Here is a 106,462-nt window from a genome sequence, read left to right as displayed (position 1 = left end):
AGAGATTTGTGGGTAACAGCAGTGCATGCAGAATTGGCTAAATTAAGTTTTCCGTCCTTAGGAAGAACAAGATCTCAACATTGAGACTAGTTTCAATTATTTTTTAACAGAATTTTTTATACTCTTAAGTTTTATGACCTTATATGGCATACCTAACTAGTGTATTTGTACCACCATGGTTGATTGAATAAATGGATAAATGAAGTGTTTCTCTTTCCTCCCATTTAGAATAGGGATTATAGTACTTGACAATTGTACTTCATAGAAATGTTGTCTCTTTGATGTCACTATTATATGGGAAACTATCTGAATTTATCAGGAGGAAACTCTCATATTAAAACAAAGACCATTATTTTCCATTATGCTAGATCCCATACTGAGAAAAATCTACATTTTGTATTAGTTTATTTACCAAGAAGATGGTTCTAACACACTTTTGGTGTCATGGCTTGAGCATTTGGGGAATGTAAGTCAGACATCTTCATGCTGTACCCAAAATCAGAAAAAGGAGAAGCCCTCATCCCTGTCCATGGACTGATACAATTTGTCAGGTCAGATCCTGTCTGGAATGTAAATATGTGTCATCCTTTGAGACTCTACATCCTTTACTCTTATACCCAGGCCACGGCACCTGACGTCTTCCAAATCGATGTCTTTAAATCATCAGAGTAAGCCTCCAAAATTCTGTCTCTCATGCCAACTCTGCTCTTCAACACAATCCTTCTTTTGCAATCAAAGCAATACAATGCAACAAATAAATCAAGCAAAATAACCTCTCAAGCATCTTAATAACATTTTAACATTTTTAACTTAAAAAGTAAAATGTAGAGGAATCATAGAAAGATGGGAACAGCAGTGGCATGATTTTTTAACCCCCCTGAATTTCCCTGATTAAAAAAGTAAACACAGTAAGTAGCAAAACCAAAAGTTTATAGACAGCTAGTCCAATGAAGTGTCTCCACACCCCAAAATATTAAGTGATGATAGGGACAAACCACCAAGAGCTACAAGAACTGTGTGACATCAGCAAGAGAAAGCAGAGAAAAACAACAGGGCAACAGACTGAGAATACCGAAGCAGCAGACAGGGACTCCCTGGAAAGCTCAGTGGGCAAATTTGGCAACAGTAGCTGAAACTCAGAGGAGCTTTGCACATTCCAAGAGCAGACGGATGGGTGGGTATGTGATGAGTTCTGAAGGGACTAAGTTAGGGGCCCATAAACTCTCAGACTAACCAACCCAAACTCCACTCCCAAACTGAGGAGAAAATGCCGGAAATAGAATCAAAATGGTGCAGAGTAGTAAAACAGCAAACGGAAGATCCAGACTAGAAGAGGGGAAGGAGATCTCAGAAAGGAAGCCAGCACCTAGTGAACACTACTGAGGACACGACAAGAGTGAGCTCTAGAGTCTGAAGTTAAAAAGCTGTCCTACACCAGCCAACCGTCAACTTCTAATCAAACCTGTAGATTCAACTGCCAGCTTGCAAGAAATATGGAGGGTAGAGAAACATGTCAAACTACACTATGGAGATGCACTCAACAAAAATCCAGACTAGAGAACAAATGACCCGATTTCTTCAACAATTAAATTACATAGCATAAAGTGGGCAGGGAATAAAGAGGAAGCTTTTTTAAAGTCTTGAATCTGCAGATTAACATTTTCCTCCAGGAGGAAGAACTCTGTAAAACCAGGAATCAAAAGCAAGAGAAAATGGATACGCCATCTCACCCAGTCAGGTAGAGAGAGAATCATCCCTTCCTCCACATCTTTGTTCTAGTCTCCAATTCTTGAAGGATTGGATGAGGCCCACCCACATTGACAAGTGGAATCTACTTTATTCTACCAATACCCAACTGCTATTCTCTCCAGAAACACCCTCACAGAAACCTGGGATAATGTTTAACCAGATATGTGAGCATCTTGTGATCTGGTCAAGTTGACATAACATTATCAATCACATCATGTGAGATAATGAATGCTGTATTAAGCTATTAAATTTTGGGTAATTTGTTATGCAAAGATAACTCATATAAGACTCCCCCCATTCTAAATTCTGTAAACTATATACCAGGGGTGCCAAAAAAATGTATACAAGTGGACACTTTGGTCAACATTACTCAAGCAGTAGTTCACCGTAATCAGAAGTAACTGGATGCTGATGGTAACCATTTTGAGCACCTCTTGTAATTGCAGAAGTCACACGTGACTTGTATTCATCTTTCGTTATTGGTAGATATTATTACAATTTTAACAGTTTTCTTAAAATGCGTATACATTTTTTGGTATCCTCTGTATACAGATTATTTTGGTAAAAATAAAAATATTTATCTCATTACTCTTTTTAAGTTCTTGCCTGTTCTTTGCTGTTTATACTTCCTGATTAGAATCACACTGTCAAATTCCCCAAGAAAAACTCCCATTGGGATTTTAATCTGAATTGCAATCAAACCCATAAATTAATTTGGGGAGAAGTTAAAAATTTACAATATTCTCTTTTCCAGCCACTCTACAATGATTCAAGACTTCTTTGTCCTCCAATACAATTTCGTGATTTTCTTCATCATAGGTACAAATACTATTACTATTATTAAAATACATAAAATACACTTTTTTGCTTTAGTGAATGCAATCTGTTTTCCTTCAAATAATTATTGCTGGCATATAGAAAAATTACCATAGTCTCATATTATCCTCAAGCATTTAAAATAACTTTATTATCTGCCTGTACTATTACTAAAATGGTTACATTCCTTCTTGTGGGTGATGTAAAAGAGAGAAAATGAATACTTTTAAGATGATAGCAATCATATTCCTTTTCTATAACCTGCGATTATCAGATTATCCAATTTAGGTCTTAAGATCTGCAAGCAATGGAAATAATTAGCTACTTTCTTAAAAACTCCATATTTCTTTTCTGACTTAATATCCTTTTCCCTCTCACAACCTCTGTCAATTCTAAAAAAAATACTGGAGTTATTTATTTATTTATTTATTTATTTATTTATTTATTTTTTTATTTTTTTTTTTTTTTTTTTTTTTGCTTTGATAATACATCTCCCTATTCAGGCCAGTTATCTTCTGACTATTTCTTTGCCATTGACATCACTAATGTAAACTCAATGTTGCATACCCATTATGACAAAGAAAGCCAAATCATACTTCCTGACCCTTCACCCTTTCAGTCACTATTCTGTTTGGGAGAAATACCCATTCATTATGTATGCATAAAGTCTTATCTGCACCATTTTGTGTATGTATCGGTGCTATTTAATAATGGGAAGAATGATATATTTCTTCAATATTGGAAAGGAAGTACACTAACTTGTAATAAGAGCCTACTGTGCCAGGTACTGCAGTAGTGGCCTTCATACCCTGTCTCATCTAATCCTCACAACTCCAGTGATGTGGGTGTTAATTTATCCATTTTACAGGTGAGGAAAATGATTCGGAAATGTTAAGATATAGTTTAAAAGTATTCAGTTTAGGTCTCTCTGACACCACAGTCTTGGTTTCTACAGAGCTTCTCAATCTCTAACATATGTACAAATCACCTGGGGATCTTGTTAAAATGCAGATACGGTCTCGATAGGCCTGAAGTCAGGACCGTGGTTCTGTGTTTCTAACAAGCTCCGAGGTAATGCCAGCACTGCTGATCTCTATACCTTACTCTGAGTAACAAAACAAGTCACACAGAATTTAAGACAATATGACTTGTTGAAAGGAGTACAGGTTTCAGAATTTGATCATCTGCATTCCAGTTCTATATACAGATCCACAGATACTTACTAGCCTTCTAACCTAGCATGGATTCCTTCTGAATCTCAGTTCCCTAGTCTGAAACATGGAGAGCATAAGAACAGCTTTATAGGATTGTTAGGATAAAAAATAAGGTACTGGCAATTTAAATAAAGAATGAAATTATTATAAAAAAAAAATAAAAAAAAATAAGGTACTATATATCTAGTACCTAACACATGGTAGAGTCTCAGTATTGATTTGCCTCTCCTTGGGAACTTAGAATATTGCTATGAACCCTGTAGTTATTCAATATGTGTATTCTTGGTGGCAATAACAGAAAAACAACTAAAACTGATTTGGGCAGAAGGCATGGAAGGATCCTAGAGATTGCCTAATACCTCATCTATGGCAAAGGCAGCTGGGCTCTTAGAAGCAAGGACTCAAGATGTTACCCAGAATCTCTTTTTCTCTCTAGGATCTCTTTCTCTCCTAGGGCAAATGGACTTCACTCTGTTTCACTGCAGCCTTGTTTCTCACAAGTAGGGAGACTTGGATGCCAATAGTTCTTAAGCCTGACAGCTTACAATTTCCACCATCAAAGAAGACTGGATCTCAGGCTCTATCTTTCTGTTCCAAATTTTAAAACCCTTGAGACAGAATTTACTTGGACAAGAATGGGTCAGATGTCCACCCTTAGATTCATCATCTCTGGTCAGAGAGGTAGGGGCTCAGAAAAGGGGGTGTTGTTATGAAGTACTAGTTACTCTCTGGGTCAACTGGTGACAACTACAGTGAAAGGCATTTAAGTGCCAAAGGGAAGAACTGGACTAGAAATCAGGAAACCTAGATAGTTGTCATGATTGTAACAATCATTTCCTAAGTGACTATGGATAAATCACTTAATAGCTTTGGGCATCATCTTTCTTATTTACAAAATAAGCACTCTGGGTTAGATGGTATCTGAGGTCATATCCAAATACAAAATTTTATGAGCCTATAAATATATGACAAAAATATAAACTATCTTCAAGTTTAAATGTTAGCTTTAAAAATACCTATCAAATGTCACCATTTTCTATTAGTATTTTCCAAGCTATTGAAGAATATGCCATTCCTGGGTTAGTATTCTTGAACATCAGTCAGCATGTTGCACTTGAAAGGAGAGTGTACTTGAAATTGATGGAAATACTTGTGATTTATTATAACCTCTCTCTGGCCTTGACTGTCAAATTAATTTTTCTTTTCGAACAAGGCAATTCCACTCTCCCTTTGTTTAATGAAACAGGGGCTTGGAAAACAACTGCCACAAGTAATAAAAATATATCCATGGTTGAAGTTTCAGCTGGAAAGCTATGAATAGAAAAACGCCTGCTGACTAGCTTCCAAGAAGGTTGCTGTTACTTTAGGGGAATCTATCACCTTATTCATATATATTTATTCATTTGACAAATATTAATTGAAATCAGCTATGTTTCAGACACTGTTCTTAGTGCTAGGGACAGAGCACAGGACAAGACAACCAATATCCCTGAGTGCTGGGTACTTAAATGCTCATTAAGAAGATAAATAATAAATGCCTAATAAAGACATGGATAAAATACAATAATTCTGGCATGCCCAATCTTTAAGCCTTTTAATCCTTTCATCCACCATCCGCCATGGTAATTTAAGCATTTCAACTTCGTTTATCATGGCCATTGCCTTCTTCAAACTTCTAAATGTCATCATAGCAATGAGTTTGCACCATTATCTGAGGTCCTTGTCAGGATGTTAAATCTCATATCCCAAGAGAGTGACCTCTTCCTTATGAAGTCTTAAATTTTAGGTCCTTTGATCAAGAACCTTCCCTGGCTCCTGACAGTACATACTGATGAATTTTGCGGCTCCATTGGGGTATGGTCTCGTTCTTCCCAGGTGAAATCCTGCAGTTCCTTGATGAGTTATATACTGTGGCTTAGTCAGGAGAAGAAGCAGATCTTCAGGTCCCCTCTGTTGTCTTGCAAAGGAGAGGCCTCTGTGGTGTTTTCTTCCATGGGGAATAGGAGATGGAAGTGCCAGCTCTTAACAAAGAGGACCATTTCTGCAGGTTCGGAGGGTTCAGAGGAGTCTGGGGACTTAAAATCTTTGGGGTTATCCACACAAATGTCCTCATCCCATGTGTCAGGGACCCAAGTTTCCCAACCACAGCCCTGACCTTGGCAGAGCAGTCCTGCCTTAGTTGAGCAGTCAATTGCGTTTGAAGCTTAGTGACTCAAACTACTAAATCCTGAGTATGGTTTTCAGCCATTTCTATTCTCACAATGCAGGAAATAAAGGCCCTTTATAGTTATCAAAGAGGCCCTATGACATTTATACCTGTTTGTCAAGTGTTTGTTAAATACCTGCAAGATTTCATTATCCCTCTGTACCGTAGGACCTCAATGCAACTTGACACCAGCCATCCAATTTCACGTCCTTACATGCATTGTCTGCCCACCACCACCATGGAACTTTTCAAAAGCTTGAATTATTGTACCAACGAAGGTGTTGTCCTCCTCTGGGGAAAGCATTAGCAACTGAGCTGCCATCTTGTGCTAGAAGCTGCCTTTGCCTCACCTTCCACCTAGGACGGGGCTGTCACTGCCAACCAAATGGTGAATGACCCAGTCCCCCAGTCTTCATTGCTGGTGCCTTACTGCCATCACTTCAGCTCCTTAAGCAGACACTAACGTAATAGTAGGAGTATAGGAGGGTCACTGGAGGGTGATGTCTATGAAAGTCAAAGAAAATGAACCGACTGGGCAGGAAATCAAGTGGGCAGGAAAAGCCTTCAAATAACAATGCAGATCTGACAGTCTTGGCCAACCCAATAGGGAGCTCCAGAATAAAAACATTAGAACTCTTGCATCCTACTTTATGTTTGTTTGAATATACAAAAATGTTTTAAATTAGTTATTGCCAAGGAAAAATGAGTAAAATCATGTCTTGTGATAAATGGACAAAATGCTATAGGAGTGGGTGGACACATCAATTTTGCAAAATTGGATTTAGGTGAGCTCCTACCAACATGTTTTAAATTTCTTGTCAATTTCCTGTATTCTACTGAGCTAACAATATTTTGGAGACCCTGGAATCCCATAAATATGTGGATAGAGTGGACAAGAGGTTTGTTTGTATGTTTGTTTTTACTACATTACAAGCTATGAAGAGAAATCATCAAGAGGAGACAGTCCGAATATAGCTACAAAAAAAAAAAAAAAAAATAGAGTGCAACCAGAAATTTGAGGCTAATGTCAGACATTCTGTGAGAACAAGTCACTAGTGAAATAAGAAAGACTGATAAGTTGCCTTAATCCAGGGTCAGTATATTTCACAATTTGGGGATTACTTGTCAAAAGACATTTTCAATAAAAAGGGGAGATTTTACCAATAATGTTATACTTTTTATCACATGTCAATTTAAAAATCAAATGATTCATGATCCTTGAGATTTTTCTTCACATACCATCAAAATTCATTTTTCATTGAAGCAGTGCTATTGTTTTCAGTGAAAATATTCACAATTTATCATTTTTACCATCCTGTTAAACATACTAATTAAAGAGGTAAAATTTTTCAAATAAAATGTTCTCAGTAAAGAATGCAATATGAGTGAACAAATTCAGGAGATAAGCACCCCCATAGCTTTCTATGTGATAGATTTCATCCCATTTATTAACTTTTTCAGTTGCTATTCTGTTCACTAAAAACACACATCTCATTGAAAATATTTTTGTTTGCACTTCGCAAATAAACATGACTTCACAAATATTCTCAATGTAAACAATAGTAAACAAAAATCAATGAAAAGCTAGATCAATATTTGTCTTCAACATAATATGTTATATTTGTTTGGGTACATATTTTGACCATATGAAAAGTGTCCTTCAACGGTATAGTTCAAAAAGGTCAAGTGTTTCAGCTTAGATACCAATTTTTGAAGCAATGGCCAAACCTACCAGATTTTCTTGTATTTAGTAGCTTCATTTTCCACAGAATTCTAAAACTGATTTTAAAAGCAGTCTTAATTATTTCATCTTTTTAAAACTTTTTAGTTATTTTTCTTCATAATTTGTGTGGTTGGTACTTAAAAGCCACTGAAAGATGGCTGGTTTTATGTAGTTACTCTGAGTTTATCCTCATAAGTCATACTAAAGTTCCAGCTATTTTGCACCTCCATAATAATGACTCATGCTTGGAAAAGCATCCATGGTAGAAGTACACACTGCTCATCAAATGCACATGTGCTCCTCCATGTTTCCTTATATACTTGCAGTTAGATTAGCCCACACGACTAGCTTTGGCTGGAAAAGAAAATAATGTATGTCATTCCTAACTCAAAGCTTTTAAGAGCCAGTATGTGATCTTCCAATCTGCACGCCATGTTTTGAGATGACAGTCACAATATAAAAGCAGACTAGATCCCTGAGTCCTTGCTTGGAACAGAGCTGCCCTGGAGAGTCACTGGACCCACAATCGACAAGTGAGACCAGTCGTACTCTTTGTATGTTAAGAGTAGCCATTATAGTGTTAAGACGCTAAAATTTCAATGTTAATTTGCTATCACACATAACCTAGCATTGGAGTACATTCTGTATTTTTGATCAACTGCTGCTTCTTACTGCTCTCACTATGATGATTGAAGCAATGCTTTTTTTTTTTCTTGTCAATGAGGGAGTCTTCAGAGACAAAGCCATTTGTTCACCTTTGACCGTTTCAGTTACTGGTGTCTTCTTTATTTAAGTATGACTAGTTTACTTATTTGTAGTTTTGAATCTTATCCATTAAAATTCTCATTTGCCACCACCAATGTGTGGCCCTGATTTAAAACACAATTTTAAATATATAATATTACATTTTTAGGAAGATAAAGAGAAGCATTACAGTAATTTTTAAAGCAGAGTTTCAGGTATATTTGTATTACAAAGAAACTCACTTCAATGGGAAGTAAAACTAACTGAAGTTTCATATTTATACACAAAAGATTTGATTTTGGAAATGTTAGGAAGTTGAGCTGATTTGTGAGAAAATTATTTTCTATAATCAAAATCATAAATACACACAAAAAATAAAATACACACAGGGGGTTATGAAAAGGCCACCTCATTTTCCAAAATACACACAAAAAATAAAATACACACAGGGGGTTATGAAGAGGCCACCTCATTTTCCAAAATACTAAATGTGTGAGACCCCACAGGCTGAGAAATCACACAGTCCGGTCCTAGGCACGACTGTGGAGGCTGGGGCCAGAGCTGGATGACAGGGAGGAAGTGGGCTCAGAGCATAATGCACCCAACTGGGAGAGGGGAGGGCAAGCAAACCAGATTTCCTCAATGATACAAAAGGCCACATTTCCCAATAATTCCTGCTATATAAAGATATTAAAACATACAGAAGTTAAACAAATGTGAAACATAAAATTGGGGGAAAAAAACATAAAAACATAAAACAAAATAATTAATGATTTTTCTTGTGGATTTATGTAACAAAATGTTTTAATAAAAAATATTCACAACTTTCCTCGTATATCTTCATGTAAATTTATTGCTTCAGAAAGATGGGATATGTTCATTCTTTGGTTTTAAGTATCCCCAGCACATTGATATGTATATCCCAGGGACAAAATTACCCCAATTTGAGAAGCATCAATCCAATTTCCCTAAAGATTGTTCTCTATCGTGCTAGTACATCTGAACACTTTGAATTTTGACTGTGTAATTTCTCACATCAGTGCTTGCACTTAGTGATATCTTTTTTTTATGTCAACAGTTTACATTAAGAGGTATCTCAGTCAGTTCAGGTTGCTGTAACAGAATAGATTGGGTGGCGTAAACAGAAATTTATTTCTCACAGTTCTGGAGGCTGGGAAATCGAAGATTAAGGTGCCAGCAGATTCAATGTCTGGTAAGGTCCCTCTTCCTGGTTGGCAGATGGCCATCTTCTTTCTGTATCTTCACATGGCAGAGAGAGAGAAAGAGAGAGAGGAAGCTCTTTGGTCTTTTCCTATAAAAACACCACGTCCTAATATCATCACATTGCGGGGATAGGGGTAGGACTTCGACATACAAATTTTGGGAGAACACAACCTTTCAATTCACAACAAAGGGTAACACAAAAAACATTCATATATGATTCATACTAGAACTCTTTTAGGTATATTGTTGAAAAGCATCTTCTACAATTTCATATGTCACCTTTATGCAATTCCATGAAATAAATTTCTTTCATATCTCAGTCTGGGGGGAGTCTTTCTTTTTCTCATGAAACTGCTTTGTTTTTTTAATTAACAACACTGAATCTTTTAGTTTGATCATTGTGGAGCCATCCAACAAGATGGCCCCCAATGATTCCCATCTCCTTTTATTCACATTCTTGTAAAGTTACATCCCACAGTGTAATAGGGTTGGTCTGTGTGAACAACAAAATAGAAATGATGGTATGTCATTTCCAAGACTAGATCATAAAAGGCAATGCGGCTTCCTGTCTTGCCTTCTCTCTTAAATCACTCACTCTGGGAAATCCAGCTGCCATGTATAAGAACACCCAGGAAACCCTGTGGAAAGGTATGTTGAGAAATTAATGCCTTCTGCCTACAGCCAGTGAGAAACCAAGGCCATCAGCCTCAGCCAACAGCCATGTGATGAGTTATCTAGGAAGTGCTTCCTGCAGCTCCACCTAACATCGTAATGTCAGCCTATGAAGGAGCCTGGGCCAGAACCATCCAGCAATACCACTCCTGGGTTCCTGACCCTCACAGATAATTTTGAGTTAATCTATTATACAGTAATAGATGACTTTATCAATCTGCCTCCCTCTATATTTTTGTTATTAGGAATCGTCGATTCAAAATGAGGCTCACCTCTAAAATTTATATAAGATTCAGCATGTATTCTTGTGTTCTAACATTATTTCCCATTTTAATTTTTATCTTATTTCAATTTCCTTTTCTATTTATTTAATATTATATGCTATAATCCATCTCAAATAGTTTTTTTTTATGACAAAATGAAGAAATATAACCTGAGAAAAATAACAGGATATAAGCAAAGAAATAAACATTGCATCTTCCTTCAACATGGAAGAAACAGCGTTATTATCTGAGGCTTTCTTAATAGAACATAAGTTCTAGGAAGGAAAATAAAATATTCAACAAAATTGTAAGTTACTTGAAACACAGATTTTACTTTTATCCAAAGTAGTGATTCCAAATCACCAGTCCATAAAAGATATTTTCACCAGTCTGCTAATCTTGATGTATCTTCTTTTAGAATATGAAAATAATATTGCATTATGGTTTTAATGTTTCTAATCACACAATTTCCCCATTTCCCCCAGAATGTATGTGTTTTTCTTTGATTTTGTCTTATTAAATGTTCCCTAGGTGTGAAACCGCTAAGTGCAGGAACCAATGTTCCTAGGAAGTATTAAGGATGGTAAGGGAGGTGGCAGGGCAATGCACAAATCTCAAGGCAGGGGAATGCTTGAGGGGGAAAAACACATATTTTCAACATACTCTTTGTTTGTATAACAGTAACTACAGAAAAGAAACCTGACCAACTTGCATCTCCGGTCCTTCCCTCCCCAACCTGGTTGAGTTTCATTGTTCCAAAGCAGCAGACAGGTTTGTCCCTTTGGTCCTTGGGCCCTGGTGGAGATAATACAATAGATTATCCAATCTTTTTGCTCACTTAACATTATGTATAGTCTGAAGAGTATCTCTAGATAACATATGTACTATGTTTTAAGTGTATAGAACTGCAAGGCATAATTAATCAAATTCCATTAATAATGGTCTAAATTCATGTCAGCTTTTTATGTATTGTGTCATCTTCTAATTACTAGATACAAAAACATAATTACTATGAGATGGGAATCTTACAATTTTTTTTAATGTTTTCTAAAAGAGACCCTTGAAATAGTGGGGAACCACTGGTGCTAAATATAAGGTTTTGGATAGATTACAGTGACCTGAAAGAAGAAAACAGAAAGATTGAAGTGCTTGAATCTTCTTTCCCACCATACAAGTGTCTGAAAAAGGTTCTTAACAGTGATAGGCTCTCAATATGACACAGAACTCTTCTTCTTTTCTTTATAAGGTTAAGTGGTTCATTGCTGCTACTCCAACTAAAATAAAATTAGCTCACTCTTAAAGGTGAAAGTCTTCCTTGTTTCTGAAGATTGTATTCATTAAGTCTAACATTGTATTTATGAGACAATAAGACCAATTTTCATAAATCACTCTAGAAAATCAGTAATTACTTCATAAAAAGAGCTCCAATTCCACAAGTCGTGCAAGGAGATGGTTATATTATGCAACTTATCAGTGAGGAGTCAGGATGTTCCATATCTCCTGAGGTTGTCTAAATATTTAAATATGCCTCCAGTACTTACTTGACTTACTTCCACTGCATTTTATCTCCCCTGAACTTTAGAGTCCTTCCTGATAAACTGTATATTGTGAAATTACATCTGCCTCAGTACAGGATATTGTATCCTTTCAGTCACAGAAACTCATGTTCAGACTTAATAGAACCAGTTTCTTTTAAACTGTGAGAGCTTGAGGAACATGTCTGAAACTATTCTGCTACCTTTTAGTAGCTGGACCTCAAAGAGGAGTGCAACTAGTTAATCTTCCTTATTTCCCCAGCAACTCTTCCACTACTATTGATTTCCCTCCCTCTTCTGAAATTGTTTTCTAATCAAGGTTTGCGTGCCCCTCCAATCTGGAGAATAAAGTTCAGCAAACTAAATAGCAAGACAAATCACTGCATCTTAAAAAAATCTAAACTTAGTGCTTGAATTTATAAAAGAGGAAAGTGAGGCTCAGAGTGGCTTATGTGTCTTGTCTAATGTCACATACCACTTACAACAGGATCCAGAATTAGAATTCAGGGTCTCTGGCACCAGCTTAGAGTTTTTTTTCTATGTGGGAATTCATGGTGTTAATGGTACACCTGGCTGAGAAGTGGGGAAAGAAGCAATATGAAATATTCTCAGAAAGCATTCAATCCTAATTTGGTACCTCTCAGAGGAAACTCTGAGAGGCCCGAAGCCTGGAAGGGCAGGAAGTCCTCCTTCCGGAGTCTCTTCCATCACAGCAAGTGCTGGCTTCAAAAACAACTTCATTTTACATTTGTCTTGGAAGTCTAGTTAATGATGATGTCATGGCAGACCTGCCCAGCCAGCATTTCCTTCAGGGCCACAAGTTTTCTAAATGTGAAATAAAAACCAAAACAGTATTTTCTTTTATACAGAATGCAAAAAAGAAAAGGGAGCGGTGGAGGGAGAAAGAGAGAATGACATTGTGATAGGTATATGACAATTACAGCCAGTGAATACATTAAATGGTATTTTCTGACTTTAATTCACTTAAGGTTTTTTTAAATTATCAAGAAATGAAAATGACCTAACTCATTTTTAAACAATAAAAATCATCATCAGGAACACATTAATGAACTCAGAGCAGATGTAGTACAGAAACCCAGGAGCCAGCAACACAGGACAGAGGGTGTTCCAAATTGTACATTTCATTGCGCCACCTTAGAATGTTCCTAATTGTTTAAAATTTTATTAGTTTTCTTTTCTGTACCCATCATCCCTTGGATTTTATATCAGGTTCTGTCACAGACTTAGCTTTAAGAAACACAATCTAATCTGGAAAACCATCATTACACACCATTAAATAGCACCATCCTTATGACACTTTCCCACTTTTTATTCAAATTTTAATTATGGCTTAAATTTTAAATGAATTATGAAAGGCAGTACTCCTCAAAAACCAAGAGTATCATGTTAATTAAAAACAATATTACAAAGAAGATGTATGAAAGGCCAACAAGTACATGACAAGATGCTCAACATCACTAGTCATTGGGGAAATGCAAATCAAAACTACAATGAGCTATCACCTCACACCTGTTAGAATGGCTATCGTCAAATGATTAAGAGATAACAGATGTTAGTGTGGATGTGGAGAAAAAGGAAACTTTGCGCACTGTTGGTAGGGCACTGTTGGTAGTATGGAGGATCCTCAAAACATTAAAAATAGAACCATGTGATCCGGTAGTATGATCCTTCAACGTCTTAGAAAATATCTGCACCTCCATATTCATAGCAGCATTATTTGCAATAGCCAAGACATGAAACAATCTAAGCGTCCATAGATGAATGGATAAAGATTATATATACTTATGTATATATGTGTATATATATATATACATATATATATGTGTGTGTGTATATATATATATATATATATATATATATATATATTCAGGGGTGCCAAAAAATGTATACACATGACTTGTATTCATCTTTTGTTATCAGTATATATTATTAAAATTTTAATAGTTTTTTCCTTTCTTAAAATGTGTATACATTTTTGTCACCCTCTGTGTGTGTATACACATATATATACATTTACTACTACTACTATTATTATTATTCAACCATAAAATGAGGAAATCCCATCATTTGTGATAACATAGATTGACCTTAAAGGCATTAAGCTAAATAAAATAAGTTAGATAAAGACAAATACTGTATGATCTCACTTATATGTGGAATCTTAAAACAAAACAAAATAAACTCTTAGAAAAAGAGATCAGACTTGTGGTTATCTGAAGTGGAAGGTGGGGGGAAGAGGAAACAGAGAAAAGTGGTAAAAAATATAAACTTCCAGTTATATGATAAATAAGTACTGGGATGTAATGTACAACATGATGGCGATAGTTAACACTGCTGTATGGTACATATGAAAGTTGCTATAAGAGTAAATCCTGAGAGTTCTCATTAGAAGGAAAAAAATGTTTTTTTCTTTTTTTCTTTCTGTATCTATATGATGATAGATGTTAATTAAACTTACTGTGGTAATCATTTCACAATATATGTAAATTAAACCATCATCTTGTACACTTTAAACTTTTACAATGATATACATCCATTATTTTTCAGTAAAACTGGAAAACAGCCAACATTACAACATCAACTTTCTTACACTAGAAGGCGGCAAATAATTAGAAAGGCCAAATAGAATAAAATATTTGAGTATCACATAAATATTGAAGCACTGGAGTGAGTAGAGAAAGAATAGTATCTGAGAAAGAGAAATAAAACTTCTACCCGGCTGACTCCCACACATTCTTTAACATTTATCATGTATTTCTTCCTTCATTCAACAAACAATAACAAATTATTAAACACAAATTTAGACTATTACAAAGTGCTATGGGAGTACTTCCTCTATGCTGCTTTTGTAATTCTCAGATACCGCATGAAGGCTTAATTTGTTGCTCTTATACAGGCAAGAACATGTTTTGGTCTTTAAAGACTCTATATTTATTACATAACTTTGATACATAGTAGGTCCTCAGATTTTACATTCAGTTACTAGATTCCAAGCATAACATGCATTCTCATACCTTTGTAGCTTTGCATATCTTGTTCTTTGTATGTGGAATTATGCCCAACTCACACACACACACACACACACACACACACACACACACACACACCCTTTCAAGTGCTTTCTCTTTGCCAAGCTGTCAGTGACCATCATAAGCATATCAGAGCTCCCTCTTCTGTGTTCCCAGCATTCTGAGAATGCCTATAACAGTAGGAAGTTTTGTATTATATTTCACTGTCTCTTCCACTAGACTATGAGGAGTGTGTCATGTTTTTATAGAACTACTACTTAGCACAGTTTCTCTCACAGAGTAGGCCTTCTGTAAAATTTTGTTGAGTGATTTAGGTGTGTTACAGGAAATCAAGCTTCTATGTTAGAGGTCTGATCATGAATTATAAATGTAGGTGCCAGTATCTTATAATTTGGTGTGGTAGCATATGATAAGATTTGTGAAAGTGGACAATAAGCCAGAAGTCCCTCCAAGATAGAGTTAAGGTTCATGATAATACATTGTTATATAATATTAATACTAAGGAGAAATATGAGGTGAAGGAGCAGAAGCAGAAAAAGAAAAGAAGAAGAAAGGAGAGAAAAGGGGGAAGCAAAGGGAGAAGAAGAAGAAAACAGAAGGGGAACACTGTCTGTACCGGGCACTATTCTAAGCACCTTATTTCATTAAATCTTTATAACAATGCTATGGTAGATAGTATGATTATTTCTGTTTTACAAAATAGGTTCTTAAAATTTGAGAAACTTATGCAAAGTCTAGACAGTAGGTGATAAGGTCTACAACGATTCCGTTGACATTTGGTTTGCGGAAAAACTACTGGTCAGATTCATCAACATTCAACGCACTTGTTATGCAAACAATATGTAGGTTTTCTAGTGTAGCCTTATAACTTCTTGGTTTACTTATCGTACAGCTTTAGCAACAGGAGAATTCAAGTAAAATAGTACAGTCATCACTGAATACTTCTAATTTTCACTATATAAAAAAATCTTTGCCAAAAATGGTGTGGATTGAGGAATTTGAGTGCTGATGATAGCTGAAGAAATCCTGAGCAAAACAAAACATCTCTAGATCTCTCTCTCTCTTATATTTCATTTTTTTCTCCCACTTAACTTTTCTTGAGTTCTGTAGCGGACAGCTGCCATTTGTTTACCTCCTCTTCCCCAACCTCACTCCCAAAATCTGTATCCCCTTCCACGTTTTTGGATTTTTGGTCAACTGTCCTGAATCAAAAAAAAAAAAAATAGAACTCAAAGGAATTAGAGACAATACAGTCAGGAAAATACACAAATAAAGATTATTAATGTCCTGTGAAATTGCAGAAGATAAGGCGTCTATGGAACAAGAACAGGATGCTATAAAAAGGAATTTCAGAAGTGAGATACATTAGTTATCTATTGTTTCATGACAAATTACCCCAAAACTTAGCAACTTCAACAAATATTTAATATCTCACCAGTTTCTGTGGGTCAAGAAGCCGAGAGTAACTTAGCTGGATGGTTCTGACTCAAGGTCTCTCATGATATTGCCATCAAGCTGTCAGCTGGGACTGCAGTTTTCTGAAGACTTGATAAGGACTGGAGGATCTTCCTTAGGATGTCTCATTCCTCGGCTGTTGGCAGGAGACCTCAATTTCTCACTATATGGAACCGTTCATAACACACATTGTGTATTCTTACAACATGGCAACTGGCTTCCCGCAGAGCAAGTAATCCAGAGAAAGAGCAATAAGAAAGCCACAGTGTCTTTTATGACCTGGCATCTAAAATTTACACACCACCACCTGCTCTTTTTTTTATTCATTAGAAGCTAGTCACTAAATCCAGTCCATAATCAAAGAAAGGGTTATTTAGACTACACTTTTTAATAAGAGCATCAAAGAATTTGTAGACATACTTTAAACCACCACACAGGAAGAAAAATAGCTCTAGGAAATTATAAATATGATCAAAGCGTAACTATCAAAATAAAAATTCAATACAAGCATTAAAAGATACAGTTGAGACATATTGACAGTAAGTCAGAGATGGTTACTACGAGAAGAATGTTAAGAAAAATCTTTAATACAGAAGCTCACATTCCCAACTAACTGGAATTTCAGGAAAAGCAAATAAAGAAAATAGAAGGGGGGAATAAAGGAAAAATGTCCCCACAATCAAAGGATATAAATCTCCAATTTCATAAAAGTGCTCTCCTACTGCCTAGCACAATGTATGAAAAGTGACCCAAACCAAAACATAACACTAGAAATAAAGAGGAGATCCTAAACGCTTCCAGAGAAGAAAATTATTATTTTTTAATTATAAGTTTCCAAGATCCACCCATCTGATATTCAAATTCAATACATTTGGGCGGGGTGGGGGGGGATGCGATTTTTTCATATCTGTTAAGTTGCCCAAGTGTTTTTAAAGATTAGTCAAGTTTGGAAACCTTTGGTACAAAGAGTTCTGACAAAAGTGAGATAAACATCTTTATATTTAAGTAAGTATCACCTTTCTCGGAAATCACTGGACATATTTTTCAAATATTCTGCTCTAAATAAATCCACCTTTTTTTGTGGGTGGCAGAATTATCCTCATTTTATAGAATCAGAATGGAGAAAGGAGAAAATAATTTCTAAAGCACCCCTTAAACTAAATTTCAGTCACATGTAACGTTCCTCTCAGATTTATACACAAGGAATGGTAACCTGCTCTCCAACAGCACTAAAGAAAGAATAAAAGGAAATGACTTAAACTACAGCAAAATAGCATGAGGGTAAGGAAGTTTCCTGACATTGAGATTAGTTAAACACTAACAAGGGTTTCTAGGGATGTAATGAAATATTCATCTCCGAGCGTTTTTTTTAGAAAATGTTTTTCATGTCTGAGTTTAGAGGACAAGCCTGAAGGAAAGAAGATTGTTGCAAAGACGGAATACATCCATTCATTCAATAAGTTCTTGATGAACTACTGCTAAGTGCCTGGGACTGTGCTAGGTGTTGGGTATTTTAAGATAGCATTTTTAAATTTATTTGAAGATGGAATACTTCTCAAATGAATGTGTGTGAATAGATCTCTATCAAGAGGAACTTTTAAAATATAATGCTTATTTGCATAAAAAAGTAAGTAGAAAAAAGTCTCAGATTAATTGCTGAAAGAAAATAAAAAGTAATGTTAACAAATTTATCAAGCTTAGCAAAAACAGCTCTCATCTGATATTTTGTTATAAAACATGATACACATTTTTAAATTGTTTATACACATTTATATAAAAAATCAACTATACTTTTTCAGAACATGCAGAAGTTCATTGAAGTGATGATACAAGATAAATATACAAATATTTTCGATAATCAATTATAAATGTAATGGGATAGTGGAAATAGGAGTCTATTCTCTAGGCCAATCAAAAATATGAAATATCTGTCAATAAGACTACAGAAAAAATACAAACTATATGTGAAGAACCTGGGAGCAATTTACTGAAATATATCAAAGAGCACTTGAATAGATGGAGAATTTCAGGAATGGAAGACTCTGTATTGTAAAGATACCAGTTCCTCTCAAATTAACCTACAGATTTAATGCAATTCTAACTAAATTCCCATGTGTGAATGGATATAGGTAAGTTAGTATAACATGGAAAACTGATTAAAAGTCCATCAAGAATAAATACATTAAAATAAACAGAAACAGATGGCAAATTGACCAGAGAAATTTAATTCCTCTCCTCCAAAGTCCCACCTAAAAATAACATTAAATAAATTCTTGAAAAAGATAAAACTCACAAGGAAAAGAAGGATAACAGAGAACACAAAATGATATCAACAAAATTTTGGAAGATGGAAACAAAGAGATGATAACAGAAAAGAAGAGGATGCTATAAATTAAATGCCTACCAAAGAGAAACATGTTGATTCACCTCAGTGAACCCCTGAGAGGTTCAAACTATGAATGAATTAGGTGCGCTATTTGTGGGGATAAGAAGCAGGGATAAAAACAGAGAAAATGGTCAAAAGTCTATATACAAAATGACTAGAACAACAGGTCCTCTCAATTTAGCACAGTCAAACCACTCTCCTCTCTGAAGAAACGCTCTATGCTTCGACACAAAGGCACAGCAGAATGTAGGAGAGAAGTATATTGTAAAAACCTGTATCCCGAGTAGTGAGAAGCCAAGGTCCTTCCTTCATTCTAGGAATTTTGACGATCAGAGACACATCTCACAAGCAGACTAGAGGATCCTTTTTTAAAAACTGAATGGGACTCGCTCCCTCCGGTCGACGCTATCAAATCATGCTGTTTGGAAAAATTTCCCGGCAGTTGTGTGGCTTAAAGAAACTCCCATGGTCATATGAGTCCAGATACTTCTGGGGCTGGTTGAATGCAGTATTTAATAAAGTAGATTATGAACGTATCAGGGATGTCGGCCCCGACAGGGCAGCCTCTGAGTGGCTGCTGCGCTGTGGGGCTATGGTGCGCTACCATGGCCAGGAGAGGTGGCAGAATAACTACAACAACCTCCCAACAGGCCCTCTGAACAAATACAAGATCCAGGCGATCGATGCCACAGACTCTTGTATCATGGGCATTGGATTTGATCACATGGAGGGCCTACAGCATGTTGAAAAAATAAGGCTATGCAAGTGTCATTATATCGAGGATGACTGTTTGGAGAGACTTGGTCAACTTGAAAATTTACAAAAAAGCATGTTGGAAATGGAAATAATTTCATGTGGGAATGTCACAGACAGAGGCATCATTGCTTTGCATCATTTAAGAAAACTCAAGTATTTGTTATTAAGTGATCTTCCTGGAATAAGAGATAAAGAGAACCTTGTCCAAGCCTTTAAGACAGCATTACCTTCTCTGGAACTAAAATTAGACTTGAAGTAAAATAATAATCAATAAGTGCCTTAAAAAAAAAAAAAAAAAAACTGAATGGCCCTGGAATAATTATTTACTAATATCTACTACTAATGTCTAGGGATCCTAATAGGTAAATCACCCTACAGTGAAGCAAACAACTCAGCTTTTTTTTTTTTGGGGGGGGGGCGGTAGCAGGGGAGGATCATATAGATTATCAAATGATGTTTAATGTGTTTCAATACATTATGGTCAATATTCTGTTTTTGGAGAGTTTATTTTTAATATTTAGTTTTCAATTACAGTTGATAGACAACATTATATTAGTCTCAGGTGAACAACACAATGATTAGACATTTATATAACTAGCAAAGTGATCACCCTGATCACACCACACATAGTCATTATACTACTGACTATATTCCCCACACTATACTCTACATTCCAACGACTATTTTGTAGCTACCAATTTGTACTTCTTAATCCCCTCCCCCTTCACCTATCTCTCCACCACCCTGTACCCAGCAACCATAAAAATGCTCTCTGTATCTATGAGCTTGTTTCTGTTTTGTTTTGTCATTTATCCCGTTCTTTAGATTCCACATACAAGTGAAATCATACGACATTGGTCTATGACTGTCTGAGTTACTCCACTCAGCAAAATACCCTCTAGGTCCACTCTTCTTGTTACAGATGGCAAGATCTCATTCTTTTTTAAAGCTGAGTAATATTCCATTATATATATGTACCACCTCTTGTTTATCCATTCATCCATTGATGGACACCCAGGTTGCCTCCATATCTTGGCTATTACCACTCAGTTTTTTTTAAGCACCTCATTCTAAAATATAAATGGCTAGTCTGAGTCACCAAACATTTGAGGAGAGTCTCTAACATATAATACTGAAATAAACAAACAAAACAGGGCTGTGGGTAGATAAATAAGAAGGAACCCCAAAACAGATCCAAGAAAATGAACAAAAGCAAGCATCCAGGCATTTTGTTTTGCCCCTTGGTGGGAAAAGGGAAGACATAACATATATGATATATGATAAAAGAACAGTGTTATTTTTTTAAAAAAGTAACAATCAGAGAACAGGAAGTAGCTCTATAAAAATTAAAACACAATCATAAAAATTAAAAATTCAATAGAGGGATTGGATTGATAAGGTCCAGATGGTATAGCAAAAAGAAGATTAAAGAAACATACTATAGTGCGATATTAACAAAAACAAAAAGAAGAATGATACAGAAGTATAATATCTGACTAATAAGAATTCCAAAACAGAAAATGGAAGGAATAAAATAATGAAAATAAATTTTTACAAAGGAGATTTTCCAGATTAAAAGAATCTACTGAATACCCAGGAATATAAATAAAGAAAAATTACATCAGTATCATTAAATTAGTAACAAAATCATGAAATTATGGTACACTTAGAATAGAGTCTAGAAGCTTCCAGAGATCAAAAAAGATCACTTAAAAGCAAATGAGGGGCCGGCCCGGTGGCTCAGGTGATTGGAGCTCCGTGCTCCTAATGCCGAAGGCTGCCAGTTCAATTCCCACATGGGCCAGTGGGCTCTCAACCACAAGGTTGCTGGTTCGACTCCCGCAAGGGATGGTGGGCTGCGCCCCCTGCAACTAACAATGGCAACTGGACCTGGAGCTGAGCTGCACCCTCCACAACTAAGATTGAAAGGACAACAACTTGACTTGGAAAAAAGTCCTGGAAATACACACTGTTCCCCAATAAAGTCCTGTTCCCTTTCTCCAATAAAATGTTAAAAAAAAAAAAAAAAAGCAAATGAAACAATTAATTCAGATCATTTAAGAGTGATGACAATTGAGTCAGGAAAGAATTATCAAAGAATCCTGAAACTAGTAGGTGACAGTAATATAAGAACATTACATAGTCAAGAATTCCCCCACATATTGTTTTTATAATTAATAAAATTAGTAACTTATAATGGAGAAATTTGAGATACCATTTTAACCAAACGATCAGAGTTAATGTTACTAATAACAGAGCAAACTGACATCATGTGCCTTTTGATGGGATGTACTGAAAAGAACACACTAACATTTATATAGTGTTTCCATCAAAAATATATATCCTGAATCTATACATGAGATCAGACAATCCAAAAGTGAGGGACAATCTACAAAAATAACTGGCCAGTTCTTTTCAAAAATTTCAATGTCAAAAAAAATAAGAAACTCTGAGAAACGGTTCAATATTAAAGATAAATTAAAAACTTGGAAACTAAATGCAATGCCTAACCCTGCATTAAGTCCTGGATCATTTTTGAAATATTACAAAGGACATTATTAGGGTTTATTGTTAATAAAGTTTTTAGATAAAAATATTGTAACAATGTTAAACTTCCAGCTTTTTATAATTGTACTGCTGTTATTTAAGTGAATGTCTTTGTTCTTATGAAATTCACACTTTAATATTTAAAGGTAAAGGTATGTAGTCTGTAAAATTTACTCATAAATGACTCAAAAAAATGGGGATAATGGTATCTAATGGTATGCAATATAGGATGCTAGGAGCAATGCCTCTAAAATTCTTAGGGAAAATGATTTACCCCCCAGAAGGCTATAGCCAGCTGTATTATCAGTTTTCTATTGCCACATAGCAAATTACCATAATCTCAGTCACCCACTTATTATCTCAGAGTTTCTCGGGGTTAGAAGTCTGGGCACAAAGTAGCTGGGTTCCTTGCTCAGGGTCTTAGAAGGCTGCATTCAGGGTGTCAGTTGAAGCTGTGCTCTCACCTGGAACTCAAAGTCCTCTTCCAATCTCATTTGAATTATTGGCAGATGTCAGTTCCTTGAGGTTGTGTGACAGAAGTCCTTGTTTTCTTGTTACCCATCAGGTTGGGACTGCTCTCATTCCCTAGTGGCTTGCCCTCAGGCCCTTGCCATATGGCTCCTTCCTCTCACATTATAGCTTGCTTCATCTTTGAGGCCAGGAGGAGAACATCTTTCAAACGCTTTATTTTCTCTTGAAGGGCTCACCTAATTAAGTAAGGCTCAACCAGGATAATCTCTCTTTCTCACTCAAATCAATTGATTTGTAATTTGTTAATGGGAATAATATCCCATTATAGGTACTCGTACCACCCACACGAGCAGGGTATTATGCAAGTTGTAAACATCAGGAATAGGAAATCTTGAGGGCCATCTTAGAATTATGCCTACCAAATTCAGACAAACCTTCATTTCAAGTTTGAGACAATCTGGTTCTCAACCTTGGTATCACATTAGAATCTCCTGGGCAACTATGAAATCCTAGTATCAGAATTTTCATTTAGTTAGTCTGAGGCAGGGCCTGAGGTGTGATTGATTCTGCTTCTGCTTTTAAGGCTCTTTCATGTAATTCCAATATGCAACTAGGGCTGAAAACTACTGCAATAGAACAAAAAAAATTTCAGATATTTAAAATCTCAGAGAATTTACTTCCCCTTTCCCCATTCTTAGGAAGCTACTGGAAGAGTACTCCTCTGAAATGGGGAAGTAATCAAGAAAGAGAAAAGCACAGGATCTAGGAAACAAGGATTCTAAAATAGGAACTAGCAAAGAGAAGTCCCAGATGACAGGCAGCAGGAGCCTAGAAAGCCACCAGTCCAGACAGGAGCAAGAGGGTGAAGGGCTCTGGGATATGGCCTCCCAGGAAAAAAAAAAAAAAAAAGGTAGAATGAATAGATTATCTGATATATCTGATCAGATATATTGGGGGGAGAGAACTTGTATTATGCATATGAGAGAATTGATATCTAATTGGAACAAAAGTAAGAATAGGAATATAGAAAAATTAAAATGTGATAAATGATGCTCAGAGCACCAGTGCTAGGAAGAGGAGTCCCCACAATAGTTGGCAAATGATATCAACAAAATTTTGGAAGATGTGAAAATCAGCAGGGTCTCAGTCCAGGTGCGACAGAGGGCTGCTAGAGACACAGGCATCCTCTTAAAGGGCCTGAGCATAGACCCACTGGCTCACAAACACTCACTCTAAGCTCCAGAGAAAGGACAGCAGCTCAAAAAGCACCAGGGACATACAGAAATGTCTAGCTTCAAGGTGAAGGCTTCAGGGGCTCTCTCTGGGACTAAAGTGCTGGCAGGCACCATTGTTCCTTTCTTGAGCCCTCCCCGCACACAGCTTGCAGGTGCAGGCAGGCGCCAAATCTGAGTCTCTATTAATCTGGCTAATACTGCTCTTGCCCCACCCTGGTGATTCCCTGAGTCCCCACCCCACCCAATTCACACACCCTCTTTCAGAGGCTAATCCACACAAGCAGCTGGCATGAGCTCATACTGTGGAATTTCCTAAAATCTCTCAAAGATCCACAAACATCAAACAAGCAGAAGCTGCCCTGAGTATTCCCTATACCTCTTGCTAAGTGGCCCTGAGCCCTGTACTAGTGGCAGCCAGCCTCAGTTCACTGCATAACCAATAGGAGAGGACACACAACCCCAGGCATCTCCAAGCCCAGCATCGGCAATTACCAAGTGCAGATCACTTTGTAGTTCCTACCAGGTGGCCCAGGGCCGGACATAGGCAGCAGCTAACCTTGGCTAGCACCTAAGCCCCTCTTACGAGGCCTCAGAACTAACACACCTGGTGGCCAGTTTCAGACCACACCAGAACACGACCCAACTAATTTCACAAATGACACACTCAAAGCGTGGACTAGATAGGCACCAAAGCCCCACTGAAGCAAATCCTCCTCCATGGGGTCAGCCCTTGCACACAGCTTGTCTGATGTAGTCATAGCAAGTCCTCACAGCCAGTCAAACTGAGAGTCAATCCTATCCACTAACATGACAACAGCCATCTAGATTCAACAATAGGAGAGGATACACAACTCACACAAGGGACATACCTGGAGTACCTGAGGTGAACAGGGAGATTGTGACACTTGGCCCCACAGGAAACCTGCTACATAAGGCCACTCTGCCAAGATTGGAAGATATAGCAGCTCTACCTAACACATAGAAACAAACACAGGGAGGCAGCCAAAATGAGGAGACACACACACAAAAAAAAATGTTCCAAATAAAAGAACAGAACAAAGCTGCAGAAAAAGAACTAAACAAAATGGAGACAAGCAATCTACCAGACACAGAGTTCAAAGCACTGGTTATAAGGACGCTCAATGATCTCAGTGAGAACTTCAACAAAGTGATAGGAAACATAAAAATAGAAATAGAAAACATAAAAAAGAGGATTTCTGGTCAAGATGGCAGAGTAGGTAAACACTGTGCTTACTTCCTCTCATGACCACATCAAAATTACAACTAAACTACAGAACAACCATCATTGAGAATCACCTGAAGTCTAGCTGAACCACAGTCCTACCATTAAGGACATACAGAGGAAGCCATCTCGAGACTAGTAGGAGGGGCAGACATGCAGAATGGACTGGTGCCACACCCACATGTGAACACTAAAAATTGAACGGGATATTTTGGCTGTGGAGCCTCTCACTCTCTCTAAGGAGTGAGAGGTCCCAGCTCCACATTAGCCTCCCCAGCCCAGGGTTCCAGTGCCAGGGAGAGAAGTCTCCATAGCTTCTGGCTATGAAAACCAGCAGAGCATGTGGCTGAGTGAGACACCATAAGTGGTTGTAGTCCCAGGTGCTCCTCTTGAAGGGACCATGCACAGACTTACTCACTGAAGACTAGCTCTCTCTGAGCTCCAGTGCTGGGGCGACAGCTTAAAAGGCACAAGGGACATATAGCGAGGAACTGAATTGTCTGGCTGCAGGGCAAGGACTGGAGGGGCAGCTTTTTCTTGGCCTAAAGAGTTGGCAGAAGCCATTGTTTCTTTGGTGAATCCTCCCCTATCCTGGTGTGCAAATGCACATAGCCGCCATATCTGAGTCTCCATCAACCTGGCTAACACTGTTCTTTCACCCCACCTCATGGATTCCCTGACACCCAGCTTCACCCAACATTTGTCTACACCCAACCCACTTCCAGTGGCTTTTTTGTACAAGCAGCCAGTCTTGGTTTATGCTGTGGACTTTCCTAAAATCTCTCAAAGGCTCAGAAAACCCAAACAAGCATCATCTGGCTTCAGCATGTCCCATACCTCCGGCTGGGCAGCCCTAAGCCAGGCATCAGCAACAGCCAGCCTCAGTTCACAACTTGGCCTCTCAACGCACCGCCAAGCCCATCACCAGCAGTGGCCATCTGTGGATTACTTTGTTTCTCATGCCATGTGGCCCCAGGCAGGGCACAGACTGCAGCTGAACTTGGCCTGTAGGAGGTCCCCTCCCGGGAGGCACTGGGGCGGGCATGCCCAGTTGCCAACTTCTCACAGAGCCATAGCATCATCTGGCCACCTCCAAGGACAACAAGTCCAAAGGGAAGACTAGCCCTGCTAAAGCAAATCTTGCTCTGTAGGGTCAGCCCCTGCACCACTGTAGTCACAGCCAGTCCTCACATGCAATCAGCTAAGGGTCACTCCCTTTCATTGACGTGCAATTAGCAACCAGCAACCAAGACTCAACTGCAACAGGAGGGCACACACAACCCACAAAAGGAACACACCTGAAACACCCAGTTCTGGTGACTGAAGACTGCAACACTGGGTTCCACAGGACACCTATTACATAAGGCCACTCATTCTACTAAGACCAGGAGGCATAGCAGCCCTACATAGAAACAAACACAGGAAGGCTGCTAAAAAGGGGAAACAAAGAAACACATCCCAAATAAAAGAACAGAACAAACTCCAGAAAAACAACTAAACAAATGGAGACAAGCAATCTACCAGATGCAGAATTCAAAACACTCCTTATAAGGATGCTCAGTGATTTCAGGGAGAACTTCAACAAAGAGATAGAAAACATAAAAATAGAAGTAGAAAACAAAAAAAAAAAGTCAGAAATAATGAATACAGTAACTGAAATGAAGAATACATTAGAGGAATCAATAGATGAAGCAGTGGATTGAATCAACACTTTGGAAGATAAATAGTAGAAAACACCCAAACAGAAAAGCAAAAAGAAGAAAGAATTTAAAAAAATGAGGAGAGTTTAAGGGGCCTCTGGCACAACATCAAGCATATCAACATTTGCACCATAGGTGTGCCAGAAGGAGAAGAGAACAAGGAATTGAAAAACTATTTGAAGAAATAATGACAGCAAACTTCCCTAACCTGGCCAAAGAAACATACATACAAGCCCAGGAAGAGCAGAAAGTCCCAAATAAGATGAACCCAAACAGGCCCACACCAAGACACACCATAAGTAAAATGCCAAAGGTTAAAGACAAAGAAAAATATCTTAAAAGCAGCAAGAGAAAAGCAGTTAGTTACATACAAGGGAGCTCTCATAAAACTGTCAGCTAATTTCTCAACAGAAACTGTGCAGGTCAGAAAGAACTGACACAAAATATTCAAAGTGATGAAAAGCAAGGACCTACAACCAAGATTACTCTATCCAGCATGGCTATCATTTAAAATAGAAGGACAGAAAAAGAGCTTCCCAAGCAAGAAAAAGCTAAAAGAGTTCTTCGCCACCAAACCAGTATTATAGGGGGACTTCAAGACAGGAAAAAAAAAGATAAAAAATATGAATAATAAAATGGCAATAACTACATATCTATCAGCAAGTACTTTAAATGTAAATGGATTAAATGCTTCAATCAAAAGACTAATGGATAAAGAAGATGTGATACATGTATACAATGGAATATTATTCGGCCAGAAAAAAAATGAAATCTTACCATTCGCAACAATATGGATGAACCTAGAGAGTATTATGCTAAGTGAAATAAGTAAGACAGAGAAAGAAAAATACTATGATTTCACTTATATGTGGAATCTAAAAAATAAAATGAATTAACAAACAAAACAGAAACAAACTCATAGATACAGAGAACAAACTGATGGTTGCCAGAGGGGAGAGGGGTCAGGGGGAAAAAGTGAAGAGATGTGGTACATATATAGGATGGAATATTACTCAGCCATAAGAAAAGATGAAATACTGCCATTTGCCACACATAGATGGATCTTGAGATTATCGTGCAAAGCAAAATAAGTCAGACAGAAAAAGTTGAGAACCATATGATTTCTCTCATATGTGGGATATAAAACTGAAAGCAACAAACGAAGAAGACAAACAAACAAGGAAAAACTCATAGACACAGAAAACAGTTTAGCGGTTACCGGAAGGGAAGGAGGGTGGTAAAAGAGGGTAAACGGGGTCAAATATTATGGTGATGGAAGGAGAATTGATTCTGGGTGGTGAACACACAATGCAATATATAGATATGTATTATAGAAATGTACACTTGAAACCTATATAATTTTACTAAGCAATGTCAACCCAATAAATTTAATAAAAGTAAAAAAAATTTTAGAAGTAAAATAAAACAAGAACAAAAGGAAACTTACTAGTAATAATTTAATAGTTCAAAGGAAATAAATTGATAATGGAATGTCAGTTTTTACTCAATAGGTTAGCAAAAGCTAAAAAATCTAACATCAATAATTAGGAAAGATAAGGGGAAATTCGCAACTGGTAGGATGGTTAGGGTACAGCAACTGTGGAAAACAATTTAGCAGTATAGTAAGATTGAATATGTACACATCTTACTACCTAGAAATTCATATTCATGCATGAGACATAGAAGGATATCCAATGCAGCATTGCCCGTAATATGGAAAAATTGAAAATAACTGAAGTGTCTCTTGATTGGCATATCACTAAATTCATTTGTTTATTAAACAAATATATGAGTGGCTGCCAAACGCCAAAACTAGAGACACAACAATTAATAAAGCAGACAAAAATCTTTGACTTCATGTAGCTTACATTCTTGTAGAAGACATATAACAAACAAACAAAGAAGTACTTAATGTTAGATGGTAGTAAGAGACATGGAGAAAAACAAATCTGGGAAGGGATGACAGGGCCCCTAGGAGAGACAGTGTAATTTTTAAAAGGATGGTCAGGGAAATCCATACTGACATTTGAATAAAGACTTAAAGAAGTGAGCAAGCAAGCCAAGTGAATATAGGAGTTAGAGATGGAGAGAAGAGTGTACCAGGTCTTTAAAATAAACTAGATCAACATATATCAACATAGATAGATCTCAAAAAGATAATGTTGAGTTAACAAGGCTGCAAAAGAAAATGTGCCACATGACATTATTTTAAGAAATAATTTTAGACATAGGTAGGTAAAAGTATAAAAAACACAGGTGAAACTAAGAAGGAAAAACACCAAATTAAAAATAGTGGTTGGGTCTGGGGAAGAGGAAATTGGAATGGAGCTTGGATAGGGAATCAAATGATACTTTAACTTTATTGCAATATTTTATTTCTTTGATGTAAAACAATAGATTTCACTCAAGCATAACAGACTGTTAAATATAATATATATACTAACTAAGACATAAAGGTCAGGGAGTATGGGGAGGGAACCTATGATGGTTACAAGGTGTTTTTCTACATTTTACGTGAAGTGATGTAATATTAATACTCAGTATACTGTGAAAGTTTAGGTATGTATTTTGTCAGTCATAGAGCAATTGCAAAAAGAGACATATCCAAAAAGATAATATATAAATTAAAATGTAATATTAAAAAATATTCAAGCCATCCAAAAGAAGGCAGGAAAGTAAGAACAGAAAAAAAACAAAAAATAGGGAACAAACAGAAAACAAATAATAAAATAATAGGCCTAAATCTAACTATATCAATAATTACATTAAATGTAAATCATCTAAACACAGCAAATAAGACATTGTCAGACTGGATTTTTTTTTTAAAGAAGACCTAACTCTGTTGTCTACAAGTAACCCATATTAAATATAAAAACATAGTAAGATGAATAGAAAAAATGGGAAATGCTATATCACACAAAAACGAATCAAAAGAAAGCTGAGTGACTATATTAATATCAGACAGAATAGGTTTCAAAACAAGGATATTACAAAGGACAAAGAAAAATAGTACATGATAAAAAGTCAATTCATCAAAAACACGTAATTCTAAATGTGTGTGTACCTAATAGAGCTTCAAAACATACTAAGTAAAAATACACAGAAGTGAAAGAATAGATGAATTCACAATTATAGAGATATCAATGCTCCTCTCCCAGAACTTACAGAATTAGTAGAGAAAGCCAGTAGGAACATAGAAGACCTAAGAACATTAGCAACCAACCTGATATAATTGACATTTATAAAACATGCCATCCAACAACACACATTAAATGTTCTTTTATAAGTGCACATAGGACATTCACCAAGATATTCTGGGGAAAAAAATAAGCTTTAACAAATGGAAAAGAACTTAAATCTTAAAAGTATGTTTTCTGATCATAACTGAGTTTAAAAGTGTCATACGGTAGCTTATTTAATTAACTCGGTGGTTTCACTGTTTGACTTGGCAGTTTTATACATCCAGCGTATATTGCTACCTAACCAAGTTGACTCTTGTTTCCAAATGACTTCAAAGCTTAGTAGTGACTTAAGTGCTTTTAGAGAATGTTTTAGTGCACAATACACATTTGAGTATCAGTTAGTTATCTCTATTTTCAATGGAAATAAATCCAAAAGGCAAGTAACTGTTATATTTCCAATGCGTTAGAAAGGAACACATTTCATCTTGGACATTTCACCTCCCAACTTTAAAAAAATTAGGATGCTGTTCTTTAATTCTGAAATATTCCATGTTTTCGTTTGATTTATAATCTAGAGTCGCTATTTCAACTTTTCCTTTAAAATATTCTTTCAGTCGCAAGAATTTGAGCAATGGGTTTTGTCACACAGATATCTAACATACTCTAAAACACTGAATAATGGTGCAAACACCTTCAGAAGCAAGATAATACACATGCTAGATCAATGGTCATCAAACAAACCCAATGCATCAACTGTGAATTGGGCAGTAATCGCTACTCCTGAACCAGTGAATAATCATACATTCAAGTACCACGTTGGCATTTTCTGACACGTGATTTCTTAAAGGCAGATTATCCCATAAAAATCATATAATTAATAAGCATTTTCTTATTAAAATATAAATTTTAGAAGGAAAAATATGCCTAGCATAATTTTTCCCCACCAATGACCACGTGGTAATAATCTCTCAGGAAACTGCCTAGAAACACAATTTGGAAAATGCTGCCTTGGAGTTTACTTTGAATGCTAATTCAATGTTACTGATTTTTTAAAAATTTCCTGCTCTGGAGCAACACAGTGTTCTGAAACTGCTGAAAAACACTGGTTTGAGAAAACTATTTAGAAACAGAGACCCCCTGGAATATGAGATGAAAAGCAGCGTTTAAGAGAGAGAACACAGGAAATACAGTCAAATGAAACTATAACCATACATAGAAATGGATCTCATTTACGATTGGGTATGGACGTGTGGTGTCAGGTTTTTGCCCTGGCTGACATGTTGGACTGTCACATTTCTAGGGTGGGTCACTTCCAAGTCCTCTGCTTAAAAATTCAAGGGAACGTCAACTTCTAAGGACTTGTATCGAAGACTTCTAATTAGGGCTCCCATGCCTTTTCAATACAATGAAAGACCACTAGGGGGAGAAATACGCAGAAAACCGGACCCTAATCAGTTGTGATCTCAAACCGCAACAGATCTCATTACAGTACTCTCAAGCAAAAAGAAGAGGCTACTATGATACGCAGCACTAAAGCACAACCTTGAATCTAATTTATAACCAAGATGGCTCTTCTGACGTGTCCCTGGGCACTTCGTGGAAAAAAAGTACTTCTTCTAAATAGTCACAATTAAACCCTACAAGCTGATTCAAATCTGAAAAAACAAAACAAAAACAAACATAAAAAACCCCCAAAACAAAAAACAACAACAAAAAACCACAACGGGGGCATTGCAAAAGGTGTCCCCGGAATGAGTCTAAGGATTGCGGAGGTCTGCGGCAGTGCATTCCTCTTTCGGGATGGTCTACAACTTAACCTTATGTTAGCAGAAGGACGCGCAGCAACGTTTTGTAAAAGGCCTTCTTTCTAGTAGTATCCCTAACCACTTCTGGTTAGCCACTGACAGCGGCGGTTAGCCACCGCGCCCCCTTCTCTATGCCCCAAACAAGAGGAAATCTCATTTCCTCTAAAGTGAATGAGTTCAATTGTTTCCCCCCTCATTTCTGTATCTCTACCCTAGCGCGCCTGATGCTGGTAGAAACAGACATATGACAAGTATGCCGTCGTAGGATGGATGACACATCCTCACCACTGCAAAAGAGGTAGCATTAAACACACGCACTCCAAAAAAATAGACCCAACACCACCCGAACTTCGGGCGGAAAAGCAGGACGCAGCCGCACTGGCACACTGTTACCGGATTTGCCCACATCCCCCTCCCGGTCTCCTCAATTTCACTTCCGCCTTTGTACATCTGCTTCCGGGGCATGATAGGCCCGGCCCCTCCTCAGCTCTTGCCCTCCTCTACCCGAGGAGGGGGGGAGAGTGGAGGGGGTGGGGAAGAGTTCGTTGTTTGTTTACACGATGTGAGCGGAAAAGGAGACCAATAAAGTTTATTCTGGAAACAAAAGGAAAAAAAAAAACAGGGGTGACAGAGAAAGGAGACGGGGGCGGGGGCGTGTGGTGGGGGCTAGCGAGCTGAGAGAACGAGAAGGAGAAAGCGGCAGTTCCGGTGCCGCCGCTGCGGCCGCTGAGGTCTCGGGCTGCTGCTGCTGTCGCGGCCGCTGGGGCTGGGGCCGCCGGCGAGGCAGGGCTCGGGCCCGGCCGGGCAGCTCCGGAGCGGCGGGGGAGAGGGGCCGGGAGGCGGGGGCCGTGCCGCCCGCTCTCCTCTCCCTCGGCGCCGCCGCCGCCGCCGCCGCCGCCGCCGCCCGCGGGGCTGGGACCCGATGCGGCTAGAGCCGCGGAGCCTGGAGGAGCTCCGAGCGTGAGTAGAGCGCGGACTGGCTGGGAGCGGGCGCGGTCGGGATGGGGACCGGGTGGGTGCCGTGGACTCTCGGGCGCGCCCGCCGTGTTGGGCGGGGGCTACCGCGGGTTGTCTCTCTCAGCGTCGGCCCGCAGCGGAGTTTGCCTGCGATCGCCGCTCCCTCTCCCCGGCCTGCCACTGGCCTCACCCCGATGCAGATACTAGGGCTCGCCGCTCCCTCTGTTTTCTTCCTCTGGCCGCTGTCTCGCTCCTCGTTTCCTTCCTCTCCCATTTTTGGGGATGGGGCGGCTGGGGACTGAGGAAGTGCGCCCAGGGCCGCCGCCCCGGCCGCGGTAGCTCGCTCCCCGGCGCCCTTGCACGCCCACCCGGCCCGCGGGTGGCCGGGCTGCCTCTAGCACCGCGGCGGGAGGGATCCCGGTGCGGAGCCGCGAGCTGGTCCTGAGGGGCTGTCACGCCCGAGGACTCCGGCCTCGCCCGCGCGGGGACCCTGCGTTTGCCTCATATTGGGTTTAAATCGCCCGGCTGGGGCAGGGAAGGAAAACCGCTCCCCCCATCCCGCAGTTCCCCTCCCATCCTTCCTTTGGAGGTTGGTTTTTTTGTTTTGCTTTGCTTTGCTTTTAACCGAGACAGTCAAACGTATTTCATTCATAGACCTGACACATTGTCTCGTGATTTGTGTCTTTGCTAAGTCTATTCTGTGATGTCTGTTCCATAGCTCCTGCGTGGTTCGGAAAGACAGGCTAGCGCCCGGGTCCGGGCCATGTAAACACCAGACGGTCCGCCAGTGTGTTTTGACCGCGGCTTGAGGGGTTTATTTTAGCACGTTAAAGAATAGTGGTGATGGTAGCTAGTTAGCAGACTTGGGAATCGAAAGCTACTTTCTCAGACGTCAATAATTGGGGAGCTGTTTACATAGTTATACGAAGGGTAAGGGGAGCGCAACTAGAGGGTCTTTTAGAAAACAGCCTGCGTATCGTTTAATGAGTTGCGATTTCGTTTTTTGGTGAAGCTTCCTCATTTTAGTGCTGCGCCTTTGTGCCTGTGCGGGACATGGGCTTGCGAGATGATATTTTGAATCGTAGTTTGTAAAGCCTGGGAGAACCCCTAGAAAAGTTGGGTAGATAAACTCCTGGTAACTCCAGTTGGTGTCTGCGTCCACGTTTGAACCACTGAGGGCAACACTGGTCGTCTGTTTTCCTACTTAGAAACTAGATTCTCTGTTTATTTGCTTACATTGCACTGGACAAAATTTATGTGTTGGATTGCATGTTAAGAAAAGACTTGGAAAATACTTAAGATACTATGTTGCTAACTTAATTTGGATAAATGAGAACATTGTATTAATGGACTCTTGAAGCAAAGGCAGCATAAGAATTTGTTAATGTGTATTCAAATTTTAAGATTTTTTTTAACTGAAGCATTGATTTCTGTTTGACAGCGCAGATCTCTATCTAAACATCACGTGTTTTGGAAAATTTTAAATATCAGATTAACTGTTCTGCAATGTCATCAGCCAAAATTATCTGAAGAGGGCCCAGTGGGATATATGTGTGTGTGTGTGTGTGTGTGTATGTGTGTATTGATGTTGTTTTTTAAATTTTCTCATCTCATGTTTTGAGATAAGGTTAAATAAAATTTCATCGATAACTTTTTCAAAGGTTTCTTGTGTATTTTCCATCATTGTAAAATAGAGTGCTTTCCTATTAAAATCATTAGAATAGGTGATCGAAAGAAATGAGAGCATATCATAATAGTAATATCATCATGAGGGAAACAGCAAGAACATAAATGAATATTAATAATATTTTATCATTGACTATGAGTATAATAAAGTTTGAAAGGCATTCCTATATCAGTTTTAGTTGAAGAATTAAAAATGAACCACATATAATGCAGAAGTGTTTTTATATATATCTAAATTTTTTTAAATTATAAATAAAATGGATATAGCATTAAAGAAATGTCACTAAACACAAATACTGTACTTAAACTGAAAAATTACTGCATGAAAGGGTATATTCTCATGGGGCTAGATCTATATAAAAGGGAGACTGTAAAAGAGCAGTGGCTTTGCCTGGCGCTGTGTATGGAACAGTCCTGGAGGCAGAGCTTCCTTCCTGTCAGGATAAGATCCTCTCTATCCCAAATAAGTATTCTCTTAAAACAAAATAAAACAAAACCCTAAATTTATAAATAAAATACATAATAAGGTAGATCATAACTTTTTCCTAAAAGTTTACTTTTTGTGTATCACTTTCCTTGTTATTACCTTTTACTGAGTGAAGATTTTTAAACAATTGCTATTACCATTTAAAGGGCATTTGCTCTGTTGTCTGTTTATCTGAAAAGAGCTAACTTAATCCCATTTGCTCTCTTTAGCAACTAGAGTAGCATTAAAGAATCAGTTCCATTTTATTATTTTAATAGCTTGAATTCCAAGGTAGGGGTGCTTCTTTAGATGAAACATCGTAAAAGACTTCATGGCTGGTGAAGTATTTATGATCTTAAAATTTGTGCAACTTTAGCAGCCTAAGTCTTGGAATATTGTGGTTTTTATTTTATTAGCACAGTTATCAAGCTGTTTTCTTAAGTATTATTTATCCTGAGTATTACAACAATCCTGTAGACAAAGCAGTATTACTATCTCTGAGAAATGACATTTTAATCTAAGGTCAGATAGGTGTCAGGTTACAGACTCATTGATAAAAACCAATGTTTTCTGAGTTCTTTCACTTACCATGCTATTTCTATCCTGCTCCAGCCTGCTTTTTAATAGATTTAAAAAAAACTAGGGCCCAGAGAAGTTTAGTAACTAAAGATCACCTTTTATTTGCAATATATTTTTAATTCCCTATATAGCTTAAACAGTGGTTTTCAATCCTGCTACGTATTAGAATCATCTAGTTAGCTTTTTAAAAATACCAGTGCCAGGGTCTCATTCCCAGAGATTCTAACTTAATTGGTCTAAGATGGAGCGCAGACCATGTGTTTTGTTTGTTTGTTTTAAAGTTCCCCAGGTAATCCTAACAGACAAAATTGTAAAGCCCTTGCTTTCAAGGACCTGTATGATTTGATTTGGTCCTTCTCTCTCTAGGTTCATTTCTCCTCCCTCCTCCTACAACTCCCTTTTCATTGTTCTCATGTGCAAATGTTGTTTGCTCTTCCTGAAACATTTGCACACTTCATACCCCTTCCTTAAGTAGCTGACTCCTACTCATCTTTTATACCACCGCCTTTGAAAAGTCTAGTCTGGGTTAGGTGTCCCTGCTTCCTGTTCCCATAGCATCTTGTACTCCCACTGTCATAGCATTGACTCACTCTATTATAATTGCCTCTGTTTGTCTGCGTCCTCCACCAGGATGTAAATTCCAGAAGGATAGGGACTCCTTCTATCTGATATACAGTTTATTCTTATTGACAAGCACAGTAGCCAATATATTTATAGGCACTTACTGAGTAAATAAATATATTGGGAACAGACTTTTTTAAGCGTGTAATAATTTATAAATACCAATTATGTTTTTATTCTTGCCAAATACATTTAATTATTTTGTCACTAAAAATGTACATCCTTGAACTTGCCACACATATGAATTTCATTTGGAGACAGTTGAGATGTTATAAGTTATACATAAATTATATCAAGAATGACACGCACACATACACACATGCACACGCAAGAATAAAGGTCATTATCACACACAAAACTGCACTGGAAATCAGCAGTCTTGAATTCAAATCCCAGTTTCAGCACAAGTGTTGTGTACTTGAGCAAGATGCATTCTCTTTGGGCCACAGTTTTCTCATCTGTAACACAGGAGTTATACTGGTTCTCTACATGGTACTGGTGTGGTACTAATGATCTAGGCTTAAAATCATGTGAGTACTAAAAATACTAGTTTTGGAATCTGAAGCTTCTTGATTCAAAGCCTGACTCTTACACTTACAGGAGTACTTTGGGCAGATGTCCTAATCTGTATAATGGGAGTAATTGCTACTTGATAGTGTTGTGGTTGTTGAATTAAATGAGATAATACAGACCCAAGAGAGTTTTTGTCCTGATCAGGTGCATAATAAATGTTCGTTTCCTTTCCTCTTAGGAGGTGTTAGAGCTCATGAGTGGACTTACCTGAGATAACAGAAAGACTGGCGGCTAGAGTTACAGGTGTGACTAGGGACCGAAACCACTGTGGCTTTTAGTTTCATTTTATTAGAATCCCATCCCACTGTCAAACACCAAAGTGTTAGTCAACTTGCCTGGGAAATAATTACGCCTAGAAGTCTGAACCATGACAGGGTAGCAAGTGCCATGCTATCAATACATCCATAATACGTAATATGGGGGAGGGGAGAGTCCAAACTGATGACCTTACACCATCTTCAAAGATAAGTAAAATCAGACTTGACCAGTCGAAAAGAAGGGGACAAATTAAAACTAAGGATGATTTACAAAAGAACACCCGGACATTTTGGTGAAATCTCTGTTCACCAAAGCTTAAAATTCAGGAACCATTATTTAGTAATTTCCAGGAGATACAGGAAATAGACCTCTGGTCAGGACCAATTGCAGAAGATAAGATTGTTCTCAATGTCAGACTAGCAGTTTCAAATATCAGTTAACAGACTGAAGTTATTGATATTTTTCTCTATTTGGGAGCCATGTTTCTTAATTTTATATAGTTCTTAGCTTTTATTTACTTGGTGATAGAGGAACCTTCCACACAATGTAATCATACCTCTCTCTGCTGAAGTTTCTTGATACTAGTTTTATTTTTGTATAAATCAAATTGACTTGCCTAAGTTTTTCCTTAAGTTTATGTTTAAAGTGAATTTTATTAACAGTCTTTTTGGAAAAAATACTATAATAAAAATGAAAAACTGTGGCTAGGAGAAACTGAAATATTAGGGCATGAAAAAGAGATTTGAGACAATATAGTGAAGTCTGAGGATTCAACTTCAGAGCTTGAGATTTCCATTATTCAAAAGGTTATTCAACCTTAGATATGCCAATAATGTTTTATAGATATATGCCTTACATTTAATCCTTTATTATATGAATCAATTGATCCTGATTAAGGAATTTTTAGGTTTTCTTTCTTCCTCTCCACAACTATATAGATTGGGGAATTTAAAGTTAAAATGTTTCAATAATGAATTTGTAAGTTTGTAATAAAGAGATCCCTTAGAGGTTTTTCTTCAAGTTTAATGTTTCTTAAAGTGAAGCTGTTTTCGGTATTGATTATAGAGCCCTGGTCTGTATGGCTGAGAGACTAAATTCCAATCCCAAAATGCTGCTTTGTATTTGTGTATGGGGGGAGAGGAGGCAGAATATATCACATCTTTACCTCTTTTTCTGCATTGATTACAGTAAGAATATTAATATGTTGCTTGTTAAGTAACTCATATAATTAATGAGATAGTTTTAATGATCCCAAATTACATAAAATTATTTAAGGAAAAACGTATACATGCTAATCATTATTTTAAATTTATATCTAATAGAAGAATAACACCATTTCATATTTGACCTAACAACTAAATATTCCTTTCTTCTGTATCATTTTAGTAGTTTGCTTGATAATTTATCTAAATTGCACTCATTTAGAAGAGGTTAAATTTTAGTAACGTTTAGCATATAATTGCAGTTGTTACAAAGGAGTCTTTGTATCAGGGCCAGCCTTGAAATAAACATGGGATTAAAAAAAAAACAGTTAAGAATTCTTAGAGACTATGGTTATCTGGTACACTTATGAGTTTAAATATTTGTGTAGTGGAAGCCAAAGAAGTCAGTGTTGTGATATGAAAAATGCTGCATTAGGATAGACTCATTCTGCTCTGGTCATAGCTCTCTTGCCTAACTCACCAGGAGTTAGGGAGACGCAGTGGAGAGATGCATCTTATAAAGTAGTATAGAAACTTAAGGCAATATTATGAAGATAATTTTAAGCATAATTTTTTTTAACAGGAGGAGACCATGTTGTGTTCATTCTTGTATCTTCAGCACCTAGTATAGTGCCCAAAATAGGTGACCATTGATATTTTTGAAGTACAGTCACATTTGGGACTCAAAATACTTACCTATCTATTGTTTAGTAGCTATCGTATACTCTGTCTGAAAGGTAGGTAAATTGCTTTGTGCCAGTTTTTGTTCATTTATTCAGTATAGTTTTGAAGTATATAAGAAATACTTTTCTATAAGTTAACTAGTTGCATATTTCTATTGATATTTGGAGACATTTTAACAAAGACTGTTAGGTTAAGGAAAGACTGTGTGCTATGGTGAAAAGAACGCTAGATCAGGTATCTGAAAATCTGGGTTCTATATTGAACTATAAACTAGCTGTTTGGCCTTAGATTTTAACCTTTCAGCACTTATTTCTTCACCTGAAAAATTTCTTAGGTTCTTTACAACTCCAAAATTCTGAGATTCCTAATACTGTAAAGCCTATTTCTGATTTTAGGGAAGGGCAAGTAAGCCACTCCTTAGAGGGAGATTAGTCTATCTCAGTTTGTTGTATTTTCAGAAGCTAACATCCTTTTGTCTTCCTGTTTATAAATTTGCACATGTTTGAAGGCCCTGTGTGCACTTCTGTGGTAGAGACAAGCTGCCATCAGAAAAAAATGGACTGGAATGATTTTTTCTTTCTTTCTGAAACCATCAGTGATTTTGGAGATTCAGACTGACTGCAGGCGTGGCCCTTTTGCTTACTACTAGCACAGAGCAGTTCAGTGACTGCCAGGCTTTGAGATCAGATCATCCATTGCATACCAGTTGCCAGGGTTATGAAGGCCAGCAAACCAGTCACAGCACTCTTCATAGCCACTGGCCACCATCCTTACTTGTTAAAGACTTATAGGAAAATATGTACCGTAATTTCCCTTGGAAACCAACCCATCCCACGAGATGGTTTTCAGAAAATGTGTTGTAATCTTAGAAACACAATTCCAGAGGTATAATAAGCTTCTTTTTTCTCCATGTATCCTCTGTTATGCATACAAATATGTGGAAAGATGATAAAAACCATTGTTCTTAATCAGAAAGCAATAGGTTTATACTATTGATTTGTTGTTCTGTCAATATTCAAATTGTTCACCTTAAACTTTTGAGTATTTTTTCACCAGCAAACTGTTAGGGTCACGGGATATTATTTAGACTTATTTTGAGTATGTACTCATTTTTCAACAAGCTAAGCAGATTTCTGTGGCTTATTCTTCCTTAAGAGATCGTGCTTTTCCAAGTACTTTTCTGATGGACTTATTGCAGTTCTAGACCTGAAAGTACTATTCCATTTTGAAACAATTGACTGCCTTTAGCCTAAAAGTGAGTGAATTGTGTTTGTTTTCTTTAGGAGGTTAACATCTTGGCAAATGCAAAAATCTTAGAGGTTTTTTGCTAAGTAAGTTACTGTTCTGTGAATATAGATTTATGGAGCACATCATCAAATGTAAGGCAGCATTAATGAGAAAATTGTGGGGTAATGATTGAAATTAGGCACTACTATAAAGTCCAATCTGAAATCAAACCATACATGACAGCAGAGAAAGGGAAAAATTATATTTTCAGACTGTCATTTTTACACTTATAAATATTAGTAGTAACATCATTTTGAAGTTATTTTCCGTATGAAGATTTCCCTAAATCTTAATGGCTATTATTTGTGTTGAGACCCTGATAGGCAGCATCTTAAAGTATTTATGAAAGAGGTACTTGTATTCTTTTTCTCTATCTATACACCAATTGTAAAAGTTGAACATTACTTTTTCAAAGCAGCTACTGTACTTGTCTTGATAATTACAATGGCAGTAAAAGTAAAAGCAGTTTAGAATTTGGTAATTTTATAGTGTGAAGACTGTTTGTTTTCTTTTCACTATAAATGACCAATTTTCAGCTTTCTTAGTGATATTACGGGACTGCAGATTCCCTCAAAATCACTTTGAATAATTTTGACTATTTCTGTAAAATAAAAGCGAGCTCTTTGTACAGCCGTGTGACGATGTTTACAGACATTGCTGGTCTTTTCTTGTTAAGTATAAATATCAGACATACATTTTCCTGCAAATACTGTTTTCCCAACCAAAATGGGGCAAGGAGTTTGACAGCAGGACAGAATATTTAAAGTCAGAGCAGTCTTAGAAAACACCGTCGGTGTACTTAGCCTTGTCTGATTTTCCTTTCCTTCTCCTAAATACGTTCCATGATGATTAAGAGTGTGTGCTCTGGAACCAGACTGTCGAGATGACTAGTTTTGTAACTTAGGGAAAGTTATTTAGCCTGCCTGGGTTAAATATTCTCTGGGTTAATACATATTTCCTCTTTTGTAGAAGAGGGATACTACACAGTACGTATGTCTTAATACTGTAACAAGGATTAAATGACTAATGCATGAAGCCTGTGGAACAGCACTCACTAAGCACTTAACTATCTGTAGTCTTCTTGAGAGCAAGAACCATGTCATATTCATCAGTGTATTCGGGGTCTTTAACATTAATGAATTAAATTCTGTCCATTCTGCAGATTTACTAATGGATCTAGTCTCTGGAGAGTGAACAATAAGGCCGACTTCTAACAAGCGTCTTGATATTACTTCTTGCTTTTTGTTCTGTTACAACTTTCTAAGTTTTATTCTAGCTCTGGGAATCTGAATTCTATTTTTGTACCAAGTTCTAAAAGAAGTTAACATATGGAGATTTAGCTTGATAGGAATAAGAAATTAATGGACAGGAGATACGATTTTTCATTTCTACTGTGATCTTCCAATGGATTACTTTTTTCTGTTCATTCCTGGAATCTCAAAATCCCTGGCAGATATCTTAATAGCACCCTGCCATTGAAGCGGTACCTGTTTTGTGCTGTTTGGTATTTCCTTTCCCTGTCTTCCTCCATGCACTAAAGACTGTAGTTGTGTCATATTGTCACATGTTACATGGCTTTTATAGAAATGTTATGTTTTAAAGCTCCTTATAGCTCACTTGCCCATAGTACTTACTATGAAGTTTTTATTGAATACAGTATTTACTCTTTTGTATATCATTGTACCTAGTTTACACTGATTGGACGTTATACAAATCTTACAAGTCATTTATGTGAAAATAAGGAAAGCAACTATGTGTTTTGAATACTTTTATCAGTATTTTAAAGTATTTACCTTTAATCACTATGGTAGCCTGGCATCACTGATACAAGTTTCTGTGGCATCGCCTGTTTTCAGTACTATCCTTGGCACCTTATATAAATGAGACTATTAGTTCATATTTAAGTTGTGGTAAATATATATGAGATTGTAACTTCTCACTTATTAGCAGTTTTGACTAGACTGCTCTTTTGGACACACAAGGTAACTTATTCTTCTCAAGTCTGTATCTCTCCAGGTTAATAGTAATAATAATAAAAGCCATACACTTTTTAAAACTACATATATTGTTACCAATTTATATAGAGATTGCTTTAAAAAGGATCTGTAATTTTTGACATAATCATTCAAAATTTTTCATTATTTAAAGAGGTATCAAGCATACTTTCAAACATTTTTATGCATGTAAAACTGTGTAGAATTTAGTCTCTCTTGGGGGTGATTACACAATGAAAACAAAAACTGGAACTGACCAAGAGTTTATTGCAAATAAGGTAGTTATGACTAAATTAGGTATTAAAGTTAAGAATTTACTTAATTTTAAAATGGTATCACAAAGAATTATAGTTGGCAACCCGTGGGAAAAGTTTCCTTTGTCTGTAAATATGCACATTAGTATATATATTTTGAGTTACCTCAAACCCTAACTTTAATATTGTGAATCTGGGAAAAGGGAACGTTATGGACTTTGCATATGTTCTCTCTCTAACTCCTCACAGCAGCACTTCTATACACATGTAGTCTGTCCATTTCATAGATTAGGAAACTGAAGTTCCACATCTAATCAGTACAGTGGAGTCTCGTCACATTTAATTTTCATGAATTCAACTATATGAGCAATATGTACTCAGCCAGAAGTAAAATCGTGACAAAAGTAATCATTTAAATTTATAGTAACATCCCACTACTGAGCTTTTGCCTCTGAGTAGACATGAGACTAAAGATGCGAAATTGTTGGCTCAACTGGTCTCAGTGTGTAGATCTGAACATCCCACTGTGCTGAGTGTGATTCTGTTATTCAGACGTATTTAATGTTCATACAACATGGCCTCTAATACCAAGCCTCTCGTGCTCCACCAAAGAAACAGCAATTTGTCCCAGCTGGAAGAGAAACTGCTGAGCAAATGTGTTGATCTCCAAGGTGGCCTGCAGACTGGGCCACAGCAGACTGTCGTCTCTGTGCATGTGCGTTCTCTGACACATGTATGCACGTGCATAAACCCACTGCTTTTAAATACAGGTATTTATATATATAATTTCATTATGTGTTCTAGATTGCCGTATATAATATCTTTATACAAAACGTGTTTCTGTACAAGATAGTATACAAACAAATGTACATTGTAATTATGGGTGATTTAAGAGATTTCTCAAGGAAAAATGTTGACTTTGTGCATTAGCAGACTATGTATCCAGGGCCTAACACATTGCCAAGCACCAGGTTTACTGTAAAGGGGGTCAAACATATGGTGATGGAAGGAGAACTGACTCTGGATGGTGAGCATACCATGCAGTGCATATATAGGTGACGTACTGTAGAAGTGTACACCTGGAGCCTGTATCATTTTACTAACCAGTGTCACTCCAATAAATTTAATTAAAAAAATAAATGGGAAAATGTTTAATCACTCAGCTACTTATTAGAAAATACAGTGATTGTATTTTCTCGGCCCAAATTTCAAAGGCTTTTGTGAAAACCCTGCTTCATTCTGATTATTTCTTAGGTCATGTTAAAACAATATTGAAATAGAATATTAGAAATTAAAACTATCTCACAATATGTGGTCCTAATGTGACCACTGGACTTAACCATTATTTATGTTGTTTTTCCTTTCTCCCATCCATTCTTTTATATGTGTATGGATTTGCTAAAGGAAAATCAACCGTATTAGGCAGAATTTATTTTATGAAAACTCTGAGTGGGTTTCTGCTAACTCTTTTGCCTAGAGAAGTGGAAGATAGAAAATGTAAATATGGTGACAAATCTACATGTTATTCTCACTTCCTCATGGAATATTCACTCCCTTAATACAAACACCCACTTTTTGAATGTCCTTTTTGAAGTAGAACTTCCCCCAAAGCCTTGGGAAGAGAAGAGTGTGCCCTGAGCTGCCATGTGCCGCCATGTGCCCTTCTGTCTAGCTGGCCAGAAGACATGACCACCAGGCCAAGGAGACATGATTGCTCCTATATCGGAGAGGGAAAGGATTCAAGCAGTGAAATGGGACATTTGCTTGTAATTGTATATCAGAACCAGAATACCTAACCTGCCTGCTAACAATGTGACAGTGACTTACGTTTTATGAGCCTGAAAAGTTGTTACCAGATGGCTAGTCACTGAAAGAGATGTTTTCAGTGCTGTGTTCCAGAAATGAACTTGTGCAAATCAACTCAAATAAAACAGCAACTCTAAATAAAATAGGAGTAAAACATAATTCAACAGTGTATTAAGTCTATATTATGTTTACCAAGTAGGAATTATTCTAAGAATGCAAAGATGGCTCAATATGAAATTCTGTCATGTATAGGTCAGTAAGTCTGATTAGGGCCCCTCTTGAGCTTTGCCTTTGCTCAGCCCTCTCCAAACCCTTTGGAGTGTACTTTTTCTTCTAATAATGGCCTTGAGACACTGCTTTCTGCTTGGGCCCAATTTTAGCTCTTTGAAGTGTACTTTTTCTTCTAAGAAATGGCTTTTCCAGTGCTTTAAAATAAATATATAAATTAAATAAATAAATAAATACATTTGATAAGGGAAATAAAGATCCTATCATTGAATATGGAGAAGAAACTAATAATTTCCTTTTTATGTCTTAAAACCAAGAATGAAGAGAAATTTTCTTAATAAAATATGTCTAACTAACAGCTAAAATAATAAATAATGGTGAAATACTACAGAAGTAACTATTACTAAAAACTTGGAAACCCGTTATTACTACATTATTGTGTAACATTGTTCTGGAAGTTCTGACCAATACAATAAGACATGAATTAGAAGCTGAGTAAATACTGAGAAAGAAGCTGCACAATTCCATATTTGGTGTGGTATGTGGTGTGATTACATTCCTAGGAAAACCAAGATCAACTGAGAAATTATTAGAATAAGAATATAGATTTAAAACAACTACTTTAAAATCAATAGTTCTCCTTTATGATAGAAGTAATTATTTAGAAAATATAATAAAGAAATAATTTTTAACAATAATAGAAAGTATAAAATTAGGTATGTTAATTAGAAACGTGTGAGCCTATGTGAAGAAACCTAAAAACTATCAGGATATGGGTGGAGGTGGGGGAGGGATGATTGCAGGTAGATACGGGGAAAAGAATATCATGTTCCTGAATGCAAAGTCCAGCTGTTACAAATATCAGTTTTTCTTAAGTTCACTTACAGGTTTTGCATAATTCTGACTTTTTAAAATGTGTTTGAGACATCAATGAGATAATTCTTAATTTTGTCCAAGGGACTAAACAGCTAAAAGTGAGATTACTTTTAAATGAAAAACCAAGAACAGTGACAGAGAGCCCTAACACTATAGCCCTATCAGATATCAAAACATACTATAAAATTATAGTAAATTGAACAGTTGGGTACTAGCATAAGCATTGATAGTAAAGTTAGTAAAAAGGAATCGAGATCCCAGAAGCAGATGTTCTAAATGGTATAATAAAGGTGTCATCAGAAATCAACAGAAAAAGGAAGATACTCAGTAAATATTTTTGAGAGTTTTAAATAGTTAGAAAAACAGTCAATTTGAGTAACAAAATAAATTCAGGTAAATCGAAGAGTTGGATAAAATAGAGTAAATATCCTTATGCTAGTCTCATTTAAGAAAGATATTTATCTTGGTGGGCAAATACCTTTCAATCTTTAAAGAATTGGAAAGACTTATGAGAGAGAAAATTCATTACATTTGACTCAAATAAAATGTTGGTGTTTACTTTGTCTTTTTCTCCCACCTTCTCTCCTTCCAAAACAAATGAACAAATTAAAAGACATACAAACCAGGATTAGAAATTTGTAAGACAGTGTAGGAGATGTTTATATCTATTTTATTATTTGGGTGGGGAGCAGGATCAAACCATTTTATTGAGAGGCTTTGGAAGAGGGCAGAAGGACCGGGAGGCCAATGAAATCAACGTCCTCAGCGCAGCGGGATGTCCCCAACTTCACAGTCACCGAAAGCCAAGTGTTTATCTTTGAATTTTAAGGTGTTCATACAAATACTTTCAAAAACACCAAGATCCATGTAGACGAATGAGCAAAGAACTTGAGATAACAAGTTTATTTACTAAAAAGGAATAAAAGCATATGGGGAAATATTTTTCCCTGACAGATAGATAATCAAAGAAGTGAAACTGGAAGGTGGAGTGTTGTACATGGTTTTACTTTTTGAGTTAGTTTCTTCTAATGGTGTAGGTGTTGGTGAAGGTGCCCTGAAGTGTGCTTGCTCATATATTTCTGTTGGCAGTCTAAATTGATTCAACCTTTTTGGAAAGCAAGTCGGCAATTTTTGTGCCTTTAAAATTAACATGCCTTTTAATCCCATAATTCCATTTGCAGCATCATATATAATAATGGAAATTTTAAAACAGCTTAAGTATTCAACAAGTAAACTGTGCTGTATTTCCCATAGTAAAAGGTGCTCATAGAACACTATTGTTTATAAAGAGTTTACAATAATTTGAGGAAATCTTTTTGAAGTGAAAAGAGCAAAATACAGAATTACTATACTACATAAACACACTACTACATAAGCCAAAGAAATGAACTAGACAGTATGCATAGGAAAAAAGCTGTAAAAGAACACATCAGAAAATGGTAATTGTGGTTGTCTGAGATGTGTTTCTCTGTTTTGTTTTCCTCATTCTTCTGTGGACCGCTGTATTTTGAGGAGGTACAGAGCGCAGTCCTAGACCTTAATAGATGCTTCAGTCAGTGTTTAAGTGGATGAATTTCTATAATAAGCGTGAGTTACTTTTACATTGAAAGAAATACAAATACAATCCACATCTAAATTAGGAAGTGCAGGAAGCACTCTAGAAAGGAAAGCAACCTGATTAATAATATCTTACACTTAGATTTCTAGAATTAGAATGTTTTCACAGTTGTATTTTATATTATCCTTTTCTGTTATCATGACTTGCCTAAGTTAGAAATTTCTGTTGACTCTATCCACTCTGACCTACCAAATCCAACTGATCACCAAATCTTGGTTATTCTTTCATAGAAATGTCTCTTGATTCCATCTCCATCTTTTCTCAGTCACTGCCGTAGTTTAGTCCTTTCCTGTGTCACTGAAGTATCCCAACCAGTCAATACACTTTTTTTACTTTTCATGGTGCAGCCAAAATTATCAGTCATGTATGTAACTAGCAGAATTTCATGACTGTGCTGTGTACAATAAATAGGTCTATGGAAGAGAGCAGGGGAGAGATTGGCACTGCTTTTAACAATACAGAAGTCATCTGCTTAAAGCTTAATAATTCCTTATGGTCTACATTGCTGCTTCTCAAGTTTTGAGTGTGTAAGAATCACTTGGGAAACTTCTCAAACTGTGAATTATATAGACCCTAAAAAATCTTGATTCAGTGGATCCATGAGCCCGGAAACGTGCCTTTTAACAAGACTTCCTACTCTTGATCCTCATGCATGTGATCCCAGGGCAAGATTTTAAAGAACATGGACCTCGGAATAAAGTGCAGACTCATATTTCTCCTCACAGTTTGGTACCAGCCCACTTTCCTGTTCGTGTTTTCTATACTTTCGCCTCACTGAACACCTTACTGAACTGCCTCAAACTGACCTAGGTCTTCCTGGACTCCTGTGTTTGTGCTCCTGCTGTTCCTGCCTCTCAGAGCTCCCCCTTTGGCTGTGGCTCCTCCTCCCAATAACTTGTTGACCTGGCACACTGTCTGTGGCTTCTGTATAATCTGTATGAAGTATTCCTGGACTCACTGTCCTAGGTCGAGTCCATCTCCCTCCTATTTTCGTAGCTTCTATTTATTACAGCAAACACATCCTAGGTTTTGCTTGCTTATTTACATATCTGTCTTCCTCAATAGACTGTGAGCCTCTTGAAGTCAGGGATGTCGTTTTATATTGGAAGCATAATCCTGGCACATAATAACTGCTTAATAAATGTTTGTGGTATGATTAACAATACAATAAAGAGAAGGTAAGGAAGGAGGGGTTAGTCACATTTTTGAGGTCTCTTATTGTTAAGTATTTGCTCACAATACCCAGCTTGTAAGTATAGACTTGAGTCACACCCAAGATACCTGGCTTCCTTTCTGGTTTTGGTCACAAAAATTACACACACACACACACACACACACACACACACACACATTCCTTTTTACGCATTTTTCTTTTCAAATATTAGTTGATCTTTTATCATTTTGAAGGGAAAAGGTATTTTAATAAACTTTTTCATCATATTCCCACTTTATAAAATAATACCTATTTCTCCAATCAAGAACCAATTCCTAGATATTAAGCTATTTGTCTCTCAGTTTCACATCCAACCTACTCTGATTTGTGATACTTATTTGCATTGTATCTCTTGCAGAAACCAGTTATGATACCTAATGGGGTGTCTACAAATGCTTTTTTAAAATTTAAATTCAACTGGTACTTATAAAGGTAACATCTTATTCTGCAACGATTAAGACAAAAAGTCATATGTGTATAAGTACTCAAGTGGGTTTCCATCATATTTTTTTAAAGCTTGATTTCCAAAGTTTAGATGTGTTTTAGCCTTGCTGTAGACTTCAGTCTTTAGGTGTTGATGGAAATTCACCACCAGCTGCAAAGTTCAGATCCAGTGTGCCACAGAATACACGTAGCTATGGCTTAAACCAAATGTTAGCCATGAAATATTTGGTAGCAACTGTTCTTTTATAAGAAACATTTTAGATAATTAGAGTCATCTTGTAATAGCCTGATACCCAGCTGTCAGCTTTTTACTTTTTCTGCCAATATTTCTGGAACTGAAGTGAAGAAAATGGAAATTAGGGTGCCATACTTTGAAATACGCTGAACACTTGAAAAATTGTTACATCTTATAAAGATATCCAAATTGAGTTCCTTAGTGTCTCAAAAAAATTTTTTATAAAATGCAAATAGCTATAATAACCCTCTTGAATATTAAGCTGAAATATATATTAGTAAATACTAAGAACATTTGAGAAATTGAAGAATTGCCTCTATGATAGCCATTGGGCTTGAAGATTATGAAACTAAATCTTGAGCATTTTAATTTCACTTTTGAAATTTTCTGCTATTGTTTCTTAATTTTATTACCATGTTTCATCAGTATCTCACTATCCTTTTATTCTCCCTTACTTTAGCTTTTGTTGTTAATCATTCTACTTTTAATATATTCAAATCATTTTCTATCACGTCCACTTCAGTAATATTCCTGATTCCCCACTACGTTAGACAATGATAATAGTACCCTAGTTTTCCTTTAAAGTCTTCTCTTACCCTTCCACAATACGTTTTATATACAATTACTTTTTATATTGTCCAGTAGTGGTAACTTTTACATTTTATTTTGTAGTCATACTTAAATTGTCTTATGTTTTGACTATAGGTAGATTTTAATAATTGACACTAAAGTATTTACATTAATATGATTACATTGGTATGAATATAAAATGCTTCACTCCATAACCAAGTGGAATGCTAGGATTAGATTCCTTTCTCTATATGTTCAATACCATGAACTACACAGAGTATTCTAAGCATTCATGTCACATGGCTCTTTTTTTGATACACTCCACACATTGCTCAAAATTATGCTGTTTGCTTCATATTTTGAGATTGGTTTTATACTTTTTGGGTTGTTTTTCTAAACTTTCCATTTGCCTTTTTTACCCTATTATGAAAATAAACGTGATTATACTGTATGACTCCTCAATTCATTTATCTGTTGCTTAGAACCTGTTATGTTCTTTTTCCTAACCACTTTTTACTTGGACCACACAGATCTCATCTTCTACTTTGGGGATATTACTTTGGGCTTATAATTGATATAAAACTTTACCCTAGGATTGCTTTTTTAAAATTTACTTATGTTATTTAGTCAGTGGGTCAGTTCTATCATTACTAGCATATGATCCCTTTTTTCTTTTTTGACCTCCATCTTGGATTGGCTGGAGTCATAACTCAGGTGCCTTAGAATTGGCTCATGGAAGTAATACCCATGGAAATACCTTTATTTTTTCTTTATACATGATAGTTTGCTGGGTATAGAATTCCTGGTCAAATTAATGTCCAGCAGATTTTAACAACTGCATAGTTTTTCACTCCTATTGCTATGGGTGAGAAGTGTTGCCAGTCAGAAAATTGTTCCTTTACATATTACCTACTTTAACCCCTGTGAAAGCTTTTAGGCTATCTATCTTTTATTGTCTAATTCGATATTTTTAAACATTTATTCTGCTCAGTGGTCCCTTTTAATCTGAGCATGTAAGTCTCTCCAGCTCAAAAATGTTTTTCTTTTATTTCTTTGATTTCTTTTCTTCCATTTTTCTCTGATTTCTTCTGGAATAGCAAGTATTTGGTAGTTTTATAAGATGTTTTAATATCTAGTAGGGCTAGATCCTTCTCTCTCCCTGCTGTTTCCCCGCTCCTAATTTTTCCTGCTATTTTGAACAGTAGAGTCAGCATAATAAAATCACACACACACACACACACACACACACACACACACAGACACACATACATACATCATACTGGTATTTTGTTGGGATCATGTTAAATGTATAGATTATTTAAGGGAGAATTGACATCTTTATGAATTTGAGTCTTCCAATCCAAGAATGTGATCTGGTTTTTTTTTTTTCATTCCTTCAAGTCTTTTATGTTACCTGGGAGCATTTTTAAGTTTTCTTTGTATATCTTAAAGCAGTGAAAATCCAACCTTTTTCCCCCTCCAAGTGGCTAGTCACTTCTACCAGGATCATTTATTAAACAATCCATCCTATTACCCCCATTTAGAGATACAAGGGGCAAAAAGGGACATTTCAAAATTATAAAGGAATGAATACAGCAGGAAAATATTAAAATTCTAAATCTATATGCACTTAACAATAGAGGCACAAAATACTTGAAGCAAAAACTGACAGACTTGAAAGGAGAAATAGACAATTCAACATTTAGAGTTAGACATTTCAGCACTTTTCTCTCAACAATTGATAGAATAAGTAGAGAGAAAAAACGGGATATGGAAGACTTGAATAAAGCAATCCAACTACTCGACCTAATTGACATCTACAGAATACCACACCCAACAACACATTGAAAATGCATTTGAAACATTTATCAGGATAAGCCATATTCTAGCCTACAAACATAAAATGTATTAATAAATGTGAGGGGATTGAAGTTATGCAGCGTGTTCTGCAACCACGAAGGAATTAAATTAAAAATCAATACAAAAGCAATAGAAAGAAATAAGAAAAATCCCCAAATATGTGGAAATTAAATGAATAACCCATGGGTGAAAAAATTCATGGGAAACATTAGAATAAATTTTATCTGAATTAAAATAAAAATACTACATATCAAAATAGTATGTAGCTAAAGCAGTGCTATGAAGGAAATGCATAGCTTTAAATGCTTATACTAGAAAAGAAGAAAGATCTAAAATCAGTCATCTAAGCTACTGCCTTAAGCTAGAAAAGAAAGAGAAAATTAAACCCAAAGTAAACAGAATAAAAGAAATAATAAAGATCAGAGTAGAAATCAAGAAAATAGAGAAAATAAATGAAAAGCTAATTCTGTAAAAGTTCAGTAAAATTGATAAACTGTTAACTAAAATGATCAAGAAAGAAGATGTAAATTAACAGTATTAGGAAATAAAGAATGGATAGTATTACAAATAGTGTAGATACTAAAGAAAAGATAATAAAGGAATATTATGAACAACTTGATACCAGCCAATTTGACAACTTAGATGAAATGGACAAATTCCTTAAGTACAAACGACTAAAGAAGAAATATAAAATCAAAATAGACCTATTTAAGGAAATTCAGATAGCAAAGTAAAAAAGAATAATTCAGTTATAATTAAAAACCTTCCAACAATAATAACAAAGAATCCAGGCCCCAGTGGCATAGCTGATAATTCTGGCAAACACTGAGGAAGAAAAAATATCAGTCTTACCCAAATTTTCAGAATTTATAAAGGAGTCGAGAATGTCACAAGTCATTTTATGAGGCCAGTATTACACAGATACCAAAGCCAAACAAAGATATCACAAGAAAAGAAAACTAGCAGTCAATATTTCTCATGAACATAGACACTAAAATCCATAACAATATTAACATATTGAATCTAGCAATATATAAAAAGGATATTACATCATAGCCATGTGGGATTTATCTCAGCAATGCAAGGCTGGTTTAACTTCCAAAAATCAATTCAGTGTAACACACCACGCTAATAAGATACAGTTGAAAACCTGTGCGATCATTTCAATAGATGCAGAAAATATATTTGATAAAATTCAATACAAACACATAATAAAAAGTTTTAGCAAACTAGAAATTGAAAGCAACTTCTTCAACTTGATAAAGGATGTCTATGAAAAAATAACTGACATCATACTTCACGGTAAATGATTTTATGAATTTCGACTCAATATCAAGAATAAGGAAAGAACGTTTGCTCTCGTCACTTTTTTTCAGCTTTATACTGGAGGTCCAAGGCAGTTCAATTAAACAAATAGAAGAAATGAAGGGATATACAGAATAGAAAAGAAGAAGTAAAACTTTTATTCACTGGTGACAGGTATGTAGGAAGTTCTAAGAAATCTGAAGGAAAAAAACCCAAAAAACTAAGAGAACTAATATGTGAATTTAGCTATGATGTAAGATACAAGATAATAAACAAGAATTAATTATATTTCATATACTAGCAATGAGCAATCCAAAAATGAAATTAACAAAAACAAAACAACAATAGCATTATATAAACCTGTACACTGAAAATTATATTGCTGACAGAAATTAAAGAAGACCTAAATTAACTGAATGATACACCGTGTTCTTGAGTTGGAAGACTGAATATTGTTAGGATGGCAACGCTCATGAAATTGATATATAGAATCAATGCAATCCCAATAAAAAATGTGTCTTTTTCATAGATATTGAAAAGCTGGTTCTGAAATTTACATGGAAATGTGAAGACATAATAAAGTAAAAAAGAATTTAAATATAAAATCTGAGTACCAGATTTTTAGACTTTCTATAAAAATTTGCTTAGTTACCATTGCATTTGAGTTTGTCTTCCTACAGGCTTCCGTCCATCTTTGTAATAACTGTCACCTGTGAGATCATTCGTTTGGTTCTTTTCCTTAGATGTCCTTACTAGAGCCTTCAGTTTTACTGATTTAATATTGACTGCTCCCTAGATCTGTTTTACAGCTGTTGGAAGACGTGTCTTTGCTCTCATCCTGGAAATTCCCTCCACCTGCTTCCTGTGTTGGGGCCTTGATTCCCTGTCCCCCATTACCTTCCTTCAAGTTTGCTCCCTCATTCTCAGCAGCATATCCTGTAGTTGCTTCCTAAAAAGGGATAACTGAAAGGTACATTTTTTGAGATTTTACATACCTGAATTTAACATATTCTACTCCTACAACTATGTGATATTTTAGATGACCGTAGAATTCTAGGTTGAAAATCATTTTTACTCAGAATTTCAAAGTATTGCTCTAATACCTTCTAAGCTTCCAGTTTTGCTATTTTGTGATCCAATACCGTTCTGGTTCCTGATCTTTTGTTTTTTGGGTTTTTTTCCTCCTTGGAGATGATTATTATCTTCTCTTCATGCCTGGTGTTCTGAACTTTATGGCACCGTACCTTGGTATGAGTCTTTTTTTCATTCACACTGCTGTGTACTCAGCAGGTCCTTGTTTCCTGCAGACTTAGGTCTTTCAACTTTGGGAAATTTTCTTGCCTAACTTTTCTCTATTTTCATTATTCTTTCTGGAATGCTTATAAGTCAGATATTTTTTACCTTTCCCTCTTCTTACTCATCTTTCTTTTTTACTCTGCCTTCTGGAAAATTGTCTTGACTTGAACTTCAAACTGTTACTTTCTTTTCCCTCCAGCTTTTATTCTCTGATTGTTCTTTCTTTATTGATTTCTCCTCTGGTTAGTTACGCAATATTTTCTCTTTCTTAGAACTTTAGTTTCTTTGACATTTTCTTGTCTCCCATCATTCTCTGTTTCTCAGCACTCCTGTTTAGTTTTGGTCCGTCTTTAGTATTGGAGACTTTCCTCAAATGCATAAAGATCCTTGGCTGTCATTCATATTTAAAAGGCATTGAAAGTGCTTTGAAAGATCTGAGTTTGAAGGCAGAGCTCTTGTGTGTTGGTGGGCTGTGCTATAGGTAATCCCTAAGTGTCATGATCTTTCTCTAGGTTAGTCAGTTTTGGGTTCTTTTCTGGAGAAAATCTACCATCTCCTGTGTGGGGCTTCTTATGATCTAAAGCTATACTGAAGAAAGGGACATTGGGTTTCATTAGATTTTCACAGAATCCTCTGGTTTTAGTCACAACTTGTGTCTAAGTCCAAAATCTCTTGGGTTTAGTTTTCCAGAAACTATGCCTTCCGGTTTCTGAAGGATTAGGAAGTCATTGACTATACTAAGTGGAGTTAGAGACCTGGAATTCTAATAGTTTCCAGGTATCTCCTAGTCCGGAACCTTTCTGAGGTTCCGTGAGAGTTGGCTTGCTTCTTATCCATAAGCACTTAAATTTAGTATTCCTCACCTCATTTATCATTCTTTTTTTACCTGTCTTTATGTATTACGGTTTAGGGTTGCAGTTTTTAGCTTCATCAAAGAAGGTGTTTGTTTTTCTTATTCTCTGCATTTAGAAGCAATTGTGGACGCAAAGGTCTATACTCTGACATTTTGAAATCAGAAGATTTCAAATTTTACATAAACACACTGTTCTGCAGCTCTTGCCCCACCTCCTTACTGTGTCTTGGTGATCTACATCACATACAAATCTACATCATTCATTCTAACGGCTGTTTGTATTGCATAAAGTGTTTTACTATAATTTATATAATCATTCCCCTATTAATGAATAGTTTAGTTTCAATTTTTTTTGCTTTCATGAACATTACTGCAATGCATATTAACCTACTTTTTTGTGAATTTTTACAAATGTATCCATATAATAAATTCCTATTGATGGGATTGCCTAGTCTAAGAATATGTACATTTTAAATTTTGAATCGTATTGTCAGATTGTCTTCTAGCAAGTTTACATTCCCACCAACAATCTGAAAGTGCAATCTCTTTAATAATGGGTTTCATCGAGTTTAATTTTTTTCCAATCTGATAAGTAAAAAAAAAAAAATGGGAATGTATCATTGTTCTTATTTGCATTTTTAAGTTATTATTTTCTTCAGTTTATCCACTTAATTTTTTTCTGCATACTGTATATTTGTAATATTTTCTTTTTCATCTTATTGGATTGTCTGAGCTATTTGTAAATTAGTAAAAAAAAAATTAGCCCTTTGTCATCTGTGTTGCAAATAGTATCTTCCCAGTTTGCCAATGGTCTTTTAATTTGGTTTATGGTACTTTTGCCAAACCCAAGTCTTTGACTTTTACTTAGTCATATTTATCCATCTTTCTCGTATGGCTTCTCAGTATTACAGCATTAATTTATAAATAAATTATCAGTTTTCCTTTATATGAATAATAACCAATTATATAATGGAAGAAGGAAAAACCTATTCACAAAATTAACAAAAAGATCACTTATCTAGAAATAAACTTAATAAGCCATAATAAGAAATAAACTTATATGAAGAAATTTTTTAAAACTGTACTGAGAAGACAAAGATTTCTTGTCCAGGACACAGAAAGCACTGATCATAAACGATGTTGGATAAATAGGACTTTATCAAAATTAAAAATTTTGTTCATCAAAAAATAACATTAGAAAAATGAATAAACATGCCACAGAATGGGGGAAAAATTTTAAGTACTTGTAAGTGACAAAAAACTTATATCCACACTATATATAGAACCTCTGATATCAACATTTAAAAAAAATCAACTACCTAATGTAAAAATGGGTACAAGATTCAGTCGTTTTCACAGAAGATATACAAATGACCAATGAGCACAGGAAAAGATTTTCAACATCATTAGTCATCAATAAATACAAATTAAAACACTAGAGATACCACTATATACCAACTAGAGTAGCTAAAATTAAAAAAATTTAAAAAAAAACTGATACCACTATCGTATTTTCCCGAAAATAAGACCTAGCCAGACCATCAGCTCTAATGCGTCTTTTGGAACAAAAATTAATATAAGATCCAGTATTTATATTTTATTATGTTATGTTATATTATACCCGGTCTTACAGTAAAATAAGACTGGGTCTTATATTAATTTTTGTTCCAAAAGACACATTAGAGCTGTTGGTCCGGCTAAGTCTTATTTTCGGGGAAACATGGTAAATAGTTATTAGGATGTAGAACAACTGGAGCTCTCATTTATTGCTGGTGGAAATGTAAAATGGTCAGCCACTGTGGAGAACTGGTAGACAGTTTCTTATGAAGTAAAACATAACATTTTCCTTATGTGTCAGGAGGTCAGCAAGACCACCCCCAGGTTTGATGATTTGCTAGGCGGACTCACAGGACTCAGTATGTAACAGTACTCATGGTTATGATTTATTACAGTGAAAGGAAACAAAGCCCAGTCAACAAAGGCAAAAGGTGCATAGGAAGAAATCCAGGGAGACTAGGTGCAAGTTTCCAAGGGTCCTCTCCTAGTGGAGTCACACAAGATACACAATTCCTCCAGCAAGGAACTGAGACATGTGTGAAATGTAGCCAACCAGGAATGTTTGTTAGATTCAGTGCACAAATATTTTAATTAGAGGCTGATCCCTCTGCCCAGCACATACTCAAATTCCAGAAGTTTCCAAATTCCAGAAAGCACGTATTCAACGTAAACCATATTGTTTTCATAGACAGTTTAGGCACAGTGTGCCACTCTTATCAGTTAGGCGGTAGGAATCCTCTCAAAATCCAAGACCCAAGTTCCCAGACACAACCAAGAGACAGTTTTACAAACACAGTGTTTTAAGAGTAAGCGAGTCTGCACACTAACCCAGCATCTCATTCCTGTTTACCAAAAGAAATAACAGTATATGTCTACGTAAACAAACAAAAACTGATGTAAGAATGTTCATACTGAAAGAATGTTCATACTGAAACAGTCATATATTGGAGAAGAAACAAGTTGTAAGTATATTTTGGACTACTATTGGTGATTAAAAAGAACCAATTACTGATATATTAACAGCCTGGATAAATCTCAGAAACAATATGTTAAGCAAAAGAAGTCAAATACAAAGGAGTATACGTACACTGATTTGATTTGTATGAATTCAAGAACCATCAAAAGTCATGTGTAATTACAGAAATCAAAATGTGGTTATCTGGGCATGAGATAATGTTCTAGGGTAATAGAAATTTTCCATATCTTGTTTTGTGTGGTGGTTACATGGATGTGAAAAGTTATCAGAAAGTCATCAAACAACATGTAAGATATGTGCAGTTCATGTTACGTTAATTATTGTTCAGTTAAAAAAATACTGAGGAACACTGAAAAATAGATTTAAATAAGTGGAAATACATACTTGGATAGGAATAATATCTTGTAAAAATGTCACTTCTTTCTAAATTAGTTCAAATCAAAGTGGTCTCAATCAAAAAACCAAGTTTTGCTTTGATCGTTGCTTTTTAACTTAACAGAATGGTTCTGAATTTCATCTGGAATTATAAGCCCAGTTTTAATGAGACTGAAGCGACTGTAGGGAAAGTATTTGGGCTGAATTTAAGGGTAAGTATGACTAAAAATGGCAACTGATGGGAACAGAGGGATAAGAAACATCGTAAACCCTATTTACGAAGGCAGAGAAGATTGATCCAGTAAAATTCGAGTTTGGAAGTGGGGAGAAGAGTGAGAGTGGAGCCTGGTTGTTGGAGAGGCTTTGGGTTTGAGCTGTACGTAATCTGTTGATACTAGAGAGTCAGCATATTGTTTTTATTGAGTAGCAGTGTGTTAGGTATGTTAGTTAGCCTGTTCTTGTGATACGGTGGTTAATGAATTTGGGAGGAGAGAAGTTGAATAATGTGTGCTTTGGGGGCTTTTAGCCGTAGTTCATAGTGCCAACTTCACCCTGTGCCCTTCTCACTCTGTACTGTCAGAAATCCTTTTTCATTCACTAAGTGCCTCTCTCTCAAACACACACACATTTTCTCCTATAATTACTAGATTCTGCCTTGTAGATTGTAAGTTAATAAAGGTTGGAACGCTGTCCTTTTCACCTTCACTTACAAACACATATGAATGATTTTTCCCCCTCTCTTTTCCATCATACATCCCTTTACTTTAATTGTCAGTGTCTTATAGATAGCAATTGCTTAGTGAATGTTTGTAGAATTAGAGATAGGTCAGTGTTCCATATGAGAACTCTTTTGGGTCTAAAAGTGATAGAGAAGATAGCCAAAAAAAAAAAAAAAACAAAGTGATGAATTTGAGGGCAATTTAATAGGTGGAAGTGACATCATGCAAGAGGAGTTGAGAAGTCCAAAGGTTCTAACCTTGGAGACTGAGAGAGCGGTGATGTCATGAAAAATGCCCACATTTGAGTAATAAACAGTATAAGAGATACCAACAGAAGAATCAATGAAAGGAGGGCAGAAAAATATCATAGAAAGATCATCTTAACTTTTTATTGGGAAATGTGGGGGGTGAAAAGATATTAAAAGATATTTAAAGGTGAGATAAAATATGCACCTGAGAACTTTTTAACATTTAACATTAAGGAAATAAATATCCACTTTTATAATGTTCTCTATGTATATTGCAGTGACTTTGTAATAGATGCTTAGATAGTGAGGGAGGAGGGGTGTGTGTGTGTGTGTGTGTGTGTGTGTGACCCTGGGAAAATGACATCCTGACAGGACAGAAAAACAAAAGAACGGGACTGAAAATGGCTAGACTAAAGGTTGTTTTTCTGTCACCACACATCAGATCTGGAGAAGAGTAAAAGCAGACAGATGGACACTTCAGCTAGTTTTGGAGTGTTCGAATAGAGAAAAGAAACATTCTGTTCCCTTTTATTCAGAAAAGGAATTTTTAGTTTCAATGACTGGTTTTAGAAATAAGTTTCATATTCTGACCAAAGAAACATTATTTTCTTTTTTACCCTGGGGATAATGACTCATCCTTTTCTCAGAATTTTGCTTTTGTGGAAACGAACGTGCAGTCATAACTAAGGCACTGTTATTTGTGTCTTAGTGCTAGTGATACTATTGTGAGGAGACTACTGACGGGTGAGAACACTGGTTTGTAGAGACAATTGTAACAAAGGGGCCACGCACAGGTTTTAATTAGCCGATTCCTCGAGATGTGAAAGTAGATTTTTTCCAATTAATAAGCTAATTGTGATTTTGTTAATTATACTCTAAGAACAGAACCCATACTTTCATCCTTTTAAAAAAGAGACTTCCTTTTAAGGGCTTTGTGACAGAAGGTAAATTGCTGACTTCCAATATTGACAGTGGAGATTCTTTAAATAATTTTTTCTGCGTTTTCTTTTCTTATGCCCTTCAAAATTGGTATGAGACTATCAAATTATAACCACATAGACCATAAAGCAACTGTCAAATAATAAGAGATTATTAGTATGACTAGATGAAATTAAAAGCTTATGTTCTGGTTTTAGTTTAACCTTAATCTTGCAATTTAAGAACTAGAACTTTGAGTGTGCATACTAGATGTTCTGATACTGAGTTTTCATCACATCAGGACTCTTCATCACGTAGCCATCACGGTAACAACCATTACTGGGCACACACAAGCCCCCAACAGCAGCTGTGTCCTACCTGGGGGCCTGCCCTCCTCTCTCTGATCTTTGCAATCATTCCCTTTCTTGGGGTGCTACTCCCCAGGCAAGGTCTCGCATTTTAGTTAAGTTCCCCTTTTCAAACTTTTATCACCTTTGGGCCTTTTTTTTAATTTCACCAAAATTAGCTAATGAATCATAATGTATGAAGCAGTTGTTGGGATAATAGTTTAATGACTTATGTTAGATAACCAGTTTAAAATGTTTTAGAAGTTTATACATTTTTAAGCAAGTACTTTAACTTACTGTATTAGTATAAGGTAATTTATTGTTTAACTGTAGGCCTTATGTGGTCAACCGATGACTTATTGTGTACTTACTGATCACTTCTGTTGCTGTTTTTACACTTACACGTGTTTCAATTTGTCATTCTCATTCTTCTCAATTTAGGGTATAGTAACTCTAATTTCCCAGATTCTTGGTGCATTGTACGATATGAAGTATAAGTGAACACTAAATGTTTGAAGGAGCAAAGTAAAGATCATCTAGTAATGTTTCTCTCCCATGGTTAAATGGATTCCGTAGTACCTTGCCCATATTGTATTGGCTTTAAAAAATTTTTTTTTTAAATCTGTGATTACGTGACTGCATGTTGTTACTGTCATTTGTAGGACTATTTCTCTCCACATCTTGGCTAGATGACACTTGTATTGAAATTAAGCTACCCTCTCTCTGATTGCACTTCTGGGAGTTCTGTGTTTCTTTGCTTGCCAAACGGCTGTAATGCATTACTTCAAATTTTGCTTTAGTGAAACAGCTCTGTTACCAGAGAGCAAATACTGAAAGATGATAAATCACTATTAGAGTTGGTCAGTCATTGCTTGCCATGGGGTTTTTTACCATTACTGATACAATACTAAAGTATTCTGTTATTGCCAGAAAATGGAGCAGATGGCAAACAATTACATCAGAATATAATGTCATCTTTTGGTCTTTCTCGTTGAAAAGGAGGTTTTTAAATCAAGTTACTGCTATATTTTATGTCTTTCGTACAGTGTTGTAGCATCCCTCTTGAAATGTATTGTTATCTATGTATATACTTGGGTAATATTCACTGAACAAATAATATAACATCTCACATTCATTAGAGTGTAGTTTGAAGAAAAGGGAACAAATTTGCAAGTAGCTCTTTATGGGTTTATCCGCTTAAGTAAAACTGGGGAATATTTGTTTTTGCCAATAAATTTGGCATGTGAAATGAGCAGATTAAGAATAGACATTCATGATCAGTTTAAGTGAAATTTGGTGAAATAAAATTTCAGTGCCCTATACATTCTATGCTTTGTATCCATTTGTAAGAATCCCAGCAATATATCAATAGGTATGATATAAGAGGAAACACTACTTGCAGAGATTACAATACTGGCCTCTAAGAAAAGAAATCAGGTCAAGGACAAAGGTTGAGATTGTAATTTGGGGACAAAAAGATCATAGCAAGGTAGATAAATAGACAAAAATGTCAAGGACTTAAGTACTGATGTGATAACCAAGGATACTCAGTACATCTCAAGCCAGACTTTTCCAGTTTAGTCTAATCTTGGTTGTATAATACTTTGTAAACTAAACTGTTTTCATGACACTGTATTCCACTGGTACTTAATTATGTAATGCAGCTGTTAGGGAATATGCCTTGGGATGAAGGAAGCTAAAAGTAAGGTCCTCCTAGGATTTTTGGTAAAAATTCATTGGATAGTACCTGTTTCCACAGAACATACTACTAAAATTGGAATGATGACAAAAGACTAGCATGACCCCTGTGTGAGGTTAATACACACATTCAAGAAGTACTCCATATTTTTAAGCTATTGTTTTAATTTGATTCATTTATCAGCAGGCTATTTTCCTGCCTCAAGCAAATTGGTGGAGTCCATTTACTTCCATCTAGCCTGTCAGTATCGGCAGAATCACCACTGTGATCACTACAGCTCAGTCCAGACCTTGTCATGCGATTTTGAAAAGATTGGTGCCGCAATAGCCATCAGGAATGAGAATATCTGCTTTGTTCATGATTTGTGCATAGTAGTGTGTAATCACAGGCACAGACACCATAGCTGCAGTGTTATGACATTGGGCCTCAAGAAATAGGGAAATCTATTGGAAATAGGAGACCGAGATGGAGTTTTAGGATTGGTCTCTGATTCTCCCAAATCAATTTGGCCTTCTGGCAGATAGTACAAATCTGTTAAGTTTAGAATGCTGAGTTGGTTAAAAATGAAAATAATACTCCAAAGCCACAAGACCTTCTATGAAATATACCTGGATGTGATTAGGTGAGTGTATTGTGTCTGCTGGCACCCCCAAAGTTGCTAGCTCCATCTTCATTGGACGGGACTAGACTGAATATTTATTAATTTGGGATTTGTTGTTGTTGTTTTCTTTTTTTCTCTATGGACACAAACTACCTGTTCTGTGCAAAGAAATAAAACAACGGTTTCTACTGAGAAACTTGGAGCTGATGCAAATTTTGCTTTGTTTATAAGGGCATTCTAGGGTTGGCATGTGAGACTCATCCTTTTGTTGTTGTCAAGAAACACCATAAAATTAATCAGTGATGTGCAGACAAGTTTTAATGCATCTGGACACTAAAGGGGTACCACCAGAAGGAATAGTACTTGACTAGAAGTCCCAATAATGACTACATTATTTTCCTCCCATGACAAGGAAATAAGGTAGCTGTTCGTTTTTGATGGAGAGAAAAAGACAAAGGGGAACAGTATGAAGCTAGTATTTTCCAAAAATCCATCTACCCCCACCCATAGTAGTAGGAAGACTTGAAAGACTATTGAAGTATTTAAAACCTTTTGGCTTATGAAGGCATAGCGTTATACCAGAAAGAAATAAAGCAGGAAAGCCAGCTGATAAACTTCAGGGAGAGTTCTCTTTATGAGGGCTTATGGAAACATCTTGAGGTCAGCTGGAAGACTTGTTGCTACCTAGTGTTTGTTACCTTTGTGTAGATTTTCTTAATTTAATTACAATGTTTAATCTAGATATTCTGAAACTCTTTCATGAATGTATCCAGGTAAGCCCTGAATAATGTACTCTTTTTGTCTCTTCTTTCTCCTTAGATCACCAGCATCCAGAAAGTAACTATTTTCCACATCAGCCAAGTCCAGCTTGGTGGTAGTTAGCTTCATTAGGGCAAGAAGAGTGAGGCTATTTAGATGAAGCCCTAGGCTTTTGAACCAAAAAGAGGGGACAGTTAGTTTCAATGCTGACTTTAAGCAGAAAAGTATAGCCTTTTTATACGTTTTTTTTTAAATGAACCCCTCAATCAAAAAAGGAACAATATGTGGTTGGCATCATTTGCCTAATTCCGAGTAGTAAGTGGATTTTATTCCTGGAGTATATGGGACATGATTGTGAAGGGGAAATTACAAAGGACTGTGTGCCACATTTTTTTGGTTATCATCAGTAATAAGTTTGGTTATAAACTTTTACTTGTAAAAGGTTAAGCTTTCAGGACCTTTTCTCTCTATGTTCCATGGAGCTAAAATTTTAGCTTAGCAGGAAATTGGATTAACATTTCAAGAACCCCTTCAGATTTTGCATTTCCTTTATAGTATAATAGGTTGTCTTCCTTGCTGGGCTGGTCTCTTGAGTGATTTCATTGGTTCAATTTTCATGGGGGCAGTTAAGTGCATAATTGGGCTTCTCTTTTCACTGTCTTGTTGAAGTATATACTCTTGGCCCTTAAATGTAGATACAGCTGCCAAACTTAAATACCTTAGGGTTGTTTCTCTGTTTGTATAAGAGATGTTACTTTGTAACCATTTTACAAAGAAAGTATCATTTTTCTCATTTAAAAAAATTATCCCCCACACTATATCAAATTTCCTTTAAGTAGTGCTTCAGTGAACTCTACATAGTATCTTAGTAAATGTAGATGAGCTGTGTCATTGATTTTTAGCCCAAAAGTATCATCAGTGCATATTTCCAATCAATCCAGGTAAGATTAAAAGGCATTATTTTTGAACATAAAGAGAAAATCTGTGATATATGGTCTATTTCATTCTCCTTTATTTTTCACTTTTCCTCACTGGTCATTTTTCTTCAATCCAAGAGCTAAACATATTTGTTACCACAGCTTTGTGTTTTATTTTTATTACTCATTGCAATTTCCCCTTTTTCTTTAAATATGAAAACCAATATAATCTCATGTATAAACCTAAAGAAGTAGATTTTACAAATTACATATAGCACAATTCTAAAATAAGAATTTTTGTGCATATTTCCATCTGCTTTTTCCGTATGTTTCTTGTTGATTTGTACTGTTTTCTCTTATGTTTTCTCATTATTAAAGATGCTGAGAGTGAACAAACTGAGCTAAAGAGATACAGGTGTCACCCTTTAGGAACTCTGGGGTTAAGTAAGAATACAGAGACAAATATAAAGATGAAGACAGAGATCTGTACAGATATCAACTACATGAATGAAATAGTCTGCATCAAAAGATATATATATATATATAAATATATTTAAAATAATTTAAAAAATGATATCTACCATCTGCTTACAACAAGCCTGAAACAATAAAGTTCTGGCCCCTTTCTGAACATATGGCTCTGCACTGATCCAGTAGATATAAGAGAAAGGGAACCTTTATTGAATTTCTGTGCCCCAAGCACATGCGAAGGACTCTACATGTATTATCTCATTTAATTCTTACATCACTGTGAGGTAGTAACTATTTTTATTTACCTTGTGTAAATAAAGAAATTCCCCGAAACTTCTCCCTCCTGAGGAAGTCTTAAGAATTTCAGAGTTTTCCCTAAGGGTCAGTAGACCTAAGGATGATGGAGCAGTGATCTGAACCAAAGCGAAAACATTCTGGTCAGAACATTTCTGCTCTACTCTTAGAACTAGACTAGGTTCGTATATGTTGTTCCCTTTGCTACCAAGTAATAATACATAGTTGAAAAAAACATAGAGGTTTCCAAAACATTTTCAGGTCCCTTGGTTATTCATTTGCTACAGGTATTAAGAAGTTAAAGCTCAAGTCACTGGTGTGATTCCCTTTAAGGAATGTTTGGCTTTGTCCTTTCCTTTGGGCCGAAGGAGCCACCACTTAATCATGCCCACCTGGCATAACAGTGCATGCCATTAGTCACAGGCGAGCTGGTTAGTAAAGAGTAATCAAACCACTGGAGCACAAGTATTCCACTCCTAGAAAAACAGGACAAAATATTAATGTATTGTTTCATTGGAAGTATTAGTCATTCTTTTAGTTCTGTTTTTGGAAATCATAATTCACCAAATACTGCCAAGTTGATTTGAAAAAATAAATGGGGTTCCTAGAGTTACCTGATTTACAATTTACTTCTGACTGCCTGCTGTTTGTTTTATTTGAAGCTGTGATAATCTACCTTGACTCCTTCACAAAGATGAGAAAAGATATATTTCCTGGAAACTATGTCACTCTGGAATCGTTGTCCTATTGAATTGTATATTATGAAATAGCTCATATTTTCTACATTGCTTACATGAACTTTCCTCATAATCCTATCCCTCACCTCTATCTATTAATATTTTCTTTTGAGCTTAAATTTTAAGAAATTGTAACATCCTATCACACATTAAAATTTGAACTTTTAAAGTTCAAATTGGGAAAATTAGTGACTACATATTTTGAGATTTGGTATGGTTTCTTTTTTTGTTTTTTTGTTTTTTTCTGTTATGGGTTTTTTATGTATTTATGTATAATACAGAATTTAAATTCATAATCTAATCTAAGATCAGTGTTTATTAATCTACATTTCCTTACTGGCTCTTACATTTGTTTGCCACATTTGATTCTGTTACACTGGATTCTTTTAACCCACCTTAATAAAGTCCTTGTTCACATTTGCTGATAATCAAAAGTCTACACTGGTGTAGATATTACTGACCTTCTCCTTAATTGTTTGTTGTTATTTTTTAAAATCCATTTGCATAAACCCTTTCTAAGGATCTGATATTGGGGAACCTTTGTCTTAAATAATGCATTAAATCTCTAAAATGTATTTTCATTACATCTTTCATAACACTATGAACTTAATAGTGAAAATGGATTTCATCACCTACCTACTAAAGGAATTTGAGTTTTCTACATACTGATCATAAGAACTTGATTTTCCACCCTGAAATTGTTAAGGTCTCTCTGAATCACTGAAAGGGTGAGTTAAAACTGTTCTCTCATGGTCAGCTTGTAAAGGTCAGTGGACAGCACTTTGAAAGAAATGGGTAATATGCATCCTTCCAGAGTTAGTGTATATTACAGCTGTCCCTTTGGACTCACTCCAACAACAGCTCAGTGACTCTTAGAAGAGAATTTTAGAGGCCCTAACTGGGGCCCAGGACAATTATACTGAAAGACACTTGTTTCCCATGCATATCCACTGCAATGAAATTTGTTTAAAATCATGCTTGTTATCCCTCAGATCCAATGATTCTCTCAATGCTTTTGATTATCCTTTAAGGGTATCTTCAGCCATCTCTTTCTTGCTATTAGGTACTATTGCTACTTCTCTTTGTTCAGGCCCTTGTTACATTTTCCCTGAGATAATTTCAACAGTTTAGTTTCTCTGTTTATTTCTCAATGCTCTAGAACTGTAGTCACCCAAAGCAAAACCCTATGCTGGAAAAGTTCAAGTCTAGCAGGAGGTCAAACATGGATGTAGATAATTTTAATAAGAATGTATTAAAGTATAATTATAGGACTACATTTAAGAGGCTGGGTAACATTAAAAGGGGGAGTAATTAACTCTGGAAATAGTTAAAGTAACTTTTAAGGAGAATAATCAGACCGTAGAATTATTAATCCAGATTTTAATAGCAAGTGTAGAGGGAAGTTTCCGGTTTTCTTATTCTAAATCAAACTAAATTAAAGATTTATTGGTAGTTAAAAAAAAAGGAAAACTTATTTTCTAGTTAATGAGCAAATAAAGAGATATAACTGAGTTAGCCACAAAACTACATGTAATAATAGTTGACGTGTCTGAAAATGAGGGTGGAAAATATGTTGTCAACATGTATCTAAATATATATATTTGTAAATATCAGTTAAATCTGATGACGTCTGTTACATGTATCAGTTCGATAAGATGTAAATATGTGTAAAACCTTTCGTCATTCAACAAACACTTATGCAGATTTTCTATTTATGGAACGTGGGTATCTAGAAAGTACACGGTGCTTATTTTAGCAGATTGTGGCTGTTTGAGATGATTAAGCTGCCAATAGTCAATATAGACATCCCTTAAATTTGCAAGTATATACTTCAATATAGCTTTGTTATTTTTAACGATTTTCTGATGCAAATATAATATTGATATTTTAAAAATAAATAACTGTTTTAAACATAATACACTTCTGAAACTGAAACCTGAATTTAAAATAGCTAAAATATACTGTATGTATATTTTAAAGTAATCAAGTCAGCAAAAGTCTCTGTAGTCTTAGGCTGTATTTATAGAGGTATAATCCACAGTCAAGTGATAGTTTTCTGTCCTCTCCCTTGGTGATACTGACTCTAGAGTATTGTTTTAGATTTTGTTGTCACATTTAAGATGAATATTAGCGAAAGAACACACCCAATGATGTCAAAGAAGATGATGATAAACTATCTTGCTAATTATGTTGAAAGGAATTGGGGCTAAAAAGACCTAGGGAAAATTCTAACACCTGTCAAGCATGTGGAAAGACGAGAAAGCAGACAGAACTGATGGCACAAAGAAGTTGAGGAATGACAAGCTTTAGGGATAGCTTTAGAAGCACTCCACAAAAATTTTTGTATCAGGTAGGGAGCTCCCAGCAGTGAAAATATCCAATTAAGTGACTTCTGAGAAACTTTATTTTAAGATTTTTAACTTCACTGGCTTAAAATTGATGCTTCCCCTCCCGTCCCCCCCCCCCCCCCCCCCCCCCCCCCCCCGAAGGACTTAAATTGAAAGTGTAGGACTGTAGTTGCAAAGGCAGGGTTGGGGATTACTTATCCAATGTTCATTTAGAAAATTCTCGTTTGTATTATGGAATTCTGATACCTTATCAGAGGTCCGCAAACGTTTTCTGTAACAGGCCAGATAGTAAATATTTTAGGCTTTCCAGGCCACATGGTGTCTATGTCTCACCTGCTCAGCTCTGCTGTTACAGTGCGAAAGCATCACTGACAATATGTAAACACAGTTTAATGGCTGTGTTCCAATCAAACTTTTATTTTCAAAAGCAGGTAGTGAGCTGGATTTGCCCCATGGGCCACAGTATGACAACTCGTCTGAAATGATGAAATCTGGGAAAACTATTCTAAGAGAAGAAAGGCTTTCAATTTAGGAGTTAAAGAACAGATTGCCAGAATGGCATTGTCGTCTTGCACTGTAAGAGTGCACATCAAATGTTCAACATACTGAATTGCCCAATGAATTAAGAATTAAGAAACCTTCCACTCTAAAAGTCAAATGACCATGGAGAGTCTGAGACTATTTTCTACTGTTCGTCTCTGCTCTTATTTTGTCCTTAGAGGTGTCTTTACTCCTGCTGAGTGATACCGGCTACTCTACCTGGACTGTAATGCAGACCCATCTCTTACCAAGAAATAAATGCAGGCTCAGGCCTTCTAAGGACAGAAAGACGTTCAGTGCCTCCTGCCTAAACAGTAATTTTAGTATCTGAACAAGGAAGTAAACAGATTTTCTCTATCATTAAGGTATTTGTATATTTTGTGCTTCTAAGCTCATACAAGAAGGGTTCTCATATCGTCATTTGGTCTGTTGGTCTTTTGTTTGCAAAATGGTAATCAAGTGTTGATGCTGACTAGACATGAAAACGAGAAGAGGAGGCTGCTACTTTGTTTTCCCGAAAATAAAACCAGGTCTTATATTAATTGTTGCTCCAAAAGACGCATTAGGGCTTACATTCAGGGCTTACGTAGCATTCTGAAAAATCATGCTAGGGCTTATTTTCCAGTTAGGTCTTATTTTCGGGGAAACATGGTATCTTCAGGCAGGCTGGCCACAGCTGAGAATGACCATTGGCGGCTAGATAACAAAGGGATGCGAGCATTTTTAAAAAGCACCATCTCCAATCTGGGGTTGTTCGTTTTAGGGCCAAAGATACCCTCAGACTCTTCAGTAGCACTGAAGAGCTTTGCCATATTGTGTTTTAGTATAGCACAGTAATTGGTTTTACAATGAGGACTGTAAACTCCTTAAGAAATGTGTAAACTGTGAATTATACATACTCTTTTAAGAAAACAGGATTGCCCCATTGAAATAGTTTATCAGCAGATATATAAAAATTTAGGATAAGCAAAACCAATTTATTTCCTAAGAGTTCTGAATAGTTATGATTTGTCAGCATATGAAAAATTCTGGCATTCTGAACTCAAAAGCCCAATAGAGTAGTTCCTTGACTCTTAAAGTGTTTTATTTTTAGCAGATAGACTTTTTTGTGATCTCAAATCTCCAAACTCCAGATTTGTATTTTAAATATTTTATAGTGATTTCTAGTTTTCAAATAAGTTATTTTCCTTTGTAAATAGATTTTGCACTTAAGTTTGGATAATTCCACCTTCTTTATCAACTTTTAATTTTCTATAGTGTAAAGGCCCTTTTACTTAAAATGTTTTATACTCCGATTTATTAACTTAAGGGGTTTTTCTCCAAATTCACGGAATTGAGAAGATACCATTTTTATACCTTGGTTTAATGTTTATTTGATTATGTCCTATATTTGAAAAGCAAAGTTTTAAAGAAATCTGAGTTAAAAAATTATGAAAATGTGTCATGTCATTGTTTTGCTCAAAATTCTTGAGAGACTCTCTTTAACTTATAGTGTACTACGTAAAATTGAAATTTAACGTGGAGTCTGGCCACCCTTGTGGCCCCTGCCTACCTCTCACCTGTCTTTCCTTGTCACCCACCCTGCCTATTTCCATGCAGGTCAAACTCAAGTAATAAAAATAACGTGTGTTGCTGGTAACAGGCTGCGTTCTTTCGTGGTCTGTGACTTGGCACACCTATGCTTGTGGCAATCTAAAACGTGCTCATCTAGCTCTCCGTGACCCAGCCACCCCTCTCCCTACTAATCTATGATATTCTACTTAAATTTTACCCCTCTGATGCCTTCCCTAACCTCCTGAGGCAGTTGGAGATTTCTTGTGACTTTTCCAAAGTTCATATTTTGTCTTATAACAGTTTTCCATTGTTAAAGTTGTTCTTATGTCTTGTCTTTCCCCAATAACCTGTGAGTCCCTCAGCAACCAAAGGGAAAGCATCTTGTTTACATTTGTTTTCATAGCATATTTAGCCTAGCGCCTAGCACAAGCAGATATTTCGCCACAAAGGGGAGTGGGGGAAGGAAAAGCAAGTGATTCCGCTCTTCTAAGCTAGATAGCAGTGCCATTTAAATAGGAATATCAGGAGTCTAGGGAACTAGAAGCAGCTGCAAAAATACCAGCATCGGAGCCATTCACTACTAACCAACCTTGTCTGGGAGCCTCGCATTACCTCCCAGTGCTACCTTCAAGTTCCAGCTCTTGGAAGTTGGCACTGCTTGATAAAGCTCCTTGTTTATTTGCCTCCCTCAGTAAAAGAACCCAACCCCCCTTTTCCATCTCTGTCTGGTGCTAGACCTGGATAATTCATAATAGCTTGAAAAGATAATGTGGGTATACTTTACAGGTTTATTGATAGGAATAGGAATGTTTCACATTTATTGAGTGTTTACTGTGTGCAAATCTCTTTGCTTCCATGTTTTTCATGTATTACCTAATACAACAACCAAATGAAGTATATACCATTATCCCAATTTAACAAATGTGGGGGGAAATAAGGTTCAGTGAGACGAATTAAACTTCTCAAGGCCACACAACTATTAAGGCAGCCCGAATTTGAATCCAGTCTAACTTTAGAGCCCATTCTCTTATTTACCACCAATGACTATTACCTGGTCATAACTGAGGCCCTAAATAGCAGCATGCACTTTGAAATGACCTAGACCTAGGTTCAAAATTCATATCTAATATTTACTGGTGGTGAATAACTTCACCTCTCTGACCTTTGTGTTCCTCGTGTGAAATGGCAATACCTGCCCCAAAAGAGTCATTGCCTTCCTAAGTGCATCATATGTACTAAATAGTAAATGCTAGCTCCATTCGCTTTCTCTGCACTTTGGCTCACGTGAGCTCCGATGTAACAATTTGTACAGACTAAGGCCTGGCATAAGAAGACAGAGAAGAAAGTTAGATCCTGTCTCTTCTGTATAGTACTACCATAATGTCTGCCAGTGCCTGCCTTCCGGGATCTCCAAGTCTTGTATGGTTATGATCACATTTTGTCTCGTATGAGAAGAGTGCCTCTGGAGTATTTCATAGTTAGTTGTTAATTGCCCATAAATTTACTATAGTAGAATAAAGATTAGAATCAATGGTCTGTTTACTGTATTAGACTTCTCTTTTGCTATTTCTTAAGGAGCGTATGAGACTCTGGGGATTGTTATTTATTATATAAAAATAATAATTGCTCCCATGATTCCATAACAGACCTGGTAGTGCCATTCAACAAAGAAAACTATAAACACAGCTGCTGTTTTGGTGTGGCTTGTGGTTTGGTTTTATTTGAACTTTTTTATGCAGGCAGATCATTATTTAAAAGTAGTCATTTGGCTTTTTCCCTTGCATTCTTCAAATTCTTTGTATGTTTTAGAAAGCTTAGCTTAAATCACCTCTATAATTATGCACACAGATTGATCCATCTGGTCTTTTTACTAGCCCATGAATTTTCTTTTAAAAATATAATAGGATAATTATATTTTAAAATCCTAGAACTTCAGTTGGTATCTTTTGTAAATTGGAAGAACAATATTTTCAACTATTAAAAAGTAATTTTATATTCTTTATTGTCTTCCAATTGATTTCTATATCTCCAGAGGTAGGGGGGGGCTTGAAATTTCTGCTCTGTCTACTCCTCCCCCTTTCCTGTGTTAACACTCTGCAGCATACCACACACACTGCTTGCAGCTGAGACGTGGTACAGCAGAAATGTCTGCTCAGAGTAGGCTGTTGCTTGCTAGGTCATACTGGCTGTGACGTGAAAGACGGACTGGACTGTAGGAGGCAAACCTAGATGCAGGGAGACTGTTTAGGCCTTTGCGGTGGTCCAGACAAGAAATGGTAGCGGTCTGATCCAAGGTACTACGATAGTGAAGGGGTGTAGACGTATTCAGGACATAGAATTAACAAAATTTGTTGATGGATTAGATGTTGATGGGTATGACATAGAGGAGTTAGAGATGGCGGGTTTCTGCATTAGATGCCTCATGCTCCTCACATCTTACTGTGTTTGCTTAATTCCTGCTTATCCTTTAAAAACATCAGTTTATATGTTACCTCCTGTGGAAACCTTCCCACTCCAACTTCCATTGAGTGAGGTGACAACTCTGAGCCTTTATAGCACTTAGCACTTCTCTATGAGAGCATTTTTCCTTCTATTTTGTACCTGTGAATTTAATTACCCCACTCCCAACATACACATAATCTTCACGTTCTTGAGGTTGTCTTGTGCGGGCAAGGGCCATGTGTCTTATTCATCATCATATTCCCAGCACCTACCGTGTTTCCCTGGAAATAAGACCTAACCGGAAAATAAGCCCTAGCAGATTTTTCAGGATGATATCCCCTGAACATAAGCCCTAATGCATCTTTTGGAGCAAAACTTAATATAAGATCCGGTCTTATTTTTGGGGAAACACAATAACATGGTCCCGGGGACAGCACTGGTACATTTTTAGTGACTAAACAAAGTTGTCCACAGTGCCTGAGAAATCGAGTATAGTAAGTTATCTGGGCCTTTTGACTCGTTTCTCTAGCTTAACTTTTATTTCTTTTTTATTTTATTAATGTCTCTCACTTTTTTGTATACCTTTACAGTTTAGCTTACTGAATAAAAGAAATAAAAAACATAAACAGCAAAAAATAAACTTGTGCTTTGTGGGTTTTGACAGTATCTTCCAAAAGAACCCCCAAGATTATTGATACCTAAAAAATGAGGGCTTCAAATCATAATAATAATTAATATTTTTAAAATATTACAAGTGCTTAACACATTTGGTTGAAACATTGTACTGACAGAGAGTCAGTAGGTCTAATTTGTGTGTAGATCATTTCTGTCAGAAGTATTAGGACAGGGTTATTTGATAAAGTGGATATAGATCACTGCAAACTTACCATATCTCAAGGAAAATGTATTGATGACACTATATTATAGTGAACATATACCTAAATTATAGTTTAAAAGCAGAATGATCTAAGATATCACATAGATAATAATCAGTACAATAAAGGAAATTACAAAGATTGATGTAAGAAAGAAAAAAAGACCAACCCATGTGATTTCTCATTACCACAGGGTGGAGGTAGGGGTGAAAAAGAAAAAGACTTGATTCCTCTAGCCTTTACTTTACTCATCTTTAAAATGAGAGCAGTTGACCCGTGAACTAAAAGATCCTTTCCTGCCCAAATAGCAGAGAATGATAGACATGCTATAATATGTGATGGAAATGTTGGTTTCAATTATAACTTAGTTGATTCTTCCCATAGCTTCAGCTCTGTCTTGATAAGACCCAACTTTTAAAAAATTCACTCAAATAACATTTTTTTTATTAAATGACTATTAAGTATAATTAAATAAAAGTGATTTTTCTAATTTCTGCTTTGTATTCAATTCTTTCAGCCTAATTTGAAGCAACAGTTTCCATCACAATATTTAAGATGCATTATTATTACTTACCCTACTTTAATTCAAACCACAGAAGATGAATTTTTATATTTAATAATGCTATAAATGTATTCTTCTATAGTTATTTCTTTTTTAACGTATGTTTTCCTTCTTTGGTTTAGATTTCTGCTTTGGAACAGCCACACATCTAATTCCTTAAAGTAGTTTTATATGTAAAACTTGTAAAGGATCAGAACAATGCCTCCAAGACCATCATCAGGTGAACTGTGGGGCATCCACTTGATGCCCCCAAGAATCCTAGTGGAATGTTTACTACCAAATGGAATGATAGTGACTTTAGAATGCCTCCGTGAGGCTACCTTAATAACTATAAAGCATGAACTATTTAAAGAAGCAAGAAAATACCCTCTCCATCAACTTCTTCAAGATGAATCTTCTTACATTTTCGTAAGTGTTACCCAAGAAGCAGAAAGGGAAGAATTTTTTGATGAAACAAGACGACTTTGTGACCTTCGGCTCTTTCAACCATTTTTAAAAGTAATTGAGCCAGTAGGCAACCGTGAAGAAAAGATCCTCAATCGAGAAATTGGTATGATATAATTTTTGACTAAATGGCATTGTCATCCTGTTCTAAATCCAGATAACTATGAAACGTAACTGTTTTATCATTACCGAAATACTTCTTTCTGAACCAGTTAATTATCTTTGTAATCTTAAATAAATAGATTTTGAAATGAAAGTCATTATAAATCTAAAGTATTTTTTGACTGTTGAACTATTTTTAACACCTTGATATTATTCTATAAAGTTTTCTTTAAGAAGCATCATTTGTAGTGCTAACCTAGATTTGTTACATCCCAGTTTGGTTTTACCATTCTTTAAAAAATAACTGACATGGATAATGCTTGCTGCCTTTGCTCCAAATTGCTAAATATGTTTTATATATTAAAAATATTGGAGTCCTTGTCAACCCTTACTATATGTGTACATCAAAATTTTTTTCAACCCAGAGAAATTTCTTTATTCTATTGGGACCTTCCAAAACTACCAAGTTCCCTATTTATAAGAAACATGTTCATACCCTGTATTTAATAGAATATTATATTCTTTATGTAATTTTTTAAGGCTTTGCTATCGGCATGCCAGTGTGTGAATTTGATATGGTTAAAGATCCAGAAGTACAGGACTTCCGAAGAAATATTCTGAATGTTTGTAAAGAAGCTGTGGATCTTAGGGATCTTAATTCACCTCATAGTAGAGCAATGTATGTCTACCCTCCAAATGTAGAATCTTCACCAGAACTGCCAAAGCACATATATAATAAATTAGATAAAGGTAAGAAACCTGCCAATCTACTATAGTTGGTCGCTGTAGTGAAAACTTCTGTCTGTGCCTATATTTTTGTACAGTCTTTTTATCCCAGTTAGATGATAAGCATCTTCAAGTCAGATACTGCTTATACTGACAAGATATAGTTGAGTGCCAAGTACACAACCTCTGTACAATAAATATTTATTGACTGAATGAATTGTGTGCATATGCTGTTGATCCCTTGGTTAACTGTTTATCTCAGAATAAAACTAAAGAACTTGGAGTTTGAAATTCACTATTATGGAATTATACCTTATTATTGCTCTTATAAATAAAAACAAGAATAAATAGAAATATTTTATGAAATTTTGGAAAAACTTTACACAGTGTTCTTATTTTTTATCATCTATCATTATCACAAAGAAAAAATAAATTCTTAATGTTAAATGCAGTAATCAAATCTGATCATAAATGATATATAGGTTGACTTTTGACACTTAATATATCAATTTCTAGAATTAAGTGAACATGAAAGTATGTCAACTATATTGTTTTGGAAATGAAAATCTTTTATCAGATAAATATCTGTAGATTTTAAGATAACAAAGGGAAGGGTTTAATTTTGAAGCTATAGAATAGGTTAACTCACACTCTTTTAAATATAAAATTCTGTTAATAGAATACATTATTACCATTTCACCCATATTATTCAAAGTAGTTTAATGTGATATAACAGCTTCACTTAAAATTCTTTTCTACTCTAGCGTATTTTAAAAATGGAACACTCCTCATTTTTCCCCAACATGCTTTTTGAAAAATTTCCAACATACAAGAAAGTTGGAAGAATTACACCGTGAACACCCAGACCACTCTGACATAGTTTTACTCTTTCCATTTTCATCCTTTATTTTTCATTCCCTGGCTTAATTGATCTTAAAAGGAAAAAATTAGAAAATCCATCTTCTTTCCCTTCCTCCACCATCTTTTCTCTCATTCTGATTCTTTCTTTCAGTCTCCATGATTCTTTCCCATAGTTGCCAAACACTCTTCCATTTTTGGTACTCTTGAACCTTTGGTACCATCATGCGTCACTCTTCACAGTAATTGTATCCAGGAAGTATGCCATGCAGTTTAGAATGGAAATTAGCTTGGTCTCTGGTATTTGTGATCCACTAATCACAGTTTTTCATGCTTGCCATAAAACATGAGATCTGGGCATGGTCTGGTGGCCCTATTAGATTTGAAGATTTACCTGTATTTAATTAGTCTGATTAAGTTATTTTGGATTATGGTTAGAGAAATGGTAGTGCATACTTTTTGAAATTTGTCTCTTGAAAAATGAAATATATATGGTGATTGCACCTAATAATGTTTTCCTGTTATAGGGCAAATAATAGTGGTGATTTGGGTAATAGTTTCTCCAAATAATGACAAGCAGAAGTATACTCTGAAAATCAATCATGACTGTGTGCCAGAACAAGTAATTGCTGAAGCAATCAGGAAAAAAACTCGAAGTATGTTGCTGTCATCTGAACAACTAAAACTTTGTGTTTTAGAATATCAGGGCAAGTATATTTTAAAAGTATGTGGATGTGATGAATACTTCCTAGAAAAATATCCTCTGAGTCAGTATAAGGTGAGTAACAAGTTTCAAATATATTGATTAAACTTAAAAAGGAATCACTCCAGGGACTACTGTCTATATTTTTAGGACATATTTTTTGAAAAATGATTAATATTAGTAAATAGCATTCATAAATTTATTTTTATACTATAATTCGAGAGATTGGTGAATTTAATTTGGAAGAACAGATACTATTCTTCCTTTAAATTGTATATTGTTAATATTTGGGGATATGGCTACATATGTGGATAAGCTGATTTAACATTTTTGCAATTGTAACAATAGTTATATCATTATTCATATACAGACATTTGATTTGTTGACTATTTAATTGTGCCATGAGATAAGATAAAATAATGTTTCAGGTATTGTCCATGCAAAAAAAATGCATCGTGTGTTTTTCTAGATCGCTCCAGTTCTATAGTGGAAATACTTTTATTAGCCAATAGGAATTTTAAATAATGTGGAATTTGCACAGAAGGCCTTTCATGTGCCTTTTTTAAAAAGGGGGGTTTACTGTATTCATTTGAATATGCAATGTAAGCAAATAAAGTAAATGTGCCCCTTGTCAAAAAAAAAAGTACATAAAAACATGTTGGCAGTTACACTAACTGCAAAATATGCGGTAGTTCATGATTTTTATCTCTTCCCAAGCAATGGCATAACCAGTAATTAAATATTTTTTAAAATTCATGATTTACTGTTAATTAAAATATACTATTAATACTACCCTACTCTCTATTCATTAAATACCTAGAAGAAGCAACTGCACAAGATGTGATCAAACAGTATGGTGAATGTTTAAAATAAAAAAACTTACTACAGTAGAAGACACATTGCCATTAATCCCCCTCAAAATACACCCCCTCGCTTCAGACACACTTATCCCATCATTCTTGCCACTTTCTGAAGCAGTTCTGGGAGTCCTCCTTTGTGAGTGTCTTTAATTGCTCTGTCGTGGCTGCCTCAATGTCCTGAATCATTTTGACTTTGGGGAAGAGCCATAAGTCACACGGTGCCAGATCCTGTGAATAAGGTGAATGAGGACACAGCGTGATATTTTCATTTGACAGAAATTGCTGTACCAGGAGTGGTGTGTGACATGGAGGGTTGTCATGGTAGAGGATGATTTATGGCACACTTTAAAACACACTTTCTATCAACCGTAGCTCACTCCCGACTGACTGCACTGAACAAGTTGAAACTTGTCACACACTGTTACTAAGGTTCGACATGCCACTTACCATATTGAAGGTCTCTGCCTTTCTGTTGCATTCACAGTATATTGTGATCACAACGTAAAGGCTCCGCATCACATATCACCTCTGGTACAGCAATTTCTGTCCAATAAAAACATTACTGTGTATCCTCATCTACCTTATTCAGCAGATTTGGCACTATGTGACTTCTGGCTCTTCCCCAAAGTCAAAATGATTCAGGACATCGAGGCAGCCACAACAACGCAGCTAAAGACAGGAAAGAGGATTTTCAGAACTGCATCAGAATGTGGCAAGAACAATGGGATAAGTGTGTTGGAAGCAAGGGGACGTATTTTGAGTGGGATTAATGGCAATGTATTTTTTACTGTAATAAATTTTTTGTAATTTAAGCATTCACCAAATTTTTTGATCACACCTCGTATTTATACCAAGTCTATGCTAAGTACTGATTTACAATACCCAGCAAGACATGGTTCCTGCCTTCAGGCTGCTTATAGTCTAAGTGGGGCTTGTGGATAAGAAAATAGGCTATTATAATATGAATACAGTAGCATTTATATTAAAAATTTCCATCCTAACTACTATTTCAAGGTTCAGACCAATGTGTGGTTTTTTTTTAAATATATCTTATAATTTTATCAGTCTCCTCTCTTTGTGGTTTTTTGTTTATTTTTTAACAAAACAAATATTTCTCAAACGTTGGGACAGAAGAGCATGAGGGCAGCAACCCTTGGATTGGACATCAATATAACTTAATAGATTGAATGATATTATAGGAGCTTACTAAATGATGTTGCTTTTCCTTTAACAAGTGCAATGTTTCCATGATGAGTATCCTCCAATCCTTGTTTCTAATTTTTTCTTTTTTCGGTTGGTGGGGGCCTTCCAGTTAAGCATAGAACTAGTGTCAAAAGCTGACTTTTTTTTTTCTTTTTTACAATTTATACTCCAAGAGGTGGTTGGTTGATCCTGTGCTGTAACCTAACTCCCAAATGTTAGTATTTTAAATGTGAAGATATAGCAACTGCTAAGAAATGTGGTCGATAATGTTTGATTTGTTATTTTTTGCAGATTAGTATGTACATTCTCTCATAATACTCTCACATGTTGCTTTTAAAATGAAAAACCTTGTAAAAAATGGCTTCTCCACATCCCCCTTCATCTCTTACAGTATATAAGAAGCTGTATAATGCTTGGGAGGTTGCCCAATTTGATGCTGATGGCTAAAGAAAGCCTTTACTCACAACTACCAATGGACTGTTTCACAATGCCATCTTATTCCAGGCGCATCTCCACAGCCACACCGTATATGAATGGAGAAACATCTACAAAATCCCTTTGGGTTATAAATAGTGCACTCAGAATAAAAATTCTTTGTGCAACCTATGTGAATGTAAATATTCGAGACATTGACAAGGTAATGTGTTGATGCTTATTTTATATAAATTATTTTACATAAACCTTTTTTGTTGAACTACATAACTCTCTTGACCTGCAGTGTGTTTTCTGATGGCTAGAAAACCACCTGTCTACCTCAGCTATTCCACAGTGTATTGTCCTTTGTCTGTAATTCTAAAGCCCCAAATTCTAGTATTGCAATAGTTCTAATACCTATAATTCTAAACTCTTAAAACCAAAAGTTTCACAGAATTCATTTGGCAGCAAGATCTGACCTGACCTGAAGTGAGGGGTTTTTTTAGTTTTTATTTATCCCATTTAACTATAAATGTTCATGTGTTTTGTTGCAGAAATATTAATATCTTTATGGAGTGTCGTTCTAACTGCTGAGAGTATTAAGTAATATTTAGTTTATCTTTCTGAAATATGAGTAACTCTAAATTCCATACCTGGCCTAAAGGAATTGTGGGCTTATATTTATATATATTAGTCTGATGTCCCCCTGAAAGCAGCAATAAATTTTGGTAAAGAATCTGCATCAGTATTAACTTATTATATATGTGAAGAAAAGGAGGACAGAAAAGCTCTATTTGAATAGAAATTTTGAATGGATTCTCTCATTCATATCAGCTACACTATTTTGATATTGTTTAATATTGGTTCTATCTAGTATGTATTGTGTGTGTACGTGTATATATATTTGTATACACATACTTATTCTTTTTTTTTTCTTAGATCTATGTTAGAACAGGTATCTACCATGGAGGAGAACCCTTATGTGACAATGTGAACACTCAAAGAGTACCTTGTTCTAATCCCAGGTAAGGAAGTATACGGATTTATATTTCCACAAGTCATATTAGTGTTTAGCAGTATAATCAATAAAAGAAGTATAGTTTACATCATTAGTTTTCTACGAGTCATATAAATCACCAGACATTTACATATAGAACATAAGGACATCCTGTCAAATGAGTGTCAGTCACAGGATCACTTTATTGATTCTCTATAAAATTTTATCTGTAGTGTTTTTCTGATTCTCTCTTCCTGTTGGATCAAGGAGAGAACAGAATATTGTTACAGTTTTGTACTGATTATTCCCATATATTAGATTCCTAAACCTAGCATTTTATTCTTTTCTTATCTCCATTTATATTAGGAAGTGAGAGTTGGCAAACAACTCCAGAGCCAGACTCTGAGGCAGTTTTCTTTACATCACTTCTAAGAATAGATAAATATGACATTCAAATAGTCTTTGGGAATAGATCAATTTCTTAGGGGGAAGGGGAGTTATTGGGTATATTTTAAATTATTACTGCCTAGATACAATGACAAAATTAAAGGTAGTATAATCTAAAAGCTTGCCATCTACCATTTCTCTGCCTTTCTATATAGAATCATTTGGGAATATGAGTCTACTCCTGAATATGTAATAGTAATATTTTAAGAGAACCCAAATTGATATTAAAGATTAAAGCTGTATGTTATAGACAAGTAATAGAACAAACTAGTGAATCCTCCAGAAGTAAATTTCATAATGAATTTAGACTGAATTCTAGGAGAGTCAAGAAAAAGTTTTGATCTTATAGTTAAGTTGCTAGAGGTGGCTACCATTCTAGAGCGTAGGTAAAGCTCAAAGAGATGGTAGCCGCCTCTACCTGGAGGAACGGAAATAGTTCCTCATCTTACCTCAACCGTTGTAGGTCAGAAAGTACGTCATTCAGGTTAGAGCTTATGCTGTGGCAACAAACAACTCGAGGATCTTTTTAAATGTTTGTTAAAAAACAAAAGCTTGTTTACCTCTCAGACTGCATGACTGTCACAAGTTGAACGAGGTGGTTGTGCAAGGAACAGCAAAACAATACTTGAGTAAAATGGCCAAAATTTTTCCAAACTTAGTGAAAACTATAAAACCAACAAACTAAGCAGTTCAACAAGCCCCAAGCAAAGACTCCAAAATAACAGGTTTTGGGGATTTATCCCAGTTGTTTTAAGTACCAAAAAGTTAACTAATTTTATAAAAGTAAAAGGCAAATTTAATTATGTAAGATTAAAATGTCAAAACTTTAGTAAATAAAAGGAGATATTTACAAAGGATTTACATTTGATTATTTTTTCTGCAACAATTCTCTAGTACAAAGGGTAAAATCCCTATGGTAATAGTATGAATATTTAAATAAATTTTTTAACTTTATTTACCAAAAAAAAAAAAAAATTAGAGATAAAATGAAAGTATTAGAAAGATAGAAAAGTAGATTTTAAAAGTTCTTACTGAGGTTGATTGTTCCAAATCTGTGCTTCCATATGCTAGGTATATTATTTTATGATTTCTTCATAAATGTTATCAGGTATCTCCCAAAATCAGAATCAGTTTGGATTATATATATATGGGGGTGCCAAAAAATATATACACATGACTTACCATCTCTTGTTATCGGTATGTATTATTACAATGTTAATGCAGTTTTTTCCTTTCTTAAAATGTGTATAAATTTTTTTTGGCACCCTCTCTATATAAAACCATTGCCTAAAAATAAAGAACTTCTGTGTGTGTGTGTGTGTGTGTGTGTGTGTGTGTGTGTGTGTGTACTTTAGAAGAAACGTGCTTTATTTGGTTAGCATAGTACTGTACACAACTACATTCACTGGATATAGCTCTCATAAAAAGTGTGTAGAATACTTCCTACCAATTATGAGCACTTCTAAAGATTTAGAAGTAATGAAACCCTAGGTACCTTGACTGTGTACTTATCAAATCCCACAGTAGTTCTTCTCCCTGTGTATATTGTTTCTTTTTCCTTTAGAAGTCCTTTGTGCTAAATTCCCCCATTTTAAATGTAAGTCTTCTCTGTATAAGTGGATCTTTTTTTTTTTAATCCTCATCCATACTTGAGTAAAGATACTAGAATAAATAGAACTTATTTTACTGATAAAGTTTTATACCTTAGTTTGGCTAATTAAAGTTAGAATTTTTTATACCATTTTGTTGTTAGTTTTGTTTATTTATAATCAACAAATAGAATTTTGAAGAAGCCATTTGAAAAGTTTTCAAAATTAATATCTAGCACTTGAGCTTTTACCATGGACCAATTACTCTTCTAATCGATTTACTTAGGTTAACTCATTTAATCTTCACAACAACTTTATGGGAGGTAGGTCGTATTAGTCCCATTTCAAAGATGAGAAAACAAAGTGAGGGTCACACATGTAGTAAAATAGTTGAAACAAGATTCTAACCTGCATACTGTGACTTCTGAGTCAGTATTCTTAACCATTGCTACAATGCTTTTTTTAAAAAAATAACAACTATGTATTTTACTTGACTCTACAAATATATTCACCAAATAGACATAATTTCACATGTACCATCCAGTAAATTGGAGTTTATTAAAATTTGAAAAAAATTGTCACTTTTTACTCTTTCCTTATTATAAATGTCAAGTTTTATTACTTGTGAAGTAGTCCTAAAATTCAAATACTTTCTGCTAACATATCCTTCATGTTATTTCTATACTGACGTATTTAAATTAATGGGTTCTTCTGAATAAAACTATATCATCTACATAATTAAAAATAATCATAATAGGAAATTTCATTTTACCTCGTTTAGATTCCCCTTTCTATTAGTATTTGCTTTTATAAGCTAATTTTTTTAACTGAAGTATAGCACAAATGCATAAATGTATCCAAATCATCATTGCACAGCTCAGTGAGTTACCACAAAGTGAATACCTACATACCCACTAGACTGATCAAGAAATAGAACATTGACTAGCATTCCAGAAGTCCCTCCTCATGTCTCTTTCCAATCCATTAACCTTCTCTCCTCTCCAAAGGGAACTACGATCCTGACTTCTAACACTATTGGTCAGTTTTGGCTGTTTTTATATCTTACATAAATGGACTAACAGAGTAGATATTCTTTTGTGTCTATCATCTTTCACTCAATATTATGTTTGTAAGATTTCATCCACAATGAAACTGGTGTTGATTTCCAGCTGTGTAGTATTCCATTATATGAATATACTGCAATTTATCTGTTCTGCGATTGAATGTTTAGATCGTTTGCAGTTTGGGGGATATTACAAATAATTCTGTTAACATTTGGTGTACAAATGCACAAATTTCTTTGGTTTTATATCTAGAGGTGGAGCCAAGTCATAGGTCAGTTTTACTAGATTATGCTTTCCAAATTGGTTGTATAAATTACACCTTCACTAGCAGTATATGAGGTTTCCTGTTACTATCCATCATTACCACCCATTGATATTGTCAGTCTTTATAATTTTAGCCAATCTCTTCTATAGTGATATCTCCATGACATTTTGTTTTGCATTTTCTGGATGACAAACTGACGTTGACTGCTTTTTCATGTTTATTGGCCATTGGGATATGATCTTATGAAATGTCTGTTCTAGTCAATCTCGGGCATGTTTTTCGTTGTACTTATTTTTTTCTTGACAATTTGTAGGAGTCATTTATATACTTTTTTCTTGGTAAATTCTTTTGTTCTTTCAAATTTCACATAGGTGGAACGAATGGCTGAATTACGACATATACATTCCTGATCTTCCTCGTGCGGCTCGACTTTGCCTTTCCATTTGTTCTGTCAAAGGCCGAAAAGGTGCTAAGGAGGTAAAGTATTTTAGAAGGAGCAATGCTATTAACCTCTAGACTCTACTTATATATTGCTGATTGAGTTTTTAGTCAAGAAATGGATGTTATTTTTCTTTATCTAAAATAAATAAAACATTATAAAATTTTTAATAAGTAAATGTATCATAGAAGAATACCTTGGGAGCTTCCAGAATTTATTTGTGGTGAGTATGTTCTGAGGTCATATTGATACAATTTTTTAAACATGCAAAGTGACTACACACAAAGATCTGTTAAGTGATTACATTCAAATATCTGTGTTGCTCGCTTTGGTTCATATTTCCTATTAATAATTAAAGGAAATACATGTAATTTCATATGGGAAAAAGGAAAGCAAGTTCTTACACTTTGAAAAAGTTAATAGGCTTGTTATAGACATTATGATAGGGGCAGTTGTTGACCTCTCCTTCCTGGGAAAGAAAAGAGTTTTGAAATGCGTTCTATAATTTAATCCACAGAGTATGAATATTTTCCTGCGTTTTATTTTTTTTTTAAGGAACACTGTCCATTGGCCTGGGGAAATATAAACTTGTTTGATTACACAGATACTCTAGTATCTGGGAAAATGGCTTTGAATCTTTGGCCAGTACCTCATGGATTAGAAGATTTGCTGAACCCTATTGGTGTTACTGGATCAAATCCAAATAAAGTAAGCTATTATCATAAATTACAATTTTTTTTATGACAGTCAAGCACAACATATATATATACATAATAACTTTTATTCCATCTCTTAGGAAACTCCCTGCTTAGAGTTGGAGTTTGACTGGTTCAGCAGTGTGGTCAAGTTTCCAGATATGTCAGTGATTGAAGAGCATGCTAATTGGTCTGTGTCCCGAGAAGCAGGATTTAGTTATTCCCATGCAGGACTGGTAAGGCAAATCACTGAGTTTTCTTAAGTATCTATCACAATCAGTGGATTTGGGTACATACTCTTTGTATGGAAAAGGTTTCATGTGTTTTCGTTACACTGACAGAGCTACTATAGGCTCTAGGACGGCATTGCAATATAATACAATTCTCTATATCCTAATATTTTTATTACTGCAGCTCTGCCTCTTCTTCATTTACTCAGAGCTCTAGCCTGCCTTCATTTAACAAATATTTTCTTAGTTTCAGCAGACCCAATGTTAACTGAAAGATAGAATCAATTTTAGTCTCTTACAAAAAACAATTTTTCTTTGAAAGAAAAAACGTATTGTATGGTATGTACTAGTCATAAAGTTGTAACCTAAAAAGACCTCCATTGAGTAACAGTCTAATGGTGAAAATAGACATTTAACCGGTGAAAGAAGAAATACAAGGTTATAAATCATGGTTTAAGTGCCACAAAGGGAAAAACAATAGTGTACCAAGAATGAGAAACGGAGGGTTGGGAGAGAAAAGCTAATATATATTGGGTTCAGGAAAGACCTCTCTGAGATAGTAACTTTGAGGTTGAACTAAAGTATAAATATGTTGTTAACTGAGCTTGGAAACAGAAAAAATAGCTTCACCACCATAGCCCAGATCCCCTAGAAAAGAGTATATATGAAATGGAATTTAAATACTGATCTGTTGTCTGATCTCTGCCTCAACTTTGCAACCACAATATAAGTGGGTGTAAGGACCATTAAATTCTCCCTTATTTCTCAAGGGCAAAGGTGTCAGTGCTAAGAGAAGAGAATATTTTTGTTCTTTGTTGTCTTTTTTCCCACTTTTCAAATTTATCACTTTTTCTTTGGCCTAGTTGTAGGTTATCGATAGGCCCACCAATTAATATGGGGCTAAGAAGTCCAGAAATATGCCTACCATGTTTCATATACTCCTGGAAGAAGTAACAGCAGCACCCAGGGGCGGCCAGCAATCTTTCACTTAGAAACTTTTATGAGTTTACAGCTATATAATCAGTAAGGGGTTTAATCCCTTTTGTAAACTGAGTAATAATCATAATAACCTTTAGCCTTCCTGCCTATGTACTTTCAAAGATTTGTAAAAGGTATTTTGATAAGTACAATTAATTTAAAATCATTACTGAATTCTATCAGATACTAAAAGTTCAGTTAACTTTTTTGATATTAGAAAGAGATTCCCTTTCTTGAAAAATGTAGTCACCATTCTGTATGTTTAATTCCTTGATGATAATTGCCTACATTTATCAAGTACTTATTGTGTACGAAATGCCATACCAATCACTTTTTACATATTATCTCATTTAATGTTAAAAGCAATCTCTATGAACATAGATACTATTATAGTCCTTATTTCACCAGTAAGCAAACAGTCTTAAGGAATCTAAATAACTTATCCAGTGTCACTGTGTAATAAGTATTGAGCCTCTTATTCTTAACCACTCTGTTGTAACCGAACAGGAATTCCTTAATTTTTAAACTGGGGTTGAAATACTGGTAAGCATTCCCGTGAAGTGTCACAGCCCTGTCCGATTAGTTATACTTATAAACTAACTGAGTTACAAGAGTAAAGTCACTTGAAAACTCATTTATTTCCTGTTTTAGTCTTTCAACTATTGAATTCAGTTCACTGTCATGGTATGTTGGAACCAATTTTAGCTTTTGAATTTCTTTTTTGAGCAAGTCTAACTCTGTAAGGATTGATATTTTATGACATTTTTGCTTCCTAGAAAAATTTTTTCTTTCAAAGAAAAATTGTTTATCTTTATAATAGACTAAAACTGATTCTATCTTTCAATTAACATTGGGTCTGTTGAAAAGTTTTATAAATCTAAGGTGCATTATGGGGTCTTAGTTTTCCTATTTCATCATTATTTATCAATTTTATTTCCAACTATGCTTAAAAAGACTAAAATAATATGAAAATATAGAATGATAAAATAGCTTAAGAAGGTGATAAAATAGTGAAATAAACCATCACTATTACATCATCCTTCAGTCTTCTTATTGCATTGCCTACTGTCTTACATCATCTTTCCAGAGGTATAAAGAAGTCTGCAAACACCACCTTTGTAGTTTTTTGTTGTTTTTTAGGTTTTCAGTGAATACTGTTGAGAATTCAGGAATTTTCCCTTACCACTCATAATGACAAAGAGAAGAAAACTGACTGGAGGAAATATTTCACAATTATTAGACATATTAGAATATGATGCAAAGAGACAATAGCACTCTAAAGCAGAATTTCTCAACCTCAACACTTTTGACATCTTGGGCCAAGTGATTCTTTATTAATAGGCGCCATCCTGTGCATTATAGGAAGTTTAGCAGCATCCTTGGTCTTTAGCCAATAGCACTACTACCCCAAGTTGTGACAACCAAAATGTCTCCATGCGATATCAAGGTCCCTGGGAGGTAGAGGGAACAAAATCACCCCAATTGAGAACCACAGCTTTAGACTCTTAATGATAATGATGAAATTGATTATATAAGTGAAATATCAAATGACAACCTAGATGAATTTTCCTAAACTCAAATAATGAGTGAACAATATATTTCCAAGGACAAAAAGGAAATACAATATTCACATTCAGTTAGTCATTCAACAAGAATGACTTCATCACACAGTATTTTTTTTTATAAGAACCTGGGCACACATCTTTTGCCGTATTTGTTCTATCTTTTATGCTACACTTTCTAAGTGGATAAATGCTTCAGGCAGGTGTGTATACAAAAATGAGTGGAAAGAAAAAGGTGATGTAGAAATTTTAAAATCTTTGAAATTGATATCTGTAAGTATAAAAATAGAAGTATTTTGCAATTATGAAGCAAGGAAGATGGTCATTCTTTCTAGCAAAATCATGAGCCATCAAAGTTTTCAAAAGTATTGCTTTTTGACATGCAAGTACAAGAAAAACCAGAAGTGATGACAAGCTAGAACTTACTAGATATGTACTTAAAATCCGGAATCAGTATTTGCAAGATGGATATGTTCCAGGCTCATGCATGACAGTTGATAAGCAAGCAGTTAGTTGATTCAGAGGATGTGGCCCAGGTTGGATTATAAACTTGGTTTTACTGTGTTTAAAATCTTATTAAGATGTCTAACATAATTGTTTTCACCATCACTTTATTCTTTTCTAAATTATTCTATATTAAAAATATAAACAAATAAAAATAAGTAAATAATAAAGTATTAAGAGTTCATTGGACCCCAGTGATGAACAGTAATGACTACTTTTCCTGGTGAAACGAGGATTAAGTATTATCTCTTCCCTGGACTATTACAGTAGCGTCCTAACTGGTCTCCCTCTTCCACAGAGCAGCCAAAATAATCTTTATTAAACATAAATCAATTCACGATATTTATCCTTTAAATAGCTTTCAATAAAAATAAAAGTCAGGGGCAGCCGGATGGCTCAGTTGGTTAGAGTGCGAGCTCAGAACAACAGCAAACCGGTTCGATTCCCATATGGGCCAGTGAGCTGTGCCCTCCACAACTAAATTGAAGACAACAAGCTGCCGCTGAGGTTCCGGAGGGACGGCCAGATGGCTCAGTTGGTTAGAACGTGAGCTCTCAACAAGGTTGCCGGTTCAATTCCGGCATGGGATGATGGGCTGCACCCCCTGCAACTAAAGACTGAAAACGGCAACTGGACTTGGAGCTGGGCTGTGCTCTCCACAACTAGATTGAAGGACAACGATTTGGATCTGATGGGCCCTGGAGAAACACACTGTTCCCCAATTAAAAAAAAATAAAAATAAATAAAAATAAAATTCAAACTTTTTACCCTGGCCACAGATTTTAATGCTCTGAACCTGACCTCCTGTCATTCCTCTACCTCATCAACTGGGCTTCAAGCTCGTTGGCCTTCTTCCTGTTCCTCCTTCACACCCAACTCACTCTCTTTGGGGCACTTTCATTGTTCCCTCCACCTGCAATAGTCTTTTCCTGATCTTGGGGTGGATCTTGTCATTTGGGTCACAAATTAAATATTAGTTCCTCAGAGTTCATTTCCGAACATCCCGTCTAATGTAACCACCCATTCCTTGTGACATCACCCAGAGTTTTTATATCAACTCTCCAATATTTCTCTTCTTTGTTCACTTAATTTCCCACTACAATGGAGGCCCTGTGAGAACAGGTGGTTTTACTCTTCTGTGTCCTGAACAGTAAGAACAAGACAAAGCACACAGCACATATTTTAATAAATATTTGTTGAATGAATATGTGCCAGCAATATTTCTTTATGTTGTTAGATAAACTAACAATGTTTAAATGTGTAAAAACCAAATAGCATGGATGTTTGCTTTCATTTTTAGCCGTTAGGAATATGTGTAACCCATTCTAAGGAATACATATTTGTTTTGTATAGTATATTAATATGCATTCATAATTATTTATTATGTAGTTAATGTATCTATAGTTAAAGGGAATAAATACATTACTTGGAATCTTGGAATTATACCAAAAGTGTTTTCTTTTTAGTTTCCAAACACTGAACGTACAGTGTATTAATGGCATTTCTTCTTTTTTCCCTTATTTATTTTTACCTTTTAAATTTGAAAGCCTTAGAGTAATTATAAGGATGAATTCAGGCAAAGATTATGAAAGAATTTACATTTTTATTTTATTATTTTTCTATTTCTTATTCCGGAAATATTACCAGATTAGGTCACAGAAGACAATTAGTCACTAATACCCAGTCAGCTCTTATCCCTGACTAACTTTGTCAGTTACAGTTCTGTGGTTGGTGGTATGTTAACCAAATACGTTACTGGATTTGTTCCACAAATACTGTCTTACATTGATTCTTCCCTGTTCCTGAAAATAAAGTCTTGCAATGAGAATTGTAAACTAGTTCACATCAGTTAATAAGCAATGTAAAGTTATTGACAGTTTTCTTTTTTGTAGATCATTCATGAATCCTGGGTGAAAAAATATGGCAAAGGAAATCACAAAAGGCACTGTTTTATTTTACAGAGTAACAGACTAGCTAGAGACAACGAATTAAGGGAAAATGATAAAGAACAGCTCCGAGCAATTTGTACCCGAGATCCTCTATCTGAAATCACTGAGCAAGAGAAAGATTTTCTGTGGAGCCACAGGTGAGTGTTAAGAGTCTCTGTTTCATTCTTCTGTAACAGAAGAAAGTACTGAGTTTGGGTGATCTTGCCATTTTTCTACCATACCTGTTAAATAATACATAATTTACATGATTTTTTTATTATAAACACTATGCTTTTTAAAGCTGTAGGTATAGATCAGTATTTCTAGAAAACCATGCTGTATTCGTACTAACCTTGGATGTTGAAGGCTTTTCTAAAACTCTAAATCCCTGATATAACTTTTTTTAAGATTTGATTTTTGGTTTTATTTTTTAACAAAATTCAAGCTCCAAAAAAATATCCTGTAGTTTCAGATCAATTTAATTGTGATTTAGTTGGTCGATTTTTCCATTTCTGGCAATCCCTCCATTTAAAAAAAAATTTTTTTTTTTTTTACACTCCCTCAAAGTAATAGTGTAATGCCTTATTTTTACTTATGAAGAAATTATCCTACTACTTGGTAATGGTACCCTGGCTTATTTAAATGAAGCAATTGCAGTGCATTTCTGCATCAAGTCCATTAAAACATAAATCTTGTCCAGTGACCGCAGTAGAAGTGGTGACTCTTCTCATGGTTCATGTTGCATAAGTGGGTGAATAAAAGGAGCTTTAGAAGGAGTATTATAAAATAAATTTATAATTTTTCCTAAGTACCTGTCTTCCATTTGGATTTTCCTTTTGTCTTCCTTGCCATTATAACTGTGTCTAAGTATATATGTACATATATATGCAACTAAATAGTGTTAAACGCTGATTTCTTTTGATTTTAAGGAAGGCTAGCAATGGTAAGAAGTTTTAAAGGTGTTTGGACCTTCTTAAAGATTGCACAGTTGAAAATGTAGACACGTAGGCCTTTTGAATAACATGCAAGAATATTTTTTATTTTGTTTTGTCTTTTCCACACAGACACTACTGTGTAACTATCCCTGAAATTCTACCCAAATTGCTTCTGTCCGTTAAATGGAATTCTAGAGATGAAGTAGCTCAGGTAAATGTGTGTTTGAGATTACTGAATAACTGTTGCACAAAATTGATATGTTGCTTAAATTGTTATCTCTCGAAAGTCTGCATAAATATAAGAGATGAAATAGACTTTTAAATTAATAATGGTAATATAGTAGAGAAAAATACCGTTCACACCACTTCCACTGATAAAAATTAATCATGCTGAACATTTTAAGCACTGAATCATAAGGGGAGCTTTTATCTCAACTTTAAAATAAAAAGACAGTGTCGTAGAGGGTTCATTTACAATTATCTTTGCGTTATGAGTCCTGGTCTTCTGCACAGATGTACTGCTTGGTAAAAGACTGGCCTCCAATCAAACCTGAACAGGCTATGGAGCTCCTGGACTGCAACTACCCAGACCCTATGGTTCGAGGTTTTGCTGTTCGATGCTTGGAAAAATATTTAACAGACGACAAACTTTCTCAGTACCTAATTCAGCTAGTCCAGGTAAAATAATGTAAACTAGAAAAATACGTTTTTATTTTATTCTAAATCCATGCAATTCTCAAAAGCTACTGTATTAACTGGTTTTATGCTTTTTTTAAAAAAGCATAGTAATAACTACTTTCTTTCTAAAAACTTTTCTTTAAATCCAACCATGCAAACTGACCCTGATTGATGTAAAACTGTTTTTATGTTTGTTTTTAAACACGTAGGTACTAAAATATGAACAGTATTTGGATAACCTGCTTGTGAGATTTTTACTCAAGAAAGCATTGACTAATCAAAGGATTGGGCACTTTTTCTTTTGGCATTTAAAGTAAGTCCAGTTATTTTCCCATTAAATTATTAAGATGCATGTTACTTTCTTAATATATGTATAAATATGTATTATATACTATAGTTTTTGTTTGTCTGTAAGAGTTTTCCATATTGTATCAACGATGAGCTTCCCCTTAACTTTTTAATGTTAAATAAGCAGTAAAATTCAAAATGAATTTTATATAGGAATGAGAGCTGAAATATTTTTAAAGATTTTGATTCTACTTTAAGCAAAGTTAAATTTGCTAGATTAATGTTGCAGTTAGTTTCAGTGCATGTGGGTATTAAAATATACCAAAATAAAGAAAAAAACAAAAACCTTACGTTGGAATTCAGAAGACTGATGACAGAAGCTCAAGTTTCTTACTAGAAAACAAGCTAAGAATAAAAGTATTTTGTAGAATATGATATATCTAATATGCAGAGTTAGGGGTCACACTTTTTTTCTAAATTTAGAAGATGATTTGTAATTAACATGATTTTTTTAATGTTAAAATAAATTAAAAGTGGGATCTAGAAGCTAGGTTTAAAATAACTTAAATTTAGAGATAGTACAGAAAAGGGACAGGTATGCCAGCAGTCAAATAGTACTCACTGAGCTCTTAACTCCCACCCTATTCATTTTGTTATTTTTGTGCCTACTTTCCTTTTTTTTTATGTTAAAATATCTTGTGCTGAGATTAGTAAATGAAAAGTAGTTGAAATAAACCTAAAAGCCAGTTCATTAAATTTACATTTCCAGGAACTACGGGAAACCTTTGATTGTCTTGCTTCTAAATAATAGGTTTTAAATCATTTTGTTGTTAGTATGATTATAACATTTATTAGATTTAGAAAATGGGTTTTCTTGTTTTTTTATTTTTTTATTAGTTTCAGGTATACAAAACAATGTACTAGTTAGACATTTACACCCCTCTTATTTTCTAAAAAAAGATTATATGCATACTCATTTAAGACTATATATTTAAGGCACATATATATATATATATATATGGTCTTTTTTTTTTTTTTTTAATCTTGCACTGTTCTTTTAGATCTGAGATGCACAATAAAACAGTTAGTCAGAGGTTTGGCCTGCTTTTGGAGTCCTATTGTCGTGCATGTGGGATGTATTTGAAGCACCTGAATAGGCAAGTTGAAGCTATGGAAAAGCTCATTAACTTAACTGACATTCTCAAGCAAGAGAAGAAGGATGAGACACAAAAGGTGTGTGACTCTGGTTTGTTGCTGAGACTCTCTGTTCATTGCAATGGGGCAGGGTTATTTGAGAGCCAGTATGTACGCAAATGGTGGGTCTTAGAACATATCAGGATTTGGATCCCAGTTCCACTGCCTCTCAGCTGTGTAATGTTAGACACATTATTTAGTCTTTAAGACTCATTTTCCTCATCTGTAAAATGGGAATAACATTTTCTTCATAGGGTTGTTGTGAGAATTAAATGATGTGAGATATGCAAAGCATCTATCACAGTCCCTAGAACATGGGAGGTGCCCATTAGCTCTCTCTCCTTTCTTTTTTTACAGCCCTAACTTTTAAAAATAATTTTTCCTTATTCTGTTTCATATATTATCTTTTAGTAATGCCCTTGAAAATGAGTGGAAAGAAATCAGTTTTTACATTTCTAAGTTTAAAATGGACTCTTAGTCGTTCAGTGAATGTATCATATACTCCAGTCATCTGCTGTCTAGCTTAATGTTACTGAGGAATATTAAATGTGAAGATTTTTCAGGACCTCTTCCTACTCTTTATCTCTTATTTAACACACATTTTATAGTAAAAGTGAGATCATTCCTCACCGCTAGTGAAATGAAAAAAAAAAAAATCCTCATTTATTAGGGAGTCCCCAGAGGATGGAAAATATAAATTTAGAAGTGCTGACAGAATTTTTCCAACATCTTCATTAATATTGCTTGAGGGGAAAAAAAACAAAACTTTAAAAGAAATTTATTGTTTTAATCTAAATGTCATTCAGTGTGTGACTCATTTGATTTTATTGAAGTTATGGTACATAAGTTTAAATATGTATAGGTTATCAGAATGTATAGGTCATTAGAATGTTTCTGATGCCAGAATTGTGAGCAGGAGGGGACTAGATTGCTTTAAAATAGTAAAATTTATTATATTTAGATAGTAACTGAAGGAAAAAAAAACTTGATATTAGTTAAATTTGTAAATATAGGCATTTCTTTTAAGCTGGAATTGTCATATCATAGATTGGCTATGATACAGTGGATTAAAAACATAAAATTCATTACTCATTACTACTGGCTTAAATGGGACTGTGATAGAAAACTAAAAGTTCAATCATAGGAACAAAAGCTATTACTTTGAGTGGTTTCATGTGTTATGATAACAATGATAAAGTGTAGGAAGCAGTGTGCTAACACTAGGGTTGACAGTGAGAGAAAAAGAAATGCCTTTACATGAGCAAGAGCTGCCCTCGTCAGGGATGACTAGATTTTCTAGTTATTTGCTTATATTTAGTAAGGAAAAAAGAAAAACTGTTAACTAAAATTCCTACATGAAAATTAATTTATTATGAATTCCTAGCTCCTAACCTCTTTTTTCCCCACTTACATTTTGAATTTTTGATAGATGGAGGTTTCCTGAAATAAAATGGCAGTTATTACATGATAGCTCAGCAGTCTGGGCTCTCGTTTGAATGGATTACAAAGGGTTGTTTTTGTCCAGCTGTATACTAGTACCTAAGTATAGCGTGAGACTCAGTGGAGCAAAGGTTTTTAAAAGTCCTTATGCCAACAGTCCCTTTTAGCCTTAACTGACCTTTTCTACCCAACAGAGAGAGAGTGAATATGATGTTTTCTGAAAAGCTTTAAAGTAACGTTAATAAAATGATGTCGCCATAGTTTTTCCCCTACAAGGGTCAGCAGACTTTTTCTTAAGAGGCCAGATAGTAAATATTTTAGATTTGCAGGCCATGCAAACTCTGTTGTAACTACTGAACTCTGCTATATTCTGTGTGAACGTGGCGTATGTCTAAATGAATGGGCATAGCTATATTGGATGCAATTTGATTTACAGAAACCGGCGGCTGACCTGCTGTAGTTAACCACGCCCTGTTCCACAGCCTCTGTCATCATGCAGAGTTCTCGCAGGAAGGTGCGCGGTACTGCCACTCTTGCCTGTCTGCCTGAGTTGTGGTGCTGTGTTGTAGAAACCCTTATAATTAGAATGCAGCCAGTCCAGGGTATGGATTCCAAGACTACATAATGCTGAGGTTCCAATGTATAAAAAAGATTAGCAGTTAGTTTTACTTTTGATGAAATCAATGTCTAATTGTGATTGTACTTATCTATCAGGTACAGATGAAGTTTTTAGTTGAGCAAATGCGGCGACCAGATTTCATGGACGCTTTACAGGGCTTTCTGTCTCCTCTAAATCCTGCTCATCAACTAGGAAATCTCAGGTAAGGTACTTCATGGGAAGTTTTATTGATATATTTAAATAAGTACTCTTTCTGGAGAAAATCCTGAGAGAAGTCAAAGTGTCCATTATAATGAGAATGTTCAATTATATATGCTTCCCTCTCCCATTCTCCTACCCTGTAAAATAAGAGTTGTAAAATTCTCTTAAATTCAGACTGCACTTATTCAGGATGAGTTTTTACTACTTTAATAACAGAGTTTAAAACACTCTATGGCCAGAATTTCTGGTATCATAGGATAAGAAATGGAATGTAATGTCTGTAAAGGTAATGATATGTCCCTATATTTGTTGAAAATTCATATGCTATTATATAAGAAATTTTTAAGAGTAATATTTATTTTTTATACTCCCTGAGAAATGAATTCATAAATAAAATTGAGTAGAAAGTTTAAAAATTTTATAACACTTCAGAAAGCTATACTGTGTATGTATTTTAAAATAAATTTGAGGCTAAGAGACAAATAAAGCTAAGGTGTCTAGTAAAATTTTTAACTGTTTCAAAGGCTTGAAGAGTGTCGAATTATGTCCTCTGCAAAAAGGCCACTGTGGTTGAATTGGGAGAACCCAGACATCATGTCAGAGTTACTGTTTCAGAACAATGAGATCATCTTTAAAAATGGGGATGGTAAGGAAAAGTATTAATGAACTTATGATGCATGAATTTAGCTATCTTTTTATATACAGGATATTTATGAACCATGAAGACTATTGAAAGCCATTTAAGGAATATGCATGTGGTAAAGTATACAATATTAAGCAGATGTCTAAACCTTTAAATATATTATTGAAAAGTATAATTATTGAAAAGAAGTACTAGGTTTAGAATAAGAAGGCCTGAAATCACTTTCTGACTATCATTTGCTGTTTGAGAATCCATATATTCCATAAATATCTGATATGCTAGACCTTGGGGTTGTAAGAATAAACAAAACAGAATCCTTGCCTTCTTAAGCTTACAATCTAGCAGGGAAAAGAGAGATGTTAACAAATAATTACAAAAATAAAATTATAACCACGTTACAAAGGAAAAGTGTAGTCTGCTAAGGGATCATATAAAAGAAGGTCCTAGTTTACTTGGAGAACAGGCTGTAAAGGGAGCAGTGGGAGGAGCCACTGATGGGTTTCCTTTGGGAAATGACATTTCAGCACTGAATTCTGTTAACCCAGTATTTTAATATAAACGTTCAAATTTAAGGATTCAGAAAAATAAGTACTTTAAATATCTTAATTTAAAATTTTTGTGAAACAGCTTATTCTGCATTGTTATATAGGTGGGTTTATGCAGCTACTTCAGAAATGGTTTAAAGAATCACAATATTGCTTCTTTATAGATTATTTTGAAGAGTAAATATAGTCTATTTATTTTCCACTTGAAAACAGTGTGATGACATGATAACCAAATATGCATTTTTGGCATTAAGTGGTGGTACATATTATTTGAATTTCAGATTTACGGCAAGATATGCTAACACTTCAGATTATTCGCATTATGGAAAATATCTGGCAAAATCAAGGTCTTGATCTTCGGTAGGTAACCAACTATGTATGTTGAAAAAGTAAACTATTAATAAATATTAATTATAACTCATACAGAGGCATTATATCTATAAAGAAATGTATGGGATAGTAATTAACACTAGTTGATTACACTATGATACTTTCATTTTTCCTCTTCCTCTGCTTAGAATAAATAGCTCATGAGGTTCAGCTAGGTAAGAAGAGCTATGTCTCTAAGCTGGTAAAGGCTGCAGCTGCTTCCAGGGTGTCACTATTTAGAAACAGGTCACTATTTAGAAAGGAGACACAAAAGGCCCCTGTTTTCTTTCAGAAGTCACGAGCTTAGAAGAAAGTTTCTTTCATAATATAAATTCTCTAATTTTAAAACTTTCTAAATCCTCTAATCTAATCTTGAATCAGTTTTGCAGCAAAATCAACTACCATGTTTCCCCGAAAATAAGATCTAACCAAAAATAAGCCCTAGCATGATTTTTCAAGATGACATCCCCTGAACATAAGCCCTAATGCATCTTTCGGAGCAAACCTTACTTAATATAAGACCCGGTCTTATTTTCGGGGAAACACAGTAATCTTCAAGTTTTGGCCATTCTGTTAATTTCTGCCCAGCCTTCTATAATTATCAGTATTATCTCCAAGTTCTATCATTCATTCAGCTTCTTCTAGTCATTTTTTGATTCTAATGGTATTTTCTTCTCTTACTCATCTCTTTGCAAATCTAGAGTCATTCAGGCAAAGGCCACTGTCACATCAAGTATTTTTGTCTGTAATTTGGCACAGGAGTCAACTCTAGCGGCAGCAACAGAGTAGATTAGGGTTTATGTGTGTGCTTCGTATAGATTAAGAGTATCTAGTATATAAAAATGTGCTGGTAACAAATAGTAGCATCCTTCTATTTCCAAGAAGAAAAATGGACATCTCAAGTAACCTGCCAAATCACAAAATTCAGTCATCAACTTTAATTCTTAACTCCTGGTTCTTTGCTTAATTTCTGCTGGTTTCCCCAAACAATTATTATTATACGAATCAAGTTGCCTTTTTTGGTATAATTTCCTGTGTCGTGGGAGATCCACCTGCCACTACTACAACCACTCCCAGGGGAATAGAGTACAAAAGAGAATGCAGAACTAGACAGAGTAGAGGAAAGGACTTAACTATATAACTCCAGTAATTATAATATTTAATTGTAAATTAATGACGGTTAAAAAAAAGCATCTAAAGTTAAGCTAGGTCATTGGAAAGTATGTTGGATCTTTGGAAAGCTTTCAAGTCTTATAATGTTTTTTAAATATTTTTCTTTTAACAAATAAATTTAAGTAAAAGTTTCTGTGTAAAGTTTAATTTTAAATAAAAAGTAAATGTAAGTAAAATCATAGCATTTTTATTTGTACCTGGCCAAACTTACATTCAGGTTTATGGTAATTCTGCTTGTTTGTTTGGTTTTTTTCCCAACAAGCCTTATGGGACTATGGGACTGACTATGTGACTACTGTGACCTAACAGGACTATGTGACTCTTTATGAGCATGTCAACAGTAATACAATGTAAAGCAAGAGAAAATGAGCAGCAATTCAACCTTAAGAAATTCCTGTATTTACCAGGACAGGTAGAAGAAAAGTTTCCATAAGATAAATGTTCAAAAGGGTAGGAAGACCAGAGTAAGTGATTCACAGAATCCAAAAAAAGGGGAGAGAGTCACAAAAATGTATAGTATCGGTGCCTTAAGAGTATAAGGACTCTGAAAAAGCCTTTGAATTCGATGATTCATGGTGAGCTTAAGGAAGAGCTGACCCAGTAGAGGGGTAGGAGTAGAAGTTAGGCTGCAAGGACTTAAGTGAGAAAATGAAAATAAGTGTAGACTATTACTCTTTTAGGAACTAAGAAGTAAAAGAATGGGCAGTCGCTTATGAGAAAAACAGTTCATAGAACTTAAAAAACCATACTTTACTACGTATGTGCCATTCGGTGTGTTAGGTGCTGTTTTTTCATTGGCTCTTTAAATCTTCACATCTCCACCCTTGACATGTTCTTTTTAGTATTCTGTGTGATGAATGGCACACAGAAATAAGTACCCATAAAGCACTTCTGCTGCATGCCAAAGTGTGGCTGTATCAAGGGAAAGCATTTGTGGATTATTTGAATTGTGAGCTGAACTTGCTGCTTTTTTTTATAGAACAATATTTTTACCTAAAGAATAACTAATAGATAAGCTATGATTATTCAAGCATGGGTAATTGGCAGACAGTTTCTTGAAAATGAACAATCTGAGCTTCTCTTTTCAAGGAGAAAAACTCACAGAATTTGTTAATTGTCAAATTTGAGCTTTCCGCAAAAATTAGAATTTTGAAAACTTTGTGTCCATCGCTGTGAGCATAACACCTTCCCCAAAATTAAAGACTTTTCTTATGATACCAGTGGTAATATTAACAACTGTGACTTTTTAGTTGGTATAATGACAAGTATCAACATTTGAGAAACACCTCTATAACTCAGTGAACTAAGGTCTTCCAAATGACTAATGCGGGATATTATAAAGTCATATATGGGTAAAAGTTCCATACACGTGCTACATAGACGAATGGATTTTAATGTAACAGAGTATGAAAAGTTTATTGTTATGTTTTCAGATTGCATATTACAACTATCTCTTGTCAAATTTTGGAATAATATCAAAGAAATATCATAATTATCTGAAAAAGCTATTACAATACTTTTTCAAACTACATATTTCCACGAGGCTAGATTTTCTTCATATGCTTCTATTAAAACATTGCATTAGATTGAATACAGAAGCATGTACGAGAATCCAGCTCAGTACTATTAAGCCAGACATTAAAGAAATTTGAAATAATGGGAAACAGCGTCACTCTTCTAAGTTTTAATATATGGTTTTTGTTTCATAAGACATTATTTATATTACCGTACAATAATTTACTGTTATTTTTAAATGAATTAATATTTTAATTTTTTATTTTTTCCATTTTAATTTCTCGTATCAATAGATATAACCCACATAAATAAAAGCTTTTGGAATCCTCAGTAATTTTTAAGAGTATAAAGGAGTCCTGAGACCAAAAATTTGAGAACTGCTGCCCTAAAGTATTATTTAGATATTAATTAAATATCTTTAAATTTCTAAGTTGTAAATATTTATGAAATTTTATTTTATTTTTTGTTTTGTTTTTTTAAGATTTTTATTAAAATACAGCTAACATACAATATTGTTAGTTTCAGGTGTTTATGAAGTTTTGATTGCCACAATAATTTTCTTAATGCTTTTCTGATACATAATTAAATCCTTTTCAGTTGATGGTTATAATAAATGATGGCAGATAATTTTAAGGATTTTTCTAGGAATATTTGTCATACTATAACAACATTAAAATTAGGTTAAGGGAGTAAATGTCATGCGTGACAAATTTGCAAATACTTGACTATTTCTGTATTAGCCTATTAAAATATTTGCTATTTTAAAATTCCATCATTTAATTGCAAATGCCTTGATCCTTTTTCAGAATGTTACCTTATGGTTGTCTGTCAATTGGTGACTGCGTGGGACTTATTGAGGTAGTGAGAAGTTCTCATACTATTATGCAAATTCAGTGCAAAGGTGGCCTGAAAGGTGCACTGCAGTTCAATAGCCACACACTACATCAGTGGCTCAAAGACAAGAACAAAGGAGAAATGTGAGTTTATTCTTCTTGTTTCCCTATTTAATCTAAGTTATTGTCAGACAAATCTTTTAATGGTTGTATCTATTTCTGAATTAGACCAAAGAAAACAACTGTACTTACTTAGGCAAAAAATATGTTCAACCTTTGACATATTTGAGATTATTGTGTTTAAATGACCAGAATTGCTTAAATTTAGTGAAATCCTGTACATTCAACTTAAGTATCTAAAAGGTGTTTTTCTTATTATTCTTTTTTAGAAATATTAACATTGCACATTCAAAATTTTACTTCTGACTTACTGTTACAATAATTTTAAAAAATTCCTTTTAATGACATATTTTTTCACTATAATAAGAATTCTTCTTTGATCAGAAAATATCTGGAAATTTCTTTAGAAATCCTTGAAAACTTCAGAATCTCAAAATTTCTCAGATCCTTGGACATAATTACTTACTCTCCCTATCAGTGATTGTTTTCATTGTTTTAATACAGATTTTGACCATCTTTTCCCAGTTTGGATCACTCTATATTTCCACACTATTCATCAGGTGTTTCTTTCTTCTTTGTAGATACGATGCAGCCATTGATCTGTTTACACGTTCGTGTGCTGGATATTGTGTCGCTACCTTCATTTTGGGAATTGGGGATCGTCACAATAGTAACATCATGGTTAAAGATGATGGACAAGTAATTCCTTTATCTTTTCAAGTTGTTTTGGCATTCTTAAATTTATTCAGTCAGGATATTGTATTTCTGCATTTGTCAAACTATAACAATTTCTTATTTTCGAAAGCTGTTTCATATAGATTTTGGACACTTTCTGGATCACAAGAAGAAAAAATTTGGCTATAAACGAGAACGTGTACCATTTGTTTTGACACAAGATTTCTTAATAGTGATTAGTAAAGGAGCCCAAGAATGCACAAAGACAAGAGAATTTGAAAGGTAAGCTCAAGAAAAGTTTTTACTCATTGCTGTTTAAAGCATTGGACTCCACCTTCTCTATATTGACAAATAAGGTATAGTGTTGATAAGACATTTTTTAGTCATACAATTTTGAGAAATTCGGTCAACTGTAATTACCATGTTTATTCATAATTTTTGTTACCACCTTATGGTATATCATTAGTCCGTCTTAAACCTTAAAGTACTTTTAAAACCTTTCATAAAATTTAATTTTATCTATAACTCAGTCCTGGACCTAGCCTAAACCCTAAAAGCTTTAGTATGGACCACTTCATACATTTAATAAATCCTTATTAAATTCCTAATGTGCCACGCATTATTCTAGGTGCTGGTGATAAGCAGTAACAAAGTCCTTATTGGCTCATGAGATTTACGTTGTAGTGTGGGGTAAAGGGATTGGGGGAGGAGAATGTTGTTTTTTATAGGTTTGTCCAAGAATACCTCTCTAATGCTGTGACATTTGAGCAGAGAGCTGGAGGTATTAATGCCATTTGCTCGGTACTGACCAAACTGTTTTTATTACTTGTAGGTTTCAGGAGATGTGTTACAAAGCTTATCTAGCTATTCGGCAGCATGCCAATCTCTTCATAAATCTTTTCTCAATGATGCTTGGCTCTGGAATGCCAGAACTACAATCTTTTGATGACATTGCATACATTCGAAAGACCCTAGCTTTAGATAAAACTGAGCAAGAGGCTTTGGAATATTTCATGAAACAAATGAATGATGCACATCATGGTGGCTGGACAACAAAAATGGATTGGATCTTCCACACAATTAAGCAGCATGCTTTGAACTGAAATGATAACTAAGAAACTGAAAGCTCAATATTGGATTCTGTACTGCACTGTTAATAACTGTCAGCAGGCAAAGACTGATTGCATAGGAATTGCACAATCCATGAACAGCATTAGAATTTACAGCAAGAACAGAAATAAAATACTATATAATTTAAATAATGCAAACGCAAACAGGGTTTGATAGCACTAAACTAGTTCATTTCAAAATTAAGCTTTAGAATAATGCGCAATTTCATGTTATGCCTTAAGTCCAAAAAGGTAAACTTTGAAGATTGTTTGTATCTTTTTTTAAAAAACAAAACAAAACAAAAAAAAAAACCCAAAATATATAGAAATGATGGAGAAGGAAAAAGAATGATGTTCTTTTTTTTGTCTTGCAAATGTTCTATGTTTTGAAATGTAGACACACAAAGTCTATTATTGCATTAGGTCCAAGTAAACTGGAGTTTGATGTTAAATTATATTAAGATTAGAAAACATGAAAATTTCTTATTTTTTCATTGCTGTTCAACTTATAGTTTGAAGTGGGTTTTTTGACTCCTTGTTTAATGAAGAAAAATGCTTGGGGTGGAAGGGTCTTTTAAGATTTCACCAGAGACTTTTCTTTTTTAATAAATCAAACCTTTTGACGATTTGGGGTCTTATCAGCAAAGTTTTGGAAACAGTCACAAATGAGACCTGTTATAAGGTGGTATTTTTGGGTTTTTTTCCTGGACAGTATTTACAAGAATCTGATTCTTATTTCCCAGGGAAATTCTGGGCACCCATAAAGTAAAATAATCATCGTAGAGAAAGAATGAGCAGGAATAGTTCTTGCTCCAGAATTGTACAGTATTCACCTTAGGTTGATTTCTTTTTTTTCTCCTTTTGCAATTGAATTGAATACATTTTTCATGCATGTTTTCCAGAAAATAGAAATGAGTATTAATGTTATTAAAAAGATTATTTTTTTTATTAAAGGCTATTTATATTATAGAAACTATCATTAATATATATTCTTTATTTCACAATCTGTCCCATAGTCATGCATTGTTTTGCACCCCAAATTTTTTCTTGTTTGTATCAGCATGGTCAGCTTTTCTCTTGGTCTGTGGGTAAGGCTCAGGCACTATCCCATTTATACCAAACTAGTGAATAACTACTTAAAGAAAACAGATTAAAGTTCATCCTCTTTCCTTATTTCTTTCTGTTTTTACATGAATCCCCTATCTTCCATCCTCCTTTATAGTTCAGAATGCCTCAATCATATGAAATTAAGTACCAAAATTAATACAATTTAGAGTCTCTTCCTGATTGCTTAAACCCTCTACCGAGGTATGCTCATGAATAATACTTTGTAATATGGGGAAATAGAAACCATGAACTTTTTGCCTTTTTAGGCTACTTATCCAATATCAAAGTAATAAAAGTAGGACCTTCAACCATTTTAAGATCACATCCCATTTCCAAGTGGTCAGGTCTCACTCTCCAACTTTCTTAAATTGCATTGGAGCACAGGATACATTCTTAAACATTTTGAAAACATTAACCCAGGATGTAGGGGCTAATGGCTAGTCATCACTTCAGAATCTGGTATTTTACTCAGTATTTGAAATGAGTGATTAATACCCTAGGAAATAGCTTTAGCAAATGTTCAGGTGCCACACCAGAAAAAGTGCAATAATCGACTGACAGTTTTCTAGATTAGGCATATTATGGAAATACAACTTTATAAAGAGTGCACATTGTATACTCTAGTGTAACTGCATCACTTAAAAAATATTCACTTATGAAATCAGTTACCTATAGTAAAAGTCTTGAATAGTGAACAAGGACTCTAATACAAATACTCTTAATATTTGGCTACTTTAGAACCCTTAAAGGGCGTAATTATTGGAGATTTAGGTACTTCACTAAAGCATGTATATAATATTGACAACAAGAAAAATAAATTTGAAGATTAGGGGAACTTATTTCTCTAAACTCTTGGAATAGGTAAGAAGCATTTAAACTCTGTTTTAAGCAGCAAACCAATAGATTCTTTTGCAGATACAGATTTCATAAGATTAAAACTTCATGATTCACATTTTCTGTCTTTTAGATCTATTCAGTTATAATACATACTAACATCCCAGTCTTTTCTATATCAGGGATTGATTACAGGAAAACTCAGTGAAATGGTACAAATCTGAAACTTTGATGGTGGAAACTGAAGTTTTAACAGAGAACCGTGTTTTACCCAAGTGCCAAAAAAGCTTTGAGCTTCCTTGCACAAAATTTATACAATTTTTGCATTTTCCACATCAGTCCAGATAGTCCCCTTTCCCTGGGACCATTAAAACACAAGCCACATACCTTAGTTCATCATTGACATTATTTTCAAGAGTTATTATAACTCAATTCTGTTTGAAACACTGTAGACAAATTTTATAAAGAACATAGGTAAAGTGGTCTAGCTGAAAAAGCAAAGTAAACTTTAAACAAATCCAAGCAGAGTTTAAGTAGACAGCATTAAAAATAAGAAAAAGAAGCAGGTAGTTCTCAGAAGGCAAAGAACCAAAAACTGAATTAAAAGCTACGTGGGTGACTAGGAAGTTTCAAATCAGTGATAATAGTCACTTCCAGGTACTTCAGTACCTGAGATCAATTCCGATTGGTCAGTTCCTATGGCCAACCATCCTTGTCACTGAATGTGGTACAACTGACTTTGGGCTCTACAATTTCATTTGGTCACTCGAGCAGTATTTCCTTCAATGACTATTTTGGAGGAAAAAAGCAGGTTTAAGAAAAGTAAAACCTAATCTTAAACACATTCTAGCAAGAAATAATCAACTGTTTGAAAAATCATGCTTTAACTTTTTGTCATATTCTCAGCTGTACGAAGTTTATTTTAAAGATTTTTAGATTGCTGTTAATTTGAAATCTGTTAATCATATTGTGGTATTTGTTTTTTTTAAAAAGATGTTTCTAATTGGATTTTTTAAACAAGAATGGAATTTGGTCTCTATTTTATGATAGAACCTAAGCTTTTTGTGGTTCTTAGTGTCCTGTGTAAAACTTAGTGTCAAAGTAATCAATTTTGAGGTTTTTCCCTTCTACTCTGCTTTCTATTACAAGCCCTTTAGGAAATGGGAACCTGGTAAATATACAATGAATTGTAAAATATTTTAATGTGTAACTTTTTCAACTGTGAAACTATGACTATTGGTTTTTTTCTTTTTTTTGATGAAAACAGCTGCTGATAAAGTATTTTGTGTAAAGTGTAGTTCTTATTAATCAGGAAAATAATCAATGACTTGATTAGAATGTATATACCCTCTTGGATTTTATTTTAAATGGATATGGTAATTTTCACGTAGGTAAAACACAGTCCATCTGTATTCTGTTTTCCATCAAAAGCTGTGTGATTTGGCAGTACAAAAGAATTATGAGCAGCCTATCTGTGTTAAGGGCACCATGGAAATTGCACAGCATGTAAACTTGGATTTGTTTCTTAATGATTTTTTAAATCCATTTAATTCATCTTCTGACCAATAGCCCATGCTTGCCAACTCTTTGAAGAAATTTAATTTCCAGCATTATTTTAAAGCCAGCAGGTTAACTTTTACTCAATTTTATAAGTTCCTTTTCTTTGTATGTCTGCATAAACAGCAGACCTGGGCTGGACCCACATACTCAGAATCCACTTTAAAAATTGATTTTGATGTCCATGACATCACTAAAAATATTTCAGTTTAAAGACCATATGTGGTGTTAATGGATTGTGGTGCTTTTACTATTTAAAAACAACTTTCATACTTCAGATGTTTTTGAGAAGAGGGGAATGTGGAGGGAGGGGGCTAAACAGGGAGGAGCTGTTTGAATGAATCACATTCTTCATATCCATCCTGCTCAGATGGGGCACTAGAGACGGCTGAGGTCTGTGACAGGATGTCGTACATACCATGAGGGCAAAAACTCTTTATCAAGGATGGGATTGAGAAGGCTGAACTATAAAGTTCAGCATTGATAGGATACTCAGATAATAATTCTTGGTGACAGAATAATACAGCTGGGCTGTTTTTAAAAAAAAAAAACAAACCATTTTTATTTCTTAATGTTGCATTAAAAACTGTAAATGTATCTTAACATGCCATGGCCTGGGAAGCCTTTTTTCTTTTCTCTCAAAAGTTATGTTCACTTTCTGAAAAGATGATAGGGTTTAGCTCAAGATAACTATGGTCCAGATAAAATTGGATTGGTAACTCTACCTCAGAAGGTTATTAAGGAAAAAACTAGATGAGTCACAATTCAACTCTTCAGGCTCTGATATTACAGACATTTGCAGAGTACTGTATTTTAGATTTATAAAGTCAGAGTAGACA

At 35.2% G+C, this 106,462-nt stretch overlaps 2 protein-coding genes and 1 non-coding gene across 3 annotated transcripts; all 3 read left to right on the top strand.

The window, feature by feature from the left end:
- Nucleotides 1-19,428: 19,428 nt before the first annotated feature.
- On the top strand, nucleotides 19,429-20,069 carry LOC117035076 (ATP synthase subunit s, mitochondrial). Its single transcript, XM_033128715.1, has one exon. It carries the CDS (start codon nucleotides 19,453-19,455, stop codon nucleotides 20,050-20,052), a length of 600 nt encoding a protein of 199 aa, XP_032984606.1. The 5' UTR covers nucleotides 19,429-19,452; the 3' UTR covers nucleotides 20,053-20,069.
- A 12,759-nt stretch (nucleotides 20,070-32,828) lies between these two features.
- Nucleotides 32,829-105,408, top strand: PIK3CA (phosphatidylinositol-4,5-bisphosphate 3-kinase catalytic subunit alpha). The gene is made up of 21 exons (XM_033128688.1): nucleotides 32,829-32,936; nucleotides 73,903-74,330; nucleotides 74,867-75,076; nucleotides 76,438-76,688; nucleotides 79,068-79,313; nucleotides 80,030-80,115; nucleotides 83,824-83,929; nucleotides 84,447-84,599; nucleotides 84,688-84,822; nucleotides 89,822-89,946; nucleotides 90,853-90,934; nucleotides 91,237-91,401; nucleotides 91,611-91,714; nucleotides 92,751-92,922; nucleotides 95,038-95,144; nucleotides 95,668-95,789; nucleotides 96,613-96,691; nucleotides 100,195-100,365; nucleotides 100,923-101,040; nucleotides 101,147-101,298; nucleotides 101,849-105,408. The coding sequence occupies exons 2-21, from the start codon at nucleotides 73,979-73,981 to the stop codon at nucleotides 102,117-102,119; spliced, it is 3,207 nt and encodes a 1,068-aa protein (XP_032984579.1). The 5' UTR covers nucleotides 32,829-32,936; nucleotides 73,903-73,978; the 3' UTR covers nucleotides 102,120-105,408.
- On the top strand, nucleotides 61,730-61,831 carry LOC117014589 (U6 spliceosomal RNA). Its single transcript, XR_004421545.1, has one exon. It is a non-coding gene; the product is annotated as a U6 spliceosomal RNA (small nuclear RNA).
- Nucleotides 105,409-106,462: the final 1,054 nt, after the last annotated feature.

Source organism: Rhinolophus ferrumequinum, chromosome 2 (assembly GCF_004115265.2).
Source record: "Rhinolophus ferrumequinum isolate MPI-CBG mRhiFer1 chromosome 2, mRhiFer1_v1.p, whole genome shotgun sequence".
NCBI classification, from domain to species: domain Eukaryota; kingdom Metazoa; phylum Chordata; class Mammalia; order Chiroptera; family Rhinolophidae; genus Rhinolophus; species Rhinolophus ferrumequinum.
This window is presented reverse-complemented; position numbering and strand designations above follow the sequence as displayed.

What these genes read in the sequence shown, in the direction of transcription:
- PIK3CA (XM_033128688.1), top strand. Translation starts at nt 73,979, where the DNA reads ATGCCTCCAAGACCATCATCAGGTGAACTGTGGGGCATCCACTTGATG. An exon ending in GATCCTCAATCGAGAAATTG is followed by an intron (nt 74,331 to 74,866) that starts GTATGATATAAT and finishes TAATTTTTTAAG; the next exon opens with GCTTTGCTATCGGCATGCCA. An exon ending in AAGACAAGAGAATTTGAAAG is followed by an intron (nt 101,299 to 101,848) that starts GTAAGCTCAAGA and finishes TATTACTTGTAG; the next exon opens with GTTTCAGGAGATGTGTTACA.
- LOC117035076 (XM_033128715.1), top strand. Translation starts at nt 19,453, where the DNA reads ATGCTGTTTGGAAAAATTTCCCGGCAGTTGTGTGGCTTAAAGAAACTC.